Here is a 144,179-nt window from a genome sequence, read left to right on the forward strand (position 1 = left end):
TAAATTTAGAGAGTATACAACAATCTGTAAACCATGCTTTTAGAAATTCTAAGATAGATGATGTTAATCATATATATCAGAGAATTAATATTATATTAGAACATGTTAGAGAGATATGTAAACATTTAAATATTCAAAGTAAGAATAGGATTAACCCTAGAACACTAACCTTATTTTTCACCGTTTAATACTAACCTTCGTCGCTTCGACTACGCTTTTTATTGGAGGGGATTAAGGGGTTTAATTAAAACAATATATTTGTAGTTATGTTTTTATTGTAAGGACAATGTATTAATCTACATATAAAAATATTAAAATACTTATATTACCATATTTTTTATTCAAACAGTCATCAAAATGAGATCATAGTTTACATGCTTTATGAAAGTTCTTAAAATTTTTGAAAAATTCGTACACATAATATATACCACTAAATTGCTCAAAATAAACTTTTAATTGTAAAAATAATATCTGAAAAATTAATAAAAAATATAATTTTGATAATAGCTTAGGATCTAAAACATTTGTGACACACATCAAGTTTGTGTTCCGCACACAACGATTTTTGCACTTAGTGCACCTTCTTTTAGTCTACCTTTGCTTTACGGTGGGACATATAGCATATTTATGTTTCTTTTATTTTGCTGTGGAGGAACATAAGCATCATTACTTTGCTCAGTCTCATTTATAACATTCATATTACTTCTTTCTGGCATGTTTAAAATTTATGTGATTGAGTCCCGCAGAGTATCAGTAATGTCATCAGTAATTATACCTGAAAAACATGGAAGAGGATCTAAAATATCTTGAAAAAACCGTACAGGCCCTCGTGTTATGTTTCTATGTTCCTTGAAGGCCTTCTGCTTTGTGACCTTGACTAATGTGGTGACCATATGTGTTTATCTTTCCCAAGAAGAATGGTACGTGATGGTCTTATAATCAAATCACTTGGGTCAGCTGAAGTTTTTCGTCTTCAATTTCACGTGGGCAGATGTATTACTACATGCCTCATAATCTTGATCTGGAAATTTCTCTTTATTTACAATAGAAACTTCATCATCACCCACTCCATTTCATGCCTCATCAGCCTCAAAATGGTCTTCAGGCTCTCTCGCAGATGAATTTTCCTCGTCGCTTTCGACTTCTAATAATAACACATGAATCGTATCTAAAAAATAAAATAATAGGCACCATTATAAAAGATAAAATAACGTAATTTTAACTTAACTAAATAGTACGAAAAGTTACGTTAATACTAACCTTCGTCGATGTGACGAGCCATGGTTGCTGGTACAGCGCGTGTGGACCTTCCACACACAAAGCACTACCGTCCATCGCAAGAGCAATGGGTCGGCTGAGATTAGCTGAAGTTAGAAAACCATACGGTCGCGCGCGTAAAAGTTATAGCGATTTTTTTGGTGACGCGTCGTCGAATCGACGAAGGGTAGTAATCTAGGGTTAAAAGAGGATTAATTAATGGTTTAGGAAGTGTTATTAAGTCGATAACTGGTAATTTAGATCAAAATGATTTAGATTTAATTCAGAGAGATTTAGAAACTGTAAGAATTGCTTATAATAAACAGATATCGATAACTGATGAAACTTTAGAGGAATATAATAAGCAGATTGCAAATATTACTTTAATTCAGGAAGAGATTAATAATCAATTGTTAACTATGTTAACTAGTAAAGCGCAACAAAAGGTTGCTATATCTTTGTTATTACAAGCTCAAACTTTACAAGATGTAAGTGAAAGGTTAACAACAGCTATTACGTTTGCTGAACATAAAATGTATCATTATAGTATATTGCAATCTCAATTGTTAGAAGATACAATTAATAGTATTCCAAAAGAAATTGTTATATCTAGAAATGTTAATGATTTAGAAAAGTTTATTACTGTAGATTGTCAAATTATTAATGGAATAGTATATTTTGTTATTGAAATACCATTAGTTAAGAATAGTGTATTTAGGACAAGGAAAATTGTACCTATAATCCAACATAACCTATCCTGTTCCTATCCTATTATGCGAACGGTTACTTTAGCTTACAATGAAGAAGAAATGTATGAAGCTGAAGATTGTATTGAGATAAATGAATTAATTTGTAAAGGAAATATTTTGACGAAAGATACTTGTGAATCTGAAATATTAAATACAATGAATAGCGAAAAATGTCAAATGGTAGCAATAAAATGTCCTAAAGAGGAAATTTTTGAGATATCCCCAAAAGCCATTTATATGTATTTTAATAAGACAACTGAAGTTGGAATCAAGTGTAATAATCATAAAGAAACTTTGTGGACTAAGTATACTAATATATTATATGGAGAAAATTGTGAGTTGAATGTTTCAGGAAAAACTTTATTTCACACGAGGGAGTCAACGGACAAAATAATTATTGGTAAAGTGGATTTACAACCAATGGAGACTGTAACTGAAATAGAACTTAGCAAGTATGATAGAAAGAAGATTTCATCTAAGTTAAATGAATTGAAGAGGATTCCCGCATTTAATTTTGAAACTCACGATATTGTTCAATATAGCTGGATAACATTTATAACCATTGTGATAATAATGTGCCTAATCTATGTTAAAATTCTCAGATCCAGGATTCGTTCGAAAACCTGTACTTCGAATTTGGAGGGGGACAGTAAAGCAAAGCAAAAGGCCACACTTAATTTTAAAATAAATAATAAAAGGCAAATACCTAAGTTACAAGATCATTATGCGAATTCCAGTATTATGATAACACCGTGGACATCCAAGAAGGAGCGTATCAACTTGAACAATACGCCCATTTAGTGGACAATACGTAATTGATAAAACAAAGGAATATTAATTTAATGGTTATACGGTATCGGACCACCACCAGACCACCAGGCAGGAGGATATCTCGGATATATAAGCAGTTCACAAGTTAACTCGTCATTCTCACACCAGCTCTCTATAGTTAAGGTCATAGATTAAGTAAAAATTGTAATTTATTTAAATAAATTATTTTTTTTAAAAGTAATCTTGACCGAGTTATTTTTACTCGTGTATAGAATTGAGAACAATTTGTTGATATATTATGACGGATACATATTATGTATGTTTAGCTTTGAGTTAAGCTTTTGTTAAGTAATCATATTAAACAAATTTTTATTATTTTTCCCTTTCTAAGAAATATGTGACAACAGTACAAGAAATCTTGAATTTATATTGAAAAACTTTGTAGAATGCAATTCGATGACACATATCATTAAATATTAATAAATACGCTATAAACTTTATACATTCATACATAATTCAAACTGAAATCGATTAAAAATAATTTATACCGATTAAATCGTACCAAAAATGGGCGCCGCGAATTAACCCGTAAATTTATATGAATACAACATAATTTAGTTGGTTCTGTGAGTGACTGTTGCGCTCCGCTCACGTAAATTGTGAAATATAGCAAAACGTTATTTCAACCTGAAGGTGGATTATTGCGGTAACGAGAAATTTCCAACTGACATTGCAAACGGATGCACGTAGAGAGATCCCGATGCACTTAGTAGTGGAACCGGCGCGCTTCAAAACAAAACGGCGTATCTCCAAATACCTATACACACAAAAACGACCTTATTACCTGCGCGCTAAGGTGCACGACTACTTTTTACACTCACTTATTTTCCTCAGACGCCCCAACGTTAAAGGCTGTAAGATTACAAAGTGCTTCTTGGAATAGCATCTTTATGTATAAGAATATAAATTGTGATATTTAGACGAATTAAAACGGAACGTATATTGTTCTTACGTGCGCATTCGAGGCATTCGAAGACTAAACTGCGAGCTGGCCGGCAGACAGCTCCCAATGCTATGTAAGTAACGGAATTCTTTTATACGTCAATTAAGTCTAATGAAATTTACGTTTGCACCAGTATTGGTAATAAAGTATGAAAGTTTCAGTTCTGATTTTATAGCTGAAGAATTGATTTTTAATATTTCTTTTCAACACTGTTTTATGGACTTTTATTTTCATAGAGCGGAGTTTCGCATTTCATTTTTATAGTGCCATCTTTTTATTATTCAATAATGTAAATAATAAATACAATATGTTTGATTTACTTTTGATATAGCTAATATTTCATACATAAATAATATAGAGATTGACATTTGACCTACATAAAATACAAAGCCAATCTAATACTATTTATTCGCCAAAATAATCTCTTAATACACTTTGATTCGAACAATATGTCCGAAAGTCAATGATTTACTAATCTGAAATAGCGGCTGACCGTTGACGGGGGACCGCGCGTCACAATGTAATCCCCAATCGACTGACGAATGGCCCCGGCTTCCCCACCAAGATCTGACATATTATTTTCAATTTCCACTACTTCTCCCCACCTGGCATTAATTTGCTTGACACAATGACGTCGAACTTTGTCACTGCGAGTGAACTATCGCCGGACTTATCGATTCGATATTACGTCACGTGATATAATTAGGAATAATAATATTGAATAATTCATTGTTATAATGTGATATGCATTTCTACGAGCTGGTGGACAATGCGCGTTTACTCACTGTTGAAGTTATAGGCGAGAATTTTGCTAATCTGAAGCGTCTTTGGCTTCCCTTCTATAAAGTTATTATTTATATTATTTTGATGTATTAACTTCTGATTATTCGATTATATTTCGTTATTTATAGCATCCAAATGATTAATGATAATTTTTAAAAAATAAAAATATAAATACACTGTTTAATTTTTTCAATCAATTAAGTTAGTCATTTCCCATTTACGTTTTAAAAAGGAATTAAAAATATTAATATAACGAGCAAAGATAACAGTAAATATTTTCCCCAGAGACTAGGCATATCACCTGCCAATAACCGCTACGCCAGATCATATACTACGGACGTAGCGTAGAGCCTCTACGATGCTACGCAGCTACGATCAATTAATATCCAACTGAATACCTTACGTTGAACATCAATATTATTTATTGTTTTATGTTCAGCGTTTATTTGTGCATATAGACATTATATTTTTCAATAAAATACAGGTTTATATGTTTAATCTGTTCTTATGGAAAGCTATTAATAATTCACAAGAAGGAAATTTGAAAGTTAAGCTCATAACTAAAATACAAAATTGTCTAATGTAAACTTTGCTATAAAGCTTACATGGGTATTTAACCCATAATTTCTTGAATACAATTGAAATGTGCAATTTTTCCATAGGGGTTTTTACGGGTTTTAATCCATCAGTCCTCGGAATCACAGACACAATAGAAAATCTATTGTGTCGCGCCCCGATCGGGCCTTACGGTGGTCAATGGGTTAATACCACGTTAACTTCATAGATAAAAAATCATTTTAGTAAACAATCCATAAATATTCTGCAATAATCACGAAAATGAACTTTATTATAATTATTAGTGAAATGCCACAATGGCTCCACACTATAGGATTTATGTACACTGATTGGAAAATTGACCCAATTACTGGCAATAAAGTTATTATTATTATTATTTTGATTATGAGCGGTGTAAAGAATCTATGGAACAAAGAAAACATGGGCTTAAAATTAATATTTATAAACTTGTTACAGTGTAAGAAGGCCTGCCGGATTGAATCGACATGACAAGTAAAATAATAATATAATATACCGTATTATGTATGCTAGAAATAATGTAGCTTTCTTATTATGTTATAATAATCAAAGTCGGTTCTGTAGTTTAAAAAAATAAAGACTATACGGACGATTATCAATTTCAATGCTTGAAGGAAAAGTGCACGCGTCACACTAAAGTTAGAAATCGGTTAGTAGGAAAAATAATCACAGAAACAAGAAGGTCAAAACTAGTTCAACTTTTAATTGTTTATGCAACTACATGCACGCTGAAGTGTGACTTAAAAGTTTTCGGTGGTGTCAATTATGGTGTGGAAGCATCCTTACAATTAACTTTTACTTATTATTATTGATGAGTATAAACTTTAGATACATTTTAATAATTGCTTAAATCAATTGTATATAATGTGATAATCACTCGAAATAAACTATGTATTATGAAGTACCATTATAATTCGCGAATAACTATAAAACTAAGGCGCTGACGTAACGGCCAGGAGCGAAAGAGGCATTCAAAACGGTCTCCATCTTAGTCGAGGGACACTCCAAACGCGTTCGTCAATGTGCACTCAAGTTATTGCTTTCGGAACGAGAGACCTGAAAACCTCCGCACCACGATACCCACTATCCTAACGAGCAACGATACTATCGCTGAACAAAATTATGTGACGTACACTGCCGCTTTTGTCAGAACGTACTTGAGATGTTATAAACAAAAGAAGCTATCTATTTCGAATTTTTACAATCCACACATCAAATGGTGTGTAAAATACAGTGATACTTCGTAAGAGAGGTGCTGTGTAAGTGCAGGAATGCATTATGCAGTTGGCGTCGATAGAATTACTGTAAGTCTGCATCATCATAAACTTAGTTTAGCTAATACTTGCTAAGTTAGATGTTGAAGCTTGAGTTAAAAGTTGAAATTTTACATACACGTGTGAGTTTGGATAATTCAAATGTTATTTTGTTTTGTTGTTGTTTCGTTACATTGTGAGGTTAGACAGAATACTAGGGTAGCGTTTTTTTATTGTCTGAGCTAAAAAATAAGGATATAGGATGCTTGGTGGTAAACAATGAATACTTTAGCAAAGTCGAGGGCACAAGCTAACAACTTATTACTAACACATTATTTATAAGTTACATTGTCATACACATTTTAACTCGTATTGCAATAACAGTTCTTATTTTAACCCTTATGTGTGCAAAGAGAGACAGGTCTACCACCGTGTATGCCATCGCAGCCCTTCAAAGGTGAATTTATTTGGTTAATATTCCACCCATATCAACCCGGGCGAAGTCGGAGCAAGCTTGCTTTTAGAAAGTTAGGTACAATTTTATACACCCTTACTACCTGTTTCCTGCCCAAAGTAACCACAACCCAGACTTGATAATCGCTAGACGTACTTATCTTTATCGGAGACATATACAGAGAAACTTTCAACTTTATTAAAGAAAGGAATGTCTGGCCGTCGTGGGCTCTGGATCTATTAAGAAAAACTCACCACATCGAGTGTGTTCATCCTTCAAGCGCTTTTAAATCCCTTTATTCGAAGCACGCTGTCATTATCGAATAAGCAGCGTGATTGTCAACAGAATACGGCACAATAACTCATTCTGGTTGGGTGACTCCAATATGATTGTTATTTTAAATCTCATGCGACTGAATGCTCGTGGTATTAATTTGTACAACAGATGTTTACAGCTGATAGCCATTGTGTCTGTTTAAAGTTTGAGATTGTGGTTATGAATAGTTTATTATAATTAACATACAAACAGTAAATATAATACATTTTAATTTTAATTATAACTCATCAAAATATCGCGTTACAAAATTAGATCATACATTACTTCATACACGTATCATGCGATACGCGTTCGCTACACAAAACCGTCGATGTATGCAGCACACAGGGGTCTGACGGCTGACCGTGTCATTCCATAATACATAGAGGTGGGCTAGCATGATTCATAGCCAAAGATAAAGCTGTGGCAGTCGACTCATCAATTTTGGCCCGTTTGATGCCGTTATTACATCCCGGAGCTGATACAAGCATGTCTGAGGTGTGTGGTTCAAAGCATAGTGACGAACAAAGCTTATATTCGGATGTTTTGCCGAAAATTTTGCGTTGAATATGGTAAGAGTTACAGTTGAAGTGTGTATTTTTATGTACTGACATTGATATTGACATAAACAGTTAAAAATGTGATTTAGTGAAAAAAAATCGTTAACAAAAAATGCATGCGATTGAAGTTGCGAGCACAGATTTAGTAATATATAAGAAAAATACAATAAGTTATAATATGAAATTATTATTTCACATTCAAAAACAAGCAAGTTTAATGAGTTACAAATTTTGTAATGCATTAAACATGCTTTTATTTTGATAAGAGTAACAGAGTAACGTAGATAGAACTACAAAGGGTACTAATACGTAATTACCTAGACAGTAGGAGAATATTATTTCAACTTCGCTGAATTCATCGCCATTTAAATACAATTGTCATGTTTCGTTAATACCACATTCAATTCCTTTCGTACACAATAAGGATGTATTGAAACTCAGTTTATGAAGCTCATAATGTTTATATCTAGAATACCAATACAGGTTTATAACTATGATTATTGCTGGTAATTTGTAGGGCTTATATCGTGGTTTACATATAATACGTCTTTAGGTGGAGCGCTATTGAAGGCACTTGATTAAATATCTGAACGGGGAGCTATAATCGTAGATGTGGTATTGGATAATACTTAGTATTTTATGAGTACCTCTTTTCATGTGATATAAGCAGATTATAGATAGTTTTATTTTTATTATCAGGCTTTTAACCAGTAGACATTTTTTTTAGTATTACTATTACAATTATTAGGAAAAAGGTTAACAGTTTTTCTGAATAGAAAACTGATTTAATTAAATCTTTATTCTATTTACTATATACGTTTAATTAAACAAACGATTTTAACGAAACGGAATTGTCCCCGTTTTATAAGCATAATTAATAGATCTTTTATTTATTAGTCGATGTAATAATTATTCTTTAGAATATCCAAAATAACATCCAAATTTAGTAGCTGCAAGTAAAATAATAATTAAGATTAGTTTATGCGAGATCAATCTGCGATTCGTGATAATAAATCTCTTCCTACGATTGAGCTGATCGGTTCTAAACATAACAATTAATTTACTTCATAACTGTAAATATTATGTGTTTACAGCTCTAAGATTCAAGCTTTGGTTTGAATTTACTCACGCAAATATGGAACTTAATGCATCGCGTAAGTTCCTACGTTGGTATGTGTGTAAGTAAATGTATGTATACTTTTGTATAAATCAATACAAAATTAAGCGTAAAATCTAATCTTAACAGATTATTATAGCGTATTAGTATATGCTCTATTTTTATTGAAATGTTTCTATTTTGTAAAACCCAAATAGTACGTATCGAACCCAAATCCTTCACCACTATTTTACTCTCTAACAGCAATGCAGTGCACAATCACCACGTACTCCATAGAATACCTTCACACAATAATATAATAAATAAGATTTTAATTAATTGATAGAAAATGAATTGCCTCAACATTATAGCGGGTCCAATAACGCGCACAATGCCCTCCCACGGGACCGGGATTCGAGCAAATTGCAGTTATTCATGGCGCATGTATAGGAACATTTTAATTAAATATCGATATAGCGAATCGATCATTTGATACTTTAAATATGATGTTCGCTCTTTAATTAGAAGCACTAACTAAAAAAAATCGATCGCATACGCATTAACGATTCATAAATGAATGATGTGTAGGAGTGTGAGTGTGGGTATGAATGTGAATTGTGAATGTAAATGCGTGTGTGGGAGTTAAAGTTAAACTATAGATGTGTATGTGTGTGTGTTTATGTGACTATTTTTAAAGTCTCTCGTACTAGAGAGGCGGTTTCAAAAAATCTTCAGGCTGTATTTAAGTTGGCAGTTATGTTATTATATTATTCATCTCATATACTCAATACCCATATTCAACATAATGTTTAATAAAAAGTACTGGTAGTAATAAATGATTTATGATTCCACATAAGCTACACGAACAAAGCTAGAAGCACTAACAACTACAAACCCACACGCTTTCTTCGAAACAATCTAGTTCCACACTGAAATAAGCGAAAACATTTCACAATAATGCTATCCAAATACAGTGTTGGTTTAGCTTTAAATACATAATGTTGTCACAATGTTAATTAACTCAGTAATTTTAGGTCTTACACAATACAATGCGAGGAATGCGGACCGCGAGCGGGTTATAACGGAAATGTTTGCAGATTATGTTAAATATACCGTTTAGTGGGATTCGCTTCTGTGATGTGTCGTGGCTAATTGATGCGATCTGACTATTCAGACACCACTGTCTATCTACAAGTTGAATAAGTAGCGGATAGTTGACACGCATTTCATAGGTGTGCGATAAATAAGTTAAAACGTAATAATCAGTACGTACAATATTATGTACATGGTACGTATGCATCACAGTACATAATAAATCTATGTTATGCAATAGACCTATAGGTATACCATATTACTATATTATAATCGTATTGTAATTTATGTCGTTAGTTTCGTGTTATAATGATGATTTGGCGAATAAATGTTTGATACAAAGGTAATGTGAAATGTGAACACTACAATTAGTGAAAAGATCGAATTATTAAATTTTTTAACATAATTTTCTATACTTAAATTAAATTTTCTCAACAATTTACCACATTTGAAATACTATTTGAATATATTTTTTTTTGTGTCATAATTTATATCATTAGAGTGCAACAATGCATAAAATATCAATTATCAGCTGCATGTTAAGCGATTAAAAGCTTGCAATATTTATTTCCCCTAGCGAAATCTATTTCATTCATTATTACACCTGGGAGTAAGCAACTTTTCTCAGCATGCAACAGTAAGTAGAATATTGCCATATTATAAAGCAGGTAATCTCAATTATTTTAAGTACAATTAATATACATTTATGTGTCTTAATTTTCAAACTATAAACCTGTACCTCTTCTAAATATTAATAACTAGCTTACTACCCTAGCGTAATCCTTCCATTCACCCGCGTAAACTTAACAAATTATATACTAGACACTGAACTGCTTTATCTATTTAAAGACAACTGCTTTATCTATTTAAAGAAAAGACATCATAATCCGTTGCGCAGTTTTTAAGATCTAAGAATATCCAGGACAGAGAGACAAGGAGCGGATAGCGACTTTGTTTTATATCATTTAGTGAATATAAAAATGTTCATATCTACAGGCCCATTTCTTCTGCCAACCCGCACTAGACCAGCGTGATGGACCAGCCTTACCTCATATCAGGCCCGTGTCCGAGCAGTGGGAATGTATATTATGGGCTGATGATGATGATATAGGTGCATTTCTATTCAGTTGTTAATATCTATTCCTATAATGTAGTGAATTTGTACTTATTTTCAATAACTTAATGAGGGAATGTATGTCCAAATATTATGTTGATGTATATTAATATAGCAGCAGCTAATATCTACTACTCTGTTTCGGCTGCAGCTCTGATTTGACGTTAATTGCTAACGATTTAGTTACAGCAGCGCTAAAACGTACCCCGTCTTATTTTTCTTGATATCTATTCAATAAATCTTTCATAATATAAACAAGAAAGTGAGCTATTCAACTACTACAACTACTTACTACTAGATCCAAATCAATAATGATTTCGATATTTTACTGATAATGTGTCCCATTTTAAAATTATGTAGGTCTTGTACACCCGACGAAATCGTAAACTACAGATTTCTTCGTCCTTTAATCAGTGGCTATTTTGTATACCTACTATGTTTGTTGTGTACAATAATGGTTAACGAAACCAAATAAATGTTTTACACTCTAATCGCGAAGTATTAGCACAATAAATTACGGTTTGTAAACTGACATTTTCACTCCTGATTTGCAGTTATATTAAGGCTGTCGATCGCGCCATAAAACCGCAAATCCCCCGGCTCCGGAGGTTTAAATAATATTTCTGCGTCAGAATTGTTGCCTTGTTTATGTTTGTAATTTTAATGAACATGACGGCGCCACCGTCGAAGCTTTAAAAAATAACGAACGGCGAACCGATATAAAGCAGCGCGCGCGCACGACTCGGGTCATTCGTTCGTCGACCGTTGCCGAGTGCACATCTATTACGAGCTTACTATAACTTATTTGTGATATTTATTTTATTAGTGGTCATAATATTGTAATACCAAGTAATTGTATTAGAAATGACTGTATTGTAAAACTGACATAATTTAAAAGAGCAACTATGGAGTTTCTTGCCGGTTCTTCTCTGTAGATACTGCATTCCGAATCGGTGGTAAATAAAGAAATGTTTGAGTTAGAGGTGTTTCTTTGCTCGATTACCCAACGCAACGCCCACAGCTTGAAAATAGATCCACATTCTACACCTTGCTCCGACATCAGAAGTGGGATCAAATCGAGCAAATGAGAAAGCACGTGGCGATAACCTGGATATAATGCGTGCGCTGATTAAAAGACAAAATGCTGCAACCACGTGGCACTTCGATCCAGTTTCAATGGGAAGAGGCATCCTACAGATCTACGAGCATACGTGTCACTGAGCAGCCGGTGACAAAGGGAGAGCTCGTTATGTGCGGGCAGGGTGGCAACTTCGCCTCGCGCTGCGCGGATGCCACTGCCGCTCGCACCACCGCGTCGGACCCCGTATCATCGAGAGCAGCGCTTCATCATGACTTCACAAGTCTGGCATCGCAGCGTTATCGCAGTAGCAGTGGCGCGGGCGGTGCGCCTACAAGCCGTGTGGTTCATGGCAGAGGAGGGTTATGGTGTAACGAAACGACGCGTTGGCAGCTGCCACTCGGCACATGTATGAGGCTAAGTGCTGGTGAATCTGGTCAGTCGTACTATTTTTATTACTATGTTTCTGATGTTCTCTTGTAAGAAATCGGTCAGTAGATAACATTTCACTTTGAGTGTGCAATTAGATAAAGAAAGTAAGGTTTTTAAAATGTAGTAACTTATTTGAAAGAAAAAGAAATTTATTGCCAAAAACAAAATTTATCTTAAAATTAATTGAGGAAAATCGTCACAGCCTCAGCTAAATGCTGCATAAAAACAGCGCTGATTTACAGGCCGTACAGATTTTGTTAAAAGTTGTAACCTACAAGACCAGTGTATAGTTAAATCTTATTGCATTTAACTCGACTTATTCACGCAGTGATGTTATTATTAGGTCGTGCGATATTGCTTTACGGTTTTGTAGTTAGTTAAATCTTATTCCATTACATTTAGCCCATCTTAGTTACGCAGTGATAAATTATTATCAGTACCTAGGTCGTGTGACTTGTATTTCACTTATTCAGGGACACGTTTACTTGAGTAGGTAATTCACGTTATTTAAAAAAAAAAAAAAAAAACACTTCGCGGCGTAAGCACTGACTTCAAGATGAATTAAGTAACGACTTGCTTTAATGTTGGTTAGTTTGTGAGCTAACACTAAAGAAAGAAAGTGCAATAATTTGTACACTGCATCCAGATACTTCAATCGAACGTAAACAATAAACATTCACTTGTCCGTGTATCGGAACAAAAAACAGTATGCGAATTACTTTTAAATTAGTTTCTTAACTACCCGCGTTAGTTTCTTGACTACCCGCATTCATTTCTTGAACTACCTGCGTTAGTTTTTATTTAGACTATACCCTTGACAAATAGCAATTAATTGCTACACAAAGACAGCCTTATTGCCATTCGATTAAAAACGAAAAGCAATGCGTTAACTAGTGCTTAGAGGTTTAATAAACTTTTCGTAGGTTTTATTTAGGGTGATATTTGAGGTCATTTCTTTATAAAAAAAAATAAATAAATATTAAGTCGTGAACAATTCACAGTACTTATACAGTTTTTACAATATGCAGTTTTATGAAATGTGGCAGACTTAGTTTGATCGAATGAAAGATAAATCGAGGCATTTCGTTTTGAATTTTTACTTAGAAAATTTATTAAGGCCCTATTTAGGCAGTTCATAATACAATGTCACAGATAATTATCGTGTGTTCAAATAAACATCTGGCGTAAGATAAACGTTATGATTGGAGTACGGGTCTAGATTCGGTTTTAGTATGTAATTTGATTGCTTTTAAAAAAAAAAGAAAAAAAACTCTTAACTATCCCATCAACGTAAGGGTCCGTTAAATATTACGATAGTTTAAAAAAAAAAAGATAATTACCGAAAATAATCTCAAGGTTAATCGCGCATTTACAGTTTACATACTGTCGTCAGAATATAATGTTAAAAGAAAAAAATCCATCCAGGTTTTCTGAAGGTTATTTTGTAGCTTCAAAATATAAGAACGCAAATCCTAAACGTGGAGTATTCGATAGTATAATCGATTTACATTGTGTGCATTTAATGTAATTCCTTGATAATAGTTTTTGTGACTAGCAGCAGTTTGACATCAACTGAATACATCAATTAGGTAGTTGTACAGTAGTAGTTGAGCAGTACATTCTTATTTACGTTGAAACTAAAATTTAGCTCAGCCCTTTTACCGTTCGATATGAGATTCACAGATGAGTTTAAGCCTACACTTATCAATTGTTTTAAGTTGAGTTTTCAAAAGTTAACATGCCGTTAAGGAATTTTAACCACATTTGAGAACAAGCTTTTGCCACTTTTTGAGTTAGTCGAAATTTTGTGTTTTTTTTGCGGTTAAGTTACGAATTATTAGTTTTAAACTTTTTAGATATTGTAATTTTTGCGCTATAGTCAATGATCATAATAATTAACGACAGGTAATGTCAGATTGATTTTAATTAGCTAAATTACAGAGAGCGTTTTACGACACAGCGTTTAGAAGCGAGGCAGTTAACAGTACGGCGCAGCGGTTGTGTAGCATATGGAGCAACGTCGCATCATCAGCGGCCAATGGTACGGCTCGATGACGCGATGCCAGGATGACGCAGCACAAACGTTGAGGATACGGTCGCGTACCGTTTTACTGATTTGCTGCGGCAACACTCTGTTTTCAGTTTTCATAGTTGACCAGTAGCATACTGACATCTGTTTACTCGTACGCTGTACGAAGTAAATGTGTGTTGTGTCCACACAACACACATTTACGTAATATTCCAATATTACTACGGTAATGTCGTTTATTAGAAGAAAGTGATATGCTATCTGGCATGAGGTCCAGGATAAAACATGTGTGTTCTGACCGGTCAGTAGGATCGGGGCAGTGTAGGCTGAGGCAGGATGGATGTTATTTTGACAAAAAAAAAAATAAAAAAAAATGAATTATCGTAGTAATGTAGTGTGAGATATTATGGCGTACGAGGACGCAAGTATGACTGTATCGGAGATAACTTGTGTAAAGTAAAAGTTTGTAACGTGGATTATTGTAACGGTAATGATTTCATTGCAGGAATTGTGCGTGCTATCTGGTTTGCAGTCCACGGTAGTTGAGCCTTCATTTGTGGTGAGCGAGCGTCGTGTCTATGTTATGTGGATGTTGTTGGTGTTCTGTAAGGTCAGTATGGCCGAGCGGTATAGTTGTCTAATCCCGGGATGAAATACCGTAGTGCTGTAAAACAAGAAGGGACGTACGAGGACGTACGATTGTCAGTATGGCCGAGGAGTGGAGAGAGTGGAGAGAGTCGTGAGTTTGGATTTAATATTGTTGTGTAAAAAAAAAAAAAGAAAAGAAGGAAAAAAAAATAATCCTTAAAAAAAAATTATGCAAAAAAAATTAATGCAAAAAAAATTATTATGCAAAAAAAAGAATGATGCAAAAAGAATGATGCAAAAAGAATGATGCAAAAAGAATGATGCAAAAAGAATGATGCAAAAAAATGATGCAAAAAGAATGATGCAAAAAAAAGGAGAGCAAAAGAATGGTGCAAAAAAAAGAGAGAGCGAGTTATTGAAGGGAGTCCGGTCCAATAACTCGGCTATAGGGATTGCAGATCCGGTCTAGCACGCTATAGGGAAATCTGGTCTAGCACAGAAAGCTAAAGAGATTTCCGGACTGGCACGCTAGAGGGAAATCTGGAGAGATTTCCGGACTAGCACGCTAGAGGGAAATCTGGAGAGATTTCCGGACTAGCACGGTTGCTGAAGGGCTTGCCGGACCAGCACATTGTTTTAATTGTCTTGTTCCCAGGTGCTCAGAAGTCGCTCGAGGACGAGCGTATGTCAGAATGGCCGTGACGGCGCCACCGTCGAAGCTTTAAAAAATAACGAACGGCGAACCGATATAAAGCAGCGCGCGCGCACGACTCGGGTCATTCGTTCGTCGACCGTTGCCGAGTGCACATCTATTACGAGCTTACTATAACTTATTTGTGATATTTATTTTATTAGTGGTCATAATATTGTAATACCAAGTAATTGTATTAGAAATGACTGTATTGTAAAACTGACATAATTTAAAAGAGCAACTATGGAGTTTCTTGCCGGTTCTTCTCTGTAGATACTGCATTCCGAATCGGTGGTAAATAAAGAAATGTTTGAGTTAGAGGTGTTTCTTTGCTCGATTACCCAACGCAACGCCCACAGCTTGAAAATAGATCCACATTCTACACCTTGCTCCGACAAACACAATTATAATTATATTTCGCAGATCTATTTAAGTGCATAGATTATCTGTAAATTAGGCTTATTGTAGATAAAAAAATATTGAATTAGAACATTTAAAAAAATGTGTTAATTTATTATACTTAATTAAAAAAAAACACCTACATACGTAGATACATTACATTCAAAATATGATTTATAGTTTTTAAAGTAAGAGCGTCTGACACCTGCGCTCTGCAAAAGTAATAGAATTAAAATAACTTAAACTTCCAAAATATCAAATGTAGAGTTTCAGTTTATGCACGTAAAACTTACAAAATGTTTCTTTCATTATATTAGGTTTTTTAACCAGTCAAAAAAACATATGTACATAACATAACACATAACACTATTTACAAACAATTTTTAAATAATATTAATTAGTAGTGTGTAAATGAAAGCAACATTTTACGCCACAGACGGTCTAGCAAAGCAGGTGATATCGACAAATTCGATTGATCCAATACTATGCTTATTGCATTCGCTGCACTCCGCGTCTTTGATTACCGCTACATTGAAATTCCTTTATTAATTTGTTTATTACTGCGTGAATTTATGCCTTGACTAATTATTGCTCCCACGAGTCCTGTATATTGTTATTATCTGTTTCATTGTAGCTTCTGCAACTGAATTAATTGTTGGATTTTATGGTGCCCTGGTATTAGTTTGTTAGTTTCGTATCAGCTGTACAGTATCTTATCTATCAATACTAATATTAAACATTAGTATTGTTCTTATGGGAAAATAAATGATGAGTCATATAAGCCAGACATAAAGATTCGAAAGAGCCGTCCTTTTGTTTCCGTTGTTAAACATTATATTACAGATAAATTAATAGTTAACAGGCGCTATAAGCTCACTTCGTAAAATAGTAACATGATAATATACTCTACATCTTTTAGATTTTCCAGGAATACTACAAGAACATGCTGTAAGTTACTCAGGAATAATCTTTTTAGCCTTTACAAATCATTATTAGTGTAAATGACGCAGAACGTATTATCTTAATATAATTTAGTTATCAACCCAGAATATGTTATCTCACTAGATCATAATACAATGATAATGAAAAATATAGTAATATTGCGAAAACATGTCCATTTACATACAAAGAGGCGGAAAAAATCTAGTGTACAAAAACGTGCAATGCAGTGTACTTTACTGGATCTTTTTAAATTATATTGCGGGTTAGTTATTTTAAATTAAAAAAATTGTGAGATAGAGCGGTGACAAATTAAAATCCTAACCCTAATACTTAGATGTTTCAAGCGTGTAAAAATCTTTTTATTTGTGCGATAATATATGATAGGCTTAGGGAATTGCTGTTGATATCATTATTATACCAATACATATTTCGTTTCTGCAATTGATAAAAAAAACAAGATCATCTGTGTGCTAAGTTATCTTCTATAATATAAAAATGAATCCCAAAATGTGTTGGTAAGCGCATAACTTGAAAACGGCTGAACCGATTTCGATAATTCTTTTTTTATTATATTCCTTGAAGTACGAGGATGGTTCTTATGTAGAGAAAACGTAAATATGTACCACGGGGGAAGCCGGGGCGGACCGCTAGTTTACAATAAATCACACTATATATAACTTCATACAAAAAAATACTTAGTCATGACTCAATAGAAAATAACCGATCTTGCAAACTATATCAGAATATAAATACACTATCTGGCTCCTGAATCGTTATTTTAGCCACCGATTTCAGTACAAGCAGTATACGAAACGGGCTTATATTAAGGAGAGCGTACATAATTGAGTAGCACATAATACCGACATTAGGTATTGACTGCGATAAGCCGGGTTCAGTGATCACGTCACCTGCCTACAATACTATCGGCTAATGCGAGCCCACTCATTTAGAACGCATTCTAAAGGACTGCGTAAGTGGCTGTATAGTGTATAGGTACCCTAAATAGTGTAGACCTAATAGTGTATTGATTTAATGACCTGAAATAATTTTGTTGAATGAGGTAGATTTGTAAGACCTCGTCTTTTAACAGTCAAGTTATGAGTATATAAAAAAAAGAGTTTATTTTCTCACATCAGTTACATAAGTAAGTTTACACATTTTCAGTACATATAAATAAGTGTGAGACTGGTGCCTAAACTAGGTAATAAAAATTACCTGTATTTTAGGTCAGTATGTTCTTATGTTTATTATATTCAATGTTCTTATTTGTTATTCTAATAGCACCTACTCTATATTTCATAGTGACATTTATCTTTATTATGCAACACTTGTGCAACACACATATTTTAAATATTAATTGAAATTTTCATTGACAGTAACATTTACCCTTTATTTTTAAACGTTACAACAATACAATAAGCAACGCATCAAATTTCACTAGCTACATTTTACTAAAAATAAAGCAACCCAATTGTGAAATCAAATTCAACCATAGTTTATCCAGCCTCGGCTACTCGTAACAATTAGTTACGTATAAACAATGTTTACTGTTCGCAAATAACAAAAAATAACATTTTATTCAATAACAAAAATGGAAATGACTGCATGAAACCAGTTTGTACAAGTTGATTCCAGTTTCAAACATTGGTTTTGATTAAAAGTAGCAACTGCTCGTAGTGAAATGTGTTTTTAGTGAATGCCGTTGTTGCAATTTAGAATTTTACTTCAAGCCCGGTTTGTTGAGATGTTATCTGGCATTATATTATTAACTAGCTTTGTGATAATGTTCTTAATTTTAATAATGACACGGTTTATTTGTAATGTTACTAATATTTTTTTAATATCAGCAAAATAAGTAAGTGCGGATATATTATGTATATTGTAGCAATACATGTGCGTTTTTAATTTTTTTCTTTGCTCAGTTTTCATATAGAGTTTGGATGTATTCTTTATTTATTAATTGATTAACATTATAACTCCTTCTAGAGCTATTTGATGCTCTATGTTCATGTTAAAGCATTACTTTTGGAAACATTTTTCTCCCCTTCTGTACCATTTTAGTCTGAAGTTTTTTTTTAATGTAGTTTCTTTTCAACAGTGTGATACTGAAAAATAAATGCGGTAAGAATAAATGCTATCCTTATTTAAAATGTATCATAATATGCTTTCTGCCATTCTTATTTAACTTTACCCACAACAAAAACGGCTTCAAAATTTCAATAAATGTAACAGCAACAATATAAAATTTAAATACATAATGAATGTGTCCGCGAAACTGTAACAGTATTTTATTATTTTATAGTTAATTAACCGAAAACGCTTAAACCTTATGAAATTCATTCATTTACAAAGGACAATGGAATCTAATTACACGCTTACTATACATTTCATAGGACAATAGAAATATGCTTAGTTATTGTTCTTATTTAATTTCGATTTATTTATTTATAGTATTTCCTCTATTACAAGCATAAATATTCAGTTTTATAAATAAACTAACTGGAACACGTGGCAAATAAGCCGACGTAAGTACATACCTAATATTACGTAGATTATAGTTTAGAACTTCTAAAAATATTCTAATAATTTCATCAGCTATTATCAGGCAACTGAAAGAGTACCAAACATAGACCAATACATATTATATTCATACACTCTAACAAACTTTCCCGCTTTTTATTTAAGAAGAATGCACGATTTAGTTGATGCAATGAAAGTAACTTATTTGGCTAATAAATAAAAAAACCTGAAATTTAACAGTTACTAACTGAAATTTTACAAAATATAACTTAGATTTATCATGAATTTACAATGTAAGTAGATATATTTATAATTTATAAAATGATTATAACAGAAAAAGAAGAGCCTTAAGTCACCTGAAAGAATGCCTTTTTCATACGCGGCTTCTGAAAATCAAGCATTTCACATGTTATTAAAAAATTACAGAATAACCCTATAATTGTATGGTTTCTTTTACATTAAATATAATTATGTAGAGCATTTATATAAAAATATAGCTGATTTTCAAAATACTTTGAAAATACTTCACATTTTATCAAATCGGCTATGTTTTTATATAAATTGTTTGCCGTCTCATAAAAAATTTCAAAAAAATAAAATAATAGTTTCTCTACCATGAAAAAGAAAAACAGAACACGATTAGCAAAACATAGTACCGTCAATAAATGAACAAATTGGCGCTAACGCAAAAAGTTGGACACTAGTCCGTATTGTTCTGTGCGACCATTCACACGCCACACGACAGCCCCATCACCACACACAAAAGGCAGAAAGGATGTTACCGCAAAATGTATCCAAAAATCGAGGTAATGGACCACGATGCAGCGCACTGCAAGGGTTGAACGACCGAACGCATGCGCCATGCCTTTTCTGGCTAAATTACCCGAGACCTGTCTTAGTACGCGCTCATTCTAACTGCGATCAAATTTCGATCTTACCATGTAACCAACTGGATCCTTTGCCGTGTTCGAATGGGGGTGGCGGCGGAGTTGAGCCTCAGTGTATCGCGGGCGGTCGCGGCGTGCGCACGAATGTCGGCTCGCGCTTTCTGGCAAAAAGTTCGGAAACTTTTTCACGACGTCATCGGGTGTGCTTTTTGTTGACTGTGCTCTGTTAATGAGAAAAGTTGATGGATTTTAAACATTGTGTTTTCGGATGAAACTACTGTTTAAGGTATAGGTTAATTTAGTTGGTAAAAGTTTATAGTGATAAGAAAAAAAAATGTTATTGCAATGCTCTGAAAAAAAAATATTCGTGTATTTTTTGTAATTATAAGAAAAATGGGACTATATCATTATTTCCTATTTTCATTGATTGAAAGTCACTCAAATAAATCATGCGAACTGCTAAAGTTCGCATGATCGATTTGAGTGCAGTACAAGATTTTTATAAATACCATACATTATGATCACAAAATAATATTTGCTTCTACTAGATAATATCATAATGATAACTCCTAATGAGGACATTAGGTGCCCATTATTCAGTGCAAAATAACGTTTCAATTTTCATACAATATTTAAAGTACTTTATTTTAATATGAGAGCAAATGTATAAAACCTTTGGAAACTGAAAAGCATTAAGGGAATTTACATATTAAAAATATCATATAGTTTAATAAAAAATATTTACGCCAAATCTCTAAAAGCAACACACTTTTCAGGAAATATGACGTCCAGTGATAAATTCATTTATTTTTGTTAAAAAATAATTTTAAACATGGATCTATCTTGAATTATCGTAGCTTCGTAGCTGACGCAAGAGACCATACATAATTTTTTTTTGTTAAAGTAAGAAATTCAATTTCAAAAATAAAGAAACACATGCTTTATCATATTTACTTATAGCTTATAAAGCTCTAACATAAATTAAATCGATTTAAATACAACATAGAGTAGACATTTGTTCATAGGCATAATAATATTATCACATAGACATGCGTTATTGCTCTCATACGGAGAAAAAAAGAAATAGAAATACTTTTTTGTGACATTTTATATAAAATATAACGAAACACTTAGAAGAACGAGATTCATTATCCGCTTTACTATTTTAGATATCCCGCAGTATTCGCGCGTTCATATCTTTTACACTACAATATATTTTTAAAATAAAAAAGATGGCACTTTTTTATGTAGAGTAATAAAAAAAGTACCATCTATTTTTAATGTGAAGTTTTACTATTTGAACTAACCTGCTGCACGGATTTGACAAAATTTCGCAGTAACCTATAGATACTTTCAAAAATTTATACTGCAAATATAAACATAAATGCATTTTTCTAAAATCATCCCTAAACAGGTATTATAATGTCGCTGGTTTCCATTCCATCTCCATTATATATTTTCATGTTTACTGTAGTGCTACGCTTAGCGAGATTCATTATATGTTTTTTTTTTATTATCTGTTTATTTATGTCTCTATAGGTGATTATATTATTTATTATTGAGCTATTGCATAGCTTCTATCGCGGGCCTTGAGCGCGGGGACTGAATCCAGAAATTCCGTAACGAAAATAACCTCACGCTCCCCACTCCGAGGAGGCACGGAGGTTTGGCTTGAAGGTATGCTACGCAATAGCTTTACCGCGGCATTCCCCGAGTGCCACACGTCATTTTTTAATAAATAAATGTATTTAGTATTTAGAAAACTTAAAATATTGTAAAACATGCAGCGCAGCCACTGCGCCGCAACATAAAATACGCGCAAGCATAGCCAGGTGTAGAAAATTAGCTAAAGAAAGCTTATATATAATAAAAAAGTGAACAGTGGAACTATTAATAAATAAAACCACTTGCCATTTCAACATTCTTTAATTTCCATCGTTTACCAGATCGTAATGATAATTTTGCATGTTCCCTCATTATATTGCCTTAAACATTCATAAGATGTTTTATTTAGAAAAGCACGAGATTTTAATTTAAGAAGAATTTCTATAAAATCCAGAAGCCTACGGCCTTAACTCTATAAAATCCGATCGCAAATAATAATTCAGATACCCCCCCTTTTTCCCCTTCCTCATCGGACCGCGCTCGAGTGTAGACGTGTGACGCCGCTTGCTTGAATTTCACAAAAATAAATATTTCTTATCGTGAGTAATATCCACGCACACAAGCCACCTCACCAACATTACCGTGCACACAGTGACAACCTACTAATATCATGATTCGTTCGCCTACGAAGTCGGGCTCGGACTCGGCACTAAACATTTTAAACCGAGATACAACACCGCCACCGTCTTCGTTTGTAAATCAGCGTATGAAACGTCCGCGTCGTTTAGAAGAAATAACTAGAGCGGACTTTGATGAATTCAAGGAGGAAATACGACAGATGCTGTCAAGTTTCAAGATTAATTATGACAAAATCGAAAATACTTTATTAAATATCGAAAAAAATATAGCGTTTCGGAGTGAACAACAAGACGAGATGGAAATTAAGATAAAGTCACTAGAAGAACACTGTAAAACGAATCAAGAAACGATCTTGGCCTTGCAGCAACAAGTTGATGAACTCCAACGTTGCTCAAAACTTACAACCATCGAAGTTAAAAATATACCCAAAAAAGATAAAGAATCAAAACAGGACTTGCTGGCATATGTTTCTAATATTTCTAAAAGCCTCAATATTGACTTACAACCATCTAACATTCGCGATATATACCGCATTCCGGGCAAACCCAATACCAAGAAACCTATAATAATTCAATTATCGGACTTACACGTAAAACATTTAATATTTAATACATTGAAAACGTATAACATTAATCATCCGACGAACAAATTAAACTTGACACACGCCGGATTTTCGAGCTCCGAACCTATATTTATAACTGAAAATTTAACTGCAAACGCAAGGAAACTTTTTTATCATGCTCGGGAATTAAAGAAAACCAATAAAATCAAGTACTGCTGGATAGTGGACGGCAAGGTCTTAATCAAGCGGGCAGACGGAGAAGCATCAACGGTCATAAAATCCTTATCGCAACTTGAACAATTTAATGAATTGAAAATATGACTAAGTTCACTAATAATTAATAAACATAAATACCTACAACAGATTTATATTTTTACATTGTTTTTTGTAATTTGCACAAATATTATTATGTTTAAGCTATCATTTCTCATCTACCTTTTAGTTTTAATGGCTTTTGTGAGCCAAGTTTATACTTTATTTTTATTAAGTTTTGTGATTTTTCTTACTAATTTTACACTAACGAACATGAAATGGAATTTTTCCAATATAACAATTTCACACACATCATACTACCACAAATACCATAATTATCATATTCACAATAACTACGCCGTTCAACGTATTACTTTCAAAATCTTTGTTAAAAGTACTGATTCATGCAATTTGTTATCTTCTAACACAGCATATTTATTTTGCATATACCTCCATAGTGAAAAAATAACTGTACAATCATTTTTGAACATTGATGTGACACAAATCTATAACATTAAAATTCGATAATATTTTGATTTACATGATAACATAGATAGATTCTATGTGTCTACAAGCCAAAGATGCAGCCCGACTGACTGTAAAAAAATGATAAAATACCCGGATAAATATCTTAAAATAATAACTCAAAACATTAGATCAATTAATTGTAATTTTAATAGTTTCACAGTTTTATTGCAAATGATAAACATAGACCTTGATGTTTTAGTTTTAACCGAATGTTGGCTCAAAAGTAATATCCTTTTACCCAAAATAGACCATTACTTTATGTATCACACACAAAATAACAAAAATCAAAATGATGGCATTGTCATTTATATTAAAGATAATCTAAATCATTCTGTAACCGAAATCGACTTTCTGGATGGCTCATGTTTGCTCATAAAACTGGATAACGATACAGCAATCATTTGTATTTACCGTTCCCCATCTTTTATAAATACTACGAATTTTTTGGCATCTTTAGACTCTGCACTGAATTCATTATCAACAACAAGAACCATTGCAATTGTTGGTGATATAAATATAGATATTGCTTGCACGCCACTTGACTCTCAAGCTTCTGATTATCTGAACCTATTAGCCTACCATGGTTTACTACCTGCCCATAATCTGCCCACGCGCGACTCAAGTTGTTTAGACCACGTGATGCTCAAATCTAACTATGAAGCCCTAACCCTAACCCTTGATTCAAACGTTACAGATCATAACAGTATATTATTGTGTCTTAAACATACTGGAAGCTTCTCAAAGACTAGACATAGTACTGTTTTCTGTAAAATTAATTACGAACAACTCGATCAAGATATAAAAAGTTATAATTTTCAACACATTACACAACTAACCGACGCTGAACTGGCTACAAAAATTTTTATAGACTTGATTATGAGCTTTATTAAAATTAATTCGTCCATTGTAACTGTGTCTAGGCGTAAACAACTAATCAAACCATGGATGACCCCTGGACTCCTAAGGTGTATTAAAAACCGCGATTTGCTACACAAAAACGTAAGATCTAATCCCACAAATGATATTTTGAAATTGACGTACAAAAGATACAGGAACTTCTGTAACAAATTATTAAAAAAAGTTAAAAGAAATTTCGAAAAGAAAGAACTTAGCGATGCTGGTTCTGATAGCAGGCGTATCTGGCAGATTATAAGGAGGGTTACGAACTGTGTACAACAAAAAACGACTTCTAACGATTTATTACAATTGTCTTCGTCTCCACAGCGTTCAGTAAATGAAGTGAATGAATTCTTCGTTAACGTTGGTGTGAATCTTGCTAGTAAAATTAAATCACCTAGTTTTATCTCGGAAACACATTTCAATAGCTCCGCTTCATCTCCCAGTACATCTTTCGTAATTCTTCCAACAGACCATAGTGAGGTGGAATCCATTTTGACGTCTTTAAGATCAGACTGCGCAGTGGGGTGGGATAAAATTTCAACGGGTTTGCTCAAGAAGCATAAGGTTCAATTAATACCTATCCTAACACATATTTTTAATCTTTGTATAAACTCTGGTTCATTCCCTACTTATTTAAAAAAATCTATTATTCACCCCATCTTCAAAAGCGGCAGTGGTAACTGTGTCGCCAATTATCGTCCAATAGCCGTCTTGCCTGTAATGTCTAAAATATTGGAACGAATAATAAATAAGCAGTTGATCAATTTCCTAGAACATAAAAATCTATTATCTCCAAATCAGTACGGCTTTAGACGTAACATGTCCACTTCGAAAGCGGTATTAGACATTACCAATTATATTATTAAGAATTTAGATCATAAAAAAAAAGTCATCACTATCTTTTTGGACCTTGCCAAGGCGTTCGACACAGTTGCCACTCCCCTGCTTTTACAAAAGCTTGAAAAAATAGGCGTTAGAGGCCATTCACTTTCGATCTTTGAAAACTATTTAAGTCATAGAACACAGTGTGTTAAAATTAATAATAACGTAAGCGATGAACTTCCAATATCACTCGGAGTCCCGCAAGGCAGTGTGATCGGTCCGACCCTGTTTTTGGTATACTTAAATGACCTTTGCCAATTGGATCTCCAGGATGGTAAAATATCTGCCTTCGCCGATGACACAGCCCTAACTTTTATAGGCGACTCATGGCCAGAGGTTTTTCGCAAAGCACAGGGTGGGTTCAATTTAGTGTCAACATGGCTAGCTAAAAATCTCTTGACCTTGAACACCGATAAAACTAATTACTTGGCTTTTTCTCTTCGGCAAACATCTCAACCCCCCCTTACTTTATGTCTATACGCTCACACTTGCAACAATCCGTTTAATCAGCACTGCAATTGCCCCAGACTCACTCGAAAATCAAGCACTAAATATCTGGGTATAACTCTTGATTCTAATCTTTCCTTTTCTTTACATATAGAACAACTTCAAAACAGAGTCAGAAAATTGATCTATATCTTTAAAACTCTTCGCCATATTGCTGATGGTCAAATTTTGAGACAGGTCTACTATTCGTTATGCCAATCGGTTTTATGTTACTGTATATCATCTTGGGGTGGTGCGCCTAAGACTCATCTCCTGAAGCTTGAAAGAGCTCAGAGAGCTATTTTAAAAGTTGGTACTTTTAAAAAATACAGATTTCCGACAGCTGACCTGTACAAGAGCCTTAAAGTATTGACTGTGAGGCAACTTTTTATATTACATACTGTTCTTTCTCAACATTCTGTGACTCCATTTCAAAATATTATTAAAAGGCGCAAGGATAGAATTTGCGAAGTTGATAAATGTAATTTCGTACACTCCAAAAGATTTAATTGTTTTCTAGCCCCTTCATTATACAATAAAATTAATAAAATATTACCTATTTATAAACTCCCCTACGCTACTTGCAAAACGCAAGTTACTAATTGGCTGCTAAATCTTAGTTATCAGGAGACTGAAAATTTAATTTGTACAATGACTTAATGAAAGTTTTACATTCATATTTCACATTCTTTTATATGCATACACATCTACATCCACTCAAACACACAACACACACACACACACATACACACACATTCACTTACACATACGCAGACACAAACATACTCAATACACATACGCACACACACTAACTTATGCCCACACATAATCACTCGACTCTTTTCATGTTCATAAGTTAAGATATCAATTAGTTAATTTACTTTTATATTCTTTATATCCGAACTTAAAAATCAATTTCGTTGACTAAGTTGTGATGACCACCTTAAGATGTTTTTTCTTATATTATATAAATTATATGGGGAAGGAACTGATATCTTTAATACAGGTTACCTACTCGGTAATCTAGCAAAGATGCCAGTCTCGAACCGTTGATTGATATATACCTATCATTATACAGTTACCACCAAATGTATTTAGCTCTAAGGTTAGGTTAAGTTAAGACTGAATAAACGAATTTGAATTTGAATTTGAATTTGAATATTATGTCTACTAGTACAAAAAAAACAATTATTATAACGATAATAAGGCCAGTAGACTTTTATCATCATACCTTTGCCATAATACCTGGCACCTACCGACTGAATTCCGCTGTGTTCTATCTCTACGCGTTCCCTACATGTCATAACTTAACCTCAACTAACACATTTCAATCGTAAGATAATACATAGTAGTATAGTAGAATATAGGATTACTAAAAAGTAAAAATATTCTAATTTGTTTTTACTGCTTTTACTAATTATTATTTATCACTTTCGTACAGGGTACGTAGCTTTACTTTCTAGTTAGTAGCCGACGGGATAATTTAATAACATGAAAACATGTTATAACATTTTAACCCGTACTAGATACATTATTAAGATAATAATATGTATGTCTATACGAATACCGTGATTTCATAATAATACAATCTTCCGATGATATTCACCAATTTTCTTAATGACTCTACATGAAACTCTACATAACTTTTTATAAACATACTAGCGGTCCGCCCCGGCTTCGCCCGTGGTACATATTTACGTTTTCTCTACATAAAAACCATCCTCGTACTTCAAGGAATATAATAAAAAAAGAATTATCGAAATCGGTTCAGCCGTTCTCGAGTTATGCGCTTACCAACACATTTTGCGATTCATTTTTATATATAAAGAAGACTAGTTTTAGATTATGACTTTTTCAAGTAAAACCCGATTTAAAAAATAGTATATCACATAGCCTATCTCCAGCTCATAGCCTATCTAACATTTATATTCTCTATTGAAAGAGTAACAAATGTCTATCAATTTATCTCCACCAACTCGCGCGTTTATAATAGTTATAGAATTACATATCATTTTTACTTCCATTATTATCTGAAAAATAATGCTTCTAAAAACCGAACAGATCATGTTTAAAATTCATAATGTGCGTTTATTTTCGGAAATATCAACATCTACATATCGAAAACATATACAACTTACTAACTTTGATATTTCTTTCGCCGTTAGACAGATACATTATTCCTGAGTGACACAGGCTATATTTTTTGTTTTCTTTAGTTGGGTCCGTCGGAACCGAACAGCCGAATAAACAATCTTGAATCATTGCAAAGTTTTATATGAGAAATTATAATTTTATAACGTTATATCATTACTTTTCTATATTTACATTATTCGTTTATAAATTCTGTATTACAAACATTTTTGTAACGTTAACAGGAGGATAATACAGATAAGAAAGCAATCAACTGAATGTGACGGAATAAAAAGCACAATTTCGAACAAAAATAATGTTATCATCACCGGATATATAACGTATAAAATTCCGTTTACGTTGGAAATTATAATTACATATCACATATTCAAATATAAGGATATACTAAAATAAAAGTAGAATTCCATATTTACATGTGTTTCTAGGCTGAAATGCGATTAGCTTCTTGATAGGTTTATACAATATTAACGATTCAGCAGCTAGTCTTTATACGATTATTAGGTTATAAAAATAAATCCCTAGTCCTGTTCAAACTGTTATAATTACCTATATCTATCCATCTAACTATTTTATAGTTATGGCATAAACAATACTTGATTTGTCAAAGTGGTATAAAATCATCAAAAAAAAGGATAAAGTTTATTTGTTTTTAACAAATGTTCGGTGTAACAGATGGAAGACTTTGTAAATTAAACTATACGAAAAAAGGACTTTAAATATCTTTAAACGATAAACTAAATCTACCTATAACTAGACTCGCAAGAAAAACTCAACCAATTTCTAGTAGTTAAGTAAACGAGAAACATTGTGGAAACGTTTAGAAATTTCTGAACCACAGTGCGGAAATAATACAGATATCACTGTAGTATGAGTTTTGTGCGTGTGTGTGCCAAATTATAGTTAATTTTTTCATATAAGATTCTCCATATAATAACGTTAAAAACTCCTAAAAATAATATCTTAAAACTGTCACGTCAACCTTTGGCATATGAATCATGCATTTATCCAGATTCAAAGCTCAGAATCCCATCCCCCGCGACTCAGTTGAATGGATGTCTAACAAAGGAACCGCCTCTCTATCCCACGAGACAGAAATATTTGTAACTCCCAAGTTCACTATTGAAATTTCGGTATCATTAAGATGTCCGTCCGTTCATTTGCATGTTTGAATGATAATGGTGGGTTTGGTGCAGTGGTGGAAAAAGTTGAGTGATGATTCAATGTGAATTCATAAAATTTTGATGTGTATTAGTGACGTGTATATTTATTATTATCAATAATATTATTTACCGTGTGCTCTACAAATATTTATTGGTAGCGGTATAGTCGAAATAACTAGGCGGAAAATCATCAATCCTGCAGGTTTTATATTACAAAAATGTTATTGAATGTGTAATCTACACTAATATTATAAAGAGGAAAACTTTGTTTGTTTGTTTGATTGATTGTAATGAATAGGCTCATAAACTACTGGACCGATTTTGAAAATTTTTTCACCATTCGAAAACTACATTATCCACATGTAATATAGGCTATATACCTATCATCATGCTAAGACCAACAGGAGCGGAGTAATGCGGGTGAAACCACGCAGCACAGCTAGTTCCTAAAAAAAACTGTAAAATTATTCGACAAGTACACATGCGATTATGTTTCATAGAACGAATAAAATAATAAATCGTGCTCGATTTAAATATTCAGTAATAAAAATAACTGCCAGGAGAGTTAAAAATGCTAAACTAAAATCCAACAAGGAATAAGATCTGCTACATGTCGTGCTCCCGAAAAATTACGACAATGTGCTTTTAAAGTAAAGATACTATGTGTCTCTAGCAAAAGGTGCCTTGCACACTTATGTGAAAATCAGGTGACCCGAATGCTTCCTTGCAGAACCATAATATTATGTATTAAAAAATAGTTCTATTAACCCATTGATATACGCTTTTACACGTATAATTCTCAAATACTCGTTTATTTTATATGGATGGATAACTTCAATCTATTTAAAACTAGCGGTCCGCCCCGGCTTCGCCCGTGGTACATATTTACGTTTTCTCTACATAAAAACCATCCTCGTACTTCAAGGAATATATTAAAAAAAGAATTATCGAAATCGGTTCAGCCGTTCTCGAGTTATGCTCTTACCAACACATTTTGCGATTCATTTTTATATATAAGAATAACCATAATAAAACAGCTTGTTTTCCTATAATTTTATATATTTACATTATCCTAGCGTTTCCCTCGTTATTTTATTTATTATAAAATTCCCAATGATGAGTTTATTTTGCTGCGGTTTCAATTATGGCTCGAAGCGTTTGTGTTTTATAAAATGATGATATTTTTTCATAAACACCGTCTAGAAGAGGTAATTTTAAATTCATTTTCACTGGGAATTTAATATCGCGCACATAATGTCATTTCAATATGACATGGTCTGGTTTAAGCTTGGTTCAACGTTTTTATGGGTCACGTGTTTTCTTTGTATATTTGTTTTTATATTATTTTTGATGAACGAATATTATTAAAAAAAAAACACACCCGCCGAATTGATAACCTCCTTGATTACTTGATTAAAAACTATGATTTATCATTTAGTTATAATAATTATCGGCATACATATTATAATTGAAGTCTTATTAAAATAAAGCGTAAATTAATAATTATTAAATGGCGCGGCTGACGGAATAATGGTTCCATTGAAAATGCTATTAAAATAAATCTATCTTCATCGAGAGATGCTTGATTTAGATCTAAGCATTAGTATCATTGAGCACTCTTAAGACAAAATAGGTCCTTCTCACGAAATATCTAATCCTTGCAGTAATAGTTTTGAATATGTATGAAACAATTATTCTCAAATTAATTTATAAATTTTTATATAAGCTAGCTAGCTAGTAATATTACAATATAATAGGATTTTAGTCATCTGGTATAGCAAGGCAAGCCACGTGTTGAAGCTATCTTGAAGTTACGAAATATATGAAGGAATTTCATAACAAGCTCATAATTTCGTTGTCGCGGAAACGTGGTTTCCTTAAATTGTTGTTATCTACCTCGTATTTTACAATATTGCTTGAAAATTTATATTTTAGGTATATCCTAACTTAGCCCCTTACATTTTCTGGGTGAGAAAAATAATGTCTGAATGTGGATTATACAAAGGTTATTGAAACTTAACTGTCTAGCCAATAGTCATAAATATACAGCAGAAAAGTTTTTGTAGTTGCCTCTGCCTGAGTATTGTTTTAAGACTCAGCCTTCTAGTTTCGTTCTTAATAATAAGTATTTTTTAAGTCTATAAAATTATGTAGCCTACATATTATTTCTATATGTAATATTATGTAGATTATAAAAAAAAAGTCTCTTCAAATTTAACTTCGAGCAATACATTACATTTAACGCATTACAAACTAGTCTTTACACTCTAAACCATCTAATCCAAAGCTTTTTATCTATGCCGGCACAATCTTATGAAGCCCAGCCTTAGCTCCTACTTGGTTCCACATAAAATGGTCCAGTAATTGAGAATAAATGTTTGAAAAACTTTTTCTATCCTCATTTAGACGAGATTCTAACTGAGCTTTTACAACTTACGCCTGACCTGAGAAAATTTACACTCTAAGAACTCAATTTTAAAGAAAAACAACTCTAACACAATGGAAATAGGAGTTTATTTTCCCTGATTATCTTCTGGCGTTGAATAAACCAGCTCTTTCGTTAGTTTTAAGCCAATTTAAAAGTGGAAGTGCTTAAGAAATATGCTATCAAAATATCTTTTGTTTCGAGTTATAAAGTAAATTATGGATAAGTGCTTTTTAATAAATGAGTTGTACTACAGTTTTTGGTTATACGTTGAATAATGAACACGATCTGTAATATCTTTTGATGATATAAATTATTATCCACATCAATTTGTTTTTAAATTCACGTCATTAGATAATGTAAAGTTATATTATATTGGTAGAAATATACATTATTGTTGAAACCATATCCGGGGTATTATTTTAAAAGTAACAATTACTGTAGTTAAAGAGATAACAAAATAATTTAGTAATATTTCGGAACCTATATCGTAAATAATCAACTTCCTTAAACAGTGACAGTAGTAAAAATCGCATTCACTACATCTAACAGCAACAATGTAGTCCAAAATGTTTAACTACGCGTATGAAAAAGCCAACAAATTGTTCCAAACGAATCGTTATGTCCAAGTTAGTCTGGAACATTCTTCGGCATTCCACTGGAATACAACGAGGTACCGTCTGCAAATGTGTTACAACACAGAACTATCTCGATATAGTTCTGTGTGTTACAATTTATATTGCATTTATTTGTATAGAGTACCTAGGTATATGAAGTTTGTTTTAATAAGAAATGTGTTTGAAATAATCGTCTGCTTATATTTTTGTGTTTATTATACAAACATACAAGTGAAGCTAATAAAAGCGTGTTAAAAATTGTGCAATTTTTTATACTTAGACCAGTCAATTTACCTTAACCTATTGAATCAATGAATTTCACCGACATAATGTACGAACAAAAAGCACTCTTAGTTGAAGACAAACGAAACGAGAGAAAAGTACACGAAAATCAATTACTTATGTTATTACTTCGGTGTTTACATTCCACTCTATAAGTATGTAAGATAATATTTTAGACGTGGAACTTATTATCTTGTTATATAGACCAATGAGAGCTAAACCTTACATTTTATTTTTGTCAATATTATAAAAATTGTGTTTGTTATTACCTATTCGTTTTACCGTAGAAATGTATGCAGTGTCTTTTCAGATTATTATTCCGTATTTTAGCATACATTAAAACCCAGGACAAGAAGAAAGACCTAGCATAAAACATTTTTAACGTGAAAACTATCTTCGATCAAAAGAAATAGTCACATACACAGAACTAAAAGATATAGAGTGCACTTTGCACCGCAATAACTTCCGAATCGATATTTCAACCTAATATTACTATCGAATCGCTTCAATATCTAAATCCCCGTACATTTTTACACTAAACCTCTTAATGTTATCAACAATAAACCACCTCATTATTATAAGGAATTAACTGCTATTTACTACATTCCCGTCCGTGTCCCGCCCCGGGTCACAACTTATTACCCTCGGCTTGATTAAACGCCTCACAGCTGAAGCATCCTCAAATAATTACTGAGGACGTGCTGGATTATGGGAGGTATGAGCTATTTGTTAATTAATTATGTTATTTATTGTGTTAGTGGTAAGGTAGAGATTGATTTGAGAGGTGAAGGTGAAGAAATCGGTACCGTAATTGTTATAGAATCTAAAAGCGCTTCATTGGCGTGTTGAAAGAATAGGTCTAATGCTCTAATTATGTCACTGAACCTAAAATTAATCATTCAAAACAACCCGAATAGATGGTTTGTGCAAATAACAACTTTATTTGCCCATCCAATGTTGCGCAATACGCTTTCTCTTCGCCTATTTACTCCTTATACTTATTAATGGTATACTTCCATACAAAATTCACAAGTACATAGTTATAAATATTTGCGAAGCCGTTATAGGACGACTGGTAATTTAAATGCGCAATACACAAAAAAATCAATCAAATTTATTTTACACTTTAAAATTATTTTATATCATTCAGATTTGTTCATTTGTAAAGTCTCTCTCATTTATTCAGGACAGTAAAATCAAGGAGTTATTAGCAAAATTAATTTACACTAGCCATTTACATAGTTAAAATATAAACCGGCGGTTATCTAAAACGTGAAGAAGCGAATTTTCATTTTGAATTTGTCGGCACCCTTATTCATGCAGAATTGCTAATGTAATCTCCAGTAATAAGATAAAGGCTAGGTAATCCTAAATTTGAGGCACAATTCTTATTTAAATGTACACGAGGGATCGTGACCTCCACAAAGAGGATAATTAAAGGAATTATGTTATAGAGGATGTATTATTATATTTTCATAGCATTTTCAGCTACGTATTTACTAAAGCAACAGTAATATATTCAAAAGACTACTTCTACCTTAACTTGTACCTTAGTCAACAGGCTAAGGTTTCATGACTTGCTGGTAACGTCATCCATTCTTACCAGCAAGCTACGGGCCATTAATTATTGTAACCCGTTTAACACTTTAGAGGTACATTATTTTTCGTTTTAACTGACAGATAAACTAAATAGAGCAAATCCGGAAGATAATATGAAATAGGACATTAATATATTATGACGACAGCTTATCGAATATGCACACCAGAAATCCGCCATGACGCCTAGCCTAACTGTAAACGTGTTGATAAGAACACTAAAGTCCCTCTCAGTCAAATCCCAAGCTTATTATTGGTGAAAGTTTCATTTAAAATTCAATAAATAATACTTCAATGCAAACCTATTTAAATATTAAAGAAAATTAAATGAATTTATAATTAAAACGTGACATTTGAAAAGAGGTAAATGAACAAAAATAATGAAGTAAAAAAGAGAATGATAATACTCAAGGGATTAGTATTGTCTTGTTGGATTTCACGAATATTTTACATTTAAATATTAAAAATGTAAAGATAAAAAGCTTCGTTTTTAAAATTATTAAAACATAGCAAAGTGAAAGATGAAGCCTGTGTGTAGGGAAAAATATATTGAAATGAAATAAAACAAATTTTATAAATTCCTTTTATTTTGCTCTGGAAATAATTTAGAAAAATAGAAATATAGGGTCAAACTCGCACAATTAATACAATATTATAATAACAATATCCATAGTTTTAAGCAAAAATCAGTAAAACATTTGTTTTGTTTGTTTGTTTTTTTTTTTAGTTAACGAAACTGAAATCAATCTTAAAATAATATTATTTATCATATAACATCAGTTTAAAATTTTAAATAAACACCAAAAAATCAACCCATTAAACAAACATAAGAACAGCCGCGTAATAACAAAATGCTACAAAAAAACAATGTAGCAATTCTCATTTCCCAACAAATTGAGACTTCAGACAATTCCACGAAAAGGGACTATAAAAAATTATCATCCCCCAAATAAGAAGTAAATCGTAAGTAATTTTTCTTTACTTTTACACGCAGTAGCAATAAAAACACGCCGTCTTGAGGACAATTGTCCATATATCATGCCTGTTTCTCGAGGAATGAAAGTTTAAACGCGGGAAATAATGTATTGTACGTGGTAGTGGGAGTTTTTGGAAATATATTGGTATGTACATATTGTTTTGGAAAATTTATTCTTTAAAATGCGTAGTGTATATTGGAGCTTGGTTGTTGGAACGGTTTTAATGCAGAAAAATATAAAAAGTACATTATAATCATAGACTAATACACTCAAGAAGACTTACAATCGCCATAGTAAAAAACGTAACTCGTTTCTCAGTTCCCAATTTTGTCGATAGATGTCACTCACAGTAGCATTTGGCATTTTTATAAGCTTTTTTATACGTTTAAGAACTAGATGTCTCCTTAGAGCATTAAGTCGGTTTAATGAAGCTAAGAGATGTCGCTACAAAAAAAATCAATGTGCCAAATAGTATCTTGACGTAAAATATAATACGCAAAAAACGTAAACTATAACGTAAAATATAATACGTAAAATATAATACGCAAAAAAATATTTTTATTTAAATGTTATTTTTTGCTCTGAATCGCACAAGCGAAATGTTTTCGCTACAGAGCATATATACAACTTTCCGCCATCAATAATCGGGGCCTTTACGGCCGGCCGGTCGAGTAGACTAGTCTCTCCCTTTTTCGATTGAGGAAATCCACCTCCCTACCTCCACATCATTTTGTTTTAGTTTTAAAGCTTCGATATTGTATACAATTCATATTCAAATTGTTGTAAAATAGTCACACTTTTTTAAGTTGGTTGAATACACTAAAATACTTATAAGGATCGTAACTACCTACTAATAAAAGTAACAAAATGAATTTTTAAAGTTATCTTCTGGAATCAATTTCAATAAAAATATAAAAAAATAATACTATCAAGTATGAAGATGATCTATAAAATGGATTGCGCTATGTTTACGTGATCTTTTGTTTCGCGAAGGACTGAAAATTTCTCTTAACCTCTTATTGGATTCCGTATTTAGGCATTTGATATTCGTATTGGAGTTTAGGTATACGATAAATTTAATTTAAAATTAAAGATATATTAATTGTTAAATGAATGAGCACAACTTTATTATAATTATTTATGGGAGTTCACTGCACCAGCGCTCCTTAGGATGGACCGCCTATTTTTGTCACTTCGTTCATCGCTGTTCGAGAGTGACTTCGTGACCACCATGGACTTAGATCATTAAGTAATCGATAACACTCGCAGGTGTTTCCCCTTTTGTCGAGGTATAAGATTATTCGAATCGAAAAATCTTATGCTTTCATAAAAACTACTTGCGTAATCGATTACAAACACTCTGCGTTTTCCTAGGCTAAAACATCGAATGGACGTCTGCGAGTGCTCCGCTAAAAATGCCGTTTTGCACTGTCAAGCCTTGCAGAAGCAATTCAAACATGTCGAATATTAAAAAAGATGGAATAACCTTTCATTTGTGTATATTTTTTTAACGTACATTTCTAATTAAATGCAATTTCTAATAATCGTCGATGTATCGTTTAGCGATATGATCAAGACAAATAATCGAGTCGTTTACTCGATCATTGATGCGGCCCCACGAGACTATCATGGAAAGAAAATATACAAATTTAATCTTTATGAACTAAGAGATAAAGTTGAATTTAAAACCCGATAATGAACCGCATTCCTTACGAGTCTATCTTTTAGCCCCTTGACCACCGAGCGGCCCGATCGGACCACGGCCCACGACACAATAGATTTTCTATTGTGTCTGTGATTCCGGGGGCTGAGGCATTAAAGAAATACAAATTTAATCTTTATGATCTAAGTTATAAAGTTGAATTTAGAACGCGATATTGAACCGCACTCCCCACGAGACAACTTGGAATGAAATACAAATTTAATCTTTATGAACTTAGGGATAGAGTTGAATTTAAAAACTCGTCGCTTAAAAGGTCATAAATTTTTACGACTTTCGTGACACAAATTATTTTTGTGAATGTGTGATTGTGTTTCAATAGTGTGAGTTACCTTCCCCGCACCAAAATCAGCAGAAAGTTTAGTTAGAACATTTGCCAGCGTACTCCATCCATTACTTAATGATCTAAGACCATGGACCACGTTGCTATGAACTGTTTTTGTCAAAGAATTACTCGAACAATTAGAACATAAATTTCAACGTAAGATGTATAGGTGCCCGTAGCTGTATTGATGAGTCTCGTACTTAAAAACCGATAGATGCTGGTTCAAATCATTGCCGTACATCTTTTTTTTTCTTTTCCCGTATTTTATGGTCATATAAATAATACTTTTTACAAGGGAATAATTAAGAAGAAAAAAGATATAGACATTTTTTTAACAGAAAATAAAGAATTTAAATAATATATATTACTAGCGGTCCGCCCCGGCTTCGCCCGTGGTACATATTTACGTTTTCTCTACATAAAAACCATCCTCGTACTTCAAGGAATATACTTAATAAAAAAAGAATTATCGAAATCGGTTCAGCCGTTCTCGAGTTATGCGCTTACCAACACATTTTGAGATTCATTTTTATATATAAGAAGACTAGCGGTCCGCCCCGGCTTCGCCCGTGGTACATATTCACGTTTTCTCTACATAAGAACCATCCTCGTACTTCAAGGAATATAATAAAAAAAGAATTATCGAAATCGGTTCAGCCGTTCTCGAGTTATGCGCTTACCAACACATTTTGCGATTCATTTTTATATATAAGAAGATATATGTACACTACTCTGATCACTATGTCGAATGTTTGTAGTGGGTGTCGAAATCTTATTAAAGGTACTCTCTTCCTTAAGATGCTCCACAATCCTATATAAGTTACTCTATGATGCTCCACCACCGCGTTGCTATGAACTGTATTTATCAAAGAAATACTCGAACAATTAGGAGAATGACCACGGGTGGTATCGGTAAAATTTTAGTTGTGCCACGTATTCGTGATATTGTTAATTCCTATTTGTATTTATAATGATCATATGTATCAATATTAAGTCTTAATTATACCGGATAAATTGAAATAATAGTAAAAGTTATTCTTTTGAAACATGTATGACCACGTATGGAATCGGTAAAATACTAGTTGTGTCACGTGTTCGTGATATTGTTAATTCCTATTTGTATTTATAATGATCATCATTTATCACTATTAAGTCGTAATTATACCGAATAAATAGAAATAAAAGTAAAAGTTTCTGTTTTGACACATATATCTATCTCTCTTGCAAGCGTCCTGCGTCATATGTCATAGTTGAATGAATGTGTTCGACGCATTGTTCGACGTTATTTATTTTGAATTATAATGTTTATTACGATTTACTTTTCACATTTGTCTTGTAAATTAAAATATTACCTATGTAATAAATGTAAAACTTAACGTTCATCGTTAGTATAAACTCGATAAAGTATTTTTTTGAAGCGTTGAATAAAACTATTGTTTTATTTTTATTGTCGTGAACTGCGGCTTATTTACATAAAAACTTTAATCGTTTCTAAAAGTACTAACATCAAGCTTTAAATTGAGCTATATTTCATCTTGACACAATAAGTTTGATTGCGATACCAAGTGCCATAGTCACTTGGGCAATCTCCTTTCAATGTAAGACGTATAAGTGCCTGTAGCTGTGTTGACTGAGTCTCGTACTTTAAAATCGATAGATGCTGGTTCAAATCATCGCTGTTCATGCACATTTTTTTTTCTTTTCCCGTATTTTAAGGGTCATATAAATAATACTGTTTACAAGAGAATACTTAAGAAGAAAAAAGATAAGACATTTTTTTTAACAGAAAATAAAGAATATATATAACTAATATATATTATATACACTACTCTGATCACTATGTTGAATGTTTGTAGTGGGTGTCGAAATCTTATTAAAGGTACTCACTTCCTTAAGATGCTCCACCACCGCGTTGCTATGAACTGTATCTATCAAAGAAATACTCGAACAATTAGAGCATAAATTTCAATGTAAGACGTATAAGTGCCTGTAGCTGTGTTGACTGAGTCTCGTACTTTAAAATCGATAGATGCTGGTTCAAATCATCGCTGTACATCCACATTTTTTTTTCTTTTCCCGTATTTTATGGTCATATAAATAATACTGTTTACAAGGGAATACTTAAGAAGACAAAAGATATAGACATTTTTTTAACAGAAAATAAAGAATATATATAATATAATTATATTATATACACTACTCTGATCACTATGTCGAATGTTTGTAGTGGGTGTCGAAATCGTAATAGAGGTACTCACTTCCTTAGATGCTCCCTAAAAACTAAAATAATAATTCAAAAACACCGGAGTTTTTAAAACAACGCCCTCTAGATGTAATAATTGAAAATCGATAGTTTGCTGTTTCCTTAGTTCTAAAATTGGTCACTAGGTGGCGCTTTTAAAACTGCAAATTAAATAATAAGCTCAAATGAGAGCGCCATCTAGCAATAAGCTGAAATTACGGGGTACGATCTCTAGTATGACGTTCATCAGTCCTATATATTTATTCGTCCATGTTATAATTGTGGGTAGTTAGTTTTACATGACAATTTAATGTGGATCGATACCTCGAAACACCCGCTTTCTACCCAAAAATGGACGCTGTCAATTTGATGCATGATTCTTACTGCAAAGACTGCTTAATGTCTATATCAACAAAAAATATTTTGGTGTTGAACAGATATTCTTCCCAAATGATCATAATATTTTGACAATCTTTAGTGAGTTCCTACGAACTTACCAACAGAATATATACTAACTTAAGCTTTTTAAAGATATTAGTTTAGTGAAGATTTATTTTGATTGCTATAAAAAGTGTTCTGTCTTGTTTAAAATTTAATTAAATTTATACATTTGTAAAATATAATACGCTAACGAACACTATTCATTAGTGCTGAAACCTGTACTTATTACGTAGTTGGTTGTCTTTTTAAACCTCATGTAATACTGTAAGTCAAGAATATTATAATCGGATGAAGAGAACGGTAGTGAGGAACGAAAATCCTTTGACTTCTACAAAAATGAGGGGAGATTTTTTTGCGTGTTTCAGTAGAATTCATTTGATACATTAAATATACGAATAGAGCTTTTAATAATTTTATTTATTTTTGAAATAATAAAACCACAGTCTGTCCGTTAATTTTACTGTTTTGATAAAGTAATTATATTTCAAAATTACAGTTAAAGACATTTATTTCTCGAAAGAATAATAATATTTGAACTTATGTATGAATTCAAATAAAGATTTTATTTATTTATTTATTACTTATTTGAATCACTTACAGAGAAAAATAATTTTACAATCATGTTATTCCATTAATATCAGCACTTCCTCATCAAATAATTTCCTTATATAATCGTTACGATTATATTATAATTTAAATCTATTGACCTATAGGTACTGTCATACATTACCTACTTACCATTTTATCAGTTCCTTGTATTTATTTATTTATTTATTATTATAATTAAAACGGTATTGCACCAATTACATTAATTATATCTAAAAATTACATAAATTATATTACAAAAAATATAAGCTAAATAACACATACAGGAGTGAAAGTAGCTATTATCAATTTCCCAAAAGATACTCGATTGTTGTTCACTGAAACCATTTAAACCTTCGCCCTTAGATTAATTTATAACGTCTTAAAAGGTTTAATATAACAAGATGATGCGAATCGTACGAGTCACGCCCCTTATTACCCTTCGGATTTTCACTAATCGCATTATATCCCGGAATATTCACATCTTTATAAAGATTCCATCTTTTAATAAGATATTGAAAGCGATTTCAATGAAACTCGAACGGTTCTTGATTATGATTGAGGTGTGTGAATTAACTTTGGTACGACTGTTTACTAAGAATCGTAGCTCAATTGATTTCTGTATGTTACTTTATTTATAAATGCCTTGGTTCTTAACCGTGATTTTTTCCTAAATAAATTTTATTGTTATTTAGTTTCCTCTTTGTAATATTATTTTTATCATTTAAAAAAGTAATCAATAAAGTGTAGAAATAGCAAATAGCCTTCAAACTTTCACAGCAACAAGCCGATTTTCATAGGAAATTCAGGAGGGAGAGTAATTAGGAAATCCAGGAATATTTCATTTCCATGGCAGTAAGCGAAATACGAATCAAAGGTAGTTTAACTAATAAACAGGTGATTATTAGTATCTCCCGAACATAACCATTATCCAACGATCAAGTAAATACCATTGCTAACATGGACAAACATCTTCAAACTTTAGGGTCGTCAAAAGTCACTTAATATTTCATCACAGAGGTACGACGTTTGATATTCCACCAGCAAAGATAAACATCCGATCACACAAAGCTAAATTATCAATAAACATTGTGAATTCAGGCGGTCAAACAACCACTTTATCCAGCGTCGAATCTAATTCTGAGCAGTGAGCAAACAGAGATATGCCCGATAAAAATATTTGCGCAAATATTTTGTCAAAATTTTCCTGGCCTATAGTTTATGCGGAATTCTACCGTATTACCTGGTGGTATGGTTGTAAATTGTAAAGCGATGGTTATGGCTCTAGGCTGTCCGATTGCCTTTGTTTATTACCGATTTCTTTTCTATTCACAGATATCTATGATGCTGTCTAAGAGATGGATTGAATAAGACGCTTATTCGTTTTTAAAATAATGAATAATGTTTCCCTGGTTTATTAGTTCCATACGATTTTTCATATACATTGTTATCGTTAAAATAAAATTATATTACCTTTCCCATCGCATCTTATCAATTATCGTTACTTTAATTGAAATCTATTTATAAAAGAGTTATATAAACTTCGATTACACTTTGTTCAGTTTATTTTTCAAGATGTTGCAAGTTCGAAGATAAGGAAAACTTTGCTAACTAACTCATCTAAATCCGGTTCAGTGCAATCGATAATTCCTAGACTTGCAGACTAATTTATATACCTACATACATAGGGTTGTTCGGATTTTATCATATTCTAATTATTTATTATTAAAGTTTTATAGCTATTTAAATCTGTAATTTTTCTTCTGTATTTTATTTATTTGATTTTGAATGCTTATGATAACAATATATATTAAAAGACAGACCTGACCTGACAGACTGTTTTGTTGATTGATAGCGCTTACCTGAGGAACGACGAGTCCGATTTGAAAATTATTTCATTGTTAGATAACCCATTTATCGAGGAATGCTATATGCTATATCGTCACGCTAAGACCAACAGAAGCGGAGCAATGCGGGTGAAACGGAAACAGCTAATTAATATCATAAGTATCTATGGAATTACAATGGTTATTAACTATCTTAATAAACAAGAATAGATTAAACAAACACTTGGCAACCCTACGTCAGTCTATTGTATCGCACGTGGCAGAAATGGCGCGATTCTCGCTAGTGATTAAGATATTACATATTGTTATGCGAACGATATGAGTTATTGAATTTAATCCAACTGTATCTATATTAATCCAGACGTGAACTGTATTCATGTATATCTCAATGGAAATACGCTGAGCTTTCAGTCGGTTTAATGAATATGTTTATTAATGCAGTAATTTAATGGAAAATGTTTTGATATGTTGTAAAGAGTTCGGAACGGGAATATGGAAGCATTTCTGTTAAGCCGATGTATGTAATATAGCGGATAACCGTGACTTCGTCTGTGTTTATGATGTGATTTCTTTGTAACATTATGTAAAATCAACAAAGAAATAATCTACTTATATCGGTTATATTTTGCCTTACATTTTTCTTTGTAAAACCTGAAATATTCCGCCTTATCATACCTTCATTAGAATTTTAAACGAATCTTCGTTATGTTTCTATCAAAAGATCTGTTGAAATTGTTATGCTCTACATTTATAAGAAACTGCTATTTTGATATTTTTTTCGATGTTTTGAAGATTTATTGATTCACCTGTAGAAAACTGCATGATTCCTGAGAGGGTGGGCCATTTTTCAGCTATCAGCTTTACTTATCTGTATAAGTAAATCAAACAACGCACAAATACTGAATTAGTATTTTTAATACCATTTATAGTGGATAAATAAACACATAAACTGCATCTACCTGGAAATAAAGTAGATTTACACATTCATAATGTCCCATAAATTTGATCGTAACAAGAAAAATAAAGAAGGCTTTTCATCCAACCGCCGTGACGTCACAAAGAGCAAGTGGCCTCTAACGACTGAACTCGCCACTGAAACGCTTTGTGTGGTACAAGCTAAAGACTGTTAGTTTTTAATAATAATAGTCAAAGAATATGTAATATTAGTGCTAGTAATCTACAGTTATAAAATGTACTATTAGTTCTTGGTTATGCAATAAATTGGGAACTCTATTGATTTGATAGTAAGTTTCCTCATAAATGAAAGGAAATCGGAAAATTATAGAAAGCTCAATCAAAGTATAATGCTTACAAAAAGTAAATAATAATTATTATTTTATTTTAGGGCAGTAAATTGTGTTTCCAGTAAAAATAAAAATTAAGGCATCACTTGTAATCAAGTAATAAAGTCAGTCAAGTTAGGTAGTAGCATGGTATAAATTATAATCGATATATTATACCACTCAGACTATCGGATTTTAGCGTCTTTTCTCTTATAATAATATTTATTATAATATTGATATTTTACTGCAATGTAGAGTTTTGAATGTTTGTTTTAAAACGACATTAAATACTCACAAATCAATTAATTAATTTTCATTAGCATATATGCAATTTATTTACCATAAATTGTAAAAATGAAGTTTTTTTTTGTTATGATTAACCTAAAAAAATACTTCACAGCTATTTTTTGCCCTAGGCACTTGTTTGCCTAGAAAGCTACTATAAATACTCTTCATTCACATACATATATTTTAAAGAGTTCTCAACCCAACATACCCGAAGCCGTTACTAAAGTACGTGCCGACATTCTAAAATGAACTTTAATCATAGCACCAAAGAAAAATGGACGTCATTAATTTCGTAACATTTGTTTGAACAAATCATTAATTATTCATATCATCGCCCGGTTATGACTTGCTCTTTCCAGACCCGCCCGCTCCGTGCGCAGAATTTGATTTATCCCAAGATCAAATTCAATTGTGTCAAACGAGAAATTGACTAAAAATTCAACTCGACTCTATGCGATATTACATTTTTATAGATTCCAATCTGTCGTAGAGGCGTTATAAAAATTCCCGTGTCGTGTCGTCTACACGTCTCGAGTTTGACGCGTCACGTCACGGCTTTATTAAATACACCTACTTCAATTTAGTGGAATGTTGTTGACTTCATTGGAGATATATTGAAGATGTCCCGTTTATTTTAAGATTTACCATTAAATATAAATAAGTTATAACGCTCGCAGCCTCGCAATCTCTAAATTTATCAGTTTTTAAGTCAAGTATTGGATCGTATTTTGACATCTTATTTATTTAGTTTCGATTTTAATATCTCGAATAAAAATTTTAAATTGTATTCTTGTACCAAGTGTAATATTTATGTATGTTTTATTGCAGCTAGTCGGCATGAGTTGGAGGCAACCTTGAGGGATGCATGATGAGCGGAAGACGCGGGCCCTACCGGAGTGTCGCCATCGGGCTTATCCAGATTATTACAATTATATGTCAAGGTAATTGTTATGTACATTATATTTATTAATTTCCTATATCAAGCGCATATTATGTCACCCGAATGATAGGAAACCATAGACTCAGGACTGATATAGAGTACCTATTTTTTATTTAATAAATAGCTAGGACGAAGGAAGAGGCTAGCAATAAATTAAATAATGTGGTTAACAAATCAAGTGACTGAATTTTATGACAGAAAAGAAATGGATCTTCCTTTCATTTATAAAGTTCGGTGTGATATTGAGGTTGTGTCATAATTGAGGTTCCATCTAAGAGAGATTAACTAAGAAGAAGAAAATATTCGACACTTGTATTTTTCCATATTTTAATTAAAAGAGTTACATAAAAACAATTTAACTAATCAGTACACACAGTCAGGGATCATAAACGCAACCGGTAACAGGCTAACTAACTTTCACAAATTACTAACTTTTCAAATAAAAGCGTCTCAAAGGGAGCAGTCTTAATGAAGACAATATTTTGAAGGGTAACTTCAGTAATTAAATCTCATTCTCATATCTTGGCTCGTGTCTTTGAACAATTCCTTCTATATTGGATGCGGTGTCAATCAATTTAGACTCGCCTTTAATCGCTGTGACTTACTAAGGGTAATGATAAAAGTTTGGTGATTCAGATTCCTGTAACAATTATGGGCGGTACTACATTAGAAGACTTTGAATTTGTAGTAGCGTTAGCTATTAAGTATTCTGTGTTTGTCGTATGAATGGACGCTAATCTTCTACTTAATAAGCTTCCGCGTTACAAGCTTTAGGATTAAGAAGCAAAAATGTATTTCAGGCAATTTTTTTGTCGAATTATTTCTATATTTTACTAAACTGCTCGCAAAAAAGTTTTCGAAATTTGTGATTGTATTTTTTCAGGTGTTATTTTTCGATGCATAGAAGTGTTTCTTTCTAACGAGAAAGAAATATGAATAACGATTTATGTATAGGTAGTATGTGTGTTTATAATGTTTTATAATTCTTGCTATAATAATTAATACTTACTTAATAATTACTTCCTTGAAATCTAAAATGAATCAAACAGTCAATTTTAAGTCATAATTCATAAAGCTTCATTATTCAAATAGCATTGTTTAATTTCCGCTTTTGCTATAACTAGCGTCTAACGGTAATATAACACTGCCATTTAAAGAAATACGAGGTTTCATCCATAAAATACGACTTAACGATCTTTTTCATTTAGACGGTTAATGCGTCTGTACTACATGCATCTACAACCCTTAATTCCATTTTTATTTTTAGTACTTCTTAACCATTTGTTGTGCTTCGTTTATACACGAATAGTAGTTTAAAACGGACAATTATAAATTATTAGATATTTAAACGTGTGTATGTAATTAATTGTAAAGCAGAATTTTATTGGTGGCTAAATACCTATCCAATGCGAATTTAAGTTAAGACACGTAACATCTCAGTCTGGCCACAAACATGCTCACTATGTTTCAAATCTTCTGATAAACAATATACTCTATAAATTGCATATTAAATCTGCTATTTTTTTTCTAATTAATTATACATATTTTTTTCATAGTGTTGACAGAGGACCCTCGGTTTGCTGAGCCCATACCAAACGTGACTGTAGCGCTCGGGAGAGACGCCAGCCTACCTTGCGTGGTTGAACATTTAGGAAATTATAAGGTAACGATTTGTTTTTAATACTTACTTAAACAGAAAATATTCAGAAACACTTTCATTTTTGTGCATACACTATAATAACATACACCTACTTCTTACATGGATAGAGATGTGATTTAAGAATGACTGAAAAAAAACTAAATGACGAGTGTAGTCGTAAGCTCCTCTTACTTATTTCTTAATAAGAGGAGATAGTTTTAATCCTAAAAGCTTTTTAACTGTTTATTTGTTCATGACAAATAACCGCTCTCAAATAAGGCGAGGCTGGAGATAAAACGAAACAAGTCAAACGTACCACATAACATCATATGTGATAGTCTAAAAATAAGATATTCCGACACAACCATTCAAAATCATTCCACTGAAAATACAAAATAAACCTTCTATACGGATGAAAGCAAATTTTAACGGTCATATTAAATCAGCCATAACGGGAACGCGCACATTAGAAAACCTATATCCATAACGTCTTATTCTCATTCAAATTCCAACCCGATCACATAAATATATAAGGAAAAAATCCATTGAACGAGTTCTTTATTGAAACCAATAAATAGTACTTACTAACCCCGCAATATAAATTCAGTATTGAAATTGCGTCGTTATTCAGATCATACGTAACTTATAGGAGATTATACAGATAGTGTTTTATATTTTTTTCGCGTTACTTGTTCAAGAATTGGGGTCTCATATTTATCATCTGTTGCGTGAATAAAGTTGCGAACAATAAAAATAATGGAAATTGTTATTTTTTATACAAATGTTTAGGTAGGTACTTGATAATGTAAGGATTTCACTTAGAAATTAATTTTTATTTATAAAAACCGAATGCCGTAATAAAGCCGTTTTACCGCGAAATGAGGCTTCATTTAACTGAACCTCAAAATAATACATAGTTATAATAAAGAAATCCCTTCATTTTAATATTCAGAAATATCACAAATCAGACACAGCCCTAATGAAAATACTTAGAAAATATTTCTCGACACTTTCTTATCGTATCTCGAATTACATTCAAAAGATAAGGGTGGCTTATACACCCACGGCTAAGACGCGTAATATATTATTATACGCGTAATATATAAAGTTAAATTTCAGTTCATTCTTGTGTATTATAATGACAAGTGATAGGCAATTTGTGTTATAATATGTGAACAAATCGTTCTTCAAATAAATCACCTTGTATGTGTTACTGTGCATTTTGAGATTATTCTAAAATGCATTATTTATCTTAAATCCTTATTATAAAATTGCTTGATCTTGAACAATTGGTTTATTAACAATAGTTTTAATGGAATATTATGTATTATTGTCAACATATTTTAACATTCCACCATATTTGTGACGAAAACCTTCATACACTAATAGGGCACTATATTATGAAGTTTCTTGTTCTTTTGATTCTTTCTTGTCCGTATCCGTGTTAGGTCTATGAAGAAATAACAATTGACCTTGTTTGATTTAATTCACGAATCGTAACTTCACTCTCGCTCTTACACAAACAGCCTTAATCATATTGGCCAATTCAATGTACCCTTCAATTGGATGGGATGAGCGGTTATAATATTTTCTTAACAATTACTTCGAGGGTGTAATAAGGTCATTCACATAAGATAAGTCTGATTGCTTTTATAGAATTATTTGAAGGAATCTTTTTGAAATACATATTATATTGTATTTTTATATTTACCGAGATGCAGTTTCATAAAAATTATGATTATAAAGCCTTCAAAATAAACAATAACTAGTTAACAGGAAATGAATAGAGTTTATAAAAGAATTTTAAAAAAATCCGTGCCTCACATGAAATAAATATTTTAGATATTATTAAAAACACAGATCACAGATGTCACATCTCTTTACTTGCCAATACTTGAAGCTATCGAATTCTATAAAGCTCTCTTCACTTGGCAAGCATTCATAGGATTTGTGCCTTGGGGCTGAGATGTCTTGATCGTTTTTATTCGATGTCCGAACTACTTTTACGAGTTAATCGTCTTGTAACCGACTGTGATATCAATTGACTACATCAATTAGGCAGTTGTATAATTTATGTAGGATGCTAATTGCTTTGAATTACCTTCAACTTAATTCAGAATAATAACAAAACAATTATATTATATTTTATTCGTTCAATATGTATACTTCTTATAAAACTGAAACAAGAAGCAGTAACATTATTATAGTTTCGTTAAATGATAGTTGTATTGAACTTGGCAAAACTATCAGATAAGATTCTATTCTTGAACGTCAGTCTACTCGTCTGGAAGCCCTAAATAAAGTGTCTTACTCTTTTGTTTAAACGTCCCGAATAAAACTAAAGTATGGAGTAAGTTAAGATTTCCCTAAGGCCCTGAAGCTTAGACACTAAAGTACTCGGTCATCTATAGTATACAGTGCACATAATAAAAATAAATACATTTTATTTAGGGGTACTTACGTAGTCAGATACTCTTAAAAACTGCTGAAAATAAATGTTTAATCGAACAAAATTATAAACCCTATTTGTAATAGTTGGAAGTTCACTTCCAATGAAATACACCATAGACAAATATAAATAAAAATTAGGTGTTCAATACAACATTTCAATTAACTTATTATAAATAAATTTCGTCGTAACTTTAAAAAAAATAATTATACTACCCGTACGTGCCCAAATATAGAGCCAAGTGACAATAATAAACAACTAATGAAACCAATTTCTTAGCTAAAAGATTAAGGGTTGTTAGTCTATCCACCATAATTATTATCTCAGTCTTACTATATTATATTCATATAGGTAATTTATTTTAATATAATATCTAGTGGTGTCACAGGTGGCACAATTGCATATTTACAGACAGAATATATAATAATTAATTGAACGAATCATTATGTATTCATTACTTTTGTATATTTATGATACAGTAATTGCCACTGGGAGTGCTTTGAAAATATTAACGATCTGTCTGACCTAAATGTGACTGTATTAGTGACGTTAATAATTCAAAATTAATTTATTATAGTAGGCAACCTCTCTTGAATTTTATCTTTTATATATTTTAAATCTATCTATATTTCGATTTATTCGAGCACATGGTATTTCTTTTTAAAATATTTATTCTTTTAAAATTCTTTAAAAAAAATGATAATCACTATTTAATACATTTGAGGATAGAAAAGCTAAACAGAACATTTCCAGAATTCGTTAAACTGTCTATCATCATCACATGACCTTTCCATATAACTGTAAATACAAGAAATTTGACAAATAATTGTTATTGACAATTTGGAAATTCAGAGCACCGGCGCAAATACGCAAAATGTTTGCTCCCAGCGACCGTAAACATAACATTGTAAACGAGGTTAAAGCGAAATTATAAACGGGATAAGCTGGAATCTGTAATTATTATCTAAACGACAGCGTCCGCCGCTCATGAATAATTTAATTGGCTGCAGTCAGATACAGGTCGGCGTGGAATTGTTTCTGCATTTAATATTCTACGTACCGATTAGATTTCGATATTGATACATTTGGAACTTTCGAACTACAGCGTCTGATGCTGCCCGTTTGTTTTGGATTCCGAAATGCAGATATTGCATGTCCGTCCAGCGTTTTTAATTGGATTGTATTTGTTATTTTATCAGCTTATATGATCACTTCTATGTCGAGCTAGAGCTAACGCATTGTCTGTAACAGATTGACGAACAAGTTTTCATTGGGTGATTTTTAGTTAAGTCGGCTAAAAATTTTAAATAAACTATTAATATATGTATTATAATAAACTTGTTCGGATCGTATGAGTCACAATGTACACTTGTTATTTTTGGTAATTAACCTCTACTCAATAATGAATGAAAAGCTCAATGTCATCATATTTTATAAAATCTCAAGAATACAAAAATAAAATAATAGAAGTTTATTTAATATTAACGTTGGAAGGATGAACACAAAAGGTGGGTATTAATGCTAAATTGCGGTTATTCTTCTTTACTAATTGTCTCTCTAACAAGGCATAATTAAATGTATTGTACTGTCATAATAATCGGATCACATATAAAACAATGCGTCCAATTGAATTTGAGTTGCGTATTTAATAGTTACTGTGATTTAGTTTGGATGGAACGAAAATTATGGTTCTTCAGAGGCCTTTGTGCCTCCGTAAGGTTCTTCCATCGACACTTTAAATAGCTGCCAAATTAATAAATAATTGTTTAATACTCTTTTAGGCAGTATGAACTGATCCGATTAAGATGAAATTTGGTAGGTACCGTAAATCGAAAACTATTTACCAGGATACAAAGCAGTGCGCTTAAGCTAGTCTAAATTAACAATATCGTAATAACGTCATTCATTTTTGAGTTATAATTGATTAGCCTGAAAGTGCCAAAACCGCAAGTAACAGGGCAACACTGAACACAGCAGGACGATAAGTTGCCAGAGTGAATAAACAGGGTGTCAAATTTCACCCCTGCAGTAATTAAATCGGGGGAGAGGGTGGGACGCCACAAGCTTACCCGCTATGCAACAAATAACGCAAAACTTTTGATGTATTGATATTTTTAATCAAGCGTACTGTGTACTTTTTGACTTTTGGAAGTTATTGTGTGTAAATTCTGGTATTGAAGAGATAAATGGATTTGAGTGCTGTAAAATAGAATATATTAAAAATAGCAGCCTCCTTATTTATTACAGAGAAAATGTAGAGGGGAAAACACGTAAAAATGTGCGTGAAATTTATACAACTAATAACAGATTAATAAATATTTTTATAATCTCAAACTATAACAAGACACGTTAACTGAATGTAACAACGCTAAAGCTTTTCTTCAACCAGAAATAGCCAGTAAAAACCATATTACAGGAAAACATTTTTAAAAATTGTTACGTGAAATTCCATGAACGCTAACAGGGCCATACATAATCATTGTACGCAGACAAGCGGAAAATATCCTTGCCCTAGAAGCGGTATTATTTATCTGTTTGTCCCGAATAAAAGTTGATCAAGTGTAACGATAGTACCGCCACTTGTCTTTGTTAGATGGTCATCTTGAAAGAGTTTCATTTTGAGATTACGGCGTTTTATAGAGAATATATTTAGAAATATTGAACGGTTTATTTTTTAAGATTTCGCGCAGCTATTGTTAATGTCTTTATTATACACATAAACAAAGATAAACCACTCTTCATATTAGTTTTATAGATTTGTCGATATACATTCAAACACGGTAGAGTTATAATAAAAATTATAACTCTATTTTTGAAACATAGAGTTATAATTTTTATTATAACTCTAACAACATATCAAATGTAGTGGTTGGTTATCTTTTAATCCATCAGGCCCCGGAATCACAGACACAATAGAAAATCTATTGTGTCGCGGTCGGATCTGGCCTCTCGGTGGTTGAGAGGTTAAATAACTGTATCAATTTTAGAACTTCTTATAAAACTACAGTATTCCTGATTATCATGAGCTATATTTATTATTAGATACCCAGTCAATCCGGTCATACAAAGGCAGCAACATACGCAGTGTGCTATACGAATAAGTTTGAAGAGACCCCAACCAAATGTTGCAATGTAGGACTTAACTTATTCATGAATTTGCCGCGGTATTAATAATTTGTTTTATTTTACGAGACCTATTATCTAGACGCTTCGCCTCGTAAATACTTGAGGTAGCTGAATTTTAAAGTAAATGAAAGGGTTGTTCTCAGTTATTTTATAGCGAATTCTGAGAATGATATGCCTCTGTTGGGGATTGCCTGCTTAATTACGATTTTAGGGAATTTCAAGGGTGGCAAATAAAAATCTATAGGTAAGTGTAACATTTTGATTGGATTTATTTATTAATTCCTTTGTTTGCATTATGGTGCTGGGGTTAAAAGAGGTCTGAATATAATTAATTTGAGAAGACAAAGCGAATTAATGAAAAATGAATACTGCCTTTAAAGATGTATAATTTTTAATTTTGAACCATGTATGTAAATTTCATATTTATTTATTTATTTATTTATGATAAGGTACCTTACAGCTAGTGATACAATTTTTGAGATGAATAAATACTAAGCTACGCCAATTAAAAGGTACACCAATAGGTAGTAAAAATAATATACGTATGTGAACAAAGACTAGTATAAAAATTTTACAAATGATAAGAGGAAATATTTTAATTTCATGTAGGTAAAGTAAGCATTGATCAAGCCCAATAAGTATTTATAAAGAAAGGAAATGTTTTAAATATCTACGAATTCATAATAAATTAAAACCAACTTAATTTAATATTAAGTAAAACCTGGTAAGTAGATAAATAAATATAAATAAAATAATATATAAATATAAATATTTATAAATTCATATATCAATTAGTTTTATATTCATGTAACGTCAGTCGCATCAAGCTCTTTAGAAATAGCGTAATAAATGAAAGGGATCAAAGTATTATGCGCTTCTATGTAAGTTAGGCGACCTGTAGTTATTTCTATGTAGCCTTTTACCTGATCCTCATACAAATTTAAATATAAAAAACATGTGTATTCAATTCGAAAAGCATTAGGCTAAACGGAAAACGGTATACATTTACTGGAATCGATTCAGTTCGAGTTGTATTTGATTAGGGTATGCGTTGGCCCGCACCCGAAATTATGATATCGCATTTTATATCCCCTTTTATTAAATTGCTTTTGGATGGTATGAACATTTTAGTGAATGAAATAGTAGCACGTCAATTCTTGGTTTTTCTTGAATACCTTCATAGAAGACTGGTTTCGGCTAGAATTACGCTGGCCTTGTGCATATTCACTTAATCAATGGTTTGATGGATTTTTTTTTTGCATAAAATGACCCCTTTTTAATATGGATTAACGATTATGGAATCGCAGGATAAAATAAATATCCATAGCATTTAATATTCTAGTTCAAAAATTTCAAATACGCTTTCAAGTTTATCAGTAAACAACCAAATCTCACCTCTACACAACAGTAGCGTAGAAATAGAGCGTGCATATACCCAAATTAATCCAGTATTTGTGAGTATTCTGAGCGTTCACTGTACATTGCGGCTTAGGCATCACACGTCTGTTTGCATGAGATCGTATTGCCAATCAACTCGGTAATGTATCGCTGAAGTATCGAACCGTCAATTAGCCATGCACGGTTCTAATAGTGGATAATTCTTCTTTGGTGTTTGTTTAAATATAGAGTTTTAATAATTGAGTTATTGGTTACAGTTTGCAGACGATGGCACACGTCAAGCTCTTAAAAATTCTAAATTCAGAAATGGCTGTAATTTTTTTATGTTTGAATCGAAGTAAAAAGTAAAAACAAAATGTAGCGTGTTGTCACTTGCTTGATTTGAGCGTAACTTCAATTGGTGAGACGTAAAGCGATAAGGTTTTTTGAACATGCAGAGGGTTTAATTATCAAATTACTAATAGTAATTATTTTACTTTAAAAAATTACTTATTGAAGAAGGAGCAGCTAGATCTGGATAAAATTTCAATGAGACCACGTGATAAGTATCAGATATTTTACAATACAAAAAGTCGAATGTAGAGTTTTTTGAAGTCGACTAGAAGCACATACAGATTATAATATTATTATGGTAGGAAGGGAGTTTTCAGTTTACCTCCCGCTTAAGTCCCAAACGGCAAATTTGACCGAAGAGTAATGCGGCATAATTTATACAAAAACAGTGGCGTCACTTGTGAGGCGCTAAGTCGCTAAGTCCCACATACTTAACAACAAATTCACGTTATCTCGCGAATTACCTCGAGTTCGCGAACTTTCTTAATGTTTTCCACTGTTACCAAATCTTATGTTACTCCGAGATGGGATTGCGTTATGTACCGCTGTTTACAAGTTTCAACGTTGTGGAAGAAATTAATTTAGCTACCACTTGGGACTTATGAAATTTGCGGTTTGACAACCAAGTTTTGTCAAGATTTTTGACCTATTTAAAAAGCTCATAAGATACTACGAACTGAAGATAAAACAATGAAGTAATTATGTAGGGGTACTTATAAAGTAAGGAAAAGAATCATCAAAATGTATTAGTGACTGCTTCTATGATTAAAGTTAAGTATTTAAAATTTTAAAACTTATACAGAATAATATTTAGTGTTATTATGTGATGTAATTTTGTAATTTGACGCAGTGTCGTGATGTGATACAGAGTTTTGCTACGAAGCAGTGACATAGATAAATACAAAACATCCCTAGACTTTGTTGATGTGTGTATTTCAAGCCAACTTACAAGATTTTAATATAGGTAGGTATATTCATCGCTACAATTAACCCGACTATTTATTAAGATAATTCATAAAAACATTCTCTCGCATCCTACAAAATACGTTAGCACAAAATACACGAAAATAGTGTTTTAAAATAAATTTAGCAGCATTTTGCATACATTCGGAGCATAAACTAATTATAGGCGAGCGCCGTATTTTCGCTATCGGTCCACTTTGTATGTTTTTACATTTTTTTTATGAAAACCGATGTTAAATGAAAACATTGCTTTTGCTTTGCGCAAAAATAGTAAAAAAAACTTTAAAACGATTGATTTATTGATACGAGAATGAGGTTGATACCTACATGCTTTACGATATGGTACATTTCCTAATGCAGTGCTGGCTCAATGGCGAGGACCTCGGACTTCAAATTGATAAGTTTAGTGTTCGAGACTAGGCGGGCTTGCAGAAAAAAAAATGTTTTTTTTTTGCTTTTTTTTTCAATTTATCTGCGCATTTTATAACATAATTACTGCTTTAAACGGTGAAGAAAAACAAAGGCACACATTCAAAACCGGACCAGTCATTTAGAAAATCAGATTAACTCTGAAAATAACTTAATTCTATATTATAAAATGGCGATTCAATTTGCATTATACCGCGACATTCCATCAAAACAATAAACTATTTTCTAGTATTTTCCACTGTAAAACATGAAAGGCTTTAAAATGACTTTGCAACGCATTTTATTGTGTATTTTTATATATTACCTATATTTCGGTCACACAACTGCCATAGCACCTGTTGCGAGTTTCAGCTCTAAATATCTTTTGCGTATTTTTACGTGTGTTTCCATGAAATTGTGTTGGTTTTAGCTTTACCTGATGGTAGGTAATTTAGATATATTTGATGGATCCAGTATTTCTAGGCTTTTTAATATATTGAAGTGTTTTTCAATTGATTCTTGTTATAAATGTGAATGTCATTGTAAAGTAGGCAACATATAACTCTGTATTTGAATATGCATAGTTTTAAATTATGTATTACTTAAAAGTAATAAAGTATAAAAATCCTGATTCAGTATAGTTTTATAGCCATAACTGGAAAGTATTACTTCATCTTCGTAGCAATAAAGATCTTCACTCCATTTGTTAGGAACATTGAGAATTTTATACTATTATAGCAGTCGACTTTGCATTTTCATCTAGACTGTAGATATTATAATATACTGATACCTCAATGATTTTGTAACTCAAATAGTTTGAAAATAAGTAAGTAAAACTTTGTAGATGAGTAGAAGGCAATTTCTTTCAACTTTAAATGAAAATTCAATTAATGATATGATAATCAATTAATGAAAATTCAATTAGTTAAATGAAATTTCAATATAATTTGACAAGACACACTTCATTTGATAGTAGTACGTTTCGAATCAAAAAGTTAAGTGAATAAGATTCTTCAAAGATATCACTGAAACAAGTACTGAAAATTAAACAGAACATGAATACCATCTCGAATAATACGCAGTTAATAACACAAATGAACTGGATTAAGAAGGAGACAAAGATTAACACGAAAAAGACACGAAAAAACACTAATTACCGCAGCCATATGAAATGTTACATCAATTAAATAGAGCAGCTTAGCGAGACGGCCAAGATATAAATGACGGCGCTTAGTGACTCAATATTCGAGGTCCAGGTGATGTTAATAGCTGTATAATGGACGATCAAGCCATTAATACTTCGAACTCTGATGCCATAACTCATCTACTTCCGTTAATAATTCTCGCCTTTGAACTGCTAAGCGAGCTTTAGCCTACTAGAGATCGGTAATGTGCTGTATAATATTATGTTATGTAAATATTGAGTACGTATCTATTGACGTGGTTAAAACGTGGTAAGGGACTCTGACTCAGTTTAATCTTCTAGAACATATTTTGTGGTTTATATTGTGCTTTATACTGGCTGCAGGTTAATAATATATTTTATTAACCTGCAGCCAGTACAAAGCAACTAAAAAGACTTGCTGAATCCGCGACTTTGTTCAAGATTTACAAACATCGAATTCCTACATTTGTCATTATCTGCTCGCTATAATTCTACCCAGCTAGCGCTTTAAGATTTAAATTGTTTTAATAAATATTTTTCTAATCTGAGCAGAGAAATATTTACGAACTAGAAATCATAAAATCTGTTCATCATCCAGAAAAACATCAACAGGTGATGCACGTCAACTATTAACCACGATCATCTCTATACAGTATGTACACTTACATACATTGCCTCAACTTTAGCTACAAGCAGTTACCAGGAACCAGCAGGTATGAAAAACAAGTGAAGCCAGACGCCTTGTTTACGGAGCGGCTCCTCACCGCAGACGTGCCGCACTGCGCACTATCAATACACTGCATATTTTATGAGTTCTCAACTCTATCTACTTCGGATACTGGAGATGGCTCGATATTTAAAGCACTGTTTTGTATGCCAATACTTTGTATGCTATCCTACGGGTGAAATTGCGACAGACAGACATGTACGTACATGCCCTCACATCTTTAACTCGAAAGGCCAGTTCAGTTGCTGATCGTCTTTTATCAAATTTTGAAGTGAAAACTGGCAATACTGTCACGCATCTTTGAACGACTATTTTTTCGTTTACTTTCATATATTATTGGGCATTTTAATTGACAGATAAACTTACCAGAATATACCCGAAGTTGTGATATCGTTTCGATAACGCGTAAATACTGTGTATACGGGCCTCGACTTCTTGCAAGAACAGAGCGAATAGTGCAGCGAGTGCAAAATGCTTGTGCAAGATACTGTTTCGACATACCTCCTCGCACTCACGTGACACCTTACCTCAACGAGAGAAACATTTTAAAGATGTCTCTCAGAAGGGAACTCCACATTGCCACTTTGCTCTTCGGTATTGTGACCAGTAAAAAACCAACTTACCTCTACGAAAAACTGGAATGGTGCAGCGGTATTGTTAACACTCGTCTGGTAAGCAACCCGGCACTGCGCTTGCAGCGGTATAGCACGGCGGCTTTTCGTGGTAGTTTTAGATACGTTTCGTGTAAGTGTTGGAATAACATTCCACCTCCCATTCGTAATTTAGGATCTGTCTATACATTTAAAAAACACTTAAAAATTAAATTAAATAATCACCAAAATCAGTTTCCTCCTGGCTCACGCGTTCTTCCCACTTACACGGCGTATATTACATAACTGCTGTACCTGCTTGCTTCATCAGTGTCTGCATGTTGTCGGCGTACTTATTTGTTTCTTGTGTAGTTGATGGTAGTGAATGGTGCTTGTTGTATATATAATTATATATGTTTGTATGTATGTATATTATATATGTGTATGTGTATATGTATTATGTACTTATAAGCGATTATTTGTTGTACAATATATTATATAAATATTATATTCGTTAAGGTTATATTGACTGGCAGTCGTACTCTGTTATTTGAGCCGCAAGTTATCATTATCACCGGTACTCACTGAAAACCAGTGTTACAGAAACACTCTGTAACTTTTGCTGACGTGGGGACCGTTTTGGCATCACACTAATTTTATCTATTTTTTTTAATTTTAATTTTATTTTGTATCTCTTCTTTTTGTTTGTTTTTATATAATTACCTTATTTCTGTATAATGTGGTGCCAAATAAATGAGTTTGAGTTTGAGTTTGAGTAAATACATAAAGGCTTGTAGCTGTGTAAAATGTACGTCGCTACGAGTAGCCGATACCTAAGTTTGTTATACCTAACACAGGTTTTAATTTCCAGAAGGCCTTTCCATACCACTACTTTGTAAGGTCGCATACATTAATATGTTATGATTTTACCGGGATAAATAAATAATGCATCCAGCTTGATGACAGACCGAATATCAACATTATTAATTCGGAATTTAAAGGGATTAAAATCATGATTTGTTTTGACTGCCTTTACAATATTCAATACATGAAATGAATTAAACTTTGCTTGTAATGTCAAAATAACATCAATATCAGTTGGAAAGCACGTGACTTATATATTCGGAATAGTAAACAGTTTAATTCAACTGTGCTAATACGTTGATAAAAGCGTAAACGTCTGCTTTTGTCTGATGAATCACTTTGTAGAAGCGTTTATTACAACTTATTTTTAACAGACATCAAAAACGGAGCGACATGATAATCATGTCGAATCTCTTTTTTTGGGTTTGCTACCTCAGAACTTGCGACTGGTTGAAGCGATTTTGAGTATTTTTTTAGAGCTATCGCCTTCGAGTTGATTTGATTTCATTTTTGTCTAGATATTAGACAATTTGAAAATTAATTACTTTTGTATATCAATAATATGTGTCAAAATATTTGGATGAATAAATGAATGTATTCCTCCTATTCATGAAAAGATGTATAAAAAAATATTATTATCCCGTCCCGCCTCGTGATCGAATTTTTTCTATTCTTTATAAATTTATATTTATAAAGCATTTGAATGCCATAAAACCAAAAATATAAATTCAGCATTTTATTTGTTCGAGTATATTATCATAGTATGATACGTGAGATCATTCATTTTTATCAGAATAAAATATTAATGGTTACAATAGCACTACGTTATAAATTATAATTTTCATAATATTATATAATAATATTTTCACTTTTGATGAATAAATAAGACAAACAGGCTAATGCTGGAGGCATAGGCGTAGGCTACAACTTTCTACATCTCTACTTACTATTATGAATACGAAAGCTACTCTTGTCCGTCTATTTGATTTGGGTGAATTTTAATATAAACTTTGCAATAGGGAAATATGCGAGTTTTCCTTTGACTACGGGCGACGGCGCGGGGGAAAAGCTAGTATTACAATAAGCATTAAATCAATATATGACAAAATAACAGACACGTAACCGTGTGGGTGTAGATTCAATTTCCCATCGTGTAAGAAGCAAATTTACTAACGGCTTACTTGATTTCCAATAAGGTAGTGTTGGTGCCGCGTTGTAGGGAGAATTTAGTGTCTAATATTATATCACCTACCTTCAGTTTGTTGTGTGATGTATTACATTACGTTGGTCTTTATCCACTTTCTTATTGATTTATTAGTAACAAAATAGTTTACTTTTCGCTCTTCTTTTTTAACTCTGTTTGGTTAGAGTGTGATCGTACTAAGTAGGTATTATAAATTAGTCCTCCGAACAAAATATAACATACTAGTGGTCCGCCCCGGCTTCGCCGGTGGTACATATTTCGCAATAAAAGGTAGCCTATGTCCTTTCTCGGGTATCAAAATATCTCCATACCAAATTTCATGCAAATTGGTTCAGTAGTTTAGGCGTGATTGAGTAACAGACAGACAGACAGAGTTACTTTCGCATTTATATATTAGTATGGATTACACAAACATATTGTAGTTGTATTTTCCTGTTATCAAAGGTGCAGTAGACATTGTATACAATTATAAGCTATGTAAAATAATATAGACAGTATCCTTTGTTGGAAAATCTTAAAAAAAAAAATAACATTCTCTTTACATTATTTCCGAATGACTTCTTGCCATCGTATTCTGTATCTATTGCAAAAAGACCAGCTAATTTTCCTTTCTCTCTAGGTAGCATGGATCCACATAGACCGTCAGATGATCCTCACAATCCACCGCCACGTGATCACGCGGCTGGCGCGCTTCAGCGTGTCGCACGACAACGCGATGACTTGGCTGCTGCACGTCAGCCAAGTGCAGCAAGAGGACCGCGGGTACTACATGTGCCAGGTCAACACCAACCCGATGATTAGCCAAGTGGGATACCTGCAGGTTGTCGGTGAGCAATTAGTGGAGCCCTTTATTTTACTTAGTCGGGTAGTTAGTCGCTATCCAAGTGGGATACTTGTAGCATGATAAGCGTAAATGTTTGCAAAATAATTACTTCAACTGGTTCAATTTATCAATTAGGTACACGACGTCATTACTCAGTTATAATCCAAAAATAATCACTTATTTTTGAGGAATTGACAAATAAATTTTTATTCATTCGTATAATCATTTAGCAAAACTATTCTTTTAATCTGTTATTTTATGCTCTTACGTATTTAATCTAAAAACCTGATCAAATTAAAATTCACTTGTTTTTCGTTTAAAATCGGACAAAGGCAGCCATCGCAAACCAGTAAGCAATAACTTAAATATTTCAGCCGCCAAGTATTTTAAGTCACGTACCAATGTAACTTTTACGGCAAAAATCGTAGGCGCAAACCACAATTCCGGATCCCACTTAGTGTGCGGGGTCGGTTTAGTGAGTTTAGTGGAAGTTAAAGTGGGAATAAACAGTGTTTTTTGCGAAACCACCGCGCATTGCAGCTTTATGCCTTTTTCATTGCTCACAGTCGAACTGAAGACGGAGGTGTTTTTAACTTCACCGGTTGGATTTTATTGCTCTGATAAATTCCGTTGTAAACTTTAGTGTGGGTTCTTTTTGTGGGAAAGAAGTGAATTTTTAACGTTTAACTGGTTGAAGTTTGGTTATGTCTGTGTGCTAACATAGTCGTAGTCCGCTCACAATCTTATCAAATGTAGGAGATATTGGCAGTAATTGACGGGCAGTGTCTTGGTTGTCCATTTATTCCGTAGTATATTTATAGGACTGATAAATTATGTGCAATAGGGGCTAAAATCTATTCAATTGATTGAATACAGATGTAATTCAAATATATTATATAAGTAAAATGAATCATAGACCTAAGTACTGAAACAGTGGAAACATTTGAACTAAAATTGTTATATCTGTCGTTTTATAGTAATTAATATCCTTGCCTTTAATAGTAATTAATGTCCTTGTATCGACGTTATTTGGTTATTAACATTGTACCTTATACTACATGTACCTACTAACATATTCAGATACCAAAATATTAATAAACAATATTGTAGAAGTGTAATCTTTAGAAGATAAAACATTCCTTAATATAAATATAGATAATTCTTCAGTAGGACATTGTTCTTAGATAAATTCTCGTTATAAATATTCAGTGTATCAATAGCAACACATTTCGATTAAAACAGCATCATGCATTTATGAATTGAGAAGTTAACACGTTAGAAAATTCCCGACACAAATTCATGCATAATTTTGTTAGCTAGCAACTAGCTCCAGCTCGCTAACAGCAAACTTGCACAATTGTTCAACCTTTGAGCTCGTCCCGGCGGAGTCGACTCCAAGAGTTAAAGAGACGAAAAACCCACCTCAAGGGAAATGTAGGAACTTTGAAATTTTAAATGCACATTTTCGTAACGTAACGTAGGAAGGTAGAGTTTTGTTTTTGTTACGCGTTAGGAAATGTTACCTTATTTGAAACGGTGTGCTAGATTTAGTGTGTTCGCTAATTTTGTAAGCTTTGCTTAATATGATGAGGTTGTTTGATAGGGTTGTGAACATTTTTTTTTCTATGCACAAAAAATGGAAAAACAAATATTTATTATTGTGATACGTGTTATTAATAACTAGGGTGATAAAGTGACAGCATTTGGATTGGGAAACGATTTGTTAAATAAGTAATGGTAATAAGAGGCTTCAATATTGACCAATAAGTTTCTTCCAACATTTTTTCACACTCAAATCTCTTTAGATAAATAATGTCGAACTGGTCTCCTCAAGAAATAAAATCGAAATTACTAAAATAAAAATTGCACATGGTAAATATCACACGCGCCAACTAGTTTAAAATTTAAAGACAAACACAAACGATCAATTATTATTGTTCGAGCGTTGAGCCCATAGTTGAGCCTCAATTTCAACTTGAAAGAGTTAAAAAGACCAAAAACTGTACGCAGGGGAAAAGTTGGAAGTTTTAAATTTTAAATTCATGTTCGCGGAGCAAATATTTTGCACACGTTGCTTTTTCCAAATTATAACTTCGTACGTTGCACGCTTTGGAATAAAACGGGATAAAACGTATCATTTACACCAATTATTTCTGTGAAATCGTTTTATATTATGAAACTTAGTTTTTTAAATAAAAATAACAGTACCTAGACATTAAAATACTTAATAATATTACTCCCCTGGCTAAATTAACAGGAGTGAATAAATATAATAGCTCAGAAACACACATGTATTTTACGAAGGAAGTGTACATAGTATATCCGGATTGAATTTTTAATGTTATTTCTTATCTTGTAGATAGTGATATTGTAGCTTTTGATAAAATATGGGTTGAATAAAAAACACACTGAATTAATTTCAAACATTTATTGGAAGCTTTTTTCGTGTTGGAAAATAAATTATTGAAAGTGTGACATCACACACGATCATAACACATAGCTCAAGATACATTGCTTCTCCCCACAGTACCACCGAACATACTAGACGAAGAGAGCACGCAATCAGCGGTGGCGGTGCGAGAGAACCAGAACATCAGCTTGGTGTGCAAAGCCGACGGGTTCCCCACTCCGAAGATCATGTGGCGGAGAGAAGATGGACAGCCGATATCTGTTGATAGGAGAAAGAAAGGTTAGAATAGTAAGAAAATACGTCGTACCATGATGTCTTATAGAAGTATCTATTAATTCTAGGGTGTACAAATGACATCGCTATAATGATCGTCTAGCGCCATCACTTTCCTTTACTCGCAATAAGACTATAAAACATCACGGTAATCGCCCAGGAATTAAACTTAGCGTAATGCCTATAACCAAGTATTTCCATCATTTCTAAACAGCTCATATTTTGAATAAAGAGACACAACAAAATATATAGATAGCATAATATCATAATTTAACAAATGCGATTGTTCGGTATTCAGTTATAGACCACGAAACATTTGACCAAATAGAAAGAAAAAAAAGGAATGCTACGACGAGAATACTTACTTTTATATTTATAAATTCACATTTACAAGGTGTGAAAACGATGAAAACATGGCGTAAAAATATATGAAAGGGTTAAACATTCTTTAATATTTGACCAGTTAATCCATCCATCTGTAGGGCTCTCATGCCCTCAACCCTTCAATGAACAATTCAAACAAGGCTAACCATGCAGCTGACGTGTAATTAACAAACAAAAAATGGTTTAATTGAAATGATAGAAAGCCCGAATCTGTCCCCTTGCCTGATTACGGATTTGGGCACAATGAGCTTAAAATTAAGTGATTATGATATTAAGAAAAGTAGGAATAGAGTTTAAAATAGCATGCAACAAAGCTTAGTAATAGCAATAGCAAACGAAATATGTACTCATAACTCCTTCGATAATTGGCTAGAAAACCATCTACAATAAGAGCCAAGTAAAAGGAAAAACAAACATTAATTAGAATATTTAAATTTTCAACTTCATGACAAATATTACCCTAACAATAAATTTGAATAAACATGCTGGCAGCACTAGATTTTGCACAATATTTAACATTTAAAATAAAGTTTTCATCAAGCTTACCAACTGTTTCTCCAGATTTTTTTACCACGCACAAGGCTTAACCGTAAACACGATAAATAAACATCATAAAACGCCCAGTGTGTCCCAACCCTTACATGTCGCCACAAATTGTGTGTGATCCTCCATGTCACACACAACGCGGAACGGCCCAGAATGTTTTCATTACGTATTTCCAATTCCGCGCGTTCATACTTTGTTCTGTTTAAAAATCTAATAACGGCTGGTTTTAATTAATTTTTTAATGCTTTGTGATATGGATCGCTTTTACAAGCACCTGAATGTTTTGTTTTGTTTACGGCGTGTGGGTTAATAATGTGCGTGATGTTTTACATGATTGGAGGTTGAATATTGCTGATGGTTCGGATGAATTTGCGGAAGATAATCATATCTAAAGATTTACTTGTATATTTTTATAGCTGATAGATACAATCGGAAATCTTTTCATAACGCCCCGGTTTCTGTATGTTGAACCTATTAGATTATATTTATCGTGATCGTGAGTTTATCGTGATATTTTAAGATCCTGATTAGTCTATCTTTTTTTTTTAGAACATAACTCAAGCTTGATTATATTTCTATAGGCGATTGGCGTAGTTTTATATAACGCTTAATATTTATTCGTCTGATTTTATTTCTGGTCGCTAGCCATTATCATAACAAAACCGGACGGAATATGAATAATGTATAACATAAATATTGTCGAAAAATACTTCAGCACGTTGTTTTAGCACCGGCTGGAATAATATCGACTAAACAATGCTTCTATTTGAAGACTAAGGCCAAATGTTACGACTATGAAGTTATGTCTCTAATGAATTTGAATATTTATTAGTATTTTTAGATATATTATATCACATAGCATAGACAAAGTCACTTCTCGTTATATGTATGGTTAAAATCTATGCAACGGATATTGATGTGCTTTTTTTAATGGTTTAAGTCAAAGTGATTTTCATGGATTTTATTTACTATAATTTTTTGTTTTAAACAAAACGTGTGAGTAGAAAGATAGTAAGATACTGCAGGTGACAAATATCTAAAGTTCATCAAATCCCATGGCCCTTGTTAATAGATAAACGAATACATGGACCCTTCATTCATCACACTACACACACGAATATGCAGAAAATGGAAAACAAACATAATAATTAATTGCCATTTTCATACCTATTATCGGTAACATGGAGAGGTATTTGTATTTATCTGAAAAGGGCATTATAACGACACTGGTTTCAAGATCTTGGTTTTGGTGGCGAAACTCTTGAAGTAATAATCCAAATGTGTCATGAGCTGATCGATTTTACGTACAATAAATAATCTGGCTTTAATATCTTTATCTTTCCAAGTTCGTGTTTTTTTCTAATATCCAGAAAGAATACATACATACAGAAGAATGGGTTTAAAATGAAGGGAGATAAAGGAATCCTTAAATTATTAGTCCCCTAATAAATGAGACAGTAAATTTGAATTCAAGGCACGAAATGGATCTAAAAATAGGAACAATAAAGAGAAAATATTGGTAACATTGATTAATACTGTAGCAATTCCTCCACTCGACTATATCATATTGTTACGAATATTTTGAGTTTAAGAATTATCGTTCTCTTTTTAGTTTTAAAGCTACGGAGTCTACTCTATAGACAGAATCTTTTTTGTATCGAATAAATAGTAATCTTTGTAAAATGGTATCGTGTTCGGAAAATTAATTTATAATTGTAATTAGATTTCGGTTTCACCCGCCAACAGACGCTTGAAAGATATACAGTACAATATATAATAATCAGCACATAGCAGCTTTATAAACACTACAATAGGACCCACAAATTGAACCCATATCGCTAACAAGCTCTAGATGCCCTAATTCAATTGTTACATGCTGTCCCTTATGAAAACTCTGATAGGGTTATACAAAATAATCCAACCACTATAAATTTCAACTATTAATTTCATTAGAAAGCTTCCATTCCATGAAAATTAACAACTTAAAATATATTCCGCTGCAACCGTTCTGATTAATTTGCACTTGAAATATTTAAATAAATCATTACCTACTTAATTATAACCATCACACACGCACATTGCACACCAAGCATTTAAATTTCTTATATAAACCAGGATTTAACCACAGTTTAACTGTCAACAATTAATAATGTAACATTTCCCATTGACCCACAAAATTTCGGGTAATTTGTAACAGGATGGCGGTTCTACAGGGGTCTTAGTACGCAATGACAAAAAGAAAAATGATGGTCAGAACGCTGATACCGGATACCTTAAGAAACTGTAATATAAAATAATTTGGAAAATCCAAAAGTGCACGCCTCATAATTTTTTTAATAATTAATAATTATTTATTAATTATTATTTTTGTTTATTTAATAACAATTAAACCACATCGAATCAGACCCTGAAAAATGAAAGGGTTCTATTCCTGAGCATACTCAAGCGTAAGAGAAAAAAAAAGACTCGATTAGTAAAGTATTTTGGTCGCTATCGTGTTAACAAGAAAAAGGATCCGCACATACAGACACACGGACGTCCAAGACAGAACTTTTTTAAACTGTTTTTTAACTAGTTTAAATAACAAAAATGACATCAAAAATATCATGAACGTTAAAAATAGTGTTTTTTCTTAATATGTGTGTGTATGTATTATCTTACAAGTGCAATGTATGATACATAAAGACATTTTAAGTTTGAAAAATCAGATGTTTTGCGCGAAGCGACAGTAGTACCCACCTCAACGCTTCGCTTATGAGGCGTGCAATATTACAGTATCTTAAGATAAAATATTATAGTATCTTCACCGTGTGTGACGCGCTTTATTCTGTTCAAAACGTCATCTACATTCATATGACAATATTTTATAGAGGAAAATTATTTATTTATTTATTTATTTATTTATATACAACCATTCCTACCATTACAGTTACCCAATTATATAAATACATAGTTGGTTTGTAACGAATAAACTTATTATTAATTATTAATATGTATATATTTACAAAACTTATTCTTTTACTAGTCCTCTTCCCGGTTACCAAAGTGTTTCAGACTGACAGAGGCAATATTCATTTAGTTTTGATCCACCTCAACCCAAACAGGAAGAGATTTTTTTAAACATTTAAAAATACTGCAAGCGATAACTATATTATCACCACAGTATATTCTTAATTTGCCAACATTCACCAGTAGAATAACTACAAAATATATTATCTGTACTACAAATTGTAAGTAAACACTATCATATTTTCATACCGCGAAACGAGTAATTCCCACTAAATAAACGCGTGACGTAATTAGCGTTAATTACAAACAATATGGTTCTATAATTATTCTGTTAAACACTATTTATTACAATTGGGAATTTAAAAACTGTATAGAACTTTTGGAATATAAAGATAAATACTTTAGTCAAATTAAAATAATTATTTTGAACATAATTTCGTGTACATCAAAGGTGACAAATAGCGGCCTAAATTTAATATACTGTAAAGCGCGATTATTTGTTTCTGATTACTGTGATTTTTCTATGAAAAGTGTGTTCTATTTAAATACATTAATTAATTATCAGATTTCTTTTTGTTACTCAAAACGGTCCTAAAATCGATACAGTACCGAAATAAAATAATCATAAGGAATAACAATTTGTTCGAATTGAATTCTTATGGCAGTCATACCTCCCATCTTCTCCCATAGGTAGGTATATATCAAAATAACTGTGATGTATATGGGTGTTGCTCCCCCTGCCATAAAACCCCATTAAATTTACATTTTTCTGAATTACCAATTTTTCTACCTGTTTATTTTTCTTACAGGCTTACTTTATGTAGTTATATTGTAACTTGTATCGATATTACTAACAAAAATCTATTTTTTTTTTGTTAGAAATTAAGAATTTTTGAAAAATATGTATATCTGTTACACATGACAAAATAAAGTATAATATTATATGAAAGGAACGTATTTGCAAATGCCCAATTCTGTTCGTTGGTGAACGCTTACTATCACTTGAACTACCTACCAGGCATTCAGTTGCCTATTGACATAAAACAGAAAATAGCCTACAAGTTGTTCCTGTTCCTGCTCTTAATATTTATTTATTGTACAATAGGGGAGCGCTTGGCCACAATTTCGCCTGATAGTAAGCTGAGATGTGGCCTAAGATCGAGCCCGCTTCCCTAGAATGTACCTGTTCACTCTCCTCTTGAAGACCTCCAAATTGTACTCATCGGGGAACACAGATTCAGGAAGCATGTTCCAGTCCCTATTTGATATCCTGTTGCTCTAAAATCCTAACTATCTGTTCACAGTGACGGTATACGAGGGCGACACGCTGTCACTCCAGAGGATCAGCCGCACGGAGATGGGGGCTTACCTCTGCATCGCAACCAACGCCGTGCCCCCGTCTGTCTCCAAGAGAATCATTGTTGACGTTGAATGTGAGTGTAGTTTTTTTTTTGTTTTATAGCTAGCTAGTATATCAAGTGTACAGAGGCTAGTTTGTAATTCATGGAAGCGTATTGGGGAGTTCATTGTCGAGCATCATCAACATTAACATCGTGATTGGGACACGATAAGCTAATACAATGTTTATCTAGTTGGCCCATGCAATATCGTCAATAAGTAAGGAATATTCGTTATACATATTATTAATTACAGATCCCATCATACATTGCATAACTGTTGTTAATTATATAATGAGGGATATTAAATTATTAACGCAAAAGTTTATCTTATATATAAAAATGAATCGCAAAATGTGTTGGTAAGCGCATAACTCGAGAACGGGTGGACCGATTTCGATAATTCTTTTTTTATTATATTTCTTGAAGTACCAGGATGGTTCTTATGCAGAGAAAACATAAATATGTACCACGGGCGAAGCCGGGGCGGACCACTAGAAAGCAATTTATAAATTCCTGATAGTGATGAATCGTAGTAAGTTGGTGGGAACTGGGAACGAACATAGACGCTCGATGACGATTTTTCACAGCCCGATAAAGGATTCACTGAGGTGCTGAACGGCTTCGGAAATAAGATGTCTGAACTGGGAACAAACTAGCAACGGAAAATGTGAGTTATTTCGTTTGTTAGTTGCTTTGTTAGTTTGTAAATATAAACATAGTTGAAGAAGAGACACTATAATGAAAAGCTATGCTAGTGTCCTTAACGTTGACTATGAAATTGGAGTAAATCTAAATGAATTACCTACTCCTTTTCATAACCTAAATCATTCCACAGTAACATAATGGTGAATAGCAACCAAATAATTCACAATTGGTGATAATACTAATTTCGTTTTATGTAAGAAAAAATAATTCATCGAACCTAAAAAAGAAGACCTTAATAATCCAAATGCACAACATCATCTTGTACAGATAAGTAATATTGATTGCTCACTCCGGGTACTGAACTAATAAAATCCACAGTTTGAGAACGTAATTCACATTCAGAGTTTATGGTGGCAATTTTCACGAGGAATATTTCCGTAGGTCCGTTGCGATTTAATATTCTACGACGTTTTAAAATATTTATAAAGTTTCACGGTACGCCGCGAGTATATCAGATGGGTTCATTATTATGCGGATATGTGTTTAAGGCTTTAGTATCATTTGAATACGTCGGCGGTGCGCTCAACATTTCTTGGGCTATATTTTAAAGGGTTTTGTGGAATATTTTCTTTCGTGGCTCAGGTAAAATTCATGTGCTGTACGGCTACTTTGTCTTGCAGGTTTTTGTCATTATATTTTAGGTATAGAGTCGTAATACTCTTGTTAAAGAAATGGAAAGAAGTAAGAAACAAAGTAGAGTTATTATATCACTTATTAGGTCCTTACTATAGTTACAAAAAAACGGTTGAAAAGTATATATTAACAAGGGCATAAATAACAAGAAGACCACTCGAAACCACAAACAAAGAAAGGCTTAGTAGTAAAGTTAATTTGTAATTTTTAATTTGTTCCTCAACTTTATCTTCCGCGAAACGGCATTGTTTACGCCGAGTTTATTAATTCTGTTTACGCAACTCTAAAGAAAATTCTCGAAGAAAGAATTGATTTTACCGGCTGTAATCTCGGAGCTTGCACCTTAGAGAAATATTATCTTTCAATTATTATCACCGTCTTATTTAGTCAGCTGTTCTTGTAATAGGAACATAAGATCTTTGTAAGAAAATTCCTCGAACAATATCGGTCTTGATTATATTGTGATAACGTATTTTAAAGCAAGCAACTGTTACTCTTTATTCTCCCCTTTATGTATTTTGCATTGATTTAAATACAAGGTTATTCTACTGCTGTCTTAATAAAGCATATACATAAAAAAATAACTGTTACAGTATACACGATTAACGTATGAACATATTACAAGAGTCAATCAAAGTTAATAAAAATTTGGAAAATCCAAAAGTGCACGCCTCATATTTTTTTTTAATAATTATTTTTGTTTATTTAATAACAATTAAACCACATCGAATCAGACCCTGAAAAATGAAAGGGTTCTATTCCTGAGCATACTAGTTAGTTTATTTTATGTAAAAAAGTAACAAAAGAGACTTTTACATGAATCCTTGTAGATAGAACGACATGTGTAGATTGCCGAGTAAATACTTGTAAGTGCCTAAGCCTAACTGCCTACTTCTTATTCACTAGTTGACCGGAATACTAGACTATTTTTACACAGTCAACACATGGGAATGTAGGTTGCTTGACATTGTGTGTCTTCTAATTAATTGATGTCCCGCCAATTTAATATTAAGACAATGTCGCATGACGTCAGCACTGGTTGTAGCCAAAGATAAGCTCCGATTCCAGTGCTATTTCTCCGACTCAATAGATTAATTCTTCAAAAGAATAACGAGAGGACCATTTCTAAGAGTATATTTACAAATATAATTCTAGGTATGTTCAATATTCAATGTTATGGCAGTTTCTCAAAAAATTCATAGAATTTCTTTGATGAAGAGAGAAGACACGAAAAAAGCTTTAGAGCGTTTATAAACTGTTACCTACGTAAAATAAGAGCCATTTACCAATAAATAAACCAATGAAATAAGAATACTTTTAAATCTAGCTCTTTATAATGTTGAGAAATGTGTTCTAGTGACCGATTACTGACGCGTATTTCCAAACTATACATAGCCAGAACGCAACCATAGGAAACTGCTCGTGTATACTTTGTAATGCTGTTTTTAAGTTTGTTATTACAAAATATACACGAATTATGCGTACTGATCGTGTATACTTTGTAACGCGGATGCTTGCTTCTTCGTTCCAAAGTATACACGATCAGTACGCAAAATATAACTAAATATACCTACTACACCACTTACGCTTGAGCGAAATAATAAATATGTAGGCAATCAAAGACTTGTACAGCTATATCTATCTACTTTTATTATTCTTGATTGATTCAGTTAAATATCCAGGAATAAAAATATTATAAGGTGAGCTTAGAAAAATAAATAGGTAACAGATATAAGGGTTAGGTTGGGTTAGGTTAGGTTCGTGTTTTTTGCACGCCTCATAAGCGAAGCGTTGAGGTGGGTACTACTGTCACTTCGCGCAAAACATCTGATTTTTAGAACTTAAAATGTCTTTATGTATCATACATTGCACTTGTAAGATAATACATACACACACATATTAAGAAAAAACACTATTTTTAACGTTCATGATATTTTTGATGTCATTTTTGTTATTTAAACTAGTTAAAAAACAGTTTTAAAAAGTTCTGTCTTGGACGTCCGTGTGTCTGTATGTGCGGATCCTTTTTCTTGTTAACACGATAGCGACCGAAATACTTTACTAATCGAGTCTTTTTTTTTCTCTTACGCTTGAGTATGCTCAGGAATAGAACCCTTTCATTTTTCAGGGTCTGATTCGATGTGGTTTAATTGTTATTAAATAAACAAAAATAATAATTAATAAATATTTATTAAAAAAAAATTATGAGGCGTGCACTTTTGGATTTTCCAAATTATTTTTAACTACACAAAAATAGGAGCCCCGCGAAGCGGGGCTCCGTCGCCTCGCAACCGCCTTCTTCTGGACTTATTAGATTCTTACATTTTAGCACTTGTAAGTTTAAGTCGTGCAGTATAGTCGGGAACGAAGACACAAGCATCCTCGATACAAAAAATATACGATCAGTACGTAACATTACATACACAATACACATGCATTTTAATAATAGATTTCAAAACAGCAATACAATAATATAAACGCGAGCAATGGAAAGACGCCGCGCTTACTCCGAAGCAAACACGATTAGTCCGCATGCGTACTGGCGCTGTATATTTTGGAGCGCTATTCTTACTTACTTCACTACAAAGTATACGCGAGTATTTGCGTACTGCTGTTGTATAGATTGGAAGAACTTTGTAAAAAAGTTATTTCCAAACTATACGTGATTAGTTTCACACCGTTGCGTACTGGCCTTGTATAGTTTGGAAAGACGCATTACTGACCGCATAATTGTTTTATAAACGCTTATCGTACGTGGGACCGATTTATAACCTTGGAGATTAGACGACAATGCTGCTAGAACGTTGAACTTATGGCGGTTTATTATAGTACTCCCTTTTTTGTGTAAATCTTTAAGGATTTAGGTGTGTCTCAATTTTTTAATTCACAATATAAGTAGCCAAGTTTAATCAAATGAAGAACCTGTTTAAAAAAATACTCTCAAATCATATTTCATTTTCTAAATTAGTAGGTACATAATATTTATAATATGTACTTAATCTGCAAGTGAATCTTATTTGTGTTCTCCAATTTTCCTTAATTTTGTTGAAATAAGTGATATTATGCATAAACCTTTTAGGGGATATACCGAGGTATGTTATTTAAAATAAATAACTCAGGTACCTACACAAAACTCAGAATATATGTACGTACATACATAGGTATATAACATAATATTGCGTGTAAACACAAGAAGATAAGCAATTCTTATTCTTTATGGAACAAAGGATTCCGTGACTCTATATAATAGAATCGGTTAAATATGGGTGATTTTACTGTTTATCAGCGAATATAATACCAAGTTTTATCGATTGTCGGTTGAATGGTTTTCCATTTGAAGAATTTCATTGAAATGGCCTATATGCCTACTTATAAGAAATTCTACGAACTAGTTTCTTATTTTTGTGGATTGGCAAGATATTTTAAACGTAATATTTATATTTGTTGTAGAAATTCCGATCTAATAATATAATGTTGACCTTATTTTCTGGAACCAGATCAGTTTATTATGTAACATTGTATTCTTCAAATAATGAAATGTTTTTTGTCTTATCAAAAGAAATATTCCAATACCATGTGCTTTTAGGACTTAAGAGGACTGCAAAAACAAAAGCTTCCAATTTAAAAAAATATGGTTTTTACTCATAAGTTATTGCAATGAATAAAATATAGTTAACCATGTCAATAATCATACGGAAGTAGGATGTCGAACGTTAATACATTTTCATCTTGCATCTAAATAATGTGATGTACCTAAGTCTATGTGTTAAACGAGTGAAATAATCACCTACATGGGCGGCATGTGTGAAATCTTCAAAGTACCGTTCATGGATAACGGTTATTGTTTATCAGGTGTAAATCCATCAACGCCTTGGTGATATTTATATACGGTATTGTTAAGAATTAAGAAATTATCACAAAACGTCAATGTTCAATTGTGAGGAATCACTGAGAAATTATTTCCGATACCTTTTTTTTAATCAAACCTTGAACCTGAGATATATACGTAGACTAGCGGTCCGCCCCGGCTTCGCCCGTGGTACATATTTACGTTTTCTCTACATAAGAACCATCATCGTACTTCAAGGAATATAATAAAAAAAGAATTATCGAAATCGGTTCAGCCGTTCTCGAGTTATGCGCTTACCAACACATTTTGCGATTCATTTTTATATATAAGAGGTGTCTTTAGTGTTGTTGATTTTGTAAAAATAATAAACAAGCGTGTAGTTATTTTTGTGTAATTTATAACCATAGATGTCAATGTCATGTTTGATCTATCAAATCTTAATACTTATAACGCCGTGCCCCCGTCTGTCTCCAAGAGAATCATTGTTGACGTTGAATGTGAGTGTAGTTTTTTTTTTGTTTTATAGCTAGCTAGTATATCAAGTGTACAGAGGCTAGTTTGTAATTCATGGAAGCGTATTGGGGAGTTCATTGTCGAGCATCATCAACATTAACATCGTGATTGGGACACGATAAGCTAATACAATGTTTATCTAGTTGGCCCATGCAATATCGTCAATAAGTAAGGAATATTCGTTATACATATTATTAATTACAGATCCCATCATACATTGCATAACTGTTGTTAATTATATAATGAGGGATATTAAATTATTAACGCAAAAGTTTATAATATTATAAGTATTAAGTTATTGCACGCCTCATAAGCGAAGCGTTGAGGTGGGTGCTACTGTCACTTCGCGCAAAACATCTGATTTTTCAAACTTAAAATGTCTTTATGTATCATACATTGCACTTGTAAGATAATAAATACACACACATATTAAGAAAAAACACTATTTTTAACATTCATGATATTTTTGATGTCATTTTTGTTATTTAAACTAGTTAAAAAACAGTTGAAAAAAGTTCTGTCTTGGACGTCCGTGTGTCTGTATGTGCGGAGGATTTTCTTGTTAACACGATAGCGACTGAAATACTTTACTAATCGAGTATTTTTTTTTTTCTCTTACGCTTGAGTATGCTCAGGAATAGAACCCTTTCATTTTTCAGGGTCTGATTCGATGTGGTTTAATTGTTATTAAATAAACAAAAATAATTATTAAAAAAAAATATGAGGCGTGCACTTTTGGATTTTCCAAATTTTTATTAACTTTGATTGACTCTTGTAATATGTTCATACGTTAATCGTGTATACTGTAACAGTTATTTTTTTATGTATATGCTTTATTAAGACAGCAGTAGAATAACCTTGTATTTAAATCAATGCAAAATACATAAAGGGGAGAATAAAGAGTAACAGTTGCTTGCTTTAAAATACGTTATCACAATATAATCAAGACCGATATTGTTCGAGGAATTTTCTTACAAAGATCTTATGTTCCTATTACAAGAACAGCTGACTAAATAAGACGGTGATAATAATTGAAAGATAATATTTCTCTAAGGTGCAAGCTCCGAGATTACAGCCGGTAAAATCAATTCTTTCTTCGAGAATTTTCTTTAGAGTTGCGTAAACAGAATTAATAAACTCGGCGTAAACAATGCCGTTTCGCGGAAGATAAAGTTGAGGAACAAATTAAAAATTACAAATTAACTTTACTACTAAGCCTTTCTTTGTTTGTGGTTTCGAGTGGTCTTCTTGTTATTTATGCCCTTGTTAATATATACTTTTCAACCGTTTTTTTGTAACTATAGTAAGGACCTAATAAGTGATATAATAACTCTACTTTGTTTCTTACTTCTTTCCATTTCTTTAACAAGAGTATTACGACTCTATACCTAAAATATAATGACAAAAACCTGCAAGACAAAGTAGCCGTACAGCACATGAATTTTACCTGAGCCACGAAAGAAAATATTCCACAAAACCCTTTAAAATATAGCCCAAGAAATGTTGAGCGCACCGCCGACGTATTCAAATGATACTAAAGCCTTAAACACATATCCGCATAATAATGAACCCATCTGATATACTCGCGGCGTACCGTGAAACTTTATAAATATTTTAAAACGTCGTAGAATATTAAATCGCAACGGACCTACGGAAATATTCCTCGTGAAAATTGCCACCATAAACTCTGAATGTGAATTACGTTCTCAAACTGTGGATTTTATTAGTTCAGTACCCGGAGTGAGCAATCAATATTACTTATCTGTACAAGATGATGTTGTGCATTTGGATTATTAAGGTCTTCTTTTTTAGGTTCGATGAATTATTTTTTCTTACATAAAACGAAATTAGTATTATCACCAATTGTGAATTATTTGGTTGCTATTCACCATTATGTTACTGTGGAATGATTTAGGTTATGAAAAGGAGTAGGTAATTCATTTAGATTTACTCCAATTTCATAGTCAACGTTAAGGACACTAGCATAGCTTTTCATTATAGTGTCTCTTCTTCAACTATGTTTATATTTACAAACTAACAAAGCAACTAACAAACGAAATAACTCACATTTTCCGTTGCTAGTTTGTTCCCAGTTCAGACATCTTATTTCCGAAGCCGTTCAGCACCTCAGTGAATCCTTTATCGGGCTGTGAAAAATCGTCATCGAGCGTCTATGTTCGTTCCCAGTTCCCACCAACTTACTACGATTCATCACTATCAGGAATTTATAAATTGCTTTCTAGTTTCCGATACTTTATTTTATACGCCGTACGTTGTCGGGCGCCATTTAAAATGATATGATTAATCATCGCTCACTTCAACGTATTTCGCCCATTATTTACGGAATTGAATTTACTAAAGGGGTTCGTTGTATTGTCGGCTTAAGTTTGATGTTTCGCAAAGTTTTACGAACAAATCAAAAGTTAAAGCATTAACCTAAGTTTGGGAAGTGGGTTCATGATACAAAAATGCTGGTGGAATTTTTATTTGAAACAAAATTAAATATTATGTAGTTCGGTTGGTATATACTTAAATGTATATTCAATATATTGCATATCGACAATTTTACATACTCGATATAAACTATAAGTCCCTTTCAATTGAATGACCAACGTGTCCCAGTCACCCGGTATAGTAGTTTTTGACTTATTCACATACAAAACTATTTCTTATGAATAAATAGGGCCCGGGTTTGAATAATAATGTGTTATTATATATTTTTGTTCCAAAATATTGTACAACATCGGCACTGTAAAACATTTTAAGCAAATAATTAGTATTTCATATTTCTCGGAAAGACCATGATGATCGTTAAATTTTAAATTGTTTCCTTTTTGTTTTTGACATGCCGTTTATCAGTTTGAACAGAAATAATTTATATTTGTTGCGTAGTTGGTTATTCAAGTGTTTATCCGAAACAAGAAGTGACTTGTCGTCTTAACTACAGTTAAACTTTATGAACTGCATCAGAATTATTGGAAAGAGATTATAATTCATATAGTTAAAAAAACTATAAAACACGATTTAACTAATGAAATTATTTTTTGTCACCGAAAAAAAAATTGAAAAGAATAATTATATTATAAAGTTTGAATTAAATCTGTCAAAATCGAGTTAATAGGGTTAATAGGAGTCAGTTACATACATACAAGTGTAGCTAATACGAGCGTGTTAATTTATTTTATTTAGCATAATACACGGATATCGCAGTCAGATAGAAGCATACTAATTTCCACACTATTCCAGTTTCACCAATGATCTGGGTGCCAAACCAGCTGGTAGGTGCGCCCGCGGGCACCGACGTGACCGTGGACTGCCACACGGAGGCTCATCCCAGGGCTATATCTTATTGGGTGTATGATAATGTCATGGTGCTGCCGACGAAGAAGTATGCTATCAATACGGAGGAGAATTCTTATAGGTCAGTATTTTATGTAGAGCAACGCCGAATTAATCTATACTAATAAGCTGAAGATGTTAGTTTGTTTGAACGTGCTAATCTCAGGAACTACTGCTCCAATTTGAAAAATTATTTCTGTGTTAGATAGCCCATTCACCGAGGAAGGCTATAGGCTATATATCATCACGCTAAAACCGAGTTAAACCGCGTTTCGCAGCTAGTGTGATATATTGTCAAAAATTGTACAAAATGTACTTGTAAAAGTGAACAATAATTAGTAAAATATTGATATATAATGATTGCAAATATGATATAATAGGTAATGTAATTTTCCGAGTTACTTTGATTCACTCATTTCTATTTGTTTAGATTTCTTTTGTGATCGACTCTACAATAATTTTACTATACTTTTTATTAGTATGAAGTAAGTAAGTAAGTAAGTATGAACTCTTATCAAATGCATACCTAGCATAATAATTGAAGTTACCTAAGAATATAGATAGGCAATTTTTATTAAAAATGGAGAATTTTACCCAATCGGACATAAATAAAAAAATATTTGAATAGACGCTCATGAAAAAAACAAAAATATAATCATTATAAGCCTAAAGGAAAAACAAACAAATGTCCCTAGTGAACGGTAAACAAACAGGAAATAACATATGGGTGATTATACAAAAATGGGGTAACTCGATGTCATCAGCCAATTTAAACAAAGTCTTATTATATTTTATTCAAATAACAATCTATTTTAAAACAATGAAGCGTCCTTTATTTGGTCACTCAATTTCACTTCTTTATTTAAAATACAAATGAATAAAAAAAATAAATTAATACCTCAAATGTCAGTACTTTGGCATGTCACAACTCCGAAAACCAACAATCAAGTGACTATCGTTTAAACATTATCATCGATTTAAGAAAACTTACAAAAACACTACAATCTTTGATGTACATAGTATTACATACTACAAATTTCATAACGCAATGTTTTCCATTTTATTTAAAAAATAAAATTAAACTTTGTCATCGTTTTCACTAGTCAGTCCGTTGTGTGTTTTTTAAATTCGAAATTCTCGCTAAATATCACCAAGTCGAGGTCAAATCCCTGTCTAAGTATTAATATTGGTAATGAAGTTACTTGTGCACCGCATATTTTGACGGCCGTCATAATTGTACCAGCGCTAGGGTTGTGTTTGTCCTCTAAAATCTTGCTGCGCCAGTCAACATTTCAGTCCTATGGTGAGTCGTTATTTTATTGTTAATCCGATTTTTATTTTCATTTATAAATGGTTAACTATGATTTGTAAAAATATAGTTTGTTGATATTAGAAATTAGGCAAAAAAACATAATTTGTGATTATAACCTCATATTAAGTCCCTTTTCATCAATCCGCTGGCATCAGTCCTTTGTCAGATATCGTGCCAGAGGACTGACGCGACCCCATAGTACTGATGATTCTGTCGTTTTTGAGAACTTTTATCTTGATTGCTATTGGTATAAGCATTTCTATTTTATATTTCAGTTTAAAACATCATGCGCCACGCTAAAAGAACCTGAATTTGACTAGGGAAGAAACATTTAAGAAAGAGTAGCAAAGAAAAGAGCTATTGAAACAAACTACTAATAATTTTATTAAAAAAGATCTTATTTTATTTTAATTATTGATTTTGATGCTTTCAGGGCATAGCTTTTTATATTTATCAGATAAATACGTATACGTATATTACTGTGAAGTAAAATTACCTCAAAATAACATAAAAGTTAATTAATATACTTAATAACATTATAAAAATGTCAAGGGGCTCTTATGAAAACTCAGATGAGACTTTCATTCGAGACTTTGGTTTTTAATTTTACTATAATTAGTACTTTTAACATAAATATTGGTAGATTTTTAGGGCTCCGAACCTCAAAAGGAAAAAACAGAACCCTTATAGGATCACTTTGTTGTCCGTTTGTCTGTTAAGACGTTTTTTTTGGAACGCGTGGAGGTATCAATCTGAAATTTATATTGGATACTCAAGATTAAGAACCCTTGGGGCTGTAAAAAAATCAAACTTATAACGCAACGCAATCAAAAGATACCTACATCCGTTAATACTGCAAATTTCCGCAAAATTAAATATTCGCAAGGGAATAAAAAAACACACAGGATGCTTGCCGTGTATACAGTCTACTATAAACTGCTATATAGTTTACTTCTACTTGGTAAATAGCAACGTCTTTATAACACAGATAAGGAAAAATTGCTAAAAGTGTAAATTTTTAGTTACAAACATAATAAAAAATAGGTTTTTTAGGACTCCAACTCGCACTTGGCCGTTTTTTTGTTTCTATTGTTTGTGAATTACTTGAAATATCAAGTAAAACTAAGTCAAAGTAGAAAAAGTTAAGTAAGAGAGTAAGAATATTCACGTAGCGTTAAATGTCAGAAGGCTGTTTTGAAACTTGAGACATTGTTTTTTCCCAGTATCACATATTATAAATTATCATTTTTAAACGTAACTAAGTGATTTTAATACTTAAAAGACATGTGCCATTATTAAAACTGAGAGATTTGTAGTAATTTTCATTCAATTTACTTAAGAATATTACAAAATTGTGTTTTTTATCAGTACCATGTTAGCCTCGTCAGTCCCCTGGAGGCCAATTTCAGAAAATTTAAAATATCTCACAATCTACTTAAAAAACTGGCTGGCCCGATTTGGAACAATATATTCATTAGATTAGCTATCATATACACCCTAATTTGTAACAATCTGATATAAAAAATATAGTAAACAAAATATCCTCAAAAGTTACCCCATTTTTGTATAATCACCCATATGTGAAAGTCACAAATACTAAATGTTAATGAAGAATAATTAATATATTCAACTAGCTGCTCCGCGCGGTTTCACCCCCGTGGCTCCACTCCCGTTGGTCGTAGCGTGATGATATAATTATACCCTATAGCCTCCTCCTCGATAAATGAGCTACCTAACACCGAAAGAATTTTTCAAATCGGACCAGTCGTTCCCGAGATTAGCGCGTTCAAACAAACAAACAATCTCATCAGCTTTATGATATTAGTATAGGTTTATAAAAAGTCTGCATAATATAATTATGTAATACATACCTCTTTGAAAAAATCAATAGTAAAGCTCATTGTAGGAATAGGAATATACGCACATACAAAAAGGGTTGGGTTGATAGTAGGTATTGAGATAAGATACTTCTAGTTTTCTGCACACGTAGATCTTATAAAAACTTGAAAACACAACACAGACAGCATGCAAATGTGCCTCAATGTGCGTGAGACAGGATTCATATTAAATGGAATGTATAATGCCATTGCTTTTATTACTGCTATATGTGGCTCTGTCTGCATTTTACATGCCTCGCTAATGTATTCAGTTATTAAAATTTGAAAACGTGAATTGAGTATGATGTAGAGAATAAACTGAAAATTCAATACAACAAAAATCGTAGAAATTGAAAATAATATTTCTTAGATAGGTATTTATTTTATTTGTTATATTATCATACCTGAACTAGCTCTTTTGAAATTTAACCAATTTTTTTATCCAAAGTCAAATTTTAAAAAGACTTTAAAGATAAAAAAGACATAAGTGAAACGAAACTCTATTCACAGGAAAATGTTCCTCTTTTTAACAGAAAAAGGATCTCTAACCGTTACGTTTTCCAGTAAAAAACACAGTAATTTCTGTACACAGGGCTCATATGAAGTTAACAGTGCGCAACCTCCAGGGCGGCGATTTCGGAAACTACCGTTGCATCTCTAAAAACTCCCTCGGGGAGACCGAAGGCTCCATCAGACTATACGGTAACTTTTATTACTTTTCTTTAACACTCGGACTCGAAGTTTTCGTGTGTGAAACTTGTAAGATGGACTATGATAGTCACGGATGAATAATGGGAAGCGAATGGATTTTTATGGCAGTTGATAGTGGCTGTCCCATCTGGTTTGGGATAAATGAAGAACTTTAATAGAATTATTTCTACATAGATATTATACAGGGTGTCCCAAAAAGTAGTGATGAACGGAAGCTGGGAGGTAGAGGACCTAGAGGGCTATCCGAATGACGAATCACCCCCATGTATGTTATGCGATTTTTCGTATTTTCGGAGTTATGACGTTTTTTTCAATTTTTCACCTATCGCCGAGTACGATGATATTTTCACTCATGGTGACGTCAATTGTTGCGCTAGATGCTTGATTTTTTTTTTTTTTTGTTTTCTAAACTGAAAGATAGGCCAATTCAGTATGGTAACATTTACTATCGTTAGATCTTCGAATGGAATAAAAAAAGAATTAAATGCCAAGAAAGATAAAATGTATGTTCAACACTTCAAGGGCCCGTAAAAAAATAAAATCACATAAAAAAACGTGCCCGGGTAACTCTCTGCTACGCACAACTGTAAGCCAAATGTCACTTATTGAAAATCTGTGCCTGTCGACAGATTTTCACACAGAGATTTTCACACAGAGATTTTCACACAGCGATTTTCACACAGAGATTTTCACACAGAGATTTTCACGCAGCGATTTTCACACAGAGATTTTCACACAGAGATTTTCACACAGAGATTTTCACACAGAGATTTTCACACAGAGATTTTCACACAGAGATTTTCACACAGAGATTTTCACACAGATATTTTCACACAGAGATTTTCACACAGAGATTTTCACACGGAGATTTTCATGCAGGTTTGCTAAGCTGAAAGATAGGCCAATTCAGTATGGTAACATTTACTATCGTTAGATCTTCGAATGGAATAAAAAAAATAGTTAAATGCCAAGAAAGATAAACTTACCCAGTGGTGAACATCACCACTTCAAGGGCGCGTAAAAAAATAAAATCACATAAAAAAAGATTTCCGTTTGTTGAACGAAATAACCCGAAAATTCATAGTAGCAGAAGAAACCATTAAAAATGATAAAAGGGCATTCAGACATTTTAAAGACAACTTTTTACGGTGATGTCGCACTTGCACTGAGCAACAGCGGGGTCATTTTAAAAATTTCTGGTAATTAAACACCTTGTTATTGGTTTTAATTTGTTTTTATTGATCATCATGTTAATTCAATTTTTGCACTTATCATATTTAGATTTAAATTTTTCGATTGAAGCCTTCTAAATAATAAAATGAAATTTTCAGGGTAGCTACCTGATAGATAGAGCAAGTTTTTAAAAGCCAAACGGAAAACTTTTTTTATGTGATTTTAGTTTTTTAAGGGCCCTTGAAGTGGTGAACATACTGGGTAATTTTATCTTTCTTGGCATTTAATTCTTTTTTTTATTCCATTCGAAGATCTAACGATAGTAAATGCTACCATACTGAATTGGCCTATCTTTCAGCTTAGCAAACAAAAAAAAATCAAGCATCTAGCGCAATAATTGACGTCACCATGAGTGAAAATATCATCGTACTCGGCGATAGGTGAAAAATTGAAAAAAAACGTCATAACTCCGAAAATACGAAAAATCGCATAACATACATGGGGGTGATTCGGATAGCCCTCTAGGTCTTTTACCTCCCAGCTTCCGTTCATCACTACTTTTTGGGACACCCTGTAGTACTAGATTTTGTGTTATTAACCTTTAATGGGATTTGGGAAGTGCATGGATTTTGAGTCGATGAAAGGGGAAATAAATTATGCATTCTGTCTGGTTCGGAAATAGTAGACATTACTGAATGATACCTCATGTTCTAATACCGTTTAATGCTTTTCAGTATAAAACGAAATCGACATGCTATCTCCATTTATTCGTTTTTGCAATATAATTAATCATCCATTAAGACATCTTAGCTTAACATCAGGCGAGATTGTGAGCAAGCGCTTCCCTATTCCCAATAAAAAAATGTCACATAATATACTTATGATAATGTTTTCACGCAGAGATTCCAATGCCATCAACGTCTCCAAAGGCAACAGAAATGAAGAGCACGGCTCACAAAGAAAGTAAGTATTTACTCTGCGCTGTTTTAGTTTATCATCTCATAACCCTTCGCATGTTTGTTTTGTTTATTTGCTAGTCTTCCAAACTAAAGGCAGTGACGGTCAATGACTAGGTATTAAATTAATAAATATTTGATACAGAATTAAATAAAGGCTTTAGAAAAACTGTATTTCGTAAATGTGAAAATAATTTTGATAATTAATAAAATTGTGAACACTGCAATGTCTATAGTAACTGTACCTATTGTGCGATAACTTGCTATGCAGAATGTTTTCCTTACAAACGTATTTATGGACTAAATGATCAAATATCGCATTTATACATTTCAGTGCATCAAACGTACCGCCGCCGATGCGTATATACCAATATTTTCTAATTGAAGTTAAAAATATTTAATTTAAATGTAAGAAGCCCTTTGAATAAGCCACGCGTAAAACTGGCCTGTTACAAACTAAGTTGATCAGAGGTCATTCAGTAATCACATGAAGTTCGAAAGAATATGATTGAAGACGAGGGTGATTTTTGACAAAAGCTCGAAATATTACTGGGGGTGCTAAGCAATTACGTGTATATTATTGTTAAACACACACGCTCTCTAAACACCAGTTAAAAAAACCTATCACCTTAAAATCTTGTCCACCTTAAAATTTCACACCAAAGGATAAAATTTTATATAATTTGGGGCTAGATAAAGAGGTTTCCAAACCGAAAAAAATCCACTCACACCAGGGGTGGATAAAATGCTTTACAATCTGGGGTAAAATTCGAAGTAATTCCAAGACATCACGTGATAACTGTGCCTTGCCTAACCCCAAGCAGCGGTTACAGGCGTCCGGCGCGCGAACGTAACGCGTGCGGTGCAGCGCGAGGCGACCGCGACGGAGCGGCCGAGCGTGGTGCGCGCGCAGCTGGACCGCGCGCCGGACAGGGCGCACGTGTACCGACACCCGCACCACGACTCAGGTACGCTCCTTTCTTGATTTATTTCATTGGTATCAAAATAATAATTAATGAGTAATTTAATATTAACGCGAAGTAATTTATTATTTTTTAAATCTTAAATCTCTCTCTTGTTGTTTTTGGAAAATAGTAAATATTTTGGCGAAGTTTATCAAATTGGTTAGTGAAAATCCTGGATCGATAGTAGACGTTTTGAAAACGTATGATTTGATAAAATAAATTTATATGTCTCTAAACGATAACTAATACTTAAGCCATCAGGTATCCCCCTATGCTGAAATATTTTTTGGCAAGTTTTTTTAGATCAATTCATAAGATCATTACATTGGTTAATATTAGATTTATTTAAAATGCTCATGCGCCATAGGCATGTGGAACTGCGCTTTACAATCTAAATGTATAGCTTTTGTTTCTGTGTCTGTAATGTCCCTTTTTCCGATTGCTTTATTTTTCATAATCTCCATTAAAATTTCATTGATTTTTGGAAAGTTCATTAAGTATCCAGTCTCTGTTTATTGAGTTTCATATTATTTTTATTCCAATCTTGTAATCAAAGATTGATTACGCTAGAATTGAAACATCACGTAGAGCGTAGGCTCTGAAAATAAATAATTAATAACAAAACTTTTATTCGCGTAATTCCATTCTGTATTCTTTCCGAACAGCACACGACGCTTTAACGCCATTTTGTATTCAGGAAAACGATATACATTATTAATTCTACGCGAACACGACGAAAAAGTCGGAGTTCAATCGAAATTGGATCAATTGAGCTATAAATTTAACTTTTGACTCGCCTGGTGGCTGGTGTCTGATCGCAAACAATTGTTTGTCTTCAAACAAAATATTTGCACGGGCTGCGGCGCGTCACCGATCGCATGCGGGTGGAACGACCGAGCTGATTCGCTTGGAACGCTAATACTGCTTGAATAGTTAATACTTCTCAAACGTATATATTTGATTCCAAGTTCGTGAGGTATGGTACCCGTGGAGATTAAACATTCAACGAGTTCGCATACACACTTAACCCTCATAAATATTCAGTGCAGACCGCGCACAATCAATTCTACACCTCCCTAACTTGAGGAAAAAGTATTTGAACAGCCTATAATATCAAATGGAGAATTCGCATTTAAATGAAGGGTTAAATTTGAGAACATATTTGCGGTCCGCTCTTTTTCTAATTTGGGGTTAACGCTTTTCTCCGCAGTGATGTGAGACTAAATGGTCATTGAATCCAGTAACTATGAATAATAGGAGAAGAATAATCTATGAATATCATGATGATAAAAAGGTTATTTCAAATACACATTTTTGCTTTAACGAACTGTTATAATAATAGTGAAAATAAAATGACGCGCCTGAAATGGTCGTCAATAAATAAATAAAATCGTAAGAATTAACTAAGTGTAAATGGCAAGTTACAGTGTAAGATATCTAACTTTATCCAGACAAATGACACAGATAAATATAATGAAGTACAAATCGATTTTATAACTACCATTAAAGAGGTCTACATAAAGTAATCCAGGATCGCTTACCAACATCCATGTACTAACTATTATTTACTACAGAGGCTCCCATAAGGAGTGAGGTCGCTTAAATAAACTCACAAGCCTCTTCCTCTATGCAGCAAGTTCGTTAAATTCTGAGAACAATTTATTTCTGTACCGTCAGTTCAAACAGACATTTGTTTGCATCACTACTAATTACAGTTCTATGAAATTGAACAGACTTGTAAGGTTCTCGTCAATATAAACTTTCAGTTGCATGTGTATGTTTATTTTAACATAAATGACTATGATCATGTTTTGCTGGTTTTCATTATATCATTACCATGATTTCTGAGAGGTTATTGTTGTAATCTAAAGTGGGTTTATGTTATTCGATGCTGCTTTTCCTTCCATTTTAATAATACTTAAAGAATCATTCGTTTATGGAAAAATTTCATGGAATTTGTTTATCGTGATATATTCTATAATTTGTGGGCTATTTATAGTTTTACTTTTACCTAGTTGCTCTCTCCATCAAATATTTGTTTACAGATCGTACATTTCATTTATAACACAACTAACGGTCCGCCCCGGCTTCGCCCGTGGTACATATAATTACGTTTTCTCTACATAAGAACCATTCTCGTACTTCAAGTAATATAATAAAAAAAGAATTATCGAAATCGGTCCTCACTTCACGCGTGATGCCGTGACCAAGGAAAACGGGTTTCATTTTTATATATATAGACAACGTCTTTAATCATTTAAATTTTAACATATATCTCTTTTGTTACAGGCACAAGTCATCTCCAATGCTGGCGACAATCCTTCTTGGCTCTCATCGTCCTGGTTCAAATAGATTTCATATCAGACTTTTTCATTTGTTATTGATAATGTTATAGATGTTTTATTAGTTTCAAATTTGTCAGTTAATTGTGGCTATTCCAAAGAGACATAAGTATTTAGTTTTAAATATACCATTGAATAATCTATCTCAGCTCTAGATAAAAATAACATATCATAAAGAATAGCAGACCCATATCTTGTGAATATATCGAGTGAGAAATTATATTTATATTTTGGAGATGAATTATCATTCATGTAGTTAGTAAGTGAAATTATATCGACTATTACTTCCAATATCTTCCCCTTTACTTTACTCTAAGTATGTTTTGGTCAGAGCTTTAGTATTCGCTGTACAATGTGTGCTATACAAAGTTAATTATATATTTAGCAAACAATTTCTAATGTTAGCTGTAATTTTGTTGTCGTTAATTAAACAATACTTGGCCTCAATACCTCTTTAAGTGTCTCTAATGAAGAACAAATAAGGTGGTTAGTTGAATTAAGCGCTGCCTAAATAGTCAACCTAAATAAACGTTTCGTTCACAAGGTTAGATAATTGTGTAGCTAATTTTTACACGTGGTTTTAAATATTTATTTAATTCAAAACTTTATTTATTGAGTTGAAACACAGTCCTGTTAAAATTAGCATCATATTATGAGTGAAAATGTATGTACATGTTTAGAATTCGAAAATGTCCAAAACATTGAAATAGTTTAGACAATTATTGTAACACATCCATCTCCTTTATTACTTCATTACCCGCCCCTTTCGTCGTACAATATTAACTAGAATAGTATTTAATTATATTCATTGTGATGCCTCGCTTCGCATAAAATTATTAATCCCACTCGAACTATATGTGCCAAAGATGTTTTAATTTAGTATACGAATTTACATTTTATCTTCCAACTTTATTTAACGTAATTTAGTTTAATTCGTTCATAAATAAATTAAATGTACCTAATTAATAATCAAGCTTGCCCTTCACGCTTGTTGAATATTTGTAAATATAAATCTAAAATTATTGCACATAAGAAAAATACAATTATTATAAAAATCATATCAATATTGTTTGTTAATTTAATAGACGACGTATTAATGTATAAACTTTTAAGAGAATGTATCGATAGGCTAACATTTGACTTGTACAAAAGTGCATGGATTGTAAATAACATCAAAATAAATTAGTATAAAACACGATCGGTTTTCAATTCGTTTCCTTTGCAATAGCGCCGACAGATGGGCGATCTGATTCGATCAGACTGATTTCCATTCCAATGGTATAATGGATGAACGCGTGATAACACTCGAAGTAATTAAAAAGAGCGCTCAGAATCTTATCGAGTGGCTATTCTCAACTGAGGGACGTTATCGCCGGCACTGAATCAATGGACCACTTTAATTGATTCCCCACTTTCGACTACAATCGCCTTTGTCTTTTCGAATCGAAATTCAGGCCAAGTAGGAAAGGCGCTAACGAATTTTTAAAGAATGTCGGCGGAATACTTTCGAGGCAGAGGCGAAATAAGGATCTTTATAATTATTTATGGCGGCTTTCGCGAGCGGCGTTCCCGGTTTTACGTTTTCGTAGATTTACGGGTGTTGTGCCAATGTTTGTGGGTTTCAGGTGTAATAATAAATGGTACCTATATATTGCAGAAAAAAAAGAAACATGTTTTATTATTGATAATTTATATGTTAACTGCATAGATGTTGAGACGTCTTGAAGAATAATCTATGGAAGCTGAAAAAGTTTGAGGAATCTATTAAGGTTTAAAGTAAGGTAAGTTATCGATGAATAGTTTAAATACGAAATCAATTTAGATATGAGATTTATTGGAAAGGTTAGTGAGTATAGACCTTCTTGAAAAATTTGTTACTTGAGTTACTAGCAATTTTAATCACATCAAAAATTACATTACATTATAATACTAAATAATTAATTATAATTCTTAAATACACGCTGTTCACTTTAAAAACCGGTAGCTAATGCTGATTGTTATAAATTTTAGAAAATATTAACATATTATTGAACACAACTTACGAGACGATCGTCACGTGATATCAAGAAGCGTGGTGAGGACGCGATCAAGTCGCTAGCTGATTATAATTAGAATCAATAGCAAAATCAATTCCACAGAAAATAAAATGAAGATCGTTCCGCTAAACTAATTTCCGTTCCAAATGAAATTCCCTACCATTTGATAAACTAATATTTGACACTTGAAATATTCAAAGTTCGCTAACAAGTTGAAAATGTTCGACCTAATTCACTTTTGTCGAGAAAGAAAATTCTTGATGAATTCCAAGTGGCGCCGAGATGTTTAGGTACTCCTGTCACAACACGCGCCCATTCTAAACTTTGCAGGACTGAAGTATAACATCATTTCGATCTTTGTAATGAGTTTAAACTTTATTTCGACCCTTTCGAAGGGTAACGCATAATAAACACCGTGTTTTGTTTTGTTGCGTCCACGTGTCGGTATTTATTTATTTAATTTAGGGCTGATTTTTCAATCCTTGGCTAAAACTTATTCGTCGAATAATAATTTATAAAACTACCATTTTAAAAACGTATTCTAACTGCCCGTATTTGACAGTTTACGTGACATTTTTATATTATCGTGTAATATTTTATTGGAAGGATAAGTTTTAACCAAGTATTGAAAAATCGGCCCTTATTGTACTTTTATATTTTTAAATTATGACACCTAATGTAACTCGCTGCATTTTTCTATCTTGGGTGAAACTTTGAAACGACTCGTCGCCTTTTATAATCTTGAATATTCAAAAATAAGAATAAATAAAACAACATTTTTGATGCCCTACCTATATTTGTACCGTCTGGTTCTTGCTTCATTCGTAGACATCAATTAAATTTATATTTTTATATTATATTATAATATTGATTTATATGACATGGCAATAAATTTGTATTGCCATGTTAGATAAATTAAATGCTGATAGTACTCATATTATAAACATAAACTGATATGTATGGAAGTATAGATTTCTTCACGCAAGGAGCTAATTGGACTGGTATAAGATTTGATACATGAATAACTACGGGCTACAGTTATTCAAAAAATAAACTTGTGCATTTCTCAAAACTCCATAAAAGGCACACAACCACAAACCGCAATCCTCAACCAAATGTATTTTTAGAGCATTGACAAAGTTAATTGGCAGACTGCGTCAAACTTATCATTCCGTTCGCTCATTTGCGCCACGGCAACCGCAGAACAAGCGCAGTAAATTTGGCGTCGTCTCGAAATGGAACAAGCTGTATTGACACCGAATGCAACTTCGTTGAATTAAAAAGGTGTTTACTTTTAAGTGAATCTTTGTTGATGATGAAACGTAATCAGGAACTATTTTTTAGAACCAAGGTGGGGTTTTGTTGTAGGATCTAGTTAGTTTAAAAAAAGCTAGCAAGTTTTAAAAAACTGTTACTAAAAAGATGCAAGCAACTTTAGCAGTGTTCTTTTGATATTATGTGTTCTCTTGTAACCTATCTATTCATTCATTTAGGAAATGTTAATATCATCATCTAATAGTATAATAAATTATTATATAAAGAATATGAAGAATGTAGAAATCCTGCATTAATTAAATTATATTTGATTTTTATAGAAAAATAAAAATAATCGTTAAAATATATACCGTTATAAATAAGGATTTAATTTTGAATATTGAAGTGCTGAGCAGATGCAATTCTCTTTAAATTGAATTAATTCTCATAAAGCGTTGAAAACTGAAAAACGTAAATAGAGTTATGAACTACGATCAAGTTATATCGCTTTTAAATAGCCAAGTAACATAAGTAACTTGATAGCCCGAGGCGTTAAGACCTTTTAGCGTCGAAAAGTTGGAACTCCGGAACTGTAGATCAAATAGTAAATAGACTCGTTCAAAATGAATTAGCCGTTTTTGCTATACTTTATTTGCTGTATTTATTTGTACTGAAAAGACGTACTGTGTAAGCAATGGTTCTCACAATACAATAGCAGTATTTATTTAATATACAATATACTATTTGTTCAAGAAAAAAGCTTAGATCTAGATTTAGGGCTAGAGTTTTTTATTAAAATTTTAGTCAGCAATTGTAAACAAGATATACTCTAGTAAAATATAATCTTAAGCCATGACAACAATCGTGATTCCAAAATGCTTTTCTGAGACAATAGTAATAGGACAGGATAAAAGCAATCATAAGAAATACGTAGCTATGTTAGCTGAACAATGCTCACAATATTTATTAAAACTGTTTTCCAGAATAATAATCTGATTAGATCTATAAACATACAAGTGCTTGCCTCCGAAACTATTCCAATTATATTATAATCTTAACACGACAAAGGATGAAATTATCAGCAACAGTATATTGTTCACACTACTAATAACTATACTAAAACCAAACGAGTTTAAGCCTTATTTTCTAAAGATAGAGTTTACTTTCCAACGGAGGGTATATAGAATTTTGGATAAGGTAAGAAGCGAAGCATGTCTACACTTGTAAAATTTCACGCACGGTTTCTCAAGGTATATCGGGTATGGCATATGATGTGGGTTGTCTTGTTACAGAATGAAATTCCCTTTTTAGATGTTTTATGATGATGTGGGGTAAGTTAAGCGTGTAAAGAGAAAACGATGTGAACTGTAAATCGCCTTTTTTGGTTACTGTTGTAACACATGGTATGGTAAACATTATGAGAATAACTTTTATGGTGTGAAATATATAAGTTAACTGTTATAATATATAAGTTAACTGTTATATAGTTAACTGTATAAGTTAACTGTCTAAGCGTACTTTCAGTTTCATGATTACTATATTCCTGGACACTATGGAAGAAGGCGCTGACTGCTGACTTACAGATTTTTACCTAGTGGAAATCAGAGACTTCATAGCTACACTTTTATTTATTGTATATTTTTAGCACATACATCAAAATATACATTCATACACATTATCTCATGTTCAGAATACTACACAAGCCTCACAGGTTAAAAACAACAAAATAAAAAATGTGGCCAAAATTCAAATTCAAATTTTCATTTGTACAATTCAAATCACTTGGCTTAACCGTAGTGGACAATGAATGATGAATTAAACCCTTGTGGGTTTAATTGATTGTCATTGGCAACTCAATAATGATGATGATGAATAATTGAATATTAGTGATGAGGGATAAACGAGCAGATGGGCAACTTGATTAGTTCTATATGTGTAATCTATGTGGGATGGTGTTAGGCTGGAGAGATTTTATAAATTAATAAAGAAAGAGAATTAGTCTCTCGCTCTCTCAATCGTCCTACAAGAAAGAAGTCCTCTCCGCTCATATGGTTGGAACCTAAAGTCTCATAGTCCTAGCTTTAGACCTTTAAATAGAAAATATTAACCTTAACTTTGTCATTTGAAATTATAAAATTAAAATCTTTGCCGCGAATTTTATTCGTATTCGGACTAAGTATACTAAAATTACTCAATTAATAATTAACACTGCTTTCAAATTAGTCGCTCAAACCTTTGAGTTTTTACTATGAAGCGTATTTTACAAGCTTTACTTATGAAAGTAATTTTATGTTGAGTTTCAGTTGAATTTTTACAACCTTATTTAAATAGCCTTGTCATTATTTATTAACATTTTTATGCTTATTTATTAACATTTTATGCATGCTTTCATTACTTACCTCTATTATAATATTAAACATCTTTTATTCTATGTTAAGTTTTTTTATGCTACTCGTGTTACAAAAAGAAAAATAAGTAATAACAGCAGCATCTGATAATAGTACAAAAGTACGCTTTTGAGAATTCTCTACCAAACAAACTAAGAAAAGGACAAGATGTAAAGGATTAGTGGCAAACGTGATGAGGAAACATTAATTTTCTATGATTAATATACATTAATTGTATTTATTCGAACCGAAATTTAAGGCCAATATGTAATGGAGACCGTGCGATAAATAATAAATACATTTTAATTTTAACAAAATGATATATAAAGAGAATGTGTGCCAACCACACGTGTCAGAAGTGATACTTCTTTGGCAAGATACTAAATCACCTTACTCCATGACGTGATGGTATTGCCATGACGTGACCTTTAAATATTACTCTTAAAGCTCCTAAAGAAGTTTCACTAAAATAATACACAAGAATAGATATTTACCTGTTCCTATATTCCACTGCTAAAGCTCTATAGGCTCTAATGCCGACCACACACTCGTAGATCCTTTGTCGAATTGTCAAGGCATTTGTATGGGTTAACCTGCTTCCTCTTTTTGCTGAATGGACAACGCGTGTATGTGGTGTGCTATGGATTACTTCCTTCTATAGACGGAGTGTGATGCAGAAAAAATAAATAATAAGTTTAAATATTTTACTTGTAAAATGTTAAAAAATAGAACAAATAATGCATCTTAATTGGCACATATTTTGATTCTTACCTTCGTTTATATCATTTGAATCGGAGGTATAAAGCGCTGCCCCTACATATTTCTCAAGTCAAAAAATTTTTTGACTATGATTAAAGTATTATATTTTATTACAACATCTATCAAAAAACTAAAACGCAGCACATATAATCTCATACAAGTCTTATGGTGGAGTAAATATAAATGCCAACTCTGCGGCACAAGTAGTAAATAAAAGTAAGCATTTATAACATCACACTTAACTGGGAGCGTTTACAGTCTAAGTGTAATTAAGTGGAGACAGCACAATACAGTCGACTCCTGATTCACAGATATTCGCAGAATCCATTTCCCGCAACCAAGCTTTTAAACTTATTTACATTGCACGACGTTTTGTCGTATCAGCTCTACGGTGCTACGCTGTAGATGAAGTCGGCTACGGCGTAGCAGTTCTTACGATTCGAAGGAGTTAAATAACTTCTCATATGACATATACATAGTATTTTTAAAACTATTGTAAAATTATTACAAGTTATTTATAGGATCAATAATGTGTGTAGTACAATAATGTACGTGTTTTGCTTATACTTTTAATTATTTAAAAGAATAATAACTTGCGCTAGTTTATGTATTTCAAACAATCTAAAAAATGAAACAGTATATAAGCATTTCTTGAATTACCCGCGAAGCTCACATTAATACTGTCAACTATAATAAAACAAATGTTTTTATAAAATAATAACATCACTTCATAGTATAAACAAAGTCACTTTCTGCAATATGCGTGTCTGTAATATGCTTAAATATTTAAATTACACAACAAATTTTGATATTTTATTTTAAAAGCTGATAAAATTAAGTGATTTAAAAGGAAGGTTTTGGTATATAATTTATTAGGCTTTACACAAAGCAAACGAAGCCGCAGACTGAAAGCTAGTATTTCATAAATTTAATATCCATTAAACAGACTTAAATAATTCATACACAATACTTGGAAAATCACTAACATAGCGTATTAAATAAATATCGTATCGTACATCATAAATGTTTTATAGCACTAGCGATAGTTAATGGTCGCTTGAGAGCAGTTAAGTTTAGCTGTTAATTTAACATTGATTTGTTGTCAGCCATCCGCCACTGTTTATGACGCTATAAAAGTTATGCTCACCATGAATTAGTACTGTATTATTATTAGATGATAACAGTGTTAATATTACTGTATGACGTAATTTACTTGATCCTTGCATGTATGGAATTTAATAGACTGGATATATCCTTATATTTTAATTGATCTTCAACACGCTAAAACTTAAAAAGCTTACAGGGTAAGAGGTTAGATTGACCTAACGTTATTCCATTTATAGAGATCGATAAAATTAGGTACACAATTGGTAACTAAACACATAAATAGGCTAAAAATAGGGTGTAAATGAACACAGAAATAGGTTCTTTGTCTCACAAACCAGCGTGCGAGGCGGTAATAAATAGATCTCTAGACATAAATAGCTTGAAAACGAAAGCCTTCATTAAGTTAATTGTTAACAATTCAACCGACATTTTGAATAATTATTATATCAGTAACTAGCTCTCAACTTCGTCCGCGATAACAAAGGTAAATAGTAAAATTATATAATAAAAGTACATTTTCATACCCTGGTCTGAATATTATCTTATTCATTAGTTCTTATGTATATAAAACAAGGGAAATCCAAAAGAGAAAGGGATTGTGTGTATAAAATACTCGCAGTGTGGCGATGGTGAAAGAATTTTCCGTAGTTCCTGAGATTGGCGCGTGCAAACAAACAAACAAACATTCCACTTTTATTTTATTAGTATATAATTATAGTATAGAAGTTATATAAATAATTTATAAACTATATTATCAAGGCAGAGTATCTAGTTCATAAATCAACACTAAAGTTACATAAATACAAAACTCCTGGAATGGAGCGTTTCAAAGCGAGTTGCAGTTAGAGATACAATGAATTCTGTTAAAATTCAAGGGAAATTTAAGCTTTCTCAATACGTTAGTTCGGCAAATAGAGAAGTTATAGGTTGACGTGTGAGTTACTTAGCGCTATTTGTTTTACGGATGTTGCCGTCGATAAAATTTCGCCCGCCGTGTTTGTAACCCGCGACACGTTTGCTTCACATGTGGGGTACGGTGGTAAGAGGAGCGGGAGCGGATTGCTGATCAGCAGTTTTATACCGATTGTAGTGAGGATTTAAGTCTGTGTTAGGGACATAATATTAAGATCAATATTGGGAGAAGCCACTCGCCCTGAGACTTTATTTAATTTAATTTAATTAATTTAATTAATTATTTAATTTAATTTAATTAATTTAATTATTTATTATTATAATTAAAACGGTATTGCACCAATTACATTAATTATAAAAAATTACATACAGACACAGTAATAAACTAGTTCAGGAGCCGAAGGGTTTCTTTTTTACCTGTATTATTATGTCAATAAAGCTTTTTATTCCACGAAGCTTAAATGTAGGTTAAAAAGTTATTGTTACGTATACAATTATATTTCAACGAACTTTTTGGTTAGGCGATAGTCTGGTTTATTTCTCACCATCTCCGATTATAGGTGAAGTATTTCCAACCCTTGATGATTTAAATAAAAGTTTAAAGGGATTTTTATTTTTATATCACAATTATAATTATACTTCCGAGACACACTAGAGAATAAAACAACGCACAAAGTATGATTTCCTTTGAGTATCACAAAGACACAAAGATGACACAAAAATACCGCTCTCGTACACAATAAGCGATATACCTTATTGCAATGTTTCCATGAACAGAATTTTATTCCACCAGTTAAAACTATACGAGTTCAACTTTATTCGCAATCGAAAATACTTCTGCTGAATATTAAAACTTAAAAGCACAAATGTAGCAATAAAATTTATTGTATTTTCGTTTCGAAAAACAAATTTTAAGTGGATGAATTCTATTTTGATTTTAGAAGGCCAGTGTTTTATTGATTTATGTATAAATGTTGGAAAGAGCAAATATAAATGTAACAGCACTCTATAAAAGTTCTCTGTACCTATTCGGTCAAAGGCATAGGAAAATTTATTGTATAAAATTTTGTAAGAAGGAAAGATTTCATTATCTGACTTATATAAAGTTATGTGTTATTTATATTTGTTACATAAAACACTAGAAAATTCCTACCTGTTACTTTTTCACTAGTGGAATTTAATCTACAGTTGAACAACTGTCACAGGGATTGACACAAAAAAAAATATTTAATTATAGATACATATCTAGGCAACATTATTGGTTTATAACAAAACAATGAAACTTATCCTCACTGTCGATTTAAAATGGCGGTGGTATTTATAATATTTTGAAACAGTAATAAATTTTGCATTAAAGAAATTAACATTTTCTCTAGCGTGTAACTCGCAACGCTGCAACTCGGTTAGAAGGCGCACTGGAACAGGGCTGCAACTTTTATTGGAAAACTTAGCCCGAATTTGCATGTCGTGAACATTATTAAAAACGCTTGTAAAGTTAAAGGACCTTTTAGTTCGGGCTTTGATCGTGTTGTTTTGAAGAAAGGCAGCTTTTTACACCCCTACACAATACACATCTATTTTTAACACGCTTTCAAAGCAAACAATGAAATCGATGTAATAAATTCACTTTTACTCTAAATCTGCGCACATTTTCATTCGCACTTATAAAAACATTAGTCCTACGCCATGTACACCTCAAGGGGAAAATATGGTATCGCTTTAAATATGAAATATTACGTGTTATTATTATGAAAAAGGAGAGAACCCGTGTCAAGGAAGATAACTAACGGCCGTGTGTCTTCATTTTGAAAACAATGAATTGATATTGCCTCCTATTTTGATGTTTCGACCTATAAAAATATTGGGCTGATGGAATGACATTAAATTGATAGACGTGAGTGTAATCTTTTTTTTATAACTGACCTAGATAACTTAGAGCATTTGGCAATATGCATTAACTTAATGTTTTTCCGAAATTTCCACTACGTTGAACCTTTTTTCTTTTATGGAAGAAAATGAAATAAGAAAATATTTGATTCATCTGTTTCCGTTATGTAGGTAAATGCTGTAATTCCACTAAGCTTGTTGGAATTCGCAATCGTAATTAATTTTATTTTAGGGTCTATTAAAAAAAAACTCCCAAATTAACAGCCTTAAGAAATCCTTTAAACAAATGAACAGAACATAGTAATTTACAAGTAATTTGCATAAAATCAGCGTTGACTAATTGACTGAATTTAGAAATAAAGAGCGCCTGACGAGGCTAATGCCTTGAGAAACGGTCTATAGGCAGAGAGCGAACTGTTAATTTTACTATGTCTTTTGAACAACTAGTAAAGGCGATGATTATCAACTGTGTTTCAAATGTTTTAATTATTTTAAGATAAAGATAAATAACCAGGCGATGCACGTTCTCGTGTGTCTACTCTCCTATTGAAAAAATAATAATAAAAAAATAGAGATTTCTTTTAGTGGATTTATCACAAGATGCAGGATTACCACAGGAAAAACCCAATCATCTAACTATCCCTTTGTTATTAAATTTGATAATAAAATTCATTTAATTAACAAAAAAAGGAAAAAACTCTTCGACTAGAAGTGTTAAAAGATAGACCTCCATTTTCTGTATCGATGTTAGGCTTCTAGAACAAATTTATTTTTAAGACACTCTGAGATCGTTTAATTCGGACTTAAGGTATTTTATTTTATCCTTTTTTCATTGTTACATATAAATTTAATATAATAAGTATGTAAAATACACTAATATTTTTTACGTTTCATTGACGTATTATAAACGTGACTAATTTAACTATGATTTAAAAGTGCTTCTAAATATGGAAGTAACTATATAATAGCTATTTGAATTTGATGTTTCTGTTTGAGAACGAACTCCATCTACTCATCTTGTTGAACTTTCAGTTTGTGGCAACTCATACTCGCACAAATGGGTCATTACCTGCACCCCGCACCATTACCAATTACAAGAATTATGTGAGAAAGCGTATTTACAAAATACCAAATGTTCGTGTAAATACTTCTTTTGCTAAGCGTTTCAATCAATTTGTTGGTATATTTATTTATAATAAAATTAGCTCCAATTGTAATATTAAAAACTGTACTTCTAGAAAAGCAAAGATCATCGTAACTAATTACCTTAATTCTCTGAACTACGTATCAACAGAAAATCTTCTTGCATCATTATTTTAATTTTAATTTGAGTATAATCGGCACCTATATTATTTCATATATTTTATTATATTTATTGTTATATAAACATTATCTATATAAGCTGATAAAATGCCTTTGTACGTGTAAGATATAAGCGTTGATCATACCGAGGACATCTAATTTTGTTTTTTTGGTAAAACGTCTCAGTGCCCACGATACAGGCTTGCCTAGTGTGGGTACTATAGGTAATCCTTTTTTAATAAACCTAGATTAAGCCAATATGTGTAAAGTGTGCAACGTCAATCAAAGTGTATCTGTGTAAAAACATATGGTTTTTAAATAAATATATTTTTCATTTTTTCATATTTTTCATTTCTTTGATAAATTTATTTTATTGCAATAAGGGCCGATTTTTCAATGCTTGGATAAACCTTATCTGTCCAATAAAGTATTACACTATAATATTAAAATGCCACGTAAACTGTCAAATACGGGCAATTAGAATACGTTTTTAAAATGGTAGTTTTATACATTATTCGACGAATAAGTTTTAACCAAGCATTGAAAAATCGGCCCTAAGTAATATAATTTAATATCTAACTCTTTCATTTGACAATATAAAGATCATTCAGATCTTCAAGATCAGTCAAAAAATAATAATATATGGATGTCATGACATCATATCGTTTACCTTTCATTATCTCTCTACAATCAAGCTAAATAATATTTTAATCATACTCAATCCGTATTTCCTTCTCTTTCTATAGCTCCGCATACAATAAGTATATCAAACTATGTGACAGTAATATAAATTTAGCGACACAAGGCTCCAGTCTCCAGTATATAATAATTAAATTAGTTTGTCAAAAACAGGCGTCACAGGCACCTTAGACAGGCAATTACGAGCACTAAGGCAAGTTGCTAACTTCTTAGCTTGCACTTTGAGTTTGCTATCGGTGTATCATAATTCATTTTACTGAACTATGTACAAGATTCAAATTTATTGGTACAAGAATTCATGCATCTTATTATGTATCAAGACTTTCAATAGACATAACTGCTACTTAGATTTGCCTTATATCCCGCAATCATATGGTAAATAACTTGACTAAATATACAGAATATATCAACATGAATTTCATTGATACTCTGTTGCTATTCATCGCAGTATGGTATTATGTTGTCTATAGCCTATATTCGAACCATAGTCCTGAGTTCTGAGAAACAAGCTACATTAAAATAGGTTCATCTGTACAAGAGTTTAATAATAGCATTCAATATACTTTATCCCAAAGTTATGTTCTGACTGGACAGCAAAAAATAAAGCTGGATACTCACGGGTATTATAATCCGCTTGTCTGTCCGTCACAGTTGACGCGGGTTGAGCAGTTGCTTTACTCAGCGTTTGTGTTAATATTTTAATTTTTTATGTGCTCTTAGTTTTAGAAACTATTTACTGGTGATGACTTTGCATTTTGTGTTGAAGTTTCGAGTTGATATTTCTTGATAAATAATCAGGATATTAAGTGCAGAAAACATCTTATTAATTTAAATATATAAATAATATTATGTCAGTTAGAAAATGATACTTAAGTAGGCCAAACCATGTTTGGCTGATGCTTAAAAATTATAGTGGTTATTTTACTTTTAGAAGTTTTTTATTAAAATTCATTTAAATAATAATTTTGAATTTAGTTTACATCATATAATTATAACCTTGACTTTACAAACTGCTTTTAAAATTCTATTCCAATTAATCGAAAACATAAACTAAGACATTTAATTGGCAATACACATAAATATTTGATTGATAAAATACCAGCTATGGTAAATACTAACAAATTCGTTAAAGCAACGACGTTGCTAGTAATTTTCATTGTGAATTTATTTTCTCATCCGATACAATCGAAGATTCAGAGGAAAATGATAAATATTTTGAGAAGTTCTAGAAGAAACCATTCATTTCGAAGGTCAGAGGATACGAAAGGCAAAACTTATATGCCTATATGTGGTATAGATTCATATGAGGATGATATTTTTGGATGCATACCAGATATTGTAACTAATCGGGCAACAGATAAAGATGTTACAACAGTTGATGACAGTAAGAATACGGTAAAAGTTAATGTAACTCCGAAGCATCTAGGTGGCTTCGATTATGATAACGAACAGTCAACAAGAGTGGCATATATTTGTAACGGTATAGCCAAGTGTAGATATTTACAAGGTAGAGTTAATGATACGATTTTACCTTTTTCTTAATCGACAGAAAAAAAAATAAACCACTTGTTGATATAAAATTTGCAAACACTGTGGTTTTATTACAATAAATAAGACATAGTTTAACATGGGTATATTATATTTAAAATTGATAACAATGACGGCAAAATACCGTATATAGAATTTCGAAGACAAATATAATTTCATACAGAGAATATAAATGTTTACCTGTATCGAAATATTTTTATAATAGATTTAAATAATAATTATCGATAAGTGGATAGATGAAGCTATGAGAAATGTGATAATTTAGAGCTCGACTTTGTTATTGAAATATTTGTTACAAACATTTCAGCCAACACAAATAAGCTAATAAGACGTATAGTTAAGCCTATCCCAAAAAATGACGAGACAGTTCATAACGTGTTATTAAGTGTTGCTATAATGTATGTATTAGGTTCCAAGCGAGACGAGAATAGAAATAAACTCTCACAAGCCCAATGATGTTCACATCATCAACGCTAGTTTATTCTGCTTTTATCTCGGTTGCTCTCAGTTATTACGGACCCCGTCGGACACTTGACAAGGGTAAATCCCCTTTCTTCATACCCCGGGTTTTTACCGTGTGTCCACGGAAATATGACGCGAGACATGAACACACATAAAAGGATAGACTAGACAATGATTGAACTCTGGAATTCAATTGAGGTGTTTATTGTTGACTACTAACTTTAAATATAGACGGTTATTAGAATTCATCTTAGTACTACGTACCGGGAGCAATAATTATCGAAGTTTCAATGGTGCTTAAGAAATTGCAATCACCTTTTTATTGAATTATTTTGAGTAAATCAAAATTATATCGAAGCTATATTTTCCGATGCCACCGTAATTCTAATTTCCGTAATTAGTACGTTACTCATTATAATAATATCAGCTATCAGTGAAAATTGTTGGCTGTTTCGGTTATTATCCTGAACAGAGAATTTATTATTGATAGGTCATATTTGTTTACATCCACATGTATACCATAATAATTTAAACGGTGTAGGGCCATGTTATACAAACTTAATTAAAAAAAAACAAACTGAAGAAGAGCAGGTTTTATGGTTATTATCATTTGGTAACAATAATTTTTATTAAATAATTTTCACACCAAAAATGTATTATTACAAAGTACAGATTTATGCATAAATTATTTTACCTACATCAGTGGAGAGTAATACAATCAAGCTAATAAAATACATCCAAAGCCGGGGTTTACTTATCATCCCATACATTTTCCGTACATTTAGCTACATCAGCGCATTTCTCCGTATCAAATGAAGGCGTCTCAGCGGTCGTAGTTTTAGTTCTCTTTCTACTTCCAACCGTAGGTGGTCTAGTGCTTGTTGTTGTACCTTTCTTATTTGTTGGATTAGAAGTTTCATTTTCATTATCATCTTCTTGTTCCTCTTCTTCATCGACATCGTTCAGAACTTTATTTTTAATACATTTATCAGTACCATCCCTGCATGATATCTTCCTTTTCAATACATGCGTCGTTTTAACGTAATCCAATCTTATTATTGGTCTCTCGACATGCAGTGGAGTACTCTCTATCCAACAGAATTGTATAACGAGTAATAGTGTGAATTTTGCGTCCATAATGTGCAATTAAAACTACATACTAATCACGTTTGTTACTGCTACAATTCTCGGTTTGTAATTTCGTTGTTTTGGTCACGGTTATAACTGTAGTGTTTAATTTTCATTCTGTTTACGTTTCGTGTATGAAAGATTTCATTATTTTGTATGAAAACAAAATGCTTTGTGCGGTTTCGTTGAAACGGTGATATGAAACTGTTGACTTGTTCATATTAATTGTGAAGATATGACAGGAGTTTCAAGCAAATATCGTTATAATTTACCATTTGGCTTATAGGTTTGTTTATGATTCTCAGTTGTTTCTTACCGTCATCTACCGGTATAATATCATAATAGTTATATTACTGCAAATGTGTTAATTGTTTAATTTGCAGTGAGTAACGACAAAAATGATATTTAACCATGATTCCTAACTTATACCCGGTGCTATTTAAGTTTTTTTACTAGTAACCTGTTCATCAATTCCATCCATTCATTACTAACAATCGTGTTCTGAAAAATCTTTCCATAAAAGTAATAAAAATTGTTACCTCGAAAAAAAAAGTATTTCCCAAAGTCTATCGCGATTTAAAATACATAAATTAATGTATTCAAGTGGTAATTTAGATAGCATTTAATTAGACTGAAAGTATTGCTTCGTAATAACGGATATTAACTAGTTTTGTTTGCGGTTTGGCGACGCGACGTGCAAATAGCAAATAGCATCACTTACACGCCTCTCGAATTAATGGAATTAGACAAATATTGTTTTCATATGCGACAAGTATAAATGACTAATAAATAGGTATTAAACAGGGCTTTTGTGATAACGTTGGAGAACAGAAACGGCTGACTCGATTTGTATGAACATTGTTAAGAACGTGAACTTATACTTCTTATTCTGGTTTGAAATATTACCAATTCCAAAACATTTTTCAATTTAACACAATGAGAAATGCCTTTTACACTTATGAATAATTTGTTTAGATAGCATAAGTTTGCATAAGACTTGCATAAACGATTGGGTTGAACGATCCTAAAAATAAGAGAGTGATGCGTATAGGATTATATTAACTGTGGTTATGCCTACGAATTACAATGACCGTACGTTAGAGTATACAAATTTTGCACAACAAAATATAGAGAAGATGATACAAGAGAATGTATAAACTGTTTTAAACATATACTTGGAAAATTTTAAAACTTTAAACTATACAACTATAATATCGTCGAGCAAAGATAAAATATCTACCAGCAAAAAGTAACAAACCAAATCTTCACTATCTAGCTCTGCATTATAAAACACATTCGTATCAGAGAAAATGGCGCAGCTTCACATAAAATTATGACATCACACACTAATAACACCCGAAATGTACATTAATAACCAAATATCTCTAATTTAAGTGCGGTTTGCCCGACCTGTTTAAACACGTAGGTATTATAGTGGGTAATACACACCCTATTTATTATTCAAATTGCATCATTGTTAGGGGTTGAATCAATATTGGCGTTTTTAATTTCCAATTCATATCCATTTACTCCCTTTTTCATCACTAATGATAATAATATCATTGTGAATGATAATTACTAAACCGACGAAGTTGATTTTGAGGTAATCGATTACAAATATAAAAAAAATACTTTATAATATTGATGGAGATGTAGAAAAGCAATACGATTGTGTGTCCGATTGTTTGTCCGCTATGGATTCCTATACTGCTTAGCCGATTTCAATAAGATTTTGCATTATTTATGCAGTTTTGTCCTACATAAAATTTTCTTGTAAAAACTTTTTTTTTCGTTTATAGAGAAACAATATATTATATTATGTATTTGCTCTTCCTTTCAGTGATTCTTAGAATACGGCCTCTTCAGTAATTTCAGCAAAAAGGCTTTAAAAGGATTGAATTAGATTTAAATGTAACTTTAATTTTTACAAGTTTTCGTAAAGTGTCTCGGATATTAAAGTGATCACTTAGCAAAACGACGCGGACGGTACAACTGTCTGCATTTTATCTTAGGATCATCTTTTATTTTTCGAAGTGTTTTGAATGCGTTGTCATGGCAACAGGAAATAATAATATTTCATTTTGAATAGTTTTTTGAGGAGTGGACGAGAATCAAATGAATGTATTTAAATTGTCTGTTGTTATAAGTAGGTTGATAAATTGAAACACTCGGAGTACTACCTTTAACATATATTTTTACATAATATAAAGAAGGTGGTGCCTTTTTACAAAAGTCCCATCTATATATTTTGATCACGTATTATATCAATAGTAAAGAAACAAATAAAACTAGAAACAAGTCTAAGTACAATTTCAACCGCATTTAAAGCCTGCACCAAACACTGCTAAAGACAGTAAAGAGACACGCACGCAAAGCGTTTCACATAAATTGGTTACTTTGTCGTATATTTACCCAATTTGAATGGCTCGAGCTCAAGTTTGTCGCGAGTTGATTCTGCACGTTACTACTAGTTCAAGTGTTACGTTTGACGTAATTTACAAGCGTATGGTATTAGGAATTGGTTTATAGGAAGGTAAGTCAAGGACTATCTCTTGAATTAAACTCAAAATGCCCCCTTGACTTCTCTTGGCACTTGGAATGCTGTTTAAATTATATTTAGAATCATCAACCTCTTGAATAATGTATACTTTTGTATTCATTGAAATATTTTGGTGATGATAAGTTTAACTATTTTGAGCATTCAGCTTTTCATGTAATATCCAAGCCGCAAAAATTTAAATCAGAATTGACGCGTCTGCTCTCGCTAACAGCTCAAGCACGACTGACCCACTAACAAATGAAACGTTATTCAAAATACCCTACTTTTTAACAAATCGCGATGTCTTCTAAATTACGCTGTAATTCACGTCTGCAAAGGCAAGTTTTATAGCAACTTACAAGTCAATTGCGAACACTAACGCATAACATACACTTGCATCCACTTGTGAGAACTTAGGCCACTTTGAATGAACTAATGTATAACGTATTGTCATGCTAACATTGTATATAAGACTGGGTTGAAAACATTAGCTTTAGAGCTGAGTAGTGTTTATTCTAATGTGGGTGTACTGAATTGTAAGGAGTGTAGGGTTTAAAATTGTATTAAATTAAGAGGATCAAATTGCACTAAGGAAAGTGCAAAGGAATTTTAGGATAATTTTACAAGGTTTTCTATTATCTACACCAAATCTACACTTTGCATTTTGCATAAGCAAACGAAATGTCATAGTTTTTTTTTTTTTTTATAAAAATGCGAGACTAAAATATTCTGCTTGTGATAAATAAATGGTAAAATCTTTTGAAGTGATAGTCTGTAGTACTGGGATTAATATCATATTAGTTAACTCCCGTGATTTCGTACGAAATAAATTAAAATAACTTTGAATTTCTACTTTGATTGAACAATTGTTTATATTTTTATATCTACCTAAATGAATTTTATACAAAATTGTTTATAACGATTTAACTTAAAAAACACTGAACGGATATAGTAATTATTTTAACCTTCAGACAGCTCTATATTACTCTATATTTGCCTCATACATTTGTTACACTTTTTAATCTGGATCGAACCGCAGTTATCTGAAAAAAGTTTATGAACGGCTTGTATTTTAAATTACTAGATACGTAATATATTAAAATCGTGATTGGTCAATGAAAATTTAAAGTAAAAATAAATTTTAGGAAGTTACAATCACGCAAACATCCAAAACCGACTTTTATCTAAAAAACGAAAATCTAGGTATTTTCCTTCGTTCTTTCCTATTTTATTTACAGGCAGATTTTTATTCTCTGCGGTAAAAACAATTCCTGCGCCAATCTGTTAGCTCGGTAAACGTTGTTTTTTACAAAAACTTTGTAAATAAAGTTTATTATTCCGTTTTTAGTTTCCTGTGATAGCGACACGTGTGTTTTATATAAAATATTTAGATATATAAATATCCTACCTACATTTTGAATTGTGTAGTCAAATTTTGACGGTATGAATGTATTTACAATATAATCATATTTTTTAATATAAAATATTTCGATGTGTTTTCGAAATAAATTGACAAAAATCGATTATCATTACCACAACAGAGTACAGAAGAATAATATTGGTATTGTAAGGTAATTTATGCCCGAAACACAACATACATTATTATCGTATACCAATAATATTATACTCGCTACGTACAATTAATAATATTAAGTATACCGTGGTCATTTTATAAAATAAACATGAATTTTATATTCCAACAACTCGACTCGTATTTTTAAATGTGTTGTACCTAGTGCTTTTTCAAATAAAACATAGGTATTATTTGTCAGAAATAAATATAAAGCCTAATATTATAACATATAGATTATAGAAGCTCTGTTCTGGTGAAATTTTTTGAAATTATTTCAGTTATTGCGCATTATCAGCCCATGTTTGTCCACTGCTGGACATAGGCCATATTACCTTCTAAAATCAAACCCACAAACTTAGTTACTTGCATGTAGCTGAAATATTGAAACAAAAACATTAATCTTTTTTAATCCCTTTCTTTTTAAAAACGAAGACATTAATTAGATATTGCCTTTATAAAATGGTGGTCGCTTACCATCAGATACCCACCATCTCGATTACACAAAAAAGAGAACTTGACCATTACATTGCTAATTTAAATAAAATATCAGTAACATAATCGTAATGTAACATTCACGGTATTTACGTAATATTATTTCGTTGTCACGGTATTCGCGGGTAATCAATATTCATTGTTATTGCACCCTGCGCGCTATCAGGCGACAATGTTTTTATCATAATGCGAATGGCTTAATTTTCCTTTTATGTTGTGAAATTAGCTCTTTCCCGAGGATAACGATTTTATTATTATATTTCTTTTCTTTTAGAATTATGAGTAAAATTTTTTTCACGATCTAGGCTTGCCATTACAGCGGTCCAAATGGACCGCTGTAATGGACAGGTCTCAGGCAGATTATTTATCAATACTAATATTTGAAGAATTTGTTTGTTTGTTTGAACGCACTAATCTCAAGAACTACTAGTCCGATTTGAAAAATTTTTCGGTGTTGGATAGAGCATTTATCGAGGAAGGCTACATAATATCATCACGCTAAGACCTAAGAAACCGCGGAGCGCAGCTACAAGATGATAAATTACGTATTACAACTGTTAACAAGTTTTAAATCATATAATATCTCTACGTAAATATATAGGTTTATGTTATATTTTCTGTAGTTACATAGGTACTTGGTTATTTTATAATGAAATAAAAAATGTGATTCTCACTAATATAACAATCATTAAAGATTATTTTTACAACTTGTGCTTTCCTACCTATTACCTACCTACCTATAACAATATGTTATAGAATTTTCTATCTATCAAACCAGTGTAACCACACCCTTACCTCTCCATCCATCCCACCTGTATTTAGAGCAAACAAAACTCAAGTGTATGATCCCGAGAGCGGTAAAGTTCAAGCCCTTCCCGATTGCGATAATCCCTCAGCGATTGCCACTCATTTATTGTCCCATAAAAGGTCTGGTTATAGTATAAGCGGGGGCGATTAGCTGAATATATTATATGTAACTAATTTTATCATATTAGTCATTGTTTTATACACGAATGCATCGAACAATTATTACATCTGTTCTAGCATCATCAGTTTGAATCAAAATACAAACACGAACAAAGCATGTCTTAAAGAATACATTTGCTAGAGAAATTTGATAAGTAAATTCGGGTTCAGAAAATCTCAATAAGGCGGCTCCACACAGAGCGAGAACGTGTGCCACCGCCCTCTTTAGCTATTCCGTGCAAAAACAAGTCAACGAAACTTATCCTACTAATGAATTTCCTTCACCATGGCCACAGTCTTACGAGCTCACGCGGGAATAGGCCTGTAAAGTGAGCAAACAACTCCGCAACTTGCTGCACTTAACGAGCCGTCACGACTGTTTATGTACTGTTTTATTGTTTATCATTTGTATTATTACCTGGCTATGTGTTAAGTCCCTCGTTCTGTTGGGACTAGCTACATCTGTTACCGTGACGTTAGGTTTTAAATAGTCTCAACTACGTATATATTAAGATTTCATTTTGTTTAATGCCATTATTTATGTATAGTTAACTAGCAAACCGGGCGAACTCCGTTTCGCTACCTTTTCTTTGCTATAAACCTCGAGGAGCCTGAGACCTTTCCAACGAATGCATAACCGTGGAAATCGGTTGGTGCGTTCTGGAGTTATAGCGTCAGGAAGGTAAACCCGACTTATTTTTATATAGTAGATTAACAGTGAAAGTTTTAATATTACAATAATACATATTTACATCAAGTCACAAAGTTTTTTGTAGGACAGAATTAACATAGATTTTATAGTAATTTTGTTTATAATTTTTAATGTGTTAATTAATAAACACTTATGAAAGTCTAGTTTTTATTGGAATTAGTTACAGACGCTTTAATTTAATGTGGGTAGATTTATGTATCACTAGATATCATATTTGGCGCACTTAATCGTACTTTCTCTCTCGGTGTGTTTACACTTTTTTTGTGTGTTTTTCTAATGAAATAACTAACTCTTTCATTTTTCTAAAATGAATGCAAACGAAGCCATGAGGCAAGGCTAGTTCACAATAAATCCATCAAAGAATTCAACAAAATAGACTGGAAACTGGAATTGAGAAGCGACTTAAAGTTTAACATTGTCTGTCCGTCGCTTGCATTACTTCAAAGCCAAATACATTCTAGAAAAATTCGTCCAGAACTTTCTGATCTGGCTTTACGGAGACTTTATTTATTAAACGGCCTTCCGGGACGTTCACAAAGGAGATATTAGGGAAGACAGATTCGATATTCTGTCTATAAAGAGTACGCTTTTAATGTTTAGTTACGGTAGAGGATAATGATTGTTTCTTAAAATGTTTACATTAGCATGATAGAAGATTAATTTAATAAATAAATGATTAAGCTTGTGTGTGTGTGTGTGTGTGTGTGTGTGTGTGTATAGCTTATGTAACAGGTAGAGTCAGAAATAAATAGCTAATAAACCACATTCTCAAACTCAAACTCAAACATTTATTTATTCAATTAGACTTCTTCTAGAAGCACTTTTGAAACGTCATTAAGTACATATTTTTAACATTTACCACCGATTCGGAAAGCAGTATCTACGGAGAAGAATCGGCAAGAAACTCCATAGTTGCTCTTTTTAATCATGTCAGATTTACAATTTTACAAATTACATATGTAATATCATAATATATTATCACTAGTGGTCCGCCCCGGCTTCGCCCGTGGTACATATTTCGCAGTAAAAGGTAGCCTATGTTCTTTCTCTGGGTCTAAAGATTATCTGTGCCAAATTTCATCAAAATCGGTCCAGTAGTTTATGCGTGAAAACCATACAATATACATACATACATATTACATACAAACCTTTCCTCTTTATAATATTAGTATAGATAATATGCCAAAGAACTGTCCTGTGGTTTTTACGCGACAACCCTCCATGGGTTGAAAAACGGCCTCCATTCAAAAGGACTTAATACTGACTGAAATATCCACATATTCCGAAATAAACGCTGGACATCATCGCTCCAAAATATAAAAGTCCTAAACAACAAAGCGGTCCCAGTCCACAAACAATCCCCAGAACACCTAGCATTAATTAAGCAACTGGCAACAACTTTCTATTATCACATCGTATAATTAGAAAGTTCTGCCTAGGTATCACTTGGCAAGGCGAAATTACCGCGATCCAATTAAAGTAAATCCTTGAGTCGTGCAAAGCGAATTGAGTTAAATAATTACCGTGCGAGGGCAACGCGCATGATTGACAAACTGAGCAGTCGTCCTAATTAGTTCGCTGGTACATTGCGCGTCTGTTACACGGAGGTGTAATGTGCTGTTGTATGAGTGCGTCGATGTAACAAACGTTACATGTAATGATCAATTGTTCCCAAATTTAAAGGATGCGGATTGCGGATAGCTGCTACTGCTATGCGCTCTTGCGCAAATCTTGAAGTAAAATATGAGGAAAAACATTTCAAACATTCTTCTTATATAAGTAAACTATGCTTAACAAAAATTTGTCTTTTTTGTTTAACGTAGAATTCAACATTTAAAGAAAAAACTAAAAATAAGTTTTGAGTACCTTAATTTTTGCCTTATGATATAAATTTAAGACCGTCGAAATTTTGAACACTATCTAAAATTAAACAGTTCAGAAATATACATAATATACATTTTTTTAAATATTGCGCTTTTCGGTGTAACAGACAGCCGCTTCGCACGTCGCATCCGTGTGGCACATTACATATAAGGCTGCCGACACAAATCGCTCGCCTTATGAACCTCGCGAGTGCAGGCGCGTCTCACCGACGCACCTTAAGTAAACATTCAACCGTTAACTGAATATGATGGTAAACAATACACTAGGTATTGTTTATTGCTAGGTTCGTAGTTGAAATTTTTAGTGCCACATAGAGTTATTCGTATTCTATTTACTTATTTGTTTCTACTTGCTGCACTTGCTGTACGGAAAACTAGTATAATAAGGAAAACTTTATAATAATGATACATGTAAAAATATAAGTGGTTTTGTACTTTTAAATCCAAAAAAGGAACAAAGTATCTGGATTTTCCCTTTGCTAGTAGCTTATCATCATTCAATACGACAATTATAAAAATCGAACAATCAATCAGTTAGGACAAACACTTTGTCAAAACACTATAATTTACACAACTAATCATAACGCAAAACTGTAAAATAATATCCAACAAACTTGACAAAGGAGAATTTCCAACTAACTTAGAGTTGAGTGAGTGTTCCCGAAACCGCGCAGTCTAACTAAGTGGGTTCAAGTCGGTGCAATTAATTAGACACGCTGCGGTGCGGTTTATCAACTGGGCTACTCGTACCTCCGATATTGTGGAGCCTGTCTTGCAAGTTTACATTGATACCCGTGGATAGCCGCAGGTCTTGCTGTTTGAAGGCTTGGATTTCTGGTGGAAAGAAGATTTGTTTTTTTTTACAGAGTAAATGATATAATTTAAAGGAAATTATAATATATGATCGTATAGTGAGATAGTGACTTGCTTTATCGCATTACGAAGACTATTTAACAGATATAAAACGTGATTTATTCAGGAGTCTGCTGGTTAAATATTTATATTTATTAAAATATTACAAGACTTAATATTATTTTACTCAATAATTCACTACGAATACTTATGTTACAATACCTAGAAACCAATATAACAGACTACAAATACAAAAAAACTCGTATCTCCATTATCTGAACATGTTCGGAACTAGTTTTCAATTCTAGACGAGTTGCGAGATATTTTCTGTACACCGAAACTTTTATAAAGAATGATTTAGTTGGAATCGCTTGATAAACGGAGTTTTGAACTACGAGTCTCCACGATTAACTTTTTAGCAACAATTTGCTCGAATGAATACAAGTTGAGAAAATGTTATGAGATACAAATAGAGCACGTGCTGGACTGTTTTAATATGATACGATAAGTTTCTGAAGTCGACCAGCTTAGAATTGATTTGGGAAGGCTTATCTATACTAATATAATAAAGCTGAAGAGTTTATTTGTTTAAACGCGATAGCCCATTTATCGAGGAAGGCTATAAGCTATATGTATATCATTACGATACATTTATTTACAGGAGCAGAGCCACGCGGTTGAAACCGCTAAGCACAGCTAGTGACAGATACAATAAAATGCTTAAATAAAGTTGGAAACATTGTTCACGACAAATAATCGATTCAGAAACCGGTTGGTTATTTATGTTTGTGATGAGTTTTGAAAATTGAAGAAGGCGTGTTTTTCCTCATTACTGCAGCTAACAATGTGTGTAAGTTTTTTCAAAATCGGTACTGTTGCATTGGATTAATAGCAACGAACAGAGAAAAATTGTAGTAGTTTCATTTTTTTATAAATTCACGACACGTGAACGAATGATTATTCAAAAGAGATTATCTCTATAGGTAAAGAATACAAATTATCAAACCCAAGATGATGAATAAACAAAACAAACAATACAACAAAACAACAATATTCCTGACAACGTCAGTTCCTCGTTCGAGCTTTATACCGATGAGTATAATTCGAATGAATAATGTTCTGTCACCTGTCTGCCGCCTTCCCTAATCCCCGGGATTCTTGAGAACTTGTAAATAATATTAAATTATAATTTTCAGTAACAATTTTCAAATGTCTCGATTCAATGTGCTAATTGGTTAAACAAATTGAGATATTTTTGCGAAAGAATGATAGAAATTACAGTGGCATTATTTCATGTCAAATCTCCTTATAATAAATTTCAAAATCCTTTTCAAATTGTGAGAGCATCCGATAAACGGAAAAAAAAATTAAAGTCACACACAAACCACTGAAGCCTTTTCTAGCAGTATTTTATTAGATATTAAAGGTTTAACATTGTAGCATAGATAGCTCTTGAAAAGCATTCCTTCCTGTCATAATTTTTACCCCGTGACCACCGAGTTCCACCGCTGCATTAATTAACAAAATTTAATTTGAACACAAAAAGTGTTGTCATAACAGGCCACAAATTATTCCCACCAATTAAGGAGACAAAAGATCGCATATACGCCTAGCCGTTGACACCTGGTATTAATTTCCCCGGAGAGGGCTAAATTTTATCCCAATTTCCCGGGAAGTGTTAACTTGCAAGTTTTGAGACTTATTAGTTTCAGTAGACGATGATATATCGTAGCACAGCTTTTAGTATGTTATTACGAAATTTTAGACTACCGATTAAATACTGATAGTAGTTTCAGTTTTTATGTTTTTCTTTTTTTAAATTATTAATACATAATAGAACACTTACCTACTGGTTTAATGCGAAATTATTATTAATGCTTGAATAGAGTTAGACAAGTACAATATTCATAATAAAATATAATAACATTTCCAATATCAATCATTCATTTTTATATTCACACTACGAAAAGACAATAATAAATACAAATTCTTTAATAAAAACAAATGACAATTAGTATCACAATGAATTAGGCCACAAGCACCAATAAATAACGATATTAAAACAAACACTGGAAATATTCGAAAGCCGTTTTATCGCATGCAATTCAAGATAAAACGGCCGCGCCATGCATTTCAATTCAAATTTAACAAATTTAAATGTTGGAACTTTCAACGGACTGAAATGTTTTCTTAATTTGTAACAAACTAAATGTAATGTGCATGCCAGCTGCAGGTTAGCGATTAAATGCAGTTAGCTGTTATTCATAGTGAATAAACTTTATTTGCGACTAGTTGTGCCCGCGACTTCTTCCGCGTTGATATTGTTTCGAGCCCGTGCCTTCACTCTTGTGATATTCGGATAAAAATACCATAATATTTAGCTTGTGACTGCCACGCACTAAGAGAAACAAGGCAGCTTCTAATAGGCTAAGCTTACTTGACTGACTGCTCTATTGTAGAGTAATTTTTAAGTGGCATGAATGTTTTTATTACATTATTTGATTTTTTTTACATATTTAGATAGTCCATTTATCGAGAAAGGATCGAAGGATATATCATCACGCTAGGACCGGGACCAGGACCGGAGTGGAGCAATGCGGGTGATACCGCGGAGCACAGCTAGTAATAAAATAATTGTTAATAAGTAATTATGTTCTACTGGAAATTTACTACATTTAAGTCCATTACTTTTGCTGTAAGTATTCTCACACAGAAGTATTCACAGATTTTCATACTTGAACCATCAGTTAAAGCAGATTTTAGATGGCTCGGATAAACTGTAACAACGGGAGCAATGTGTTAACTTGTAACGTGATACAGGGACTCATATAAAATTCCTACATTGCTTTGTACGTGTCACGAATATTAATTTCATGTAGAACGAATATTTTTCATCTCCACAATTTCTTTATTAACAGTGAAATGGTTGTAAATCAGCGCTGTACAGTTTATATCATCACTTCGTGTAAAACTTAGCTTCTCGCGATGTGTCTGTCTATCCCCATGTACATACATCTTTAAAATTACGCAACTTATTTGTATGTGTTTTTTTGAAGTGAAACTTCTTTATCGGGGGTGGGCAAAAATTTTGTGAGACATTTTTTGCGTTACGCCGCGCGCGTTACATTTTTTGCGTTACGCCGCGCGCGTTACATTTTTGCGTTACGCCGTACTCGTGACATTTTTTTCTTATCCCTACCACGCGTGATTCGACGTATACTTTCTCCAGCGGAGTAGGGATATCGTATCGTTTTAACGTACGTCCTACCACTTTACTTGACCGTTTTTCTATTGCACTCGTATTTATTTCCAACGCTCTATGGTGACGTGATAATATTATATTAAAGTGATCAGCACAATCAAAGTGTTTATTTTAATTATTCTAATTCCAGTGAATTTAAAAAAAAAGTAAGTAATTACATATCTTTTTCTAATACTTAGGTGTAATTATGGTATTTATTTTTCTAAGTTATTTAAAATTAACCTCACTTTTTGATTGTATTTTTCAATTTTTTCAATTTTATTATAATATGTATAGATAATATGTATAGATACACTAGCACGTGGGTGGAATTATGTATAAATTTTTTCTAATACTTGAATGTTATTGTGGTACATATTTATTTTTCTAATTCTAAAATATTTACAGTTATTCTCAGTTTATGATTGAATTTTTTAAAACACCAACACGTGGGCGTGATCATGTTATTTATTTTTCAAGTTATTTAAGCTTAACCTCTGTCTTAATATGTACATATATTATGTACTATGTGCGTCATTAATTTCTGACTGTTTCGAGATTTGATGCAAAATAAAACAGTGTGTAAATAAAATTAAACAATTGAGTAAAAGTATAATTTCATAGATAACACGTTGAGAATTTCCCTGTATAAATATATATACATATCTTGTATAAATACATACATAATATGCCTATAGATCTTTACTCAATTGTTTTATTTTATTGATTTTTTACAAATTTTATTTACACACTATTTTATTTTGCACCAAATTTCGAAACAGTCAGAAATTAATGACGCACATATTATATTATATACGTTTTAATATAGAATATTTTTTATTTTACAACCTTTACAACTCGATCATTAGGAATTTATTACCTCTATTGTTCGAACAAAAATAAGTTACCGACTTTAAGAACGTGCCGACAATGTAAGTACACAATTATTGTTTCTTAGAAAACATTTTAGGAGTATACGATAATAAATCTATGACTCACGTAAACACGTGTTTGCTTGATTGGTGTCAGGTGTTCAATTATAATTTTATGAATTCAAAATTTATAAGAATAAACCTCAAACTCTCTGTCCAATCAAAATCCGCCTAAGTCGAAATCTTTATAAGCTGAAAACGGCAGTGGCCGGCGTAAATATTCAAATAGGTAGCGAGGAGCGAAGCGACGAGCATCTTAGGTTAACTTTTGAACTACCGCACGAGCCGAGCGAGCGAAGCGAGCGAGTTGCAGCAGCGGCCGGTGTAAATATTTAAATAGGTAGCGAGGAGCGAAGCGACGAGCATCTTAGGTTAACTTTTGAACTACCGCACGAGCCAAGCGAGCGAAGCGAGCGAGTCGCGGCAGTGGCCGGCGTAAATATTCAAATAGGTAGCGAGGAGCGAAGCGACGAGCATCTTAGGTTAACTTTTGAACTACCGCACGAGCCGAGCGAGCGAAGCGAGCGAGTTGCAGCAGCAGCCGGTGTAAATATGTAAATAGGTAGCGAGGAGCGAAGCGACGAGCATCTTAGGTTAACTTTTGAACTACCGCACGAGCCGAGCGAGCGAAGCGAGCGAGTTGCAGCAGCGGCCGGTGTAAATATTTAAGTAGGTAGCGACGATCGTGTGACTAACGTATTTCTTTAATATTGTATATAGTAAATTATTTTTTGAAAAATAAGGACATAAAGAAGTTTCACTTCTTACGTGTGTACTCTTGTACACGCACACATTTTTTTTTGTAAAGTTTTTTGGTCCCGATATCCCAGATTATTAGTTAGTAGTTAGGTACTACTACCCGGTACTACGCAAGCCGAGAAGTGGAACAAATAAGTTAATAGTTACAACGGACTGAAATCCAAAGAATACTACACTTTTGAAAACGTGCTACAAGTACTGTTCAGCGATTTCCAACGTGTGTAATCTACAAGTTATCTCGTGACAATGTACTGTATAAAAATGATATAAAACTTTTATTGTTCGCGAGATTTTATCCGCCGTGAAACGTAAACATAGCAAATGATTCCATCGCGGTATGATCCGTTTTATCGCCTGTTTAAATATATGCTACTTTAGTATACTTACGATGTTTTATAATATTATGTTCTTGCGTGTGATATAAAGGTATAGTATAGGTACAGGTATAGTATGATAGTAATATTTATGTATAGTTGAAGTTATTACGAAATAATTATTTTAATATGAATAGTTTTGCATCCGCAACATTTCCTTTGTTATAATTTTAAGATCTTGATCAAGGCTTATAAGAATCTATCTACTTATAAAAATTAAGAAAAAAGTACACAAAAACTCTATCTCATTAGCAAACAAAAATACCAGGTCAACGATATTTATTTCAAAATTCCTTTGATATGGAGAGGAAGTTGTAACATATTCTTGTATTTGCATTTTTTTCCAAAACGTTTTATAAAAGGCGAAATTTTATTCGTCACGTAGCACGTAGAACCCTTTCGCTTACTCGTAAATATCCAAGGTTACATACGCGCTCACAATTTTTTCCAAACTTCTGCGCTTATGGGCCATGAAATTTACGGTATAAATAACAATATCTTCACCGCGATGCGCGTGGAAAGACAAACATTCTTCAACCAAATATTTATTTATTCATCTAGCCTCTCCTCGTGTCTAAGCATGCTTTTGATGCTTCATAGTACGTAGAAATTATTAACAGTTTCGAGATTAAGTAGAACAAACTCTTAAGTATTCACATAATAATATAAAGCATAATTATTAGCACTTCAAGTAAATTTTCAACATCACATTATGCCTAACAGAATTACAGAACAGTAACACAAATACAGAAGACATATTAGCAATCTGTAGAGGTAAGAATTCATAATTTTCATTACTCGTACTCTTATGTCACGTTTTTAAGGCGGTCAAAAATCTTTTTATTCATCCCTCAGCCAATTTCATAGCCGGACCCTAAATAAGTTTGTAATATTATCATTGTTTTCGCGCCCTCCTCCCCGGAGAGAGGCCTCATTTGAATACACCCTGTTTATTGTAGCCGACTTTTTCCTTCATTTTTCAGAATTATCGAATTGTGCTGGGTAAATAACGTAACGGTGTTCTCAGTGATCACTGTTACAAATAATAGGTTATTTATTTAACTTTTAAGTTTGTCATACTATTGTTAGTTTTTGAGAATTGAAAAATATTTGAAAGCTTACTAAACTACTTATCCTAAAATTGACTTAAACCTTTTCCTTCTGTATAAATTGACACGTTTTGGCGGGATTCACTTAAACACTCAACACTTTAAATTACTTTATTTTTACTTTAACACAATATTACACAAGTTACACAAGATCCACAAGATACACAAGGCCGATAATCGACATGAAATTTCTTATACGTATTCAACAAAACATTTCGCTAGTGCGATGCAAATCTAAAGTGTCGCCATCTATTGGTAACTTATGAAACTAATTGTCGTAACTTGACATATTAAAACGTAATTAGACATTCCGCCCACCAAGGACTAGTCCGTAACAAAAAAACAACTAAAATATACCTCTAAACAAACAAAATATAACTAAACAAAACGTAACCGCCCACCGTGATACATCAACGTAGTGGCGTTAAACTAGTAACCAAACAAAATACATCCGACACTTCAGTCAACTGACCTTCTAAAGTTTTAAAATTTTATAAGATATTCTATTCTATTAACTAATCATTTTATTTAGGCAAAACACTAATTTTACTCAACGGTCGTTTTAAATATCCATTCTTACACTTAATCGTTACAACGCGAGTTATATTATCTGATCCAATATGTTTGTTTACAATTTTTCCTAAAATCCATTTAGAAGGTGGAACGTTATCATCTCTAATTATACAAATATCATTAATATTAGGTTCTTCTAATTTCGAATTCCATTTATACCTCTGATTTAAAGTAACCAAATATTCTTTAGACCATCTACGCCAAAAATTATTTACCATTTTTTGAATAACATTCCATCTTTCTAATTTATTTATATTACAATCATCATAATTACGATCACTTATATTTATAACTGGTTCACCTATTAAAAAATGACCTGGGGTCAGTGGGAGAGGGTCATCTGCTTCACTACTTATAACAGAAATTGGCCTAGAATTAAGACATGCTTCGATCTGTGATAGTACTGTAGCTAATTCCTCATACGTTAAAATGCTGTCACCTATAACACGTTTTAAATGGTTCTTAGCACAACGCACTCCGGCCTCCCATATCCCTCCAAAATTAGGTGATTGCGGCGGTATAAAATGCCACGTCGTAAATTCAAATGTAAGAAGTTCCGCAATTTCATTAGGTAAATTAGATTTAGCAGAGTCAAACATTTCTCGTAAATGTTTGTCCGCACCAACAAAGTTTGTGCCATTATCACTGAACAAGTCCTGGCAACGTCCACGTCTAGACGTGAAGCGTCTAAAAGCGGCGATAAATCCCTTAGCGGTTAAATCAGTTACAGCCTCAATATGTATAGCCCTTGTGACCAAACAGACGAAAAGACAAATGTAGCCTTTATAAGACTTTGCCCCTCGACCTGGAGAAAACTTAATATTGACTGGGCCTGCATAATCAACACCAGTTGCCGTAAATGGCTTACAAGGCTTCAGTCTAGTATCTGGAAGCTGTCCCATCAACTGCACTCTCGCTGCTTTCGAATATCGTAAGCACGTGAGGCACTTCCTATAATGTTGTTTTGCTAGATTCCTACAGCGTACTATCCAATATTTTGTCCGAATGTAATTCATCATGATTTGCGGTCCACCGTGCAAAGTTTTTTCGTGAGCATCCGATATTAACAACTGGGTAAGATGAGACTTAGCTGGCATAATAATCGGGTGCTTCGTGTTATGGTTTGCGTGAGCCTTAACAATCCGACCACCGACTCTTAATATTCCATTTCGATCTAAAATGGGACAAAGAGTACGAAGGGGACTTCTCTTCGGTATATCCTTTTTATTCTCTAAATCCTTGATTTCTTCATCAAACGCAATTCTTTGAACCTGTTGAATACATTTCTCTAATGTTTCATTCATTTCATTTACTGTTACAAACTTCGGCAAAATTTTTCTTTCTTCCTTCTTCAGTAATATTCTTCGACAATATGAAATAACCTTTAGCATTTTAGTCAAATTAGAAAATTTTAACCATTCAAAATCTTCAAATTTATCTTGTTTAACTATTAATGATACTTGTCTTCTTTCTTCATCTGTATCTACTATCTCTGGATTTTCCATTTCAATGTTTCTGTTCTTTAACCATTCCGGTCCGTACCACCATAGTGAATGAGAAAGTAATTCAGTTGGAGTTAAACCTCTAGATGCGCAATCAGAAGGATTGGCTTCGGTTGAAACATGACCCCACTGATCATAATCCATAATAGTTAAAATCTCTGATACCCGATTACTTACAAATGTTGTCCATTTGCTTGCACCGCCCTTCAACCATGCTAAAACGATTGTAGAATCAGTCCATCCGTAAATGTTATCTTTGCATACCTTCATCACTTGAGATACTTCGTTCACAAGTTTCGCAGCAAGCACAGCTCCACATAACTCTAAACGAGGTATAGAAACTTCCTTCTCTATAGGTGCTACTTTTGTTTTAGCTGATACTAACCTGACATGTATGGATTCATCGTTATTGATGACTCTTATAAAAACTGCAGCAGCATAAGCAGATCTTGATGCGTCTGAAAAGACATGTAGTTCAACATGACTTTGACTAGTGCAACAAATCCACCGTGGTATTTCTACTCGTTGAATATCCTTGCATTGCTGTCGTATGTTAAGCCACATTTCGTTCAAATCTTCAGGTAATGCATCATCCCAATCTAAATGCGCCTTCCATATTTTTTGAATAAATAATTTAGCAACAATGATTACTGGTGCAATCCAACCCATTGGATCAAACATTTGAGCAATATTAGATAAAACTTGTCTTTTCGTGACTGGAAATTTTATCTCCGGTAAATTGATTGTATAAACAAATCTATCTGAACTACGATTCCATGAAATTCCTAAAACTTTTACCATATTATCAACCTTAATTAGCATAGATTCTTCATTTTCTTTATTATCTTCTCCAATATATTTTAATAATTCCTTACAATTAGAGCTCCATTTTTGAAGTGTAAATCCTCCAGATTTCATTAATTTATTCATTTCATTGTAAATAATTTTAGCTTCTTGTAATGTATCACAACCTGTCATTAGATCATCGATATAATAATCATTTTTAGTAATTTCTGATGCTACTGGAAATTTGAGTTTCTCATCTTCTGCTAAACGTTGTAAAGTTTTAACAGCAAGATATGGTGCACACGCGGTTCCAAATGTTAGAGTGAGCAATTTAAAATGTTTAATTGGTTGATCCGGTAAAGTTCTCCATAAAATTCTCTGAAAATTTGTCTGTCTTGGATTAATAAGTACTTGACGGTACATTTTAACAAGATCAGCCACTATACAAATTGGATGGGTTCTCCACCTCATTAATATATGTCTGAGATCTTGTTGGATTTTTGGTCCAATCATAAGATCATCATTTAATGACACATTATTTGTTCCCTTACTAGAAGCATTAAAAACTACACGAACCTTTGTTGTATCTTTATCCTCCCGTACAACAGCATGATGCGGAAGATAGACAGCCGTTGGATTATCTAAATCATCTTCTTCGACTAAAGACATATGATTAAGAACTAAATACTCTTCTATTACTCGTCTATATTCCTCATATAATTTAGAATTATTCTTAAGCCTTCTTTCTAAAGTGACTAATCTATTCTTAGCTATATCTATCGATTCTCCATACTGGCACTCAGAATCCTTATTTTTAAATGGCAATGTAACAACATACCTTCCATCTCGATTTCGTACAGTTGATTTTTCATATAGCTCTTCACACAATTGTTCCTCTCTTGTAAATTTCTTAACAATCATATCTGGTTCAGCTTCTAATTCCCAAAACCGCTTCAAAAAATCATCGTTAGTTCTAACCTGTAAATGAAAACTGTTAGCCTTATATTTATCTGAAAGTGAATCAGATACCTTGCCCGATAAAACCCAACCAAAGGCCGTATTCTGCGCTATTAAATTTCCCTTGGGTTGTTTCATCATACCTGTTAATAAAATCTCAGCATAAACTTCTGCCCCTAATAAAATATCAATCTTACCTGGTGTTGCATAACCTGGGTCCGCTAATTCTACATTCTCGAGTTCGAGCCATTTAGGAGCATCTAATTTCACACATGGAAGCATAGACGTAAGTGAAGTTAATACATAAGCCTTAACATTAATAGAAAATTCTGAGTTATGACGCGATTTTAAACATAGGGTTACTACATGTTTAATATGCATTTGACCATCTCCCAGACCTGATACTAAACTATTAACAGATGTACGTTTAAGACCGAGTAACTGAACAGTTGCTTCAGTTACAAAAGACGCTTGCGAGCCTTGGTCTAACAATGCTCGTACCATAAATAAGTTACCATTATTTGACTGAGCCTTAAGTAGTGTCGTAGCTAGCAGAACATGATAGCTTTTATGCTCTCTTTTGGCAAAATTTGCCACAATCTTTGATTCTACTAGCGTAGACGGAGTTTTATTCTCAATCCCATCATTTTCTTCTTGTGTCCTTTGAGTGTTTTCAATGAATCCTGTCTTCTCTAAATGCAACATAGTATTATGTCTACGTCCGCATTTCTTGCAACAAATTGATTGTCGACATTTACTTACAATATGTGTAGGTTGCAAACAATTAAAACATAAGCCCTTACTCTGTACGTGATTTCTTCGTTCTTCTACTGTTTGCTTCTTAAACTGTGTGCATGCATTTATATAATGATTATCACCACAAATTGAACATACATTCTCTGTCTTCTTATTCTGTAGGATAGCTCCGTGAAAAGAACTTTTAACCAATTGCCTCTTTTGTGACGTCTCATGTCTTATATGTTGCTTTCCAGAATCTACCATCTCTAAACTCCGAAATCTTGCTTCTAAAAAATCCACTAACTGTGACCAAGTTGGCAATTCATCGGCACATGACATGCTTATCTGATTCTCCCATAGTTTATGTGATTGTACATCGAGCTTTGAAACCACCAAATAAATTACAATTGCATCCCAAGTTGCTGTTGGTATTCCCATATTATTTAGCGCTTGTAATACTGATGTAGTTGTGTCCAGAAGTTGCTTAATCGCTTGTGCAGATTCACTATTAATTTGTTTTTGTCCAAATAACTTTTTTAGAACAGCATTTAAATTATATCTTTTATTATTGTATCGTTTTGTTAATTGGTTCCAAGCCTCTTGGTAGTTTTTATCAACAGTAGCAAAATTTCTTAATAAATTCTCAGGTTCTCCCGAGACACTACTCTTTAAATAATGCATTTTTTGCACCGGTGATAATTTTTCGTTATTATGAATTAGCGACAAAAACATATCATAGAATGTCTGCCACTCCTCATATTTGCCCGAAAATGTTGGCAAATGTATTCTTGGTAGTTTTACATCGTCACTTGTCATCGTATTAATTGATGTTGATATCGGATTATTGGGCACTTCTTCAAATTTTTCTTTTAGTTCCGTTACATGGTCTATGTAAATTTCTTCAAACTTGTCATAATCGTCTTCCATAAAATATGTCAAGGATTCTCGTTGTTCCGATGTTACTATTTGAATTAGCTCTGTATGATTCCGTTTAAATTCCAAATAAAAATCTTCCAAATTTTTTATTCTAGTTTCCAAATACTGTTTAGTGATTCTACTTTTCGGACTCTTCCTAAAATTTTGTTGTGCCTTTTCTAATCTAAGTAACAAATCCGCTTGACTTTTAATTAATTTTGAAGCCATTTTAGTTTAAATATTAATAATTTAGTTTTATAAATTTTTCTTCTAAAATTATCAAAGTCTCAATAATCTTCCAAGTCTATAGAATAATCCAGAAATTTTAAAGTCCATATAATAAATTCTCAAATTTTTCCAAGTCCTTAGAATAAAATCTCAAATATTTTCTAAGTCCATATAATAAAGTATCAGATTTTTCCAAGTCCTTAGAATAAAATCCCAAATATTTTCTAAGTCCATACAATAAATTCTCAAATTTTCACAAGTCCTTAGAATAAAATCCCAAATATTTTTCTAAGTCCATATAATAAAATATGAAATTTTTACAAGTTCTACTTATCGGAAATTTTTCTAAGTCTTTCAAAGTCCAAAGTCCATCTTAGGTTTCGGCACCATGTATAAAATGACGTTTTGGCGGGATTCACTTAAACACTCAACACTTTAAATTACTTTATTTTTACTTTAACACAATATTACACAAGTTACACAAGATCCACAAGATACACAAGGCCGATAATCGACATGAAATTTCTTATACGTATTCAACAAAACATTTCGCTAGTGCGATGCAAATCTAAAGTGTCGCCATCTATTGGTAACTTATGAAACTAATTGTCGTAACTTGACATATTAAAACGTAATTAGACACCTTCTTTTTCTTTAGTTTCAGGCAGGAAACGCTTCAAATCCGTCGTCATCTGACATCAAACACAAACATCTTCTTGTTACATACACTGTTTTTAATGTTTATACAAATTAAAGTAATACGAGTAATACATAAGTACACGAGAATTAAAGCACTTGAAAATTAATTACATACGTGTGCCGTGAAGTGACACTACGTCTAGAGCCGTGAATATTTGATGGGCTTCTGTAACGATTAGCAAGCTACAGTCACAGTTCCTTGTGAAATTTTGATTTTGTCAAAATCTTAAATGCACGTGTGACCTTTGAATTGTAGATAATAAATTTGAATGTTTATCTCGCTTTTAAGTGTTTTTTTTTTCATCGAACAAACAAGTCGCGTCTTTAATACATAAAGGAAATGTCAAACCTAGGAGGAGTAATGGTTGCACTGTTAAAAAAATAAACTTGGTGGGCAAACGTTATTAAAAATTATTTGTAGAAACATCAAATTCAAAACGTATTTAACGATCGGAAAAAGATCGTAATCTGCGTCTGCTTTACTTTTAATTTCATTTACCATCTCTTAACAGTCCTGACATCAATTAATTACAATTAAGAATCTACCGGTTCAACAATTAAATACATTCTAGAGAGAAAAATTAGTAAGAAACTTTAACTTTCTTGTTAATTTCCTACGCCTTCACTTCGAACTACTAAGTCTACGAAAAAATAGTGTAAGATTTATTCTTCGCGCTAACAATATCACAACATCAATAATAAATATTATGTATCAAAACTCAATCCTACAGAAGATTAGTTCGCATATATGTGACATATAACAATTACGTAACGCGTCAGTGAATATACCATCACCTCCGAAAATAGCACCTTAAACACGTGTAAAGGGATGTGCTAAAGTAACGGTGATCACAGTGATTTATAACAGTGATTTTTCAGCGAACATAAAAACGATATTTCCCTATAATTGAGTATTATTTCGTAACAGTTGAACGTACGAATTATCTGGGGATTCCATTCGAGTACACAGAATTATTTGATTTGTTGTCATTCTACACGGTAATGTTATAGAGAAAAATTGTGAACTGTTCGTGTATTTTCATTTTTGCTTCTATAAAAAGGAATATCATAATATATCTTGCGTTTAAATGTAATTTTGCTTGTCTTTCTGTTGCGGTGAAAGATATAATATAATAAGTGCTTTGAAATGTATGTGTAGGTACATAATATAATGAATCAGGTTTTATTGTCCTAATTCGGTTGTTTTTTTTTTTTCTGATCTCTACTGGAATGAGGCTGAATCGGTTTTATGTGAATAATTGAGCTTCTCTCATGAATAATATTTTTAATAATGCTTTACTCATTTCATAATCCAATTTGAGATGTATTAGATGTTTGGACGATTATTATCATGCCGTACGGCATACTGACCTATCTTTCAGTTAGTTTTTATCTTTAAATATTTTTAATGATCATTCTAAATCAGTAAGAGTTAACATCATTTTAAATACTAATAACAATAACTCTGTAGGTAAATAAGACTCTATACTACGTTGCATTATAAAATTAATTTTATTGTCGACTTGCAACCAAGAAATGAAATCATTCAAATATGAATATTAGTTGGAAATCGGGATGAGAAAAGATGCGAGTTTCTAGAAAAAACGACAAAGAAGTAATGGCTTTCATTTATTAAATCGATTTAAACTCTATGGAGTCGCTCAAGGATTTTCTTTTTGAGTTATATATATTATATACGATGGATTTTTTTTCTTTCTTATAAATTTTTTGTGTCTCTCGATCATTGTATGGGGTATTTAAGTTAATAAACAATTATAAGACTGGCTTAAATACTATTTTTAACGTAACAGTTTAGCGACACGTTCTTAATCGCGTAATTGTAACATGTCATAGCATAAATAGAACTACTTTACTACATCTAGCAGGGCCTTACCGGCCAGTCAGTGGTGTAGACTGGTCGACGAGCCAACCATGTTCTAAATAGAAATCTAACCTTCCTTCCACAGTCTGTAGTAACCGTGACGAAAGTACTGTGATTCCCCACAACACCCTAATTGATGTAGTCAGTGGCTAACTGTTCCAGCCAGTCACTAAGACAAGTGAAGGTAGTTCGGTCGGACGTCAAATCATCAACGTCCGAGCTCCCAGACAATTTCTGCGAATGCGCCGAGTATCATTTCATAGAACTCGAAGCTCGACAAGTTTGACAAGTTATGAAGTGACATCTGTATCTCAAGTGACAATTTCATTTACCAAATTATGAAATAACATGGAAATAACCAACCAAAATAAGAATGTGAATATGTTTATCAGTGTTTAGTTTACAATTTCCATAGTACAATTGATGATAGAACCTGCTTACGTTGTGATATGTATTTATTTCACATCAAATTTAAATCGACATAATATATTTCATACGTTAACGCTTCAACTACGTTGGCCAAGTGTAATTTGGCAGCACATAACAACAAACTTTTTAGATATACCAAATTACTCGTGAAATTTCCTAGTTTGAAAACAGATGATACGAAAAATACGTAGATCGATTGAAAAATCAATACATATACTTGTCTAGTCTCGATTGTTCTGAATAAATAAACGATACTGCCAGATGTTTTAATGTAGCTAATCTGACGTCAGGTCATGACCTAAAAACGTAGTGAAATAACTAAATATTTCCTTTATTGTGCATAAACAATACACGTTATTCAGTGCATGCTGCATCGCGTATGCAAATGTGCTGCCAGCGTTATCTCGCAAGGGGATTGGCTCCTCTCACAGAGATTCAATTACCTTCGTTTGAACATAGAGTAGATGTACCATAGATGCTATACGGAATAATATAGTGGCCTAGTTATTAGTACATAGCTTATTATATTTTTGAAAATGCAGGACAGCGACCTACTTATTACAACTCTTTTGCTACTGTAGATTTTCAGAAACAATATATTTTACTTCAAAAATAATAATTTCGTATTCGATAGAGTTTTTATAGATCATAATTTTATAGCGAATCGGAGAAACAACTGATACAAACAGGTAAAAAATCGTAGACAGAGAGTTTATTGAAATTGAAGTCGTAATGAAATATCCAATTATTAACTTTCGTATTTTTAATTCTGCTGAAATATAAATTCACAAGTTTTCTCTGAATATTTCTAATCTACGTCACGTTTGAATAAAACAACATCCCACGAGATCTGACGCCGCGTCTAAGAAAATGGAAGAATTTGATGAATAGCTAAATTAGCTGACTGTTAAACATACTCTAAGTGCTTCATAAATTTAAAAGTTCAACAAAGTCAGGCTTCGACAAGTTATTAAACTGAACAATGAGTGTATAGACTTAATAATAATCATTTTTAAAATCGATATTTGTAAAAATATATGTAGTTTTGTACCTACTTTTGTATTGTATAAAACATATAAATTTATAAATATAAATTTATAAATGTATAAAACATTGTAACAGAAAAGTATTTTATTGATAATTATTTGCTAACAAAAAGCTTTCCTTAACATCTGTTAAAAGCTTGTTCGAAATCATAAAACATAATCCTAAATATCCTGTTTGTGATAATCGATCGTATGTCAGCTTTATTATAGATATTATTTAGACCCGTCTTAAGGGCAAGGCTAAACTTGACCATCCGTCCTTTCAAAGTAAACATCTTTTAAGTAGGGTTGTCACACAATGTAATTTAAATTCACACTTAACTTATTTTATTTCTCTAAATTTGAATCTAATACAGTGATATTTTACAATTATTTTCTATTATTGATTCACGACAAATTTTACTACGTAAGAAGTCATCATCGTACTATAGGTACATAATAGGTAATGTACAAAATTTTTAACGAAATTTTTAGCATCCACAACACAACTACCTACCTATCCTATTTGCCATACTGAAAATCTTAACTTTTATTTCACAAACAACAATTACACACTACCTTCAAAAACGGCTACTCTCACTTTTTGGCAGCCCTACCGGTACCTACCTACGTAAGGCGAAACAATTTAAGCCCCCAAGTCTGGGCTGGGTACTGGGTATCTATTCGGAAGCAGTGCAATTCGACATGTTTTCTCGACCACACGCGCTCATGAATCATTTATAAATGCAAATTGTTCTTGTTACCAACTGTCCGCGATTATTCACGGCTATCTCTGAACTGTGTGTTTATAATTTTAGTATTCAGATACCCGCCATTGTGTTCTTGATTATTGGGATATCGGGCTAGTAATGTGACGTCATATTTTGTAACTTGGTTTGGCTTGAAAATACATTTCAGAATAACGCACGTCTAACATAAGCAGTAGTAATGTTTTTAACAATAACCGTTTTTAAATGGAAATCTAAAGTAGTTGATTTATTATAGCAATATCTGCACTATCGTATGATGCATGCATGCATGCTCCTTATACCTTTTTATATAGAAACAAATAAGCTCCCCAGCTATTACCTACTAACTATGGAACTTCTTTAACCAGTATAAGAACATACATTACATAGTATGGTACATTATTTCTGAGCTTTTTTTTATTCTAGGTCAACCTAAGCGGACACGGAAGGCAAGTCTATATTTATACGCATCAATACCACTTCTAAGATTAATGGAAGGAAATTGCTGATTAGGTTCATATCCTTTTTAACTAAAATTGATTTCAAATTTCCTGGAAAAAGTAATATCGACTTCCCGAAACTTGTAATTGTAATTAACATTTCAGGTTATAACAATCTAGTTTAACGAAAGCTTTGTAAAACAAATTCACCCGTGCAAAGAATATTCCAATATAAAATAAATTATGCAGGTCATTTTATATTTAATTTCAGTCATCACAAGTATTTACCTTGAAATAATTATAGTTTGGGTCAAGTTGAGTGCTTATTATATGAATAAATCAAATGATTTCTTATTAAAGTCGCTTTGATGTTATGGTTGGTTTATTCAAACAACATGTTGGTTAATTAAAAAGTGTGTTCAATCATTTAAATGTACCACACCATGTAGTTTACCATAGGTAACGTAAGGTCACATTACTTTTTCTGTTTGAATAGAGAATATACAAGAGCTTAGGTATATTTTGATTTAATCGTGTACACGAAATATAAATGAACAATAAACTGCTTTGCTCGTAGTATTTATCACATATAGTGACCCTAAAATCACTTTACACCACAAACTTACCAATACCATTCGATCGTAATTGACTAATAATTATTTGAGTGATGATTTTAATCAGTCGAAGTCCCAAGTTTTCACTGGAACATCCTCTAAAAGGTTTAGTCCTGTCTTTCCATAAATTTAGTTTTAAAGGCATGCAAGAATCTGTACCCATCGAGTCATGAGTGCGATTCGGCCATTGTTATATAGAAACCAATCTCGATGTTCAAGCGTCAGGTTGCACTTTAAATTACGGATTTTTACTTTCAAATCTTCAAACAATACCCCGTAAATAGAGCGAGGGCTTGTGCAATTGTCTGTTTTTTGTAGAATCTCATTTGAATTGTGCTAGTTTAAGGTAATATTCTGATAATTTTGTTTTATGAATGTTTATATTTCCTAGGAATAACTGTATAAAATCATAATATTCTACGTTTATCATTAACAGTGTTTTTATGAACCTTGTTGTCTATTTTACAGATAGGCATTTTGAATCTGCGTAATACCTCAGAGTTTTTGAGGACAAAGGTCTTAATTTACGTGTGCCCTACAATCACTCGCTACAATGAACTTTGAATTAACTTTTCAGCGAAATGACGACTGTTCAATACATTGGCCAATATGTATTGTTTCGTAGCATTGGAAGCACTCTCCATAAATAAATCTATATGCATTTGTTTCATAGCACGCTTCGTAATCACAAGATAAAAAGCCATAGCCAAGTCTTAGAATTATATGATAAAAGATTCCAGAAACCTTTGTAAATACCTACATATCGTAATAGAATAGAAACTTCTCAAATCGTGAATACATTAAAACGATGTGGGTGTAATACACAATAACATGGCATCAGAAAAATAATTCGCCATTTATTCGGCTTCCACAAAACCATTCGTGATTACGTTCATATCACGCGGTTGTTATCTCAAACCTAACTTATATTGAAAAACTTGAGACTGACAATCCATACAATTCTGCGGAGTAATTGCTCGGTGAATATCAGAAATATTTTTTCGCATGTAAATTTTGTCCTTGGAGGAAATGTCTTTTGGAACTTTTGATTAATAAGATACTTTTTCATCTGTGTGTGTTTTATGTTTGGGCTCTGAATGTTGTAAACGATTTGTGATTGAATGTTAATTTTTTGAAGGGAAAATACATGTGTATTTTGTTACTTAAACAAGGTATGAGAGCAATAGAGAGCTTCTTATAAGAGATTAATTTCAGAGAACTATACTTGCCTGTTGCTGTCACTGTATCTTCAGCAGCTAAACATATTTTAGCTAGCCAAAAAAATAATATACATTTCTTTGGCTATTGAGATTTAATATCAGGTTTCTTAAAAGTGTTAATAGAGTTTTGATAGAGAAAATAATAACTTGAGAAAAAGTTCTGGCGGTTTTTTTAAATAAATAGAACCTTGTAAAAGAGCGGATGAAAGATATTCATTTGAACAAGAAATATCCATTATACACATTTAAATATAATTGAATTATTGAAGCATAGAATACGATGTTATAATTTAACTAAATTGAAACAAACAGCTAAACCCTCTCTTACGTGTAAGCCCACTCTATGACTAGTTAGACACTGACGAGTCGGATTTACCCGGCAAATACATGGGTTGATCCAGAAGTAATGATAATCAATATTAAACAAGGTCATTACAGTTAAAATTATTATGTATTCCTCTAGATAGTCTTCTAACTAGATAATATACATCGATATTTTTTTCTTAAACTTAAAAAAAAAACTTTGACTTCATCCACAAAAACCCCTCTACTGCGGCCATCACTTCGCTGTCGTCTTAAAATTTCTTGCCTCGAAGGTGTTTCTTGTGCCGAGGAGAGAGATAGAAATAACTAGGAGCTAGATCTAACAAACAGGGTGGGTGTTCAAGCATTTGGAATGCCGATTTTTGAATGGCAGCCATTGCAACTGACGCTTTGTGATCTGGTGCGTTGTCTGGGTGAAACAGCATTCAAGCCCGCATTTTACCATGTCTCTTTTCCTTACTAACCTACCGTAATCTTTTAATTTGGTCTGTGTAGTAAGAGCCCAATATAGTGACTACCTTCTTAAAATATCCCACCATAATTATTCCTTCAGCGTCCCAAAAAACTACCGCTTTAATCTACCCCACTAATTTTCACTTTGAATTTCTTCATCGTCACTTTGGAAGCTCGCATCCAGGCCATTGATTGTTTCTTGGTTTCAGCATAAACATGGTGAACCCGGGTAACGTCCATGACCACAAATCGTGACAAAAAATTATCCTGATCTCATAAAAAATTTGGAAATTCACCCTCTAAATGTCGAATCGTTGTTTCTTCTTTTCGTCGGGAAACATTCTGGCACCCACGGTTCACATTCAAATTAATGTAAATACTTGGAAACGTGGCCTGTTGATATGATTTTTTTGTGATAACTTAGTGAGTACATGAGCAAGCAAAAAATATTTATTTTATATTTTTATGTGCACAGGAAATACCCAATTATCATTACTTTTGGATCAACCTAGTATAACCCACATCTGAAAATAACTTGATTGGTAAAATACGAATATATTTATTTCTATTTTACTCTTAAGATAATATATTTTTAGGTTACAGGATTCAATTATGAAATTAATTGTCACTGTCATGAGATAATAATGAAAGTGAAGAAGAAAAAACTAAACTACCGTCGTAATTAGGTGTATAATATTTACACAATATTATATTATGAAGAGCCAAAAAAGAAATAATTTTTCCACTTGTAGTGCTTGGACTTACATTTGAGAGTAAGGATAAAATATTAACGAAAAATTATATTAATACAATAATATAAATTGTTCGTTATAGGTACTAACCAAAAATAGTAATACCGTCATGAAAAAATAGCTGGAAAAAAAAGGGTTAAGAAACGACGTTGAAAACAATTAACAAGACAAAGTTTGTACAAGACTAAAGAAAACAAAGTATTTAATGCTGTAATGGATTCCACTTTAAGTTTTTACTATGTAAAGCCTAACAGAAGTCTAGAATACTGAATGACCTTGCTAGTTGCTGGGTACGGTGACGTGAATAGTTTTTATTTTTTCTAAGTTTACACATCGTTTCATAATAAATACGTAGAACAAAATTTATGAGAATATATTTTTTGGAACACAATATTCATATCGTATTATTGTGTAGTAGTATGTACTTATGTAGTAGGTATCTTTGATACTTACATAATTTTATTTATTTATTATTATTTTTTTTTTCTCTTCTTTTTGCACTATCCCATTAACTTCATACATTTCCTTTCCATCAGGTTGCCTGGTAGAGATTGCTGCTTAGCAATAAGGCCGCCTCTTGTACAAACTATGCCTTTCTTATGTATTAATGTTATTTTTGTCATATTTTAGTTTGTGCAATAAAGAGTTATAAATAAATAAATAAATAAATTGCCAACACACCAATATTTTTTATTGGTCGTGTGTAATTATTATTGTCACCTGTAGGACGTAGTTGTGTGAATATGTATGATCTATACCATTTCTTACAATAAACTGAGTTAGTTAGTCTTGTTATAAATTATGTCTAATAATTTCGGAATCATATTTTTTCATACATATTTTTTGTAAATATTGTGATTTCATTTATATTTTTGGTGGTGGAACGATTAAACTTCCGTCGGCATTTTTAAGTAACGAAACAAATGTAGGTAGATGTCGTATTATCACATCAAAGAATAAGGTTGCCCCTTTAACGAAACTTTTCATTGAAAATTTATACTATACTTTTTGTTCCGTATATGACAGTATTAACCAGATAATATATTAAAAGATAATTAAATCATAAAACATTAAACATGTCTTTTTACCTATTATAGTAACTGCGATGACGCTACCGCTCGTCACTTTGAACTCTACCTTATGCCTATTGACCTAACTACTGTTCTGAGTTGTCAATGTCTTGAGAAGAGGCGATTAGACTCCTAAGTAACTAAGTACTTCGTGAATGTTTCAGAGCGTTTAAATGGACTAAAAATGGTGTAACTTCAATGAATGAGCCTTGTTTTATTAGATTTATCGTGTACTAGCTGCTCCGCGCGGTTTTATCCCCGTGGCTCCACTTCTGTTGGTCGTAGCGTGATGATAACCTATAACCTTCCTCGATAAATGGGCTATCTAACACCGAAAGAATTTTTCAAATCGGACCAGTAGTTCCCGATATTAGCGAGTTCAAATAAACAAACAAACAAACTCTTATGTTTTATAATATCAGTATAGATTAATAATTATCTGTTTTGAAGTATGAAAGTCGTTTTACCGAGTAAATTCACAACAACTTTTGATTATAAAGCCTTAAATACTACTGCTACTTTATAAATTCCTTTCGTCGTGATAGAAAGCTGAAAAATCAGATAGACAAAAATATTTTTATAGCTTTGGTTTGCAAAATTTGCCTGCAAATAGAAACAGTAATTTTGAAATTGCAATATATTACAAATGTATAGACTTACCTCTTATTTATTAGGTGCTTAAAACTGACGAATTCACAAATATTTTTTTCCGTCAAAGAGTATCTTACAATAAAATAATGTATGAAAACGCAATACATTTATTTTGTATATTTTAAATAAATAATATTAAATCCAGTGTTTTGTACTCTATAAAACATTAAGCGGGGTCGGGAACCGACTTTAAACTCTCGAAACAGGTCAGATTAAATATTAAATAATATTATAAATAAAGCACGTTTTTAGGGTTCCGTAGCCAAAATGGCAAAAACGGAACCCTTATAGTTTCGTCATGTCCGTCTGTCCGTCTGTCCGTCTGTCCGTCTGTCACAGCCGATTTACTCGGAAACTATAAGTACTACAGTGATGAAATTTGATGGGAATATGTGTTGTATGAACCGCTACAAAAATATGACACTAAATAGTAAAAAAAAGAATTGGGGGTGGGGCCCCCCATACATGTAACTGAGGGATGAAATTTTTTTTTTCGATGTACATACCCGTGTGGGGTATCAATGGAAAGGTCTTTTAAAATGATATAAAGTTTTCTAAAAAACATTTTTCTTAAAGTGAACGGTTTTTGAGATATCAGCTCTCAAAGTCGTAAAAAGTATGTCCCCCCCCCTCTATTTTTATAACTACGGGGTATAAAATTCTAAAAAAAATAGAGGTGATGCATGCTAATTAACTCTTTCAACGATTTTTGGTTTGATCAAAGTATCTCTTATAGTTTTTGAGATAGGTTGATTTAACTGTAATTTATTATATTTGCTGCTACGGAACCCTTTGTGCGCGAGCCCGACTCGCACTTGGCCGGTTTTATTATTTATAAAGGGGCATAACTTGCATGTTTTTATCGCAATAATTATCATGTTTTATTTAACTCTTTTACATTCTGAAAATCTGCATAATATGTGTATATGTAATATTCACTTATAATACCACAAGAGCTTCAAAATTATCGGGTATTTTCCGATAGGTTCGTTGCAAACAAATGAAGGAGTCAAGTTTTTAGTAAAGATTAAAAAAAACCGGCCAAGTGCGAGTCGGGCTCGCGCACAAAGGGTTCCGTAGCAGCAAATATAATAAATTACAGTTAAATCAACCTATCTCAAAAACTATAAGAGATACTTTGATCAAACCAAAAATCGTTGAAAGAGTTAATTAGCATGCATCACCTCTATTTTTTTTAGAATTTTATACCCCGTAGTTATAAAAATAGAGGGGGGGGGACATACTTTTTACGACTTTGAGAGCTGATATCTCAAAAACCGTTCACTTTAAGAAAAATGTTTTTTAGAAAACTTTATATCATTTTAAAAGACCTTTCCATTGATACCCCACACGGGTATGTACATCGAAAAAAAAAATTTCATCCCTCAGTTACATGTATGGGGGGCCCCACCCCCAATTCTTTTTTTTACTATTTAGTGTCATATTTTTGTAGCGGTTCATACAACACATATTCCCATCAAATTTCATCACTGTAGTACTTATAGTTTCCGAGTAAATCGGCTGTGACAGACGGACAGACGGACAGACGGACAGACGGACATGACGAAACTATAAGGGTTCCGTTTTTGCCATTTTGGCTACGGAACCCTAAAAATGACGAGCGCGAAGCGCGAGTGATTTTTCCTGAAAAACTTGACGACTTTATTTGTTTGCAGGGAACCTTGAGGGAAATGCCAGATAATTTTGAAGCTCGTGTGGTATTCGGGAGATTATTTTTCCGTCCCAAATGTCGGCCAATAATTTCACAATTGAATTGAACCTGTCAGTTTGACATCAACGACCAGAGAAAATTTTCAAAAAATTATATATGATACCATGTAGGTTGTACCACGTGACGTCGAATGGTGCAATTCTATTGGTCGATATTTGGGTCGGAAAAATAATCAGAATTATTACTATAATAAGAAAGATTATATAAAAAATTATGTTTATTACCAACATAAACTTTCACATTAACACGAGAGACACTATTTTATATCAAATTTAGTATGATATTATGTAGTTGCAGGTGTGTATATTGCGAGTATGTTGTCTAACAATCCAAGGAAGAAAGAAAATTTTCCATGCAATAATAAATTAATTTGCATTATGTACAATATATTAGATTCAAGATAATATAAATTATATTTATTACAGAAAAGGTTGTAAACGTCGATGTTGGTAGCGGCCGCCGTAAATACCGGCGCGGCTCGTCTGGCGGATATCAAAGCTCTTTGCATACTGGCTGCAATATTTATAATATAAATAAAAGAGTATATTTTGTTATACGAAAATTTGGAGCCTGTGCTCCTGGAAAAAAACAATTTGATTATTATAATTATCTCTACATATTATAAATGGAAGTTATCTACGGTCGCGATAAACTCAAAAACTACTGAACTACTTTCATTCATTCAGCAGTCAGATAGTGTGGTTTTCGAGGAAGGTTTTAGTTGTATACGTAGTATATTATTATTAGTCTGTGGTTTTAGTATGTAAGTTCAGTCTTAATTTGCTAAGGTTAATACTACGTGCGCAAAGCAACGGGTAGAAAGCTAGTTTGGCTATCTTTCTACTCGCTCTGCCGATCCACCAGGAAGCCATTTTACCTAAGAAAAAGAAAAAAAACATTATACAAATAACTACCTACCTATTTTCTTTCTTTAACAAACAAAACTTACCTAAGTCAGTAATAATGTCACTTAGGTACCTGATGGATGTGGCAAAATGTGTCCTTATAAATATTATGTTATACTAGCTTTCTGTCTGCGGCTTCGTCCGCATTTTTAAAGAAAAACTCGAATAGTTCCCGTTCCTTTGGAATTTCCGGGATAAAACCTATCCTATGTGTTAATCCAAGTTACTCTCTATATGTGTGCTAAATTTCATTGTAATCGATTCAGTAGTTTTTGCGTAAAAGAGTAACAAACATAGGTACATAGGTATGTAGGTATATATACATACATGCATTCATCCTCACAAACTTTCCCATTTATAATATTAGTAGGATAGGATTAGCATACATGCAGATTATCAAATATTAATTTTCCATACCCATTTATATTCGATTAAACCATATCAACCTCCGTACACGTGCGCAAAGCCTTACGTATCCGGCCCGCTATCGAATTGATGTTAAGGTGATTGCTACGATCTGTTCCCAGCCAATGTCCCGCTAGATGGCGCTGAATTCTACATTTCTAGTTTATTTGAGTTTTTGCGTAATTGGAAAAGATTAAGGTCGTAGGAATAGTCATGGCGATTACTGAATATTATATTTTATTTAAATATGTCATATCATTGCCTTAAAATCCACCCAATTCGGTAAAACCATGCGTTTTAACATCTGTCATTGCATACAGGGTCGTTTACACACACAGACGTATACAAAAATGATAAAGATTTAACTCTAGATGGCGTGAATCGTGAAACACAGACGTATACAAAAATGATAAATAAAGATTTAACTCTAGATGGCGTGAATCTAAAACAAGTTTTCCATTTTTCTGTATGGGTAGACAAAACTTAAAAACGCCACCTGCTACGGTTTATATTATGAACGATTAGCTTTCCGCCCGCATTTTAAAAAAAACCCGCATAGTTCCCGTTCCCGTGGGATTTCCGGGATAAAACCTATTCAATGTGTCCAAGTTACGTTCTATATGTGTGCTCAATTTCATTGTAATCGGTTCAGTAGTATTTGCGTGAAACACACACATACACATCCTCACAAACTTTCGCATTAGTAGGAAGTAGGATTGTTATAAAAATAAAAGTTATATTTGTTGGTGTAAGTAAACTATTTTATTGTAATTTTGGGAAATAAATAATGTCAAAATTGATTACAATAAAAAGCAGTTTTATTTTATTACATTACACTATTGTTTTTTTTATCAAAACATGTATTTGAAGAAGAATATACCGATCCATGCCTATTCACTCAAAACTAATAACACTAATGATAAGTAAATTATTTCAGTAACATTTTTTTTTTTTTAAAGGCACCCGTCATCACAGGGTGTTCGCGCCACCTCTGGATTATAGTCCAGAGACATTTTTTGCTTTTTATTTATTTTTTTTGTATGGATAATATTAAATTACAATTAAGAAATACAATATAACATACTACTTTAAAACAAGATAAAAAATACTGGATTAAATTACAAATAAGTAACTTTTACTAAAACATAGTAACATATGATTTTGCTTTTAGCTAGTAAGCATGTATGCCTAATGAAGTATTTTTCACCTTCTGGTTTTACAGTAAATACAAAATAAAAAGAAATATACAGTGGTTATGTAGATTCTATACAAACTACAACCAAAATACAATTATAACAAAAATCGTTTGACTTGTGATTTCACTCTCTGCCTTGAAACTTCCTGTCTTGAAACCACTGCTACACTGGTGCTGCAAAGAAAACATACTAAATATATTTGTTACTTTTTGACAAATACTGTTTGGCATTCATTTCAAACGGTTGTACCATCAATCTCCAAAACTTGACGGTACCTCCACTGCACTCTCTGCCTTGAAACTTCCTGTCTTGAAACCACTGCTACACTGGTGCTGCAAAAAAAACATACTAAATATATTTGTTACTTTTTGACAAATACTGTTTGGCATTCATTTCAAACGGTTGTACCATCAATCTCCAAAACTTGACGGTACCTCCACTGCACTCTCTGCCTTGAAACTTCCTGTCTTGAAACCACTGCTACACTGGTGCTGCAAAGAAAACATACTAAATATATTTGTTACTTTTTGACAAATACTACAACCAAAATACAATTAGAACAAAAATCATTTGACTTGTTGATTTCACTCTCTGCCTTGAAACTTCCTGTCTTGAAACCACTGCTACACTGGTGCTGCAAAGAAAACATACTAAATATATTTGTTACTTTTTGACAAATACTGTTTGGCATTCACTTCAAAATGGTAGTACCATCAATCTCCAAATTTGCTCTAAAATAAAAATCGCCTTCTATTCTTTGCTTGAATTTTCAATTGATGTTGCAGGAGCATTTTTCACTGGAATAATAATATAATTTATTATATCTAAATATAATATTTTTTATTCAGATCTTTTCACGTAAAGGAGGCCTGTGTCCCACCAGTTGGAACATATTGATGGGCTTTATGAAGTAAATAAAACTGTGAGTGTACATACCATTCAAATCTATACATTTCGCATTTTTTTGAACACGTCTCAATATTATTTCAGGCAGAATACAGTTTTTAAAAAATTCAGATAATTTGGGCATCATATTACTGATAAATTCATTATCTCGACAAACTTCTATTACAGTCAAAGGTTTAGTGACTGAAATAAAACATATGAAGTAGCACTTATTCATTTTGCTGACACGCATTTGTCCTTGTATCTGAAATAAAATTTGAATATAGTAAGAAATTTCACATTATACCTATTAGTGTCTTGTTTAGAATTTTAATGTGTCATGTAATAGAATTTTAATTTACTTGATGGTAATAATCATGCTTTTTATTCATGACTAAAACATTATTATCCAGTTTTAGAGGAAAATTCTTCTTTTCTAGTGCAGCTGCTTCTAGGCTTTGATCTCTCCTAGCTAATGATGGAAAGCACTTGATCTCAACAATAGCTCTCTCATTTTCAATTATACCTGTAGCAAATTATCATAAAATATAAAACACTGAGAAAACACTGTTTTTTTTTTCTCGCAATTATAACTACATAGTTATTATCTTTGCTAAACACGAAGATTGAAGTTTGATAAAGAAAAACTTACCATCTGGACTACCTGCTAAAAATCCAAATTCTTCATCAATAAAAAGACCTGAAGGTCTGACAATTTTATTATATTGTTGCATGAACATGCTTTTTGCTACATTCTCATATTGCTGCCCATATAACATATCTTTCGTGCAAATATTCTTTTTATACAGAATATCCTTTACATGATTGTGGCATGGCGTGGTGGTACGGCGTTTGCAAACCTGTGAAGAGAAATATCCAGAAAAACTAAATGCATGTTATGGTTTACTTTAGAAATGTTAATTTTCTAGATATTTTACCAGAAATATATGTTTATATACATTTCTGCTAACATCATTATCACACCACACAACTCACCATTCCAAATTGACTGGCAGTCAAACGGTCACTCCTATGAGTATTATATAAATCATTATCATGCTGTCCTACAGTGGAGATTTCAATCAAAGCAATGTCTTCTGGTGACTTTTGGAATTCTGTTAGCCGTTCTTCACACTGTATTTTCAATTGTGCTTCATCAATATCAATAGGATCACAAGCTTCGGGTCCATAGTGCTTATCTGGTTGGGATTTCTCTCTTGGAGCAAATAATCGTTTGCGTGTCGAAGATTGCTGTCGTATTCTGCTCTGTTCCTTCCGTTTTATGTACTTTTTAAAATGTGTCCCTGGACTCTGTGTGGTCTGCTTTTTCCATGCAGTTTCATGCCATTTGTGTCCCTTAGCAAGTGATAGGCCTGAAAACATATTTAAATGTTATATTTCAAAAAAGACATGTTGCATATTGCATATAAATTAGAATAAATGGGCTGGAGAATAATGATATTCCATAGCCACAATCAAAGAATTTCTTGCTGGTTCTAATAATTCCTGACTGTTATTACTGTATATTTACCTGCCACATGAACACGCCGCTGGTAAGAACCCCCTTTTCCTAAACTTATTCGTTTTCCACAGTTGAATTTGTTTATTACGCTCATAAAGTTTTCTGCCACATTTGTTGTCTCATTAGACAAACGACCTGCCTTCAAAGCAATTTTTTCATTGGCTGCATAAATCAGAGCCCACACCTCTGGAGCATTATTTTTCAGACTTTCTACATGATTTTCTTCCCTCTTTTCACTTCCATCTGTTAATGTTTTATTGACATTGCAGTAATAATCCTTGCAGTTTTCATGTACTCCGAATACATGAAGTGGGACATTTCTCAAATCTGCTGCCATAGCAGTATGCTCACTGCTACACATGATAATTTTCCGTGCTACTAGTGTAAGCTTCATCACCTTCGGCTTCAGAATATTTCGCCCAGAAAGAGGGAGTTTAGTGTTGGCCAAGATCTAAAAAGCACAAAATATAAATACAGAATTCACTGATCTTGAATTTGACTTTACAAATTTGATTTATTAATTTACCTTGTAGAGTGCACTGGTATAGTTTTTGATAACATGATTCTTGCATTCAATTTTTTTTATTATGTTCCCATATGACACTTTCTCTTTCAATTTTGCAAACACCGAGGAGTCTCCGTCACCAATAAAACTCAAATAGCGAAGTTGATGTATTTCTTCACTCTTTTGAAAACCTTCCACAATAATATCTGATTCCATTGCTGTAGATGGTCCAGTAAAATTTTTGCAGCAGTTATGTGCTTTCATATCCAGGTTTCTCCTCTCATAATATTGACATGTATAACAATATTTGTTTCTAACACCAAGAAATAGACATTTTTTAGTTTCTTTACCAATAATGCAGGCCTGGAAATGAAAAGCAACACTCGTAAAAATAATGTACATAACAAAAATGTCATAAAGAACTAAATTTGTTTTAGTAAAATATTAACTTACCATACCAGATGATGAATTAAAGTTATGCCCATATGACCTTTTCAACCATCCTCCATCTACATATACAGTAACAAATGGAACACCGTCTGAAGACACATGACCTTTTTGTATTGCAATTGATCTCTCTTGTTCACCAGCTATTTTAATTTCCTCTGTCAAATGTTCAAACCACACACTGCCTAATTTTTTTTCAATACGACGAAATTTGTTAGCTGACATTGTTGGAATATCCATAAGACTTGTGATATGAGCTGCTTGAGTGTAGAAGCTACCAGATGTGACAGTTGCCCACACAAATGCAGTATTTATTTTATCACTGCTCTCCGTAAAATGCCTCCACACTTTATCACACATACTGCACTTGAAAATCAATTCACTTCTAAATCCATCAAGCCTTTCACTAACAAATTCAATTTGTGAAGATTCACACATATTTCGATGTCTTTCCATAAGAAATGCCCACTGTATTACATGCTTCAAGTCCACAATGCGATACCCAGATATTCCAGATAAACATTTATTTTGACAAGGTTCCACAATCAATTGAAATGAATCAATTTCCGGATCAGGTTGCGGCCAATGAATCTCTACAGGTTCAACCACAGGTTCAGCTGTCATTGTGCTAGTACTAGGAACACTGTAGGTGGCCTCTAGGCGGATTTTCGGTTTTACACGAGCATATGTTCTTAGTTGTGTATTCTGGGTACTGAAAGAAAAGAAACAAATTGTGATCTAACCATAATAAAAGTATAATACGTATATCCTAGATCTATTTTCTCCTTTATCAATATTTCGTGGGTTTTTTACGCCATCTTATGGTTTTAGACTAAAAGCAGCACACATGACAACTTACTGACCCTACATAACTATAAGAAGATCCCTTTGTAAATGAGTATAATATTACAACTCGATTATCTCGAAAACTATCAACCTTAGAGAAAAAATACAAAGAATAAAAAGGGTTTATTTTAGGCTATTCTTGCCGATAAAACCATAAAAAATAGGTATTATATAGACTAAAAAAAAAATTCTAAATTTCGACTAAGTCCAGATCCCATTGTAAATGAGTATATTATAACTCGATTATCTCGAAAACTATCAACCTTAGAGAAAAAATACAAAGAATAAAAAGGGTTTATTTTAGCCTATTCTTGCCGATAAAACCATAAAAATAGATGTTATACTGACTAAAAAAAAAAATTTCAAAATTTCGTCTGTCCAGATCCCTAGCGCCCCCAAGGCTACACTCCGACCCGTCATCAAAATGGCGGCCAGGCGCATTAGCAATTTGCGGGGATTATACCTACATGTAGTGTTCCTTTTATGAGCAACAATAAACCATGCATAATTGATACATACATTATAGAGTTATCTATGACGATTTCTTCATTCACTGGCTTCTTCTTCGTTTCTTCAGTACGCCAAACTTTCACACGGCTGTAATACAATATATGAATGAATCTTTTGCATGCCGAAAATGTAGGTAGGTAAATAAATAGATACCTCGTGTCATCGTGAAATAGCGCGAAATCCCTACATCCAAACTTGGCCGTGTTTACGTCTTCGTAACTAATTCTGTTTCTGGCTTCTTAGCCAGAAACAGAATTAGTTGTATTATGCAGGTTCACTTACCTCCCTTCACCATAATATCTCTTCATTGAACTTCGAACTCGTTTCAAAGATTTGCGCGCCCCCGAATATCCGTGTTGCCTGTACGACGCCTTGCTTGTTCGAACAGACATTTTAGGCGTAATCTAAATCTGAAAACAAATGAAAAACAAATGAAAAACGAAAGAATGCTTACTTTTAGACACTCAGTATTTGAATAAAATATAATAATATCGTAAGTCACAACCATATGTATTGAAAGATCGCAATTTGCAAGTGAATTGAAGAAAGATACCTAGGGTACTTACCTAGTCAGAATCCTTTATGATTGAGTTGCGTTCTGAAATAAGATCTAGAAAAATAAAATATTACAGTAAAATTTACTTATCTTTATATTTCAATGTTATCTTTATATACCTGGTATAAATGGCCGACGAATAAAAAAAAATCTTATTAGATTAGCGATTTATTTTAATTACGGAACAAAAAAAAAGGATTGTAAGTAACTGAATTATGTTTGTTTCTGAACGCACCATAAGTTTTCGACGACGCGCGACGTGAACGGAGTACGAGTAGAGTTATAGGTATACCACTGAGCAAGTAAGGTATACCTACCTACTT

At 32.5% G+C, this 144,179-nt stretch overlaps 4 protein-coding genes and 1 long non-coding RNA gene across 7 annotated transcripts in view; 3 read left to right on the forward strand and 2 right to left on the reverse strand.

The window, feature by feature from the left end:
• Nucleotides 1-13,962: 13,962 nt before the first annotated feature.
• LOC149904305 (uncharacterized) lies at nt 13,963-16,177 on the forward strand. Its single transcript, XR_016457267.1, has 2 exons — nt 13,963-15,190; nt 15,824-16,177. It is a non-coding gene; the product is annotated as an uncharacterized LOC149904305 (long non-coding RNA).
• Nucleotides 16,178-20,732: 4,555 nt separating this feature from the next.
• LOC149904306 (lachesin-like) lies at nt 20,733-88,615 on the forward strand. 2 transcript variants are annotated; one of them, XM_090106989.1, is made up of 11 exons: nt 20,733-20,893; nt 45,229-45,341; nt 46,897-47,003; nt 60,826-61,033; nt 63,557-63,718; nt 68,956-69,084; nt 77,999-78,173; nt 81,873-81,982; nt 84,065-84,127; nt 84,945-85,088; nt 87,375-88,615. In XM_090106989.1, exons 2-11 carry the CDS (start codon nt 45,266-45,268, stop codon nt 87,467-87,469), a joined length of 1,269 nt encoding a protein of 422 aa, XP_089963115.1. In that variant the 5' UTR covers nt 20,733-20,893; nt 45,229-45,265; the 3' UTR covers nt 87,470-88,615. The 2 variants fall into 2 exon arrangements, with proteins under 2 accessions (XP_089963115.1, XP_089963116.1); XM_090106990.1 differs by lacking the exon at nt 84,945-85,088.
• Nucleotides 22,883-23,734, forward strand: LOC149904307 (uncharacterized). Its single transcript, XM_090107024.1, has one exon. It carries the CDS (start codon nt 22,883-22,885, stop codon nt 23,732-23,734), a length of 852 nt encoding a protein of 283 aa, XP_089963150.1.
• A 23,161-nt stretch (nt 88,616-111,776) lies between the features above and the next one.
• On the reverse strand, nt 111,777-122,863 carry LOC149904308 (uncharacterized). Its single transcript, XM_090107025.1, has 2 exons — nt 119,230-122,863; nt 111,777-111,907 (listed from the first exon to the last, which is right to left on the reverse strand). Exons 1-2 carry the CDS (start codon nt 122,861-122,863, stop codon nt 111,777-111,779), a joined length of 3,765 nt encoding a protein of 1,254 aa, XP_089963151.1.
• A 16,913-nt stretch (nt 122,864-139,776) lies between these two features.
• LOC149904309 (uncharacterized) overlaps nt 139,777-144,179 on the reverse strand; it is a 4,995-nt gene continuing 592 nt past the window's right edge. The window contains exons 1-9 of one of the 2 annotated variants that reach the window (XM_090107225.1): nt 143,867-144,179; nt 143,583-143,710; nt 143,310-143,387; nt 141,951-142,656; nt 141,519-141,860; nt 141,002-141,443; nt 140,467-140,843; nt 140,123-140,330; nt 139,777-139,996 (exon numbers count right to left, since the gene is read on the reverse strand). The exon at nt 143,867-144,179 is cut by the window's right edge and continues 592 nt beyond it. In XM_090107225.1, the coding sequence (XP_089963351.1) occupies nt 139,824-139,996; nt 140,123-140,330; nt 140,467-140,843; nt 141,002-141,443; nt 141,519-141,860; nt 141,951-142,656; nt 143,310-143,387; nt 143,583-143,692 (2,436 nt within the window). In that variant the 5' untranslated portion in view covers nt 143,693-143,710; nt 143,867-144,179 and the 3' untranslated portion in view covers nt 139,777-139,823. Of the gene's footprint in view, nt 139,997-140,122; nt 140,331-140,466; nt 140,844-141,001; nt 141,444-141,518; nt 141,861-141,950; nt 142,657-143,309; nt 143,388-143,582; nt 143,711-143,805; nt 143,828-143,866 lie in introns of those variants that run through there. The other variant, XM_090107224.1, reaches the window with a different exon arrangement.

The sequence above is a fragment of the Colias eurytheme genome, chromosome 11 (assembly GCF_061535395.1).
Source record: "Colias eurytheme isolate Ceu_HAF_F1 chromosome 11, ilColEury1 Martin Lab GWU primary, whole genome shotgun sequence".
Lineage (NCBI taxonomy): Eukaryota > Metazoa > Arthropoda > Insecta > Lepidoptera > Pieridae > Colias > Colias eurytheme.

Coding starts and splice junctions, on each gene's coding strand:
- LOC149904307 (XM_090107024.1), top strand. CDS start 22,883: ATGATTCGTTCGCCTACGAAGTCGGGCTCGGACTCGGCACTAAACATT.
- LOC149904308 (XM_090107025.1), bottom strand. CDS start 122,863: ATGTTGCATTTAGAGAAGACAGGATTCATTGAAAACACTCAAAGGACA. Junction 111,908..119,229: donor CCCTCTCCCACTGACCCCAG/GTCATTTTTTAA, acceptor TCTTTCCACCAG/AAATCCAAGCCTTCAAACAG.
- LOC149904306 (XM_090106989.1), top strand. CDS start 45,266: ATGATGAGCGGAAGACGCGGGCCCTACCGGAGTGTCGCCATCGGGCTT. Junction 78,174..81,872: donor ACGGAGGAGAATTCTTATAG/GTCAGTATTTTA, acceptor TTCTGTACACAG/GGCTCATATGAAGTTAACAG. Junction 84,128..84,944: donor GAGCACGGCTCACAAAGAAA/GTAAGTATTTAC, acceptor AACCCCAAGCAG/CGGTTACAGGCGTCCGGCGC.